The sequence below is a fragment of the Vanessa cardui genome, chromosome 20, assembly GCF_905220365.1.
Source record: "Vanessa cardui chromosome 20, ilVanCard2.1, whole genome shotgun sequence".
In the NCBI taxonomy this organism is placed as follows: Eukaryota; Metazoa; Arthropoda; class Insecta; order Lepidoptera; family Nymphalidae; genus Vanessa; species Vanessa cardui.
This window is the reverse complement of record NC_061142.1, coordinates 220919-342814: the sequence shown is the minus strand read 5'-3', so window position 1 is coordinate 342814 and position 121896 is coordinate 220919. Positions and strand designations below refer to the sequence as shown.

The 121896-nt window shown below is 34.4% G+C and overlaps 5 protein-coding genes across 8 annotated transcripts in view; 2 read left to right on the top strand and 3 right to left on the bottom strand.

The window, feature by feature from the left end:
• Window positions 1-313: 313 nt before the first annotated feature.
• LOC124538446 (high affinity copper uptake protein 1) lies at window positions 314-26517 on the bottom strand. 2 transcript variants are annotated; one of them, XM_047115515.1, is made up of 4 exons: window positions 26428-26517; window positions 4363-4463; window positions 2375-2610; window positions 314-1393 (listed from the first exon to the last, which is right to left on the bottom strand). In XM_047115515.1, the coding sequence occupies exons 2-4, from the start codon at window positions 4459-4461 to the stop codon at window positions 1192-1194; spliced, it is 537 nt and encodes a 178-aa protein (XP_046971471.1). In that variant the 5' UTR covers window positions 4462-4463; window positions 26428-26517; the 3' UTR covers window positions 314-1191. The 2 variants fall into 2 exon arrangements, with proteins under 2 accessions (XP_046971471.1, XP_046971470.1); XM_047115514.1 differs by lacking the exon at window positions 26428-26517 and adding an exon at window positions 22438-22664.
• Window positions 26518-45409: 18892 nt separating this feature from the next.
• LOC124538671 (paired box protein Pax-1) lies at window positions 45410-78335 on the bottom strand. The gene is made up of 5 exons (XM_047115809.1): window positions 78173-78335; window positions 47487-47640; window positions 46929-47061; window positions 46142-46384; window positions 45410-45773 (listed from the first exon to the last, which is right to left on the bottom strand). The coding sequence occupies exons 1-5, from the start codon at window positions 78252-78254 to the stop codon at window positions 45684-45686; spliced, it is 702 nt and encodes a 233-aa protein (XP_046971765.1). The 5' UTR covers window positions 78255-78335; the 3' UTR covers window positions 45410-45683.
• Window positions 78336-100097: 21762 nt separating this feature from the next.
• On the top strand, window positions 100098-103107 carry LOC124538334 (pinin). The gene is made up of 6 exons (XM_047115366.1): window positions 100098-100304; window positions 100375-100509; window positions 100654-100876; window positions 100967-101261; window positions 101550-101828; window positions 102318-103107. Exons 1-6 carry the CDS (start codon window positions 100177-100179, stop codon window positions 102458-102460), a joined length of 1203 nt encoding a protein of 400 aa, XP_046971322.1. The 5' UTR covers window positions 100098-100176; the 3' UTR covers window positions 102461-103107.
• Window positions 103108-103829: 722 nt separating this feature from the next.
• On the bottom strand, window positions 103830-105960 carry LOC124538335 (ADP-ribosylation factor-like protein 2). The gene is made up of 4 exons (XM_047115367.1): window positions 105768-105960; window positions 105470-105625; window positions 104356-104554; window positions 103830-104134 (listed from the first exon to the last, which is right to left on the bottom strand). Exons 1-4 carry the CDS (start codon window positions 105830-105832, stop codon window positions 104000-104002), a joined length of 555 nt encoding a protein of 184 aa, XP_046971323.1. The 5' UTR covers window positions 105833-105960; the 3' UTR covers window positions 103830-103999.
• A 740-nt stretch (window positions 105961-106700) lies between these two features.
• Window positions 106701-121896, top strand: part of LOC124538611 (protein kinase C) — a 16786-nt gene continuing 1590 nt past the window's right edge. Inside the window, exons 1-18 of one of the 3 annotated variants that reach the window (XM_047115726.1) lie at window positions 106701-106967; window positions 107140-107272; window positions 107347-107461; window positions 108910-108970; window positions 109705-109879; window positions 109973-110004; window positions 110376-110446; window positions 111833-111983; window positions 112055-112191; window positions 112273-112354; window positions 112961-113023; window positions 113612-113677; window positions 113826-114335; window positions 114413-114465; window positions 115020-115206; window positions 116533-116669; window positions 117046-117144; window positions 117226-121896. The exon at window positions 117226-121896 is cut by the window's right edge and continues 1590 nt beyond it. In XM_047115726.1, the coding sequence (XP_046971682.1) occupies window positions 106871-106967; window positions 107140-107272; window positions 107347-107461; window positions 108910-108970; window positions 109705-109879; window positions 109973-110004; window positions 110376-110446; window positions 111833-111983; window positions 112055-112191; window positions 112273-112354; window positions 112961-113023; window positions 113612-113677; window positions 113826-114335; window positions 114413-114465; window positions 115020-115206; window positions 116533-116669; window positions 117046-117144; window positions 117226-117288 (2232 nt within the window). In that variant the 5' untranslated portion in view covers window positions 106701-106870 and the 3' untranslated portion in view covers window positions 117289-121896. The remainder of the gene's footprint in view (window positions 106968-107139; window positions 107273-107346; window positions 107462-108909; window positions 108971-109704; window positions 109880-109972; window positions 110005-110375; window positions 110447-111832; window positions 111984-112054; window positions 112192-112272; window positions 112355-112960; window positions 113024-113611; window positions 113678-113825; window positions 114336-114412; window positions 114466-115019; window positions 115207-116532; window positions 116670-117045; window positions 117145-117225) is intronic. The other 2 variants (XM_047115727.1, XM_047115728.1) reach the window with 2 other exon arrangements.

Below are 121896 nucleotides of genomic sequence, written 5' to 3'. Positions count from 1 at the left end.
TTTGCGGATATGGACATACAATTGTATTATTATTGTTTTTTATTCTGTTAAGTAAAAAGTAGGAGCTAATTATAAAGTGAGAAAGATTGAAATGATTTATTTTGTTCATGTGAAAACTCATTAAGTCAGATCCAATTCGTCATGGTCCTGTGCTTCTTACACTTAAAGTGTTTGTAAGATATCGTTGGCGCGAAAGTCCTTGTTTATAAAAACTTCCCCTGCCCTGGAAGTCAGATTGAATTCTTGATTGATAAATTTTATCTTGAAATATTTATAGGTTTTACATTAAGTGTTCAAATAAAAACAATAAAAATCATTAGTAATAAAATATTATTTATTACTTTATACCTAATTATCTAATGCATAAGGTAGAAATCTAAACAATAAAATAAAATCTACAATATTATAATCTTAACTAATTCAATATCACAAGTACTTACAGAGAGAAATAGGATTGATGGCCATGTCTGATGTAAAAGAAGAATTTAAATGAGGTAAATATTATTTTTAAGACTTAAGCCTTCAATACTTATTTAATTATCGCAAAATACGACTTTTGTAAATTTAAATGGTCTATCTATATGCTTCTTAAAAGAAATAAAAGGAATGTTGTTTGAATTATTTACAATAATAATTTTAATATATAAAAAATACACACGGGCAAGATTGATTTGGATAAGACGACATAAAAGTTGACTTTTAATTCATAAAGTTTAATAAAATTAAATAAACTGCATTCTATAAAAAAAACAAACGATTTACACTGTAAATAAGGTACATTGATTTTTTAATGATTTTTTCTAGGTAGCAGCGCCATCTATCACTCCATAATATTCAAGTTTTTTTTAGCTACTTAACACTAGGTGGCGCAAGTTGTATAAAAATTATGTATAAGATGTAAGCATGTACAAATGCGTATACTTAATATACATATTTTTACGAGTTGCATTTATTTAAAGCTCATTGTACACTTCTAATTTTTTTTTAATTTAAAATATTAGAAATAATACAATAAAGCTGACATTTCTTTTAATAAAGTATTCATCTCAAAAGTAAATTTACAATTATTTAAATATTTTGTTTTACATAAATGTCTGAAATATTACGTTTAATTATTGCCAATTTACGATATGTTTTAATATTACTCGGCTTATAATGACTTATAAATAGTTGTTTTTTGTGTAGTTATGTTTATTGACAGTGTTCATTGACATCTACGACGTTGCTTTTCCGCCACCCGAAAAAGAAATAGCCCACAGCGAGACCCAAGACCAGCGCCAGACAGAGCCATACATTGTAAGTCATGAACACCAACATGAGGATGTAGGACGCAGTCGACTGAATTAAGTGCATTATCGTTTGTATGATGTGGCCCGACGACAGCATTGTGTATCTGAAAATAAGAGACAAATTCATTATATAGGTGAAATAATTATAATTTTAAATGTTCGCCGATAGATGGCGCTGTATGATAGAAATAATTAGGATTTGAAATATAAATTAAAAAAAGCTCAGGAAATCGTATAAATTTGCACGTTTCGAAAATAGCTTATTCTTCTTTATTTTTTTAACGATATTAAGTGTTAAAAATGTTCGCACTGAAGAAAGTAGCGATGGTAAGAAAATCCAATCAAATCTATCCTGAATTGAAATACCTACTTGATGCATTTTAATGAAGTTTTTAAATACACAAGATTGTATGACGATGTATTTATTATAAGCAGCGAAATTAAGTGTTACATTTTTAAATCCAAGTACAAAATAAATCAGTATACTGCTAACGGAATGGTCCATAACGAATTATAACAAACTATATTAACATAAAAAAATAATAAATTGAAGGCGATATCATTCAAAACACGTAACCGCAACGATCGTAAAATAAAACAAATAAATTGTTTTTACAGTACTGATCGTTTTTCAAACTTTTTACTGCTAGGAAAATCGTTATATAGAATAAGTTATTGACAACGTCTCAATAAGAATTATGTAACTCTCTCTGAGTGACTAACATTTTTTAAATTTTATAATGGTTTCAATAATTTTAATAATAAATGTTGCCTCATAATAGGAATATTCGTTTAGATTGTGAACTTAGGGTTGCAAAGGGTATCTATCCCGTGACGTCCCCCGAAAAGACGGAGTGGGTACCGTTGGTTTTTTTGGATAATCCGGAGCCTTTAGCGCCGAAGCGTCAAGCGTCTTTCCAGCAAAAAAAAAAGAAAAGAAAAAGGTTAATCTCTATATAAGTATACAAATCTATAACACATACTATAGAAATATATACATACGTATAACGTGTTTTCCTAAATTGTATAAAAATATGCCAAAATTCTGGTTTTCCATTTTGTATGTATGTATATTCCATGCTTACTTCACAACAGCTGTTCCTCCGCAGTTTCCACCAGCCCCGCATTCGTTCTTGGTGATGTTGACTTGAGAGTCCCCTGTAGCGGAGGTCGCCCTCGCGTGTAAAGCCTCTCTGTAGTACTTGAGTCCTTCATAGAGTACAGCTGCCAGGAATATCGCCACAGCGGACCCGAACAGCTCCAACGCTGTCGTTGTCATCCATCCATCGAACAGGATCTCCTGACAGACGCCCGCGTGGAACTGAAAAATGTAGTTTAATGTTTTAATAATATGTCGGTCAAAATTTCCCAAATCTTAGTGTTCTAAGAAGGCAGGCTTAAGATTACACTGTCGGATGTCTTTTTTATGTGATGTATATTTATATATTTTAATTGGTCATCATCAACTATGAACGAAAATCAACTACGAAATATAAAATATTCCTTAAATGATTAATGCATCACAAATGAAGGGAGCTGAGATTGCTTATCCCCTGTGCCTGTAGTTACACTGACTCACTCACCCTATAAATCGGAACACAACATTACTATGAGTGGATGGTACACCGGTCCAGACGGGTTCAGATGTTCGTTATCTTTCTCATTAAGTTTAAATAGCATGTAAATAATATTTTATCTTATACGAGCAAGGCAAGGCCACACATAATGACTTTTTATCTTATGATATTAAAAAAGATGTGTATTTGTAATTGTACTATTATTATAAATATGTAGGTTTTGTTAATTTATTTTATATATATATATATATGTATTGTGTTACATACAATACTTTATTAATGATAGAATAGGAATCAAACACTAGTAAGGACTAGTACTTGTGTCAGGAACTAAAACTGCGAAACGATTTATATGAGACTACAAAGTGTTTCAATATGTTGAAAAAACTCCTCTTTTTATCGCCCGAAGCAAAATTTATCAAAATCAATAAATATGTAACTAACTTTAAACGTAATAAAAATAATGAATATTACATTAACGGAGCTCAGATAACACGAATTTGTTTATTTGTTTTTAATTTAAAATCGATTACAATATACATATGTTATATAAAACTCAAACATAGCTTGTAATATTGATGTGTTAAATTTGTTTGCCGAATACATCTCATGCTCGGCACTGAAAACATCGTGAGGTTTTTATGTGTATAAATCTGCTACAGTCGTTTCCAAGGGAGACTAGGTCTTGGTCTTAATAGTTAATTCGTTCTCTGAGTTAGTATAAATATAACAACTATGTAGGCCATTTCTAAGTGTCTGATTCACGCCATCAAATGTTTATAACATTAGTGCGCTATCTAAAGGTCTATTTTTGACTTCCGAATTTGTGGTCGGTGGGAACTCGGAATACTTGTGTGCCCGCGGTTTTGTGGTGCTGATAACGATACATTCTTATCATTCACAAGGGCAAACTAGGTGTCAGCTAACGATGCTAGAATTGGAGGACGACATTTCTTTTTCAAGTAAATTTACATTTACATTATTTTATTACGGTCTTTTTAGTTTATTTTATTTCCTAAATTTGACTATTTCTGAATATAATATAAGGATATATTAGTTGATACATAATGATAATACACAATGGTCGTTCGACTTTGTGCAAGCCGTTCTGTTTAGATACGATCCACTAATGATATAATATTCAAGCGGCAAGCAGCCATACATAGAGTTGTGTTTCGGTTTGAAGGGTGAGTGAACCCTTTTTGTTACAGGGGCTAGGCATATAACATCCTAGTTTCAAAAGTCGGTGGCGCAGTGGCCACATTGGAAATGATTACATTTTTATGTAAACATTATACATACATTTTTATGGTCAAATGATGACCACTTACGATGGTATGTCTATGTGCAGTGGTGACTACTTCGGATCAGGTTTGTCTGTCTGCCTAACTTTGCTATAAAATACTTAATTTGTCATAGTAACACTCAAACTGAATAGGTATATGTTTGGGTTTACGTTTAAAATATTGATACTTGACTTTGTTTAGATTACTTACCACCATTTTGTGGCTGGAGCCGCAGCCGCCATGATCGTGGTCGTGGTCGTGGCCGTGATCGTGATCATGGTCGTGGTGCAATTCCATTACTTGATTCATTTCTGTAACAAATATTTATTTATATTAATAACTGGATATCATCATCAAAAGTCATTTAACGTAATAATAAATGTCTAAATTATGTGAAATGGCTGCTTTTTTTAACCGACGTAAATTTTGACGAAAAAACAGGCGTGCATTAAGAGTTGAAATTTGACAATATATTAAACTAAATGTAGATATGGCTACGAATCCTTCGGAAAATTATAATGACAACGATAAAAAAAAGAGTAGTCTTATTTAATTAATTTTTTTGATATATGTTAATTATTTATATCAGAATAATAAACAAAATTAAGCACATGTATATATAGTGGTGTTTGCCTGGATTTGAACTCAAAATCATCGGTTAAGATGCACGCATTCTAACCACTGGGCCATCTCAGTTCATTAAAAGATTAATTTAATTTACATTTATTACTAAATACACCGATCAGCGTTTATACAAGAGCGTAAATATCATTTAAATAAAGTAGTTTTGCAAGTTCAGCTTTCACTGCGCGTGCGCACTTGCGCAACCGATCTGTGAGTGCACTTGCAGACCTCGGGTTTTCCTAGATCAGCTTGCGAAATTATTAATGTCAGGTAAGCAATGACTGTATCAAATTTCAATTTTAGGGTTCCGTGTTATATAAAAATTTATGCACAATATGTTTTTGCATTTACATGGATTTCGAACGATATGCAATAAGTAATGCTTACATATAATATATTCATAAACGAAAAAGTGAGTCAATAGACATACACATGTACAAAAGTACACAGACACAAATATAACACGCTGGCGAAGCTTTATTCCTCTTACTACATAATATCTAGACTGTCCGTATGTTCGCGCTAAACTCCAAAACTGCTAAACGGATTATCGTGCGGTTTTCACTAAAATACACAGGGATGCTTCATGAGGAAGGTTTAAGTGTATGATTTATTAAGGTTTTTGTATAAATAATTAGAAATGCATCGCAAAAAAAGGGTAAGTATTATAAAAAAAATGTCCACCCGCGCGATGTTATAATATGTTCTGTTGTTATTAAATCAAATGATGCCATATTATATATTCAAAAGATTCGTTTGGCAGTACTTATCGAAATGACAGCAGCTACTGAATTATTACGCTTCATAGGCAATTATATTATTTATGAGCAAAGCGAATCCTTTATGAATATAACCGTCAATACTGTGCTGATTATTACGTCTTGTCAGACGACATCTAATTTCTTTTTATGCGCTTTATATCAAACGTCACATTTTAGTAGGTGTAGGCTTATTTTTTTTAAATATCGGACAAAATCATATACGTTACTCTGATCCCAATGTAAGTAGCTAGATCACCAACACCCGGTCCCAAGACAACATAGAAAAGTAATGAACTGTTTCTACATCGAGTCGGTCGGGAATCGAACACGGTACCTCAGAGTAGCCTACCCATGAAAACCGCTGTACACGCTACTTGACAACGAAGGTCGTCGGAAATATTATGGAGGCTCAAAGGAAATATCATTTTACTTTCCAAAATTTAAGATAAACATTTGTCCGCCTACCCATGTAATAAGCAATAAGTAGGTTCTGGTTCAAATTGCAGTGTAAACGATAAGCAAATATGCTTACTAGTAATATATTTTTTTAAATAATCTGATCTATTTTACTAGATTTTTTTAGTTCCGTAAATAGATAACCCCATGTTTCACGAGCTGATCTTTCTACTGATCACTATCTCAATTGCTCTTCATTGAACAACTAAAATAAATAAACAAAACATTAGGAAACTTTACCAAGATGAGTTGAATCAAGCGGATTCGTCACTAAAGCAGCAATCTCTTAAACAAACTTTGGATAGACAAACTGATCATTAAATGTGTGGGAAAATTAACATCATTTGTAAATAACAAGGAAATAGTAGCTACCTATCTTAAGATATATAAATGTATTCATATGAAACGAATAACCGTATTCGAACTACAAAAGTCAAATAAATATTATTTTAATTCGATATTAAAACGATATCATTGATCGAGAACTTAAATAATCTCAGATATTCATTATGGATTTGTTCAGCTTCATTGACGCTGAGTAAATGAAGCTGTTAGTAGTGAACAATATAGCTGCGCTGTTACTAAATTGCATGGAATACATCTGTATGTATTTCGTTTATCGTTATATAGGTTCGTTTATCTTTCTTATTTCTTCGATAGGAATAGTTTACAGATAAACATTGGAATTCTCTTTCGCACTATGTTGTAATAAGATAAGAAATAAACATATTGTATGTTTAAGAAGTTTCATATCTAGTCTGTTTCCGGTGGTGAAGGAAATAAATAAACAAAGAAATATTCGTTAAAAATAGTTCGTATTTCTTAAGATAGTAAAGACGGGACACATGCACTTTAGGAAATAAAACACACGGAATAAAAAAACACGCACTAGAGGTGAAGGCTACACTATGGAGAGTAACTACGAGTAAGACTAACTACGGCTACAGCACATACCAGTGATGTTTACGTTTTTTTTCCAGCAGCTCAGAAAATGTAGCTCACCTTGAGCTTACCTCGCGGAACATATGAGCCGATCACATTGTATTCATCGATGGTTTATTGATTCATTTATACAATACAATATAACAATACAGCTCTATAGAATACTCTTAAAGAATTAATTTAAGTAATTGTACCATTAAGGTAGGACAAAGTTCAAGCTCATTATTATTAATCCATCAAAGGACAATTAGTTTTTTTTTGTATCGGCTTGTCGGGGAGTTACTGTAAATACTGGCATAAGATAAAGCGCATTGGCTATTTAAGGGATGCCTAATATTTCTTACAGAGCCAGCGATGGTCCTAAAATAAATAATAAACAATATGACATCATCCATTCGATCATGAACAGAGAGCAACGAATTCTCTGAATAAGCGGAGATAAGATTTAAAACAATTGATAAGAGAGACTAATTGTACTAATTAATAGCTTAGTCTATAATGATATTTAAGCATGTTTTAATTATTCGCGTGTAATCGAAGTCGACGTAACGCAGGTTTTATGTTACGATATTGATATGATATAATATGTAATGTGTAGAACAATAGCGCAACATACAGCGCGCGGCCGAGCGGCGCAGTGTCAAGGATGCACATCGACCGGAGCTGAGCTGGTAGTGCGGCAAGCTAAACTCGGACCCATCGACTATTGATTAGCCCAGCTGTACTGGTTTTAATAACAAAAAAATAATCTAAAAGACAGCACCGACTTCAAATAATAATAATTCATAAAAAAATAAAACGCACTAAAATGTAATAGAAATACTTGCGTGTTCGAAATATTGTTTAGAGCTCTCCTAAGTAAAATGAAATGAAAAATATTAGACTACTTAAAAATCGATTTAGTTTAATTATTGTTATTTTTGGAGCCGGTGTCAGCCATGGGCACGCGTCAATCAAGAGAAACGAGTATAATACGAGTCTCTTGATTGACACAGTATATCGTCGTTGCCGTCATTGTCGTCGTAAAAGTTTATTTGTAAAAAACATATTCCTTAAAGTATTCTCGTATTATTTTTTGCTATTGTAGCATTTTATTAGCCGACAAGAAAATCCAATTTTTCAAAGGAAATAATAAAATATCGTTAATATTCCCCTTTGTATCAACTATCCAATCCATACTGAACGAGGTTAAATAGGATCCAAAGTTGTTTTAAAAATTAGATTTAGTTCAGTTCTCATTGTATTACTATTAAAATTGAACATCAAAAATTAACAGTACTAGATCCCGAGATTCCTTTGAGCAGTACATTTTCAAAAAATATCGATATTTTAATTCTTGATAGTTCTACAACACTACGCGTCGCACAGGAAGACACGTAACTTAACTATTGTCGGTGGTCGATACGATCTTTATAGATTCAATTCTATTTAAATACAAATAACACATTCACACGTCAAGAGGTAACTTTCAATTATAAATAAGTCAAGGTTTTAATGTAATCAACGTAGACTTAGATAAACATAATTGAACAAGTAATTAAGGTCTAAGTTACCTAATATAATATAGATAATGTAACAATTAATTGTTAAATGATTTATATATTTTTTCCTTAATATTATTGATTCAATAAGGTACAATTTGTTTAATTATTTTTATTAGTCTTGTTCAAGACACACCGCTGGTTTTTATTAGCTACTCATACGGTTTGTTGGCGTTCTGAAGTTATTATCATTTTTATCCTAAGATATTATTATTAAAGGGTTTGAAATGTAAATACTTGCCAAGATTAATATTGTCAACGTTTCGAAATATATATTCTTAAGAGAATAAGCGATGTAAGTCTCTTATTCATCAATTGAATATACGTTAATCTAAATTAAGTAATGGCAACTAACCAAAGTCGTTGCTAAGATTGAACTTTTAAGACTTAAAAAAAAAATCCGAAATTAAAAAAATTATAATAATGATTAATGAATTATACTTTCAGTTATCATCAAGGTCACAATTTGGATTAAATTACATTTTAACTGGTCAAACAAAAGGTTTTAAATAATAAAAAAATTAATATTTTTCTATCATTATTAAAAACTTTTATGTATAAACCTCTTGGTATTAAATAAGGTATATCAGAAAATATGTACCGTTGTCAGCATCCAGGGAATCTTGAACTTGATCAAGAATAGTGTATAGTCATATGGGTCAAGTGTACGCAGCGTCTATGTGTGTGCATTCTAAATATCTGAAAAAATATATGACGCTAAGAAACGGTAAACCCCTTTTCGGTAAACCGCGTGACGGCCTGCGAAGGGCTCGTTTCACAGCGGCTGCTCACTTGGCGGCTTGGATTGACAGGTAAATGAAGATTATTGCTCAAAAATATTATCGTAAAACTAATAAAAAAGCGTGGAGTTAATACCTGCTGACTTCCAAGCAGGATACATTAATTTAAATAATTGTATTTAATTAACATGACGTTGTTTTTTTTTAAATGTTAACTACTACTACTGAGTTTCTTGCCGGTTCTTCTCGGTAGAATCTACTTTCCGAACCGGTGGTAGCTTCACTTAATTGTAAAATGACGATTCAAAAGTGCATGAAAAAGCCTACTTAAAAAAAGTATATTTTGATTTTGATTTTTTTTTGAATAACCGTTCAATCATATCAACAGTTAAATTGTAAGTCAATGTAATGACATGTTATCCTATAACACAAAGCAGTCTTATTATAGTATTATTAGACCATCACTTTTGTTATCTACATCGTACTGGAAAACTGTGGATGTTTCACGTCTCTCTTGTGTAAAATGTATCAGCCTGTAAATTACCCACTGCTGGGCACTTCACTTAATTATAAAATGACGATTCAAAAGTGCTTATAAAAGCCTATTTGAATAGAGTTTATTTTGATTTTGATTTTTGATTTTGAATAGAGCGAATTGGTGGCACAGTTGGTGCCTCACGAGTTCGGCCGATAATTACGAGCAATGAAACAATGGCGCGCATCCGCAACGAAATTGATCCTTGTCGCAGTGAGGGTCAGTAAATTGCATACAATATCGAGACAGATCTAGAAAGAAGAGTCCAAGTGTCCGTTTAAGACGACTAGATCTGTCATTTCACTGCCCTGATCGGTTTTTCCTAATTTGGTATGAAATAGGGAAATCCCAGGTGAAATATTTATTGAGGAAGGTGCAAGACTTTTATGACTATTACTTGTATGCGTAAGTTTGTTGATGGTCGACCAATCGAAATTCCACAATAATTTATTGCCAGTAGCATTTAAATCTGACGCCACAGAAATATAAGATACGATGTTTTCAATTCTGAGGGATAACATTTAAGTTTTGTTAAGGTTGACAATGCAACAACAGTTTAGAGATTTTCTTCAACAAAGATTAATTAATTCTTCGTTGCAAAATTTATTAGATACGGTCTAATGAGGAAAGCTCGATAAAACCTTGATATAATTACAATAAAAAACCCAAGATATCAAACTATGCGTTATTACTTTTTAATATGTAACGTGTCACATTCTTTAAATGAACGTAACTATTACTGTTTATTTTTATTTAAAGTATCTAATGTGTCACGGAATATATATATATAAATTATCTTTATGTATTACTTCTCCATATAAACCTTGCCGTATCTATCCGTCAATATGTTACTTTTTATATTCGTAGTCCAACGAGCACTATACGAGCAAATGGACCACTAGATGGTAAGTGGTCACCCATAGACAATGGCGCTGTCAGAAATATTAACCATTTCTTACAGCGCCATGTACCGCCAACCTTTAGAACCGAACCTGAACACAACAATACCGAGTACTGTTATTTGGTGGTGGATTATATCATAAGTACCCAGACGATCTTGCACAGAGCCCTACCATCAAGTATTTATATATCGAAAATAACCAGTTTGCTAAGTGAAAATGGAAACGTCACTCTCCGTTTATTTGCTAATTTAAATAACAACACCTAGCTTATATCTTCTTTAACAAATAATAATATCAGAAACAAATTGTGTAGACTTCATTTTGTTTGATTTGTTATAAAACATGTTTAGGTGTTTGTTATTTTATTTGTAGTTATCATTATATCTCAATTAAAGTTGTTTACAATAACAATTAGCTTTTGAGCAAAATATTACTACTGATAATAATACATTTGTAAAAATCACTGTTTACATTAGATATATATTATTTACTCATAAAAACAAGGGGGGAGAACAGCCTACGGGGATCACCTAAAACCTAACAAGACACCCCCTCCAGAAACTCGTAATTTTTTATTTTCAAATAAATAATTAAATGTCCGTTAGAATTTTACAAATGGCTACGCTGTGATAATATTAGTGTTAGCTCAGTGTGTTTGTGATTTGGTTTCCGAGGCGCAAATTGTTGCCTGAGGTTATTTTGTAAATGCGTATCTTCGATGTGGTACGGAAGTTTTGTTCGTATATCCGCGCTATGTTATGATTCGGTATTTGCTTTGACAGTGTTATGACTTATGAGCTATAGGCAAACCGTGCAGAACGGGTAATCCTGGGTAATGTCAATGATACTTTATTGGGTCCACACCTCTTTTTTTTCTGTCTGATCGTCTGTCTTTCGTTTTCTAATGGAGTCAAAGTGTCGTCACTTGAAACATACATTACATAAGCAGAGTGTTATGTAATAGCTTAGAGCCAATAATGACAGCTACAAAACCTTAATCATTAAAATAATAATGACGCAAAATTCTTAAAGCTATTTTAATTTTTGTGTGAAATAAAAAGTATGTCGCATTAATATATTTTGTTATATGTTACTAATGTGATGAATGTTTATTAGTGAACTCAATTAGAAATATATTGATTGTCTAAATTAATAATAACAAATCATAAATCATTTTAATGGAAAAATTTTTTTTTGAAGTTACTCATATGGTTAATGTGGCGACTGCTATGGTTCTTACTAAAGAAGTAAAACGGATAAAATTATAAGTTGTTATCGAATAGCAACTCAAGCATTCGACACTTAATAAGACCGTTTATAATTCGTGATTCTACGCTTGTATTACTCATACGGTTTAGTTTTTTTTTTGAAAACGACACGTATTTGCACAGCTGCTATTGTCTTTACAGTGTATTGAGGTAAATATTTTTAAATATGTATTTTATGTTATAGAACTAATACGTTACATTCATAAACAATACCGTCACAATCATCATTAATCTCCTTTAAATTCCCTTCGTTGGGCGCAAAGTAAAATCGTTCATTCTATTTCGAGATACAAACTACGTCTAACCCAGGAATTCATAGAATATTGACGGACACTTAAACTAGCATCAGTAAAAGTAAAATGTTATGTAACCTGTATGTCCCACGGCTGGGCTCAGACCTCCTTTAATTTTAATTGGGCCTGTTTGAGGTTGGAGCGTATTCCACCACGCTGCTATAAACCGGAATTGGTGAACGTACATATGTCAGTATTTCATTATAATTATATATATACCCTGCATATGTATCACGATGTTTTATTTCACAAGATTCATTATAACCACAAATTAAACACATGATATTCTGTGGTACTAGCCTAGGTTTGAACACGCAATCTCCGGCTGAGATGCACCTGTTTTAACCACTTCTCCGCTTTTAACATCAGTCGCTTATAAAAAATTAAAATATTTGTTGTCCTCGTAATATGCCTATCTGTTTATCATCTTTATCTGTATTTGTAGTAAAACAACGATTTGTTTTAAAAGCTATACTTAACTATTTGCCCACGTAAGACGAAATGGCCCATAAACGGCAAATCTTAGGTAATTAAAGATTAAAACTTCAATTAAAATTGGCAACTTGACAAGCATGCAACGTGTAATTTATATTCATCTTGTAGTAGACGGTACAGGAAAACAACGTAAGGAAACTTGCTTGCGCTATGATGTTCCACAAATCAATATTGGAGCAGCATCGTGAACAACTCCTGAGGAGTACAGAAGGTTTTGGACCAACAGTTGGGTATACAGGGTTATGGTAACACGACGTATATCCGTTAGGAGGCGATTGGGGTAACTATTTGCAATTATTTTAACCCCCATATGCATAATCCAAAAGTAAACCATTTTTGACTTATCACGTTTTTTAGCTTTTTTCAAAATGTGTCAAAAATGGATCTTCAAAAATTTATTTAAAAAAAAGTGTCAATTAAAATCTATATTTTTTCTTTTGTTTTATAAAAAAGATTTATCACTGGATATTCGTTAATATTTAAACAATAATTATCGGTCCAAATTTAAAAATGCGAGACGGAAAACGAATTTATTTCAATATTTTTTTTTTGTTTTATTTTCCTCAAAAATGCCTTAAAAACTAAAAAAATCATTTAGAAACTTGGCCTGCAGATTATTTTAAAAACATTACCGTTTTCGCGTCGAGTCGAGTTACCAATAACTCTGTATAAGTATAGTCGAACACTCTTCTCCTAAGAGATATGCACTCATCCGCGTTACTATCTAATCTACAATTATATCGTCGTTAGTTTTCATCCTCTATTGCATACTGTCACTCGATACATCTATTTCATTTCACCTTTCACCCGTCACCTTAGTGACCTGACGCTTTCATGTTAACCATATTATATTACTAAGAAGAAAAGTTTAAGTCCCTTAATCTAGGAACAAAGGTATGCCATTCCCGTTACTTATGAAACAATCGCTTTGTACAGAGTCCTCGCCCAGAGCGCGCTACAATACCGTTCTTTAAAGAGCGAAATTTGTAAATTTTCAACACAAACAACAGCTGACACGCTTCCGATTCGAGTGACACACCACTTCACGCGCCTTAGTTTCGGATAAATATGAAATAATCGTAATTGTTTTTCTTATTGTTCTGTTTTTGTCCTTTTTGTCTTGTTTACAAAAGAAATAGAAAATATTTTAACGTACGCTGAGTCAAGTCGAGATGACCCAGTGGTTAGAACGCGTGCATCTTAACCGATGATTACGGGTTCAAACCCAGGCAAGCACCGCTTAATTAATCATGGGCTTAATTTGTCATCTCGTGCTCAGCGGCGAAGGAAAACATCGTGAGGAAACCTGCATGTGACAAATTTCATAGAAATTTTGCCATATGTGTATTCCACCAACCCGCATTGGAACAGCGTGGTGGAATAAGTTCCAAACCTTCTCCTCAAAAGGAGAGGAGGCCTTTAGCCCAGCCGTGGGAATTTACAGGCTGTTATTGTTGTTGTTAGTAAAGACGAGACACATGCACTTTAGGAAATAAAATACACGGCAACTCATGATATGTGTAGCGAATAGTGTGTTCGCACTAAAACCGACATTCAGATCGACGCGAGCGCCGCTCACATGGACGAAATCACATTCACCTGAGACTACGCGAGTCTTGTACGAATCTTTTGACGTGTCGATACCATATATAACCACGTTTTCCGTCGAGCAAGATAAGTTTAATAATAATAATTTATAATTTATAAAAAGTTGAAAGACGTTCGAAAATCGAATGTCGTAAAACTCGTAAAAGTAGTCGCCCTACAATTGGTCCGGCGCGCAATCCTCTGACCTGCGCAAGCGCAACGAAGGCCACTTACGAAACTATTTACAAACCATCGATCAATAGCTGGGTATCTGTACGAAGAGATATCGAAGCAAACCAAATCTTAGCGTTATCAATGTTCCAGTCAATATTTGATAAGACAACATATTTGAACTAAGTTTTTTATTTATTTACTAGACGTTGACCGCGACGCGTCCTTCTAAATCTGAACTGACGAGTGCATTAATTACCTTACACAATGAAATAAATATAAACACTAATGTTATTTATATATAAATGAATATATTCGATATAATCCATCCTTTTTTTATATTTTTTGTAATTAGTAGAACAAAAACTACATTTTAAATTAATAATCAACAACTTGTTAAATCTTGTTAAATGTATAAAATAAAGTGTTGTGGAATTTTATACACATTAAAATATTAAATAAAAACTATATAGTAACTAAACTATTTTTTGGTAGTATTGAGGAAGGACTACGCGGTAATAATTAAACTGCTCATAATGAAACCTGGCAGTTTGATTAATATGATGAATTTGAGAACACATTTAACTACATTATTTCCGAGGTGATATTATTTTTAGCTTTTTAATGGTGAATCATTTACAAACACGCATTTGAATAGCTTGATGAAGTAAGCTCGAAACCTTTTTCTTGACAGGAAGAATAGGCCTGACCCAAAGAAGACATAGGTTTGAAATGTATGTACTATTTAACTAAAACGTTTTCACCTCTCTGACTTCTAAAAGTCAAAGTGATATTTGTACGATATAATCTGTCTGTCGGTGTGTGCTATCCACCAATATTAAGGTAGTGATATCTCCTCGTGTACTTTGATAAGGGAATCTGTATGTTAGGTAAATAAACGATAGTATAACAAATATTCTAGGCAGTTTCGTGCCGTATCTATATTTATCTGATTCGGTGGTTCAGTGACAAATTTTTGTGTTCAAATTTCTACCACCTGTACATCTAATTGGCTGTGAGGATAATGTGTCCAAAACTATAGACATTCAATATCAAAATCATCTAAGACAAAATATACTTTATTCAAGTACTCTTTTACAAGCCCTTTGGATCGTCATTTAACAAACTACACTAAATATAGCCCGTTCGAAATGCAGATTCTATCCAGAAGAAGCGGCAAGAAAGTCAATAGTCTTTTATTCTTAAATGATATTACGTTACTCTTCGTAATGTGATATCTTTTATATACAATTATTAAATGACAGGAAATGAATGAACCTGTGAAATCGACTATGTTTACATAATATAAGAACTGTTCTAATATTTCTAATTCTATATATAATATCTATAGTAATAAGGGAAAGCAAGAACACAGTGACTACTGTTATATCGAACTAGAACCTATATAAGACGGCTCGTATGCCTGAATACATTCAGAGTTGCACAATTCAACGAGGAAACAGATGCAATTGTTGGAACTAGTTTGCGAGAACCGGTATCGCGTTACCTAGGGCATCTTACACTTGGACCTAACCGCGGGCGCTCGCTAACCAAAATCAACCACAGATCGTAACACGTTTAAAGGAAAATATAAGAGAATCGAAATTAATTAAACTATAATTGTCGAATATTATTATTTACATACCATATTAATTTAACATTAAAACAATTTAAAACAGAAAACTATTGTTTAAAGATGATGCGATACACTGCTACTGGTTTTAGTGGTAAATAGATGTAATTATGTTACTTGGATGGTGGTAGGTTATGCTTTTTGTATGATTTGTTTTAACATAACCTATCATACAATGGCGATGTTTAGGCTGGATAGCTGGGATCTTTTTACAATGACAAAAATGGTATACCTACTATAAAAAAAAAAATATTTTTATTGTTAAAGGTGAAAATGCTTTGAACACATGCATTTTTTTTGATAAACCCAATTTCTTTTATTTGGTAACATATTGTTTTTTATGATCATAGAACTAGCATGGTAATTCATAGAAAAACTATAATATAGCTCATGTAGAATATACGTATATAGTGGTATGTCATCGCTAGTATTTATTTTTCACTTCTGAGGTAATTATGGCGGTATATAAAAGCAAAGTCAAACTACGAGGAAAATACTGTGATATTCGTGTTGTGGTCGTTAGGTTCTTCCCGTTCCACAGCGATATGATTTACTAGTGTGATACTATTCATGTTTAGTTAAATTCAAACTACAGTAGGTGTTTTTAAACTAGTATTCGTTCAATTAAAAGAATTAAACACAACTTTTATATTCAAAAATAACTGGTAAGTGTTTTTTGAGCAAACTCCTTCTTTCGTTTCGAGGAGAAGGAACTTATTTCACGTGGCGTATAATTAATCTGCTATACACTGATTTACTCGCGATATTTCTCTCCATAGATGATGATACGTTTACATTTTATGTGTAACAAGCATACGGGTGCAAGCAGTTTGCTTACGACATAGGCAAATCTATTTTAAGGAGAAGGCGTCCCTTGAAAACAGATTATTACGAGCCTTTCTGGGGTGGCCTTTCTTTGTTCAACGCTTGACCATCACCGACTAGATACAGTGCTATTTGCATAAACACAACATCAACACTCATTGGTGCTGAAACCACGCAATCGTTGGTAATTTCGTAATATAGCATCCAAGTAAATCACTTCGATAACAATCAAAATGATATATCCATCTGCACCAACTGTGAAGTGTTTCAAATCAACTCTTTCAGTACTCAAGACGGGGATCAGTAAAACTGGATCAACGGATTATATCGACAAGGTTGCAGTTGGCTCGTATGGGCTGCAGAAGCCGGATCATTTGATGTAATTTAAAACAATAAAATCAGTTTCAGCGAGGGACGAGCTACACGGATATGTGTCATTAGATCATCTCATTTTATACGTCTGTCTGTCTGTCACTGCAGTATTTTTATCATAAATAACTTTCGTAATATTGAGGAAAAGTTATCCGTAAGTAGTGTAATTCAATTGCATTCTTGATTAGAGTTTTGTGTTTGTGGTGATGTCTCATTGTCGTGTTTTATTTCGTTGTATGCGGTAATGTTGCCCATTTGCCGGATTTTGACCGCAAAGGTCACTCTTAAGAGTTAAATGTCCAAGACATAATTGATAATATAGTAGATAAAAGTATATGGAAATAAAATTCCCCTTTTCATAATCCGATAAGACGGTCAATCTGATACGATTAGAAATATTTAAAGCAGGACAAATGACTAATTTGCCTGTTTGACATTGGAGTGGTATGTATGTGTATATACTTTAAAAGAGCGCCGTCCCGGTGGTTAGACACGGTAAAGACAGCCACAGGATCTTGTGCCCAGGCTTGCCTACTTATGGCAAAGAATAGGAATGGCTGGAGGAAGGTGGTACGAAGTGTTCAGGAGATCCACACGCATGGTGGTCACGACCCTCAGTAATGAGGAATCCACTAGGAAGAAACTTTAAAACAACTTATAAAATGTAAGGCTATACTTAATATCCTTTCTGCTAGATGTTGTCAGCCTCTTACATAAAGTTAAGATAGATAGGGTATTATCGGTGGCTTGATCATCTCCTGTCAGTTGATCACGAACATATACATAACAGAATCAAGGAACACAAGTGGCACATTGGCGAATAAGGAATGTTTAAAATTCCTAACGGCGCCAATGTCTATAGTTGTGACCACTTACCATCCGATGGTACATATATTCGCTTACTTACATTATAAAAAAACAAAGGTATTAAATCACATAATATATACATCTCATTGAAGACCACCTGCTGCATCCTGCTTACAACATAATTATGTATGTGTGAATGTGATTACATTATGTTAAGTTAGTTAGTACTAGTTACAAGCTAAACGAAATAATTAAGATATTTAAATTTTAAGGTTAACGTTTTTTTAAATGATTAAATATTATAGACGATTTTTCATTGAAAACATCATTGATAAAATCTTGGTGTGTTTTGATAGAAACTTTCCAAAAAAGACCTTAGCAATGTCGAGTTGCGAAAATTTAAGCGAACGTCATTTATCTACAATAAAAAATATTGCACAATCACAAGGTAACAGATTGGATGTGTCTATAATTATGTATCCATACACAATTGTAGTATTGTTGTGTCGTACGGCACAAATGCATTTATACAAACGCAAACCCACGCAAATCTATTTTTAGATTTATCATAGATTTATTTGATATTGAGTTATTAGTTTGTATTTTGTGTCACGGAAAGCAAGGTTTGATAGAACCTGTATCAAAACTTATCACCAATTGATGAGTTTTGGGTCTTGCTTAAGATTCTGGGACCTTACTAACTGTAACTATTTTCTTAAGATTCGTGATAGCCTAGTGGTAAAGTTAGATTAGGTTCCGAGTTCACACTCTTGCAAAGACGATTTAATTTTTATGAGTTTTATTTGTGTTTTTGTGGTAGGTGGTAAACAATATAATCGTGAGGACACCTACATGTGGAAGATGAAAATCTGTACCCAACAATCAAAAGGATCGGCGTGATTGAAAAAGCTAAGGCCTTAAGTCAACTGTTTACTGGCTGTTACCTACAGTGATATAAAATTAATTATTTAACCACTTAATTTAGCCTAGTGAATCCTATTATACGAATGTGCGTGCAAGATTACGGCGTCCACTCGACCGGCGATCGGTAAACAAAGGTCAAGTATGTTACGTATGTGATTACGAAAATTTACGTAATTGTATTGTTCTAACACCTCGCTAAGCGCTCGACGATTTAACAGAGTACGAAACAGTGAGAGGGATTTGCATGTAGTAAATATGAAACGGTAAAAATTAAGATTTATTTATTATGCAGAATAAGGCAGGAGGCCTGCCGTCTGGTGATAGGATAGTTGCCTAAAATTTTTATCTATTATTTTAAATAATCTTTTAACCTTGGTATGTATACGGAACGTTAAGAAGTACGAGCCTAATTATCAATAATAATAGTTGCACAAATGAATAATATTTTTATAGATAATCTAGTTGGCTTTTATTATACAATCGTACTATTACATGAAGCAGGACATGTCATGTCTGTCTGTTGATTGTTTTTTTATAATGACATAGGTGGCAAACGAGCAGGAGGCTCACCACATGGAAAGTGACTACCACCGCCCATGGACACCTGCAACACCAGGGGGCTTGCAGGTGCGCTGCCGGCCTTTAAGAAAGGAGTAGGCTCTTTTCGTGAAGGTTCCCATGTCGTATCGGTTCGGAAAAACCGCCGGCGAAAGCTGGTTCCACAAATTGGTTGTGGAAACAGTTCAAAATTTTTCATGTTAACGTGCTTGATACAGGACGTCAAGCCGTTGGTTCAGTGCCTTATCCTGCCCTCCAGTCGGATTATGATATAATACGAATAAACCTGCGTTTGCGCACATATGCCACTCAAGCGTGGTTAACTATTCCTCGTAAACAGTAGTCGTGGCTATAATTGTCGAGCTAATCACGACATCAGATGTTGTTAACAATGATAATAATAATATGGTATTTTAGACTTAATATAATAATTTACACGTTTTGTTTCATAACAACTGATATTGTTCTTTTATAAGTTGAACTTTTTTTAACGCACAATTTGTCAGCACATTAATGTATTTGTTTAATTACTAGATATTTAACTCATAATAAAACTAATCAATGTGGTTTCATATTCTACTCGTTTTATCGATAACATGTAAAACGTATTCCGTTTATATTTATTCATGTCAATGATCGTTCACGCATATACAATGAAATAACTGTTTTATAATTACAATAATCTAAACATTGATATATTACATTAACTAATGCATACATTTGTTTATGTGTCATTGGATATTAAATATTTAATTAGACATAGTATACTCAGGATTACAAATCTGTGCAAGAGATCTCCGCTAGAAGTCCCAGGTGTAAGTTATGTACATAATAATGTAGTTATTTGTGCTATCAACAACGACAACAACATCCTGTAAATTTCCCACTGCTGGACTAAGGCCTCCTCCCTCCTTGGGGAGAAGGTTTGGAACATATTCTACCACACAGTTCCAATGCGGGTAGGTGGAATACACATGTGGCTGAATTTCTATGAAATAAGACACATGCAGGTGTCCTCACGATGTTTTCTTTAACCGCCGACATGAGATGAAATTAAATACAAATTAAGCACATGAAAATTGAGTGGTGCTTACCTTTGCTAGACAATCTCGGCTCAACAATAAAGAGAGATATATTTAAACATAAATAGACTAAATATGTACATGACAAATTCTAAACGTATATTTTATACAATAAAATTTTAGAATTAAGAAACAGTTTCGGAAACAGCGCAAAGGAACTCGCATGTGTGCCCTTTTCAAAACAAAACAGATTCAGTTCAGTAACCCAAATTATCGTTCTTGATCAGCCGAGCTTAAATCCAAGCATATCCAATAAGAATTATTTCTATGAATAATAATCAGGCTTTTGTAAATGTCGGTTGCATTCATGCAACTTTTGTAAATGTTAATCCTTATGTCCTATAATTTAGTTTTAATTACTGGTGCAATAAAGTATTGATAAATTATAAACGTTTATGAATTAATGGTGTCTTAATTTTAAATATGTTCAATTGTAAATTAGTAACATTTCCGGTCTTTTGTTATCAAAACGTTATCTGTGCTTATTCTTTATTCCGAGTCCTGAATTCATCCATTTAATAAGATATAAATTAATTTTTTCGAACGTATGTTAAATTGAAAATATTTTTATATACGATTTGTCTGTTAACTGTTTTTTTTTCATTCGATAACACACGAAAAAAATACAATTAAATTTATGTTATCGATTGTGGTGGGAAAGTAAAGTCGAAACTCACAGATCACTAGTGCGAATTGTCAAAATATGAAGTATTTTTACAGAATCTCACTACAGGACAATATAAGCATAACCTTTTTGTCGTAATTTCATCAAGAACCGGTACGTCAATTAAAAGATTTAACAACTTAAAGTTTACGTACTTACATATTTATGTGTATAATGTATATGTAGAGTAGGACTGGGCTGTGACTATACACATATGTGTGTTACATAGCACAACTAGTAATTATTAAAGTTTCGATATAGAAACTAAGCGTATAACTTGAATGTAACACCTTGGACTCTCGATGTTGCAACGTTAAATGGTATTCAAATTTATGAAATAGTGTGGGTAAAAAAATATTTAAGGTATTTCTGGTTTGAACGTGAAAATAGTGTTATATCAAAATTTGATTCTATTTACATAATATGCTGTGTGTTTAGATTTATTATAATCTTCTTCAAGCATTGTATTTTAAGAGTACTGTTTATCTTATATAGGCGGAAAACTTTTATTTTTATCTGTGTAATCTCCATTTCGGATATGGCAAAATTGGCGAATAGGAAACCTCGCATTTGGTCGGTAAAACCGCAATGATAAGTATCGTAAGATGATCTACTATTTTCATACATCAATCATGCAATTTTATACATACATGTCAACTTTTCTGCATTTAAAATTTCAAGATCGCGTTAACAGTCGAGGTTCAAGTTTTTTTTACAAAATGTTTTCGTTGAACCACTAAAGCTGTTTTCGTGATTGAATGCCTGATTTCAAAACCGGTGCGAAATATTAAGACTACAGATAAAAAACAACGAAGGTCTTTTCATATAAAATTTTTCATTGAGTCTAAGAGTATACTTATTTCAAGTAGAATCTTGATAAATACTGCAAAATGTGTTAGATTTAACAAACGCACATAAACTATTTTAAGTTGACTTTACAATCCTTATCCGTCTGTATAAATTATTATCGCTCAGTTATTTCTCGATTCAAAATAATAAGCACCGCCGTAAAAAACTGCACAATTACTTTAATAACATTGTAATTTAATATCGCAAGGACATTCGAGCTCCACCATCCGCGAATGAAATCATTAATTAAACTCACCGGATTTCAACACTTGTCACACAAAATAATTACGAAAAAGTTTTTATTTAAATTTTAATAATTGTCGTTTATTTGTCAACACTGGCACGTAAAAAAATTGAACTGTCAAATGATGGCGCGAAACGTGCTCGACTGACGGCAACGCGCGCGGGAATGCCTAATGACTATGGCGGTCGTTTCGTTTGTAACTTTAAAGAGAACTCGGCCGCAGTCGCTGCACAGAGATACCGTGCGTTACGTCACTATATGTTACTGTGAATTGAAAATTTATCAGAAGTGTCATGAAAATGTGATTTTTACAGGACCTGATCATAAAAATCTTTCACAAATATTATTTTTCTCATATTCATTTATTTTCAAAAGCATCGCTAATCATGGAATTTGATTATGTTACGTGTTTTACCATAGAAGAAATCTAACTAACTTTTTCAAATAGCAAATATGGCACATAAATATAGAGAAAATTGAGGAGGATTCTCCATACTTAAAAACAATAGATTATTATCAGGCCAATATAAAAAACATACATATGTTCGACGACCTCCATGGTCGAGTGGTGTGTACACCGGTTTACATGGGTACGCCACTCTGAAGTCCCGGGTTCGATTCTCGGCCGAGTCGATGTAGATTACCATTAGTTTTCTATGTTGTCTCGGGTCTGGGTATTTGTGGTACCGTCGTTACTTCTGATTTCCATAACACAAGTGCTTCAGCTACTTAAATTGGGATCAGAGTAATGTATGTGATGTTGTCTCATATTTATATTTATTATTATTTATTTATATGTAGGAATGACTTAAAATATCAACCAAGTTGATTTTGTTACCATCGTAAGCGAGGTACTTATCACCACTATCAAAATAAACAAATTCTAAAAGATTCGCTAAATAAGAACGAATTTATTATTATAAGTTATTTACTGCAATCGCGAGAGTGCCTTAAGACGGTACCAATTATGATTCTATTTTTTTATGCTATAGGTTTGCGCATAAGCATACGGGCCACCTGATGGTAAGTGGTCAACACCTCCCATAGACAATGGTGTTGTCGAAAACATTAACCATTCCTTACATCGCCAATGCGCAACCTTTGAAACTAAGATGTTATGTAGCCTGTAGTTACATTGGCTCACTTAGCCTTCGAACCGGAACACAACAATACCAAGTATTGTTGTTTGGCGGAAGAATATTTGATGAGTGCGTAGTACCTACCCAAACGGCACAAAGCCTTACCACCAAGAAATTTTATCTCATATTGTTAAAATGCTATGTGCTGGTCATCTACCTTACTTGTAATAATATAATGGGATATCACCTGATCTCCTACTTTTGTCAAAACATTACAAAAAAAGGATAACTGTAATCACCAAATTTTACTATACATATTTTAACACAATCATAATTTCCATAAATATAACAAAAAATCTTACGATTACTTCGTGCCGATAAGCTATTACTGCTTTATTTACGCGTGTCAATTCCAAGTTACTTATTGTTCTACGGCGCGTAAGTAGAGACGTGAAACTGGTTATCATCGAGTTATTTACATAATTTTGTTGATGTAATTGTTCATAGTAAATATCGACAACACTAACGCATTCCTTTTATTTGTTCCAAATTTAAGATATCAATTTAAAATAAGAATAATATATTTTTAAAGTTTACATAATATATTCTTTTTCACAGTCTGGAATATTTTATATTCTATTTCGAGACTAAATAAAACCTATTGGAATGTTATCAGTCACACGTTTTATGGGTTTTGAAAGTAAAGCGAAGTGTTAAGAACATAGTGTTGTTACATATCGATACGGTACTCGTAATATCGATATGTTAAGCTATTTCTTAGCATAATTATTTAAACCGTAAATATAAACTTATATTTTTAAAACAATATTTATTTATTATTATTATATCTTGTTCAAAGAACGACTTTTATAAATTAAACTTAATTTATTATATATTTTTATTAAACTTTGTCTTATTTAAACATTAATAAGTTCATGGATCATTATTAAAAAGTGCCTAATTTTTAAGGCCTATCCAGATTAATAGATCCGTTAAGTATTACCAATCGAATGCGCGACATCACTTAAGATCGGATTATGCTGCGCGCGCGCACTGCATGCCAAGCGTTAGGACGAATTCGCTAACTCGCCGTCATCTCATCGAGGAAGTGATGTAACACTATATTATAAATTGAATAACGTTTTATTTAAAAACTTATTAGCATTTAACACTTAGAAAAACCCGACTAGACAATTAATAGTCTTCGATTGACCCATCAAAGAACTGACCGTGTAACATTCTTATGAGTTAATAAAGAACGCTCTATGGGCCAGTGGTTATAACGCATGCACCTTAGCTGATGATTGTGGGTTCATAAACGGGCAAGAAGCACTGAATTTTCATTTCCTTTATTTGTACTTGTTTATTGGGCCACCTGATGTTAAGTGGTCACCATCACCCATAGACTATGACGCTGTAAGAAATATTAACTATTCCTTACATCGTTAATGCGCCACCAACCTTGGGAACTAAGATGCTATGTCCCTTGTGACTGTAGTCACACAGGCTCACTCACCCTTCAAACCGGAACACAACAATACTGCGTACTGTTGTTTAGCGGTAGAATATCTGATGAGTGGGTGGTACCTACTCAGGCGGGTTTACACATAGCCCTACCATCAAGGAACTTGTTATCTAGTGCTCCATATCAAAGGATAAAGTTGTAAAGAGATCTGTGGGTGTGGCGAAATTCTATCACGTACCGTATCCAACCCTCATTGGAATAGCGTGTACTTTTGTAAAAGCTTGTCTAGGTTTCTATGTGCACATGGTATGTTCTACCGTCAAACAGCAATATTTAATCTTACAGCCACTAGAAGTACAAAGGATATAACCTTAGTTAACAAGTTCTGAGTCCAATTAGCGATATCAGGCATGTCTAAATAGTTTTTAGAGAGATATCTATTGCAGTCGTCACAACCTATCATAAAATGGCTGATATACCTATCCGCTTGTGTTAATTATAAAAATAAAGAAAAAGCTTTAAGCCTTCCTAAATAGAAGAAGATATTACTCTGCAGATCGATTTACGGGCTTTCACTTCATTAACAGATATTTGACAACTGAAAAAATGTTGATCCTTAAAACTGTACCGCCTTTCGTTAGAAAGAAACGTACTTTACCATATAACAAGAAGACTCAGTAATAATTAAGGAATATTAAAGGTTACTTCACACGAATATGCGATTGTTAAACTTAAGATTAATTTGTATATATTTTGTTCTTTGTCTGATCTCGATACGCGTCGGTAACGTGAGATTTTAGCGCAGTCAGTCAAGGCCTACCATTCTAATCACGTTCGTATATTGCTTGCAATGAATATTTAAAATATATTCGTCTTAATAGTAATGCTGTTTTTGAAGTACTTGATAATTAACCAATTTTAAATTGATGTATTTATACTCAAATAGAGACCCGTTGGACCCGGTTTCGCACGGGTACAACATTGGTACTAAATATACTAATGAATTTATTTATTTATGAGATCACATCTCATTAGAATCATCACATTAGAAACTTCAAATATTATCAATGTTTCTTTACTATATTGCCCATGTTATTATGTTATATATTATTATGTTATATATTATTGTAATATATATATTATTATTATGTTATATTAATATTGCCTATTAAACAAAAACCGTATCAAAATCCTTTGCGTAATTTTAAAGATCTATGCATATAAGCTGCATAGAAACAGACAGCAGTAAGGCACTTTGTTTTATATTATGTAATAAAGTTATAAATACCGGAATAGAGGTAGGGCATAGCCATGAAATTAAATAGTCGTTTTTCGGACAAAAGTACAAATTTAGAATTCTATTTAAACTGCATGAATTAAATTAGACAACTTCTCGTTCGGGGCGAGAAAAATGGGTCCTTACATGTCTTAAGATAAATAAAATATAGTATCACTTACTTTTTTACTATTTCACTTTTGATTTAAAGACAAATGTTTCGTATACACCATTCACGTGAATTAACGAGGCAGGCAAACTGAAGGCGAGAAGTGAAACACAACAATATATAGATGTAAATCGTTTGATATCGCGTTGCCAATTGTCCGTGTCATCTTAGTGCTTTGTCGATAAAGATAAAAGTAATTAATCCATCACTAGATCTGCGCTATCGTACGTGTAAGCAATGACATTATGTTTGTGAATCAAACCCAAAGTCAAACAATTTATGGTTTTTGATTGCCAAAGATTGCCAAAGATTGCCAGAGATATTTAAATTCCGGGTTCGTAAAGAAGAACGAAGTAATTATTTTTACATTTCATACACGACATAATATAACTAAGTACATATATTAATATATTGCTGACGAAACGCTTGGCCTTTGGAGTAGTGGTGCAAAAAGCTTCATCAAAGATATAACACCTCGCCTCATTGCCTCCACTGGTGACAGGAGGGCTGTTTCGTTTTTTGCCCAGAGGATCGGAATTGCGATTCAACGGGGAAATGCTGCTAGCATTCTTGCCACCATTCCACGCGGTCAAGATTTATACAGTAACTAGTTTTAGTTCATATTTGTATATATATATTTAAGCATTTAATGTTGTTAATCACTAAGTCCACCGTGTACAACAAACACCTGTAAATTTCATGTCCATGTGATGACACCTTTTTGAATTTCTATTAAAAAAACAATGTGCTGAAATATGCCTCGTATGTGCTATGATGTGCCGCTTGAAAAAAAAATTTACTCAAAAATATCATTTTTATGAGGAGGTCCTTTATTACTACTAATACTTTACTTTTATAAATTTTATAAAATTGTGCCATAATGTGCTCGACATGTGCAGATGTTGAAAAAAAGATTTTTTTTCAGATATTCAGAAAGTGAAACAATGACTGTTTTTTTAAGAATATTATTTTATCGTACGATAAAATAATATTCCGTCAGATTTGTTTAAATCTTATTGTGTTGTAAGTCAAATAAAAAGGTTATAAAACTACAATTAACTTATACTCCTATATTATAACATAACACATATTCCTATTAAATTCATTGAACATTTTTGAAGATCAGTTTTATTAAACATTTTGTGTTTTAACTGTGAAGGAAAACATCGCGAGGAAACCTGCACGTGTCGGATAAGATTTCACGATATGCATTTTCACCAAACATACATTACAGCAGTCCAACCAAATCAAAATATAGTTTATCAAGTTTGCTCTTACGAAGAATTAGTATTGTTGTTTTACGATTAATTTAAACTAGTATTTTAATTTTTCATCAAAAGATTTTTTAGGTTTTCGTTTTAATAATGTCAAAGAGTATACATTATTTTCAGTTAGAATTGGAATTTGTTGATAATAATTTTACGTTTTTCTTTTTTTCTACATTAGTAAAGCTCTCTAACCAGCCAGTACCTTGTCCTTGCTCTAAATTAAATCTTAATTAAATTATAACAATTTAGTAAATTACAATCAAGGAACCTCTTTACTTTTCTGCACATTTACGGCTAGAGCTCTTCAAAATGAGACCAGGGTCGATTTTTTATGAACAGCTATCGTCCCATAGTCATCTGAGATATAAATATATCAACATATAAGATATAAAGAAACCAGTTCAAAATTAAGATTCAGAGAACCAACTGGTAGTTACTTTTCTGATCATTAAATTGCATAATGATATATAATTGAGAGTGCTGGCTTTACGCTTTTTTATCATCTATATATCCTTTATTACGCCTTATTAATCGCAACGTTAATTAAAAGATTTTATAGATTTAAAATTATTAAAGCAAATTTTTTTTATACAATACAATATATCAAAATCGATATCGATATCGATAATCGATTGCGGATTCAAACCCAGGCAAGCACCGCTGATTACTCATATGCCTAATTTATCGCACGAGCTTGGTGAAGGACGAAATATTGTGTGGAAACCTGCATGTGTTCTGCCAAATGTGAATTCCACCAACCCGCATTGGAATAGCCTGGTGAAATATGTTCCAAGCCTTCTCCTCAAAATGGAGAGGAGGCCTTAGCCCAGCAGTGAGAAATTTACAGACTGTTGTTGCTGTTGTAAATCTACACAAAACATCACTTATTGACGATTTCATCAAGAGACCAGCCAACTAAGCAGTACTGTAGTGTACCATACGGTGCAACCTTTATTATTTCACTCTCATAAACATTAATCAACATCAACAACAACACCGGAAAATGTCCAGGTACTGGGCCAACAGCTTAACGTGATTACCGAGAAACGACTAATGGCACGACTAACTACATGCTTTTTGACGCACGATTATCATATATACCTTTAATTAAGTATTACGTCCCTGAATGCTCCTGAGTTTCTTCCATTGGTTCTTTTCAGACGCGACGTGTTCATTTCCAAAACTTATTAGATTTTGATAATCAAGAAGCAAAACGCACAATGTGTAACGCTTCTATATTTAACTAAGGTGTTTGACTGTTATAGTGATTAATGTATATTAAAAATGAAACAGGACCTAAAATTGGTCCCTATGTAACGCCGCTTATTAGCACCAACAATGGTAGAACAGTGGGGTTTGTACAGCATAGCTAAATTTAACGGTGACTTACCATACGTTTAACTTATGACATAATTTAAATAATAATTATGTAAATCAATGCTACATCGACTACAATATGGGTACAACTCCTTATCAAGCATCAAAGTATTGTACCATAAATTAGTTGTCAACATGTCTCGATCGGGTCTCTTGTCTGAACTACACGATAGTAATGTGTGTCGCAATGTTTGCGGTGTGACATCAATTGTTGTCTATAATTACTATCGCGGTCACCAATGGTCAAGGTTGATCTTTATTTACAGAAAAAAAACAACTCAATGGGTACAACAAATAAAAAAATATATAATAATAGCGTAAGTCGATGTCTGTACTAGAGGTAATGGGAGGATAGCTGCGCATAAAACATAATCCATATTCTCATTTAGAGAGCTCCAATGGCAGTTGTGCAGAATTAAAGAGGATTCTTGATTACAATTTACTAAATTATTATGGATCAATAAATTATTAATTTTAAAAGGAGGACAAAAGGTACTGGCCGTTTGGAGAGCGGCACTTCAGTTGTATAAGAACAAATGAAAAACATTATGAAAATTGAAGTAATTTAGTATCAACAAATTCCAACTCTAACTGAACTAATGTAGCTTTGATATTAAAAAATTAATTTAAAAAAATTTCATCATTTTGATGCCAAATGTAAATAAGTGACTTGCAGTTTATAATGAAAACCAGTCATAGGTATCGAAATTTCTAAACAATGTTTTGAATAAACGCGTAATTTCTCGGGTGAACCCACTGGTTATGTTTCACTTATGTAACTCATTACACAAGATGTGAAATATCGACAGTTTTCCAGTACAAACGTGATGGTCTAAAAATACTACAATAACGTTGCTTGTGTGTGTGTGTGTTGTCAACTATTTACAATTTTAACTGTTGATTTGATTGAACGGTTACTCTATGAAGCGAAAAGGATACAGAGGTCTCGGGTTTGAATCATTTGGTTAGCTAGCTAAAGAGGCCATGTTAGGTTGGTCCTGCCTAAGCTCTTTCCGAGATTACCAGACTATGATTGGGGAAATGAAACTGGAAATATTTCCTTTGAGGATTAGTACCATATATGTAATTCGGTCAGAGGAGTATCATTATCACGACCGTGTACTTATAACACAATCCGGCCGATTGTTATCGTATCGTTGTAGCGACTTATTAGAGTTGAAGCTGAAAATCGAAATAAATACCAAGAATATTTTATCAATAAACAATCTCCGAATATAAAACTTTAATAGGTGTATTATTTATTTATCACGGTTATAAATTCCGTAATTTCCATATAAATAAGAATTACATAATTAATTAATATTTTCACAATTTTAAGCATAAAAAATCCACAAGTAGAGTTTTTACCTAAGAGCTAAACTAGTAGTGGGAACTTCTTATTCCAAGTAGGTACTTATGAATATCAAAAATACAAAATTAACATTTTTGGCTTTAGCTAACACAAGCGTTATATTATCTGTTATTCTGTCACCATATAGCAGCAGTTTATAGTGTTATGAATTATGTTTAAATAGTTAGTTAGCCAGTGTAATTACGAGCACAAAGCACATATCTGAGATGCAGTGTTTGGTTGTGCGATGGCTGGCTGCCTTCTTAAATTAAGAGCTTCCATAACTGTTAGTAAAACTGTTTGTTCGTTTCAAATTTTTAGTAGAATATATTGTGATCTTATATTGTTAACACGGTTTCGATAAAATTAATGAGCGTAGTGATACCACTAGCACATCTTATTTTATTCCTTTTTTGTACAGAATACATTAAACACATAAAACATTTAATTTGACTTCGTTATAAAAAAAGTCTTAAAATTAGTCACCCATTTTGGATCACCTCTTTCCAAGACACCAATTTCAATTTTTTTTGTAGAAACATCGTTTGTTGTAGGGGTATTAATAAATTTAATATACTATTATTATAATTCCTGAAAGTTTCATAAATATATTATTTATTTATAACTAAATGACATTGAAAATGTAATAATTGTGACACTGCAATTCTATCAATGACAAAAATTTTACAACTCATAACTTCTGTTCATTTAAAAATTATCAAACGGGTATTTAATTGCACAAATTGGCATATTTATTAATGCTAACTTACAAGCTTTCATTTCACATAATCTCCTTTTGAAAACATTATTCGCAATCAATTATAAAACAATATTTTAATCCAAATCTACATCGTCCGATGGCTGATAACACAGCCATTCGCTAGGGACTCAAGGAAGTAATCTTTAACTGTAGAAAGTTCAGTCTAAAGGCTATCACCAGACCCCACTTGAATTTCGGGATTTTTCTAGATATATTTGTTAAGCTTTTCATTGAAATAGTAAATGGTAGGAGCTAATATTAATCAATCTTAGATTTACATATTACATGCCCTTTAATGATATCGCTATATTCGATATAATACCTATGTCAAAAATAAATGGTATATTCTATTAAATTTAATATATAACACTTTGGCACTTTTCCATGGTTCTGCTATCAACTTCGCCGATATTTAAAAAATATTTTTTACGAACGTATAATGATAACGATAGATAATTTTAGATTTCGACCAATCATGTGATTGGTCATGGTACAGTATTTCACTGTATCCTGGCATAATTAGGGTAACCGCGTGAGCATGCCGCCTGCTGTAAGCGTCGCTGGAAGTAGGGGGTTTCTCTGTACTCCTAGGTTGGAGGCCCATGACTGTAGGCCAACCGTCGGGTCGTCTAGGTATGATGCGCAAGCGATCCCGTGATGCAACCTCGAAAAGACCTTATATTTAGTGGCTGATCCAATAGCAAAGTCGCACACAATTCAACGCTTATAAACTTGAAAATTTGTTCAAAGCTTATCTAAAAAAATTCATTTCTTGGCTAGGGGCGATATCTGCCAAGGTCTATAGCAGTCTAGGTATCAAATCTTTCCCTCCCCAACAAATATATAAATATAATTATTATTTATTGTTACTTTTTAAGGTATTCAACTACTTAAATAAATAATCTTCTTGAAGGTAAAGATTAATATATGAATCATACTTTATACAAGCAATATTAGACTTTATACATAATACAATATTAATTTTAATTCAAAGTTAAATATCAAACAAAAATATACATATTCAAAAACATATATTAATTCAAACAGAAGCCAACATATGTCCAGTATAAATAAAAATATTAGGTAACAATTAACATAATTCGTAATTCAATCTCATGGAATTCTTTAAACGTATGAGTGCCGTGAGCTGAATAACTGGAAAAAAAATCCATTTATCGATCACGGCAAGAACGAAATAATGTATTTTTACAAACACGACGCTTCTTAACAGATGCTTTATTACAAATTTAAATGATCACGGCGCAATATCCTTGGGGTTTTGCACTGTTTTAGGGTTCAATAATTTGCAATGTAAACCATATTATGGGTTATGGGTTTTAACACTATATGGTGATAATTATGGTATGTGAGTATTCGTTCATCAATATTGTAAGTTTTTGCGTTATTTGGTTCTATAACAATATAAATATATAATCATAATATTCTACAACAAAACAACAGTCTTCAGTGTTACTGTGTTCCGATTTTAAGTAATTTGTTTGAGTGAGCCAGTGTCATTACAGGCACTAGTTTTCAAAGTTGGCGATGTAAGGAATGGTTAATATTTCTTACAGAACAATTGTCTATGGACGGTGTTGATCACTTAACATCAGGTCGCACATTTCCTCGTCTGTATACCTATATCATAAACAAAAAAAACCAAAAACTTTGTACGTACTCATGTAAGCTCATAAAAGTACGATCGGGTCTTAGAATAAACCGAGAAGAAGCGACAACCAAATCAGTACAACTTATATTTAACTTACCTGCCAATTTTCAAAATTGTATATATGTTATAATTTCTTTATTTCGTATAGATTTTCAGAACCCAGCATGGCAATCTTATTGAGGAACAGCGGGATGTCAGATGGAACTGTTATGCTTATATAGTACTGGTAATGTGTTTATAAAGTTTTATTTTGATCGATTGAGTGGTCATGGAGTGAAAGCGTAACAACCAAATAAACAAAATTCTTTTCACATTTATATTAGACTAGCAAACCCGCCTGGGTGCAATGCTGATCCGTAATTTTATTATATACGAAAAGCTTCCTTTTGAATCACTCTATCCATTAAAAAAAACCGCATCAAAATCCTTTGCGTAATTTGAAAGATCTGAGCATACATACAATAGGGACAGACAGCGGTAAAATTTCACAAATATAGGTTAAACACACATACATTGTAAGAAACATGTAAACTTAAGATATGTTCAATAAAATGACTAAATAATGTGAAGGCAGCCTGGATGATAGAATATAGAACCAAAGTCATTGTCGCGTGTGTGGTCGTGACAATAATTTTAATTGAAAGATATATATCAGTGTCTGATCCTTTTAACGCAGCAAGAAAATATGTGAAGCGATTTACACTTTGACAAACGTTGAGTGTGACTGAGGAGAACTATAACATGTCGAGTGTGTTCAATATCGATCGAAGGTAGGACTCACTACCTATATTTTTATACAGATATTTTAGCGAGGTACCAGACCCTTGAGGGATCAAATTATGTGAAATTATAACTTATTAAAACGGTGTCAATACTCAGCTCGGATCGGAGAGGCAAGCTCGTTTTGATACAACCGCGGTCCCATGTTTCACTTGTTACTTGACTGAGTTCTCATTAGATGGTATTATTAAAATAATGCAATTATAATATCTATAAATTTATATAACTCAAACAGAGTAATAATTTTATGCAAGTATCGCACAGAACTCAAAACGCGGAACTTACTTTATACTAGGTATTTTTATTTTAATAGGAAGAACTTCAGATACTTGTAATATTATGTTTTTGTTAACAAATCTAGATCCACGCAGGCATAAAAATGCAATCTGGGATTTTTGTGACGCATACCTAAAACAAAATAAAATAAAACAGTTAAAATATTACTTAAAATCTAACAATTAAATTTCAAGGTTACGTTGGTATAATTATGCAACCGTGATTTGCGTATTTTACTTATTTTATACTTATTTATCCATGTTACCAAAGATTCATGTTACATAAATCTTGCTATCTATAACAAAAAAAAACATGGTACATATCCCGCAATTAATAACTTTACTAATAAAATTAACCATGTTATGCGTGGTAGATGACGTTTTCGGGCAAAGTGGCGTGACAACGTTAGTCATTCATAGATCTGACTTGTCTGAAAGGCTCCATTGCTGGACAAACACGAGCTCATGACGAAAAAATGTTGAACGTGCAAATAAAACATAACAACTGGTTTATTAATGAAATAATCATGATGTATGACAATTTATTGCATTAAATAACCAACTAATAATAACATGGTAATTATTGAACAAGATTAAGTTGTTTCTCTCAATGTGCCTGTCAGTCGAACAGACTCGGACTGTTTATCACAAATCAAGATAACTAAGAAAGCCGGATTTATAACATTACTGACATATTTAACCTTGAAATCGTGATGAATTACTATTTATAGCACACGTGAACATGGAAGTCACGCTTGTCACGTCGGCAGTTGCCAATTCGGAGTTCAGATCACATTCGAACTGAAGTTCTACATGGACTCATTTGGGATTAGCTTAGCAAGATGGAAGGCAACTATGCTGACCATTACACTCGATTGAGTCGAGATGGCCCAGTGGTTAGAACGCGCGCATGTTAACCGATGATTGCGGGTTCAAACCCCCAGGCAAGCACCGCTGATTCATGTGCTTAATTTGTCTTTATAATTCGTCTCGTGCTCAGCGGCGAAGGAAAACATCCATGTGACAAATTTCATAGAAATTCTGCCACATATGTATTCCACCAACCCGCACCCGAACAGCGTGGTGGAATATGATCCAAACCTTCTCCTCAAAGGGAGAGGAGGCCTTTAGCCCAGCAGTGGGAATTTACAGGCTGTTGTTGTTGTTGTTAGCAAGATGAGCTACCCAGAAACCAGATACTAGAAACTCACAAACTCTTGAGAAAATCGAAAGAAGACCAGACTGTCTTGATCCCGTGGAACCCAAAAAGATTCTGCCGGGATGAAACTTCTTAAATAAAAAATAATTCTAAAAAATAAAAACCAGAAAAAAGGGCAATCCTTCATATTGATATTAAATGCATCTTAAGCTCGTCACGAGGACCTGGATATAGACTCCAGGTCGGGGCAATAAGCGAATCATACGTTTTCTCTGTCGAAAAAATCTTCCTAGTAACCCAGAGTCTGGAAGTTCGGAGTATACTGTATACACAAGAAACTTGCGCCTTGGCAAGCATGAAAACCGGTTGGTCTATGCCTGAACTTTTTCCAGTCGTGTTGAATTTGTGTGAATAAAGAGCTCAACTATTTGTGCACACCCTTATTGACTATATTATGCCTTAGTCTAGTTGTTTAAGTTTTAAGAGTTGAGATGGCCCAGTGGTTAGAATGCGTGCATCTTGGCCGATGATTGCGGGTCAAACTCAGGCAAGCACCGTTGCATATTCATGTGCTTAATTCATCTCGTGCTCGGCGGTAAAGAAAAACATCGTGAGGAAACCTGCATGTGTCTAATTTCATTGAAATTCTGCCACATGTGCATTCCACCAACCCGCATTGGAACAGCGTGGTGGAATATGTTCCAAACCATCTCCTTAACGGAAGAGGAGGCCTTACCCCAGCAGTGGGAAGTTTACGGGCTGTTACTTTTACTTTTTTTACGTTACTAGTTGTTTGTTTGTTGGTTTGGTGTAAGTTACCCTTGAGATTGACTACCATTGCCGAAATCGGTTAAAACGAGGTTTTTTGTTAAGAATGACTAATTTGTGTCATAATTCTTTATTTATGAACAATTTTATGAATACACATTATTACTTTACAAAGTCGATGACTTTAGAGAGCGAGACAAGAAAACACATTTCTTGTGTACTCTGAATATGAAATATATCTAAAATAAAAGATACTAAGCGTTAAATAGACGCTGATTACACGTAGAAAGTTAGCGTTCGCTTCCTCAACAGAGCTTCAATAAATCCAATCTAACGTAATGCAAATAAATGCACATTCAATTTGTTGGACATACATACACAAACATAATAAAATATGTAATGAGATGTCAGAAAACAACTAAAACAGTAATTAGGACTGGAATCGTAAAACAAATTTCATTGAAGAGTGTATAAAATTAAAACGCTTCAGGGCGAGCACCCATCAGATTTATGGTTAGCTCACTATATTACGGTAGAAAAACTTACGTCTACTGTCTAGTATTTTTTTAAGTCGATCCTGTGGCTTTACCTGCAAGCAATCTATAGCCCATATATTTTGGCACACAAAGGTTGAATTAAAAAAGCCTATATAACCTCTCGATTCAATTTATCTCGATATTAAACTAAAGTCAGTTCAACGGCTTCAGTCTACTGACGCAACAGAGTTACAGTTACTATTCATATTTATAATATTAGTATATATTTTGGATTAGGTATATAAAGTATGTAAATAGTCTTATCCCATAGCAGTGCAGATTGGATGGGGTGAACAGCCTTGTATATTTTGATATAAAGATCACATATTAAACATATTTAGTAGGAGTGTCATACTTATGTGTTGTAGTTATTCAACGTCTGTTTGCTCACCTCGGAGACAAGACCGCGCACGCCGTGACGGCAAAAGTCACGTCGACATATCCCTTTATAGTTTTAGTCCCACATTTAAAAATATAAACGTCTTGATTGACCTTTGGGATTGAAAACTTGATGACAGACGATCTCTTAGAGATATCAGCAGTGTTCATGTTAAATAATTAAGGAAATGTACTTACTTCGAGACACACATGCGTTTGTACATCCACAATAAAATATAAGCGCAAAAGTAACTCTGTCTCAACAGGATTTCGTTTTGTTTTGCTTGTGAAATAACTTAAAAGTTTTGTTAACCTATACAAAATATAAAATTGTGTATGACTAAAATCTAAATCTTATTGTATTTACACATAGAGTAATTACCTAGTAGTGAAAAGAGACAATAACTCTATAGTAATAAAACACGAATTCTTTTGTAGGGCTTTCAGCAAGTCTGTATGGATATAGTTACCACCTATTCGTCTACACGTACCCTTCTTCCACCAAGCAGTATTTGTTGTAGATAGGTACTTATTATAGTTTTGTTTCGATTGAAAGATAATTGACCCGGTATAATAACAGCCACAAGGAATAAAATATCTTAGTTTCCAGGCGTTGGTGATGTACCTATGGATTGATTTTTTTTTAAAAACGCCAATGGGTTCCTGTGACCACTCATCATCAGGTGGAGCATTTGTCCATCTTCCTGTATCATAAAAATGTCACTCCTGACCTACAAGATATATTTTACACACTATTAATTTAGTAATTATTTGCCGAAAATGATCTCGTAGGATTTTTTATTTTAATTTCTTCTTGACACTTTTACTCGGACAGACTTGTCTGTGTGCCATTTTTTAGCTCTATTCAAGGAAATCGTTAATTATATAATAATATTAATTTGAATACAGCTAGCCGAAGACCGCTAATTCTAATCAAAACAAAAAGTACAAGCTAGTCACGTGCTTAATTAGTGTTTATATCATTAAATTCGTGCTTCGAAAAGATAGTACTTATTGGTAATAGGTATAATTTGCACACGTCCCTAATTAAAATAATAATATATTTCGGCCAACTCGACTGGCTGTGCGGAACGTAATCAGCTTGTGACAACTTAATCGTTTGATCAATGTTAAAACTTATTATAAATCTTTCGAAATATATTTATTATTTGATAATTCGTAGATCGGCTAAGCAACAGGCGGACGTGCGCGGCGATGCGCGTTGATTGCGCGCGCGCCGAGTATCGATGATAATAATTGATAATAAAGAAATATTAGGACCGTGTGCAAGAAACTTAAGGGGAAACTTACACGCGCTCGCATATATTCCTTGAAAGCGAAATTATATACATTATTTCTATTGAATTATATATTTTCAATTGTAATTACTGAAGAGGTTATTTACCTCTTATTTTGCTGTTTTTATTTATTTGCTATATAATCGTATCGGTTTCGGGCTCTTTGGCACGAGTAGAAGCTTACATCAAAAATTTTATATTAGAGGACAGGCGTAAAAAGAAAAAAAAAGTTGTAGGTAATAGAGATTTCGCTGACGTAAGCAATAATTCATCACAATAAAATGAATAGTTTAAGAACGTATTATACGTACATTTTAGTTTAGTTAGAATAGAGTCTGGGAGTCAGTGTATGCTAGTTTAAATAGTGGTTAAACTTTTATTCTGTTTTCGTGTATTATTTTAGTATGAAGAAACGAGAAGCTTCTATTTTAATAACTAATAAATCAATATAAAAAAGACCAGACCAAAGAAAGAAGACCCTTTTCGGAAAAAGTTTCAGCATATAATACTTGTATATAAGAAGTAATAATTATATAAGAAGTTGAAGTTGAAAATATTAATCTCTAAAAGGATAATCGAAAATATTAAATTTTCAGCTTTTTACAATTTTTGGTATTAATAAATAAAATTGTACACATCTATTTGGAAAAGATAAGGTCATTGAACATATCTCTAGAATATTTTCAATTGTAAACAAATATAAAAAATATCATGTTCCAAATACAACGTAAGGAGATCTCTACCTTAAGTGTGCTTCACACGACACCAACGGTTTATTAGTGTCGTGCGCAAAAAGGCTTTCAAAATTCATTATCAGCGAGATTGTTCACAATTGTCCGATACCAGTACTGTCTTAACGATATAGATACGAGATAATTAATTGTTAATTCCATTGTTTATTTGTATACGAGTAGATAAATTAATTTTAACAATTTTTGTTAATTTTTTCCTTACATTTAATTTTAGATGAAATTTTTAAAAACTACATATTCTTTACAACATTCAAATATTTACAACTTTACCTTCTAACGACATCTCGTGTGGAATGGTGTGTATGAATAAAACTTCTTTGATTCGTCTTATTTTTTCTACTCACTAGGAGATGGCAGCACATGTATATAAGATAAAATTTATGAATCGTTCTCAAATATGAAATTAATATTATCATTAGTTCTGATTGGAATTGAATGCAATTAGAAATAACAATATATTTTGAACAGCACTCAATATTGGCACCACAGTAAACGGAATAATTAACCTACATATTTTAGATAATTATTTTCAAAATTTCTGAGTATTTTTATAATTTGTGTAAGTATAGGAAAGTAATTTCACCGTAATTAATTTAATTTATAAGTGTTCCATATTTATAAGCATTATTTAAACAATAATCACAAAATTTTAAATTCAAACAGTTCCTATCTAGTATTACCTATGTATTTATAAATCCTTAACGTACCGTCGTAGAGAGAGTGACTAATAAGTAATTTTTAAACAACTATAGCAGCGCAAAAAGGCTATGTGTTAAGCCTATACATATAATATTTACATAGTACTTATACAATAAAGTCTCTTTTTCGTTAGATCACTTAGATAAAATCAGTGATAATCACTGTTCATGCACTAGAAGTAAGGATAAGCTTATAACGCCAATTTCCAACTCCGCAAAGTCAATAATTCTTACCTGAGGCAAGGTATCCGTTTCTATAATAAAATTCCGCAGACGTTATTAACTTTTCCCGTTGCCGTTGCCATTTCGTAAATTCAAATCGGTTACAAAAAATACATTGGTAAAAAAGGCATATTATTCTATACAAGATTTTGTAATTGATATAAAAGCTTGGAATTAATACCTGTTGACTTCCAGGCAGGATATATTACATACTTATGTAAATGTATATAACTAAAAAAAAAAGTAAAAAACAGGCTGTTCATTTCCCACTGCTGAGATAAGGCCTCCTCTTCCATTAAGGAGAGGATTTGGAACATATTCTACAACGCTGTTCCAATGCGGGTTGGTGAAATGCATATGAGGCAGAATTTCGATGAAATTACCGCCGAGCACGTGATGAATTATAAATACAAATTAAGATTTTACATATATATATAAATTATTACGCATATATATAGCGGTGCTTGCCTGGATTTGAACCCGCAATCATCGGTTAAGATGCAAGCGTTCTAACCACTGGGCCATTTCAGCTCTATGTATTTAACTAATATGATTGTATTTTTTAAATGTTGAAAAAGAGTAACTACTAACTTTCTTGCCGGTTCTTCTCGGTAGAATCTACTTTCCGAACCGGTGGTAGCTTCACTTAATTGTTAAATGACGATTCAAAAGTGCTTGTAAAAGCCCACTTGAATAAAGTTTATTTTCATTTTGATTTAGATTTTGATCTTTTAAACTTCGCAACAGATTTTAATGTGATTTTTATCCATAAGCGCATAAGGGAAATAATCAAAATTCTTGAAAAAAAAACGATTTTTTTATGTTTGTACCTCCTACAATTTAAAACTAGTAAACTAGTAAACTTATTTTACTCGTATGATATCGGGAAGCTAGAGATTGTATAAAACCAGAAACTATATAACTTTCATGTTCTTGTTAAGAATAAAATTATAATTATATTCATACGAAACTTTAAAATGATTTTATACATTATTCCCACTGCGTCCATCAAAGATAGGTACTTTATTGAAGCACTTTTGAATCATAATTTTACACAATTGCGTTAAACGTAAATATACCATCGCTTCGCTATGTAGATTCTTCTGAAATGAAACAACAAGTACTTAGTTACACGTTTCCAACATTTGATATGAGGTAAATACAATACTTATAATAGGCCTTATTTATTAATGTGATTTAGAAAGTGATTTGATATTTATAAAAATATCTGTTGAATTTTATTATAGAAGAGAACATTTTGCCCCAGGAACGATTAATTGACAGCGAAGTCGGAAACTTGACGCTAGAAGCTTAGCTTATACTTGCTTCTCGTGATCATACAATGGTTCATTACATAAAAATTATTAACATTACCGTGAATATATGAAATAAAATGTAACTCCTAGAGTAGGGAGTTAATAATATTCCGTCTTTTACTAATTACGCTCTACTTCTCTGTTGCTGAAAAGCAACTATAAATTCTCGCCCTCGTAACGGTGGACCTGTAACTATAGCGTGGTATTTTCGTGATTTTCAAACTTGGAAACACTGAGATAACTATTAGCTCTCAAGATTCTTTTAAACGTTCACTTATTAAGTATTGGAGATATAAGAGGTTCATTTGCATCGTACCCGCTCTCACAAACGATTGAAAGTGAGACAATGTAAGGGCACTAAACTTATCACATTAACGTTACCAAGAGTCGTATCGAAGATGATGGTCATATGTTATTATATTTGTTGTTCTTAAATGCCTTATTTTGAATATATTTTAGATAAATAACAATAAGTCCAAGATAAAAACTCCTCATAGTGTTTGTTCGTAGGTAACTTAAAATTTAATAATACACGGTAATATGACGAATCAAGATTATTTTTAACAGCCTTCTTGAACGTAGAATATTTTAATTTGAATTTTCGTTTGATTTACTTAATGTTAGGCTCTATTAACAGTAACAAAAGGGGAAATAACTACCTACCTACTTAGTATTATTGAATTACGGTATAAACCGTAAGTGAGCTTGTGTTACAACATCTTAGGTCTTGAGATTGATTGCGCAGTGGCGATAAGAAGAATGATTAATAAATAAAAATAAATAAAATAAATATTGGACAACACCACATACATTACTTTGATCCCAATGTAAGTAGCTAAAGCACTTGTGTTATGGAAAATCAGAAGTAACGAAGGTACCACCAAAACCAAGACCCAAGACGACATAAAACACTAATAAACATACTACATCGACTCGGCCGGGAATCGAACCCGGGACCTCAGAGTGGCGTACGCATGAAAACCGCTATACACACCATTCGACCACGGAGATCGTCAATGTATATTACAATACCAATTTCTGCGGATAGTGGTAAGTATACAATGGTGGTAGTGACCATTTAGCATCAGGTCGCTCATTTGCCTTTATATAAAAAACGTAATTCGGTAATTAAGCTTCAATATTTATATTATTTCATTTGAATTTAATTTCAATTTTCTTTATTCAATACCTAATGAAATAAATGTTTTAAAAGATTTTCTTATCATTTGTTGAAGCAACTCTTTTGACCACACATGAATTTAAGTGTTAGTGTATATTTAGGTGTGAAAGCGACAAATAATTAAAAAAAAATTGTCCCTAAATCCTTGCACATGAAACTATTGCCTCCACGATACTTAAAAATTTTAAACAATTACAAAAATAAATTAAAGACACCAATTTCATTCACAGATACTTCTGCAGTCCGAATTGTTGTGTTTTGATAGAAGATGAATTACTTAATTGGTTGAATATAGGAATTGGAATTTTCAATAAAATTTCCAGAATTAATCATATGTATAGTTTTCGGAAAGAAATGTCTAAATTCCTGAGCAGTGCCAGTATGAGGAAATAAACACTAATACAAGCTGTCCTTCACATTTTTTGCACGATCTCAGCACACTCGGCGACCCTTAACGAGCGGGTCACTCGTGACATGCGCAAGCGCAGACGGCGCTTTGTAACGCGACGCGCTCCGCCCACGGTCACTTGGGGTTGTCAACGGCCGAAGAATTTTGCGGGTTAAGAGCTACTTATTGAAGTAAAGATAATAAATATCATCTCTCTTCAAAAAAAAAATATTCATATTAACTTTGGCGTTTCTAAACGAGTATATAACTTTCTTTATTATAAGTCAACAACAATTCGTTATGAAATAGAAAGTTCATACGTAGTTACCTATAATCATTAACTTTGTAGATAATGCGGAAATGTTATTTAGTTTGTTAATCTATTTAATATTTTGTTTAAGAGTTTTGGTTAAAAATCAAAATCAAAATAGTCTTTAGTTCCAGTAATCTCATAGACTCACTTTTAAATCGAAATGTAAAAGTACAGTACAGTACTGAATTAAATGTAAAATTACCCTTTTGGAAAGTGGATTATACTAAGACGAACCGGCAAGAAAGTTCTGTAATGCAGTCTTATATTGAGTAGCCCTAATTTTCAAATTATTTTAGCTATGAGCTTTAATGAAATAATAAATTTAAAGTCCAATATTATAAATAGATTTTGGTTGATAACAACAAGAGCAAACGCATCAATACACCATGTCCTAGGACATATAAAACAATAAATAATAAATCAAGTCTTGCCGAACATCTACTTTGTTTGTCTAACGGAGGCCGCGTGTGTATTTTATCTCAGTTTGGTTTTTTTTCATTCGTTTAACGGTTTTCGTTTCGTTTTTATCATCGTAATGACGGTATAATCTCGTTGTTCGATTAGTATCACTCGTGGCTGTATTGCATTCTATCATTTACGTTCCAGCCATTTCGCATCTTAATAACAAAAACACCAAATATTACTAAACAATTATGCATATAATTTTAAATAAATTCAGCTAAAACGGCGTGGTATAGGTGCTCTGAAAATGTCAATGCTTACGTTTTATATTATTTGCATGTTCGGTCTCCACAAAGCCGAGCCCTTATTTTAATTACGCGGCCGCCGCGGCGACGGCGTCAAATGTCATTTTAACTGTCGACCATTTTGTTTTTTGCTCCCGCGCTTTTTCTGCGCGAGCGGTCATAAAATTTGTTATTAATACAGTAAAATTTCGGATTAGGTGGTATTAAATTCGAAACAAAGCAAGAATTTAATTGGTAATTCGTGTCCCGCTGCGATATTTGTACGTTGCAGCAATATGCTTTTATTGGTTTTGGTTGTAAAACGGACTGAGCGAGTCTTGTGTGGAGTTGTGAGGAGGGTGCTCTCAAATCAATTAAACACCGATTCTTTATGTTTATTATTTTCCGATTTACAAAATATCATTTTTACATTCATGATTTTTGCGAATTATTTTTTATCATAAATCAAACTCAGGAAATTAAATTAAACCAGTTTATTTACTTTTTATATAAGTACCATTTGTGATAATATGTATACTATTATATACAATAATTAAAATCATTTTTAATCAATAATATATAGATTAAAAATACAAGTGAAATATAATATATAATAATGACAGTTCCCCTTACAGTTGGTTAAGAAAGATAAATTATAATCGTGGCTATCATATATCATCTACATAAGTACCCATATTTGCCTTAAAAACTAACTTAATTCGACAACTATTTACAACATTGCACCCAACTTAATTATTTTTACACAAAACATCTCTACGCTGTGGACCATCCGTAGACATTTTCCCGCGAATTTATCTTTAATTGAGATTTATTTTAAGAGATACAGTTATGAATAGAAGATGTGATATATATTTATTCTTGTCATTGAATAATTAATACTTAAAATAATTATTTGTTATAAAATGATAATCCTCTCTCACAGTGGTAAGATATCGGCGAAAGAATTACAGATCAATAGAATATGTACAAAGATATGAGATGATGAATATCAAGGGAAATGCAAATTTATAAAAAATCAATCAAATCATTATATGTAAATAAAATTATCACACTACGATTTCGATATCACTCTCGAATCTGACGAGGCTGCTAGATCTGAATAAACCTTCGGTCTTCGAGATATAAACGCGCCAGGACATCGAACATTCTACACATTCTAATTTATGTATTTATAACTAATAATATCTTACATGGCATTATATATTTATTATGTACATGCCGTTAATACTTTATTCAATATTATTTCAATATTTACATTTAAAATTTCATATTTTCACTATTATTATATTATCTGTGGTCTTCTAAGAGCTGATATGACATTCACTTGAGTCAAATCATTTTCAAACTAATCTATATTTTGCGTGTCTGTTTAAAATACTTATTTACGTTTAACAATTCACCATAGACAACAGATTTTTTGAAGATTTATACATTATCATTTCACTATTATTCAGATAATTGAGACAAGCTTTATTAATATTCTGTAAAGTCACATACATTTTTGTGTGTTATTTTACACGCAGCTTTTAGTGGAACGATCGTAGGTATTTTTTACTCTTGATCGCTTTGATTTTACAGTTGTTCAAATCGAATGATTAGTAACTTATAGCCAAAAATATAGACAAATTGAACTCTGAATGAAGTCACAGTGAAAAAATTTGACTACACTTTTTGGTAATTCAATAAACAATGAAAAAAGCTCATTATTTTGCCTTATAAATTACCAAGGTTTCGTTTCGTATATATTTTTCGCATTTGACCATAGACAACATCTTGCTATTTACTCTACTACTCTACTAGTAAATATTTAAATATAACTTAAAGAGACGGTTTTATCACCTTTACCATCAATTATAAGTCACTTCATATAAAGGAGTCTATATTATCTCAAGCACGACACATCCTTGGACACCTGTTTATCTTCAACACTTTATGAAACTTCGGTTGTATGTTTTTTTCACACAAAAGTTATAAAATTACAGGAGCTAAAGTTTATTCGAACGCAACTCGCATCTCAGTGTACTTGTGGCTGCAGACTGAGATGGCGGAGGTGTCAGTGCGGCGAGTACGGCGGTCACAAGGCGTGCGCGTGCGCGTGGTGCGGCGCGGGCGGCGCGTGCGCGTGCGGCAACGCGTGCGGCGCGCCCGCTGCGTGCTGCCGGCCCTGCGGAGCGGAGAGTAGTGATAACTTGACGACAAAAATCATATATTCATGATAAATTTGACAGGGTGTAGCGGAGACACCCAAAAAGTCGAAGAAAATATAACGGTTGTTTATAGTTTCCCGAATCTATTTCGATCCAAAAACGAAGCTTAGTCGTAACTGAATGCCAATTGTACTTATTTACATAAGGTACAGAACGACCCACGAAAACGAACGACGAATTGTATTTCGATGTAGCTGCGATCGAACTTCAATCGGATTGTTGTGCCATTAGAACAGGGAAAATAACACAATAGAGACAAATTAGGAAAAGATTATTAATATTTGTATATAATGTAATTAAAATGTGCGTTTGGTATCATACTCACTTGGAGATACACATAATAGTCATACGGCTGGTGTAGGGGCCAACATCTCTGGGGAGGGACAGGGTACAGCGGTGGCACGGGGTACAGCGTGCCGCCGAGCTTGTTGCGCAGGATGCGACTGATGCTGGACACCGAGGGCACGTTGTACTTGTCGCAGACTCCGTCCGCCAGTAGTCTGTCTCTTATCTCCCACGCAAATATTCCGGGGTCTTTAGCTTTTAGTTGCTTTATGTATGAGACTACCTGAAAAACGATAACAATGTTCATTTCCTTCATTTTCATAACCAAACGTGTGTTGTTTGTAAATTAGGGTATTATCTTTTGCAGTTGGCAGTAGTAGGATTTACTTTGACTACAAATAAGTAAAGGAAGACTTGGATTAAATATCACTTGATAAAGCTTGGCCGTTGCAGTATCAGCTACTCATATTCTTCCACCGTATAACACTAATACTATATATACTATAATAACACCAAGTATTATTGGTTAGATACAAGGACCTTATTTCTTGGTTCCAAGATTGGTGAAACATTGGTTAATTAAGATATAGTTAAAATTTCATACGTCGCTAATGTCTATGTGCAGTGGGAACTACTAACCGTCTAATGGCCAATCTCCGTCTACTATAAAAAAAAAAACTGATTTATGTTCTGCACAAAGATACTACTTTTTCATGTTTAAAATAGCTGAAGTATGAACATTGTCTGATTACTCTATATATATACATTTTGTATGTACTAGAATACATGGAAATAAATATTAGATTTATTAATAGCAGCTGGCAAACCTTGGGCGTGGTGACTCGAGGCTTGGATCCCCCGATGGCGCCGGGGAGGATGGAGCCCGTCTCGTGGTAACGCGCTAGGATCTTCGACACGCAGCCGTGAGACACGCGCAGCTGTCGGCTTATATCGCAGGGCCTGGAAAAGAAAATTATATTAAAAATATGTTTGATATTTTCCCCCATCAGAAATTAGCCAAATGCAATTTTGTCGTATGTGTGCGCACACATGTATACGATAACGCAAGCACTTCAAAGTCAAACCAAAGTAAATTCGATCCGAAACAGACAAAACAAAGGAACATCAGTTTTATGCGATGTCCGAGGCGCGGGAGTTTACTCCGATTTTGATAATTTCACTTTGAAATGTTTATCACTTCGACTCAAATTGGCATGACAATATTGTTCATCTCCATAATACACAAAATACCAATAAAACCACTTCTCACAGATTAGTATAACCATTATGATACTATTACACTATTCTGAAATAGGATCTATAAATCAAGTGGAATTTTCTGAATATATGATCGTGTGTATGCATAAGGTTATTTAAAATATTACCTGATTCCCAACTGAGCCAACTCCACGATCCTCAACCTGACGGCATTAGGCAGAGGTCTGCCATTGACGAAGACGCCACCGAGCTGGTTGACTTCTCCGTACTGTTGCGAGCCTGGGCCCATGCCAGGGTTGCTCATCGCCGCCGCATTTGGATCTACGGACAAGATAAATACATATATAATAATATATTCAACCTATAATATACCTTTATATTCTTTATATAGATCTATTATGTACGTTATATATATTATGCGTTGTCTATATTCTTATAATTTTAAATTTTATTTGAATCAGATTTTTCCTTCGTCGGCTTTAGTTAACGGAAAAAATGTATTATGCGAAGGCATTTTAGTTGATTGAAGGACTATGTGCAATCGTCTGGGTAGTTACTTATTTTTTTTTTTTTTTTTTTTTTTTTTTATGGCATAGGTGGCAAACGAGCAGGAGGCTCACCTGATGGAAAGTGACTACCACCGCCCATGGACACCTGCAACACCAGGGGACTTGCAGGTGCGTTGCCGGCCTTTCAAAAAGGAGTACGCTCTTTTCTTGAAGGTTCCCATGTCGTATCGGTTCGGAAAAACCGCCGGCGAAAGCTGGTTCCACAAAGTGGTTGTGCGAGGCAGAAAATGTCTGAGAAATCGCGCTGTTGTGGATTTTCGGACATCAAGGTGGTGCGGGTGAAACTTAGAATTTTGGCGAGATGTCCGAAGGTGAAATTCAGCAGCCGGGATTAATCCGAACAATTCCTCGGAACATTCCCCGTGGAAAATTCGGTAGAAGATGCAGAGTGAACCGACATCTCTACGCAAAGCCAAAGGATCAAGGAGATCGGAAAGAGCTTGATCGTCGATAACTCGAGCCGCTCTACGTTGGATGCGGTCAAATGGAAGGAGCTGGTACTGGGGAGCACCCGCCCATAGGTGAGAGCAGTACTCCATGTGAGGCCGAATTTGCGCCTTGTAAAGTTTAAAGCGATGGGCCGACGTGAAATACTGCCTCGCCTTGCTGAGCACGCCCAGCTTTTTTGAAGCCAATTTGGCTTTGCCTTCCAATTGACCGCGGAACTGAACGAGGCTCGAAATATCAACGCCAAGTATTCCGATACTACCTGTAGCGGCTATCGGAATGTTCTCAAATCGTGGAGATACGACAAATGGTGTTTTTTTAGCGGTTAACGCGCAAACTTAATGAAGACTCGATTTCAGACACAAGTTTGTTCCGGTTCTCTTCGACGTTTTCCCGAGAAATATTAGCGCGGCCGGTGTATAAGGTGTCAACGGTACTGTCGTCTGCATAGCAATGAATGTTCCCGATTTGCAACAAATCATTGATATGCAGAAGAAACAGAGTGGGTGATAGAACGCAGCCTTGTGGAACACCAGCATTGACGTATTTTAAGTCAGAGCATGCACCGTCGACAACGACCTTGATGCTCCGATCTGCCAAAAAGCTGGTAATCCAATTGCATAATTTCCCGGGAAGCCCATAGGAAGGAAGCTTCGAAAGAAGCGCTTTGTGCCATACACGATCGAAGGCCTTCGCTATGTCCAAGCTGGCTGCTAATGCCTCCCCCTTGCTCTCAACTGCTTCAGCCCACCTGTGAGTAAGGTAAACTAGAAGATCACCGGCTGAGCGACCCCGACGGAAACCGTACTGGCGGTCACTAATCAGCTGATTCTCCTCTAGGTACCGCAGGAGCTGGCAGTTAATAAGGGACTCCATTACCTTGGAGAGCAAGGAGGTGATGGCTATAGGCCTATAATTGGACGGGTCTGAGCGGTTGCCTTTTTTAGGGATCGGATGCACCAAAGCTGTCTTCCAGGAATTCGGGACGACGCCTAATGTGTAGGATTGCCGGAAAAGACGCGTTAAGACCGGTGCCAACTCGGGAGCACATGTCCGTAGCACGATTGGAGGGATACCATCGGGTCCGCTCGACTTATGAATGTCCAAGGAAAGAAGTGCTTTACGAACTGCACTTTGCCGGAATTTAACCTCCGGCATCGTGGTATCACACCGCGGAATTGTTGGTGGAGACTTTCCTTGGTCATCCAGAGTCGAGTTCGACGCGAAGAGAGAGCCTAAAAGATCAGCTTTCTCTTTCGCGGTATGGGCCAATGACTCACCGTCTCTGTGCAGAGATGGAAAAGATGGCTGACAGAAATTCCCTAAGACAGCCTTAGCGAGAGACCAGAACGCTCGTGTTCCTGAAGGGAGACGCACCAGTCTCTCGCCAATTCTGCCAATGTACTCCGTCTTCGCCCTAGCAATCACGTTTTTGAGGGACCTAGAGGCAGAGTTGTATTCCTTTTTAAATGCGCTGGTATTTACATCACGAGACGCAGATGCATTAGCCCAGGTTTGATAGCGTTCCCACTTTCGGCGTGATGCCGTTTTGCAGAAGCGACCAAACCAAGGCTGGGACTTGCCACCGATGGGTACTGCAGAGTAAGGAATGAATAGTTCCATACCCTGAAGCACCACATCGGCAACAGAGTCAGCAGCAGCGTTCGGATCATCCGGCGAGAAACAAATCTGCCCCCATGGGTAAGATGCAAAAAAAGACCGCATCCCATCCCAATCTGCTGACTTGTAGTGCCATACTCGGCGGCACCCAACAAAGCGAGGCCGTGAGTACCGCACAACCGGCACTGTACTCCGGACGAGACAGTGGTCCGACGAGCCCAGAGGGGGATCGACGGTAACCTGATAGCCATCCGGATGCGAAGTCAGCAGAAGGTCCAACAGGGAAGGTGTATGATCCTCCACATCCGGTATTCGCGTTGGCGAGTTGACCAGTTGTGTCAGATCATATGCTAGAGCGAAGTCCAGAACAGATCTACCCGCATGATCGGTGGTGCGTGAGCCGAGCCATTCAGCGTGATGGGCATTAAAGTCACCCAGAATAATGATCTCTGCGGATGGAACCTGCTGAAGCACGGAATCTGTAGCCATTTGGACGTGCTCAACCAGTCGGTCGGTTTCGGCATTACCGCTATGGGACCTATAAAGGCACGCATAGATTCGCGGATGGTCATCGCAGTCTACACGCAGCCAGATAATCGATAGGTCCTGTCCTTCAAGGCTGCCGAGGCGTCGAGAACAGATATCATCTCTGACGTAAACGCATACCCCAGCTCGTGGTATAAAGGAATGTTCCAATTTGTACCCAGGGTACGAGAGAAAAGTCGTATCAGCAGGAGAAGATATCTGGGTCTCGGTTAGAAAGAGCAAGGCCGGCTTCGCCGTTTCCAGATGGTAGTGAACGGCGTTGAGGTTGGAGTTGAGTCCCCTTATGTTGCAGAAGTCCACAGCGAGGGTGGTAGGGGTTGCCTTATGATGCCTGCTCCGCTTGCCCCGAACAGTGGCGAGCGCAAAATTGCCCCCCCCAGAATTCGGAGGGCAGCCTGGGCATCCCTGCTCAGGTGGTGTATGTCCTGAGCATGGATGCCCAGAGAGGGATTCTCCACCGCTGTCGCTGATGGTACCCTCCTGGGGTAATTTAACCAAATTCTGCACAACCATCAAGTTTTGGGGGGGAGGGGGATTGGGCCTCCGGAACTCTCACTTACCGGACGAAACGCGGTAGCATAACTACCACTTTACGCCGATTTTAAGTGAGAGAGTGGTACTTCCCCGGGCGTGCCGGCCCATTCGGCTGTAACCCGAAGGTATACAGCGTGGCACTACCACTTTAAAATTTTTATTGTGCTATGGTTTAAACGATGAGTCAAGATGTGCCTGCAGTTAAACTGACTTCCGAGATTAGTGGTGATTTAATGTGATTCAAGGTATAGGTTCACACAGTATCTTACAGCGCCCATACATCTGGGAGATAGTGACCATTTTCGACATGGTGGTTTATTTGCCTATCGCTTACCTATTACCTATTCAATAAAAAAGACAAACGCTGAAACGGCCCACCTTATAAGCAATTGATACAGATGTCGTACAAAATGTCATGTTATTACCTATCATGTATTATCATGTGTCAAAATATATTTTGAGATTAAAAATCAATAAACAAGAATTGTAATATATATATATATATGTATATGTATATATATATATATATATATATATATATATATATAAATATATATATATGTATATGTATATATATATATATACAGTGTAAACTCTATATAACGACACTGAAGGGACTGTGCATTTTATGGCGTTATAAAGAGTGGTCGTTAAATGAAGAGAAGAAAAATCAGAATTCGAAAAAAAAGTTTATTTTAGTCTATTGTTAGTAGTTATGTACAAAAAATACATATATCTTATTTGAACGCTATTGCGTATACTCTGTTATTTTTGTCTGACGCCTTTTATGATGTTAATTTTGTTGTATATTTTTAATTTTTTTATTTATATCTTATATAAAGGAAGTAATTTTCCAATAATTTAGCTGCTTTCAGAACTTCTTTAACGCTTGGCGGAGGCTCAAGCTCATCCGTCTCATCTTCTTCATCTCTTTATTCTTGAACCTCAGTTGTTTTTCACTGAATCCAAAATTTCTATGTCTGTGAGTGAAGCCGTTGTAAACAGGCAGTTGTCTACTTCGATGTAGGTTTGAAAATTTACCGTATTTCCTGTCATGTTGACCTGCTGAATCCACTCAGTTAATGGAAGGTCGTCGTCGCTATCAAACTCAAGTTCTGTTTCCACCTCATCAACCGTAGAATACATATGATAACGTTGTAATCCATGACTCATACTTATTAGGCATGGTCACAGTCTTCACGTGCAAGCAATCCCAATTTGTAAACAAATTAACGAATTTCTTAGAAAGTTCCTAATGCGTGGTGCCGACATTCGAGTTTATTGAGGGCTAGAATAATAAAGCGACAAAAGAACGTACACAGATGCGCAGTTTTTTCTAATTTTAGCAACTTAAAAGGAAAAAAACTTAATATTTATTTCTCAATTTTTGTCGTTATTGAGAGTGGGTGTGATGTTATGTAGAGTGTATCATTGTATAGAATACAAGCTAAACCAACTAAAACCAATTGATTTCGACGCTTTAGAGAGTTTGCCGTTAAATCGAGTGACGTTACATGGAGTTTACACTGTATATATATATATATATATATATATATATATATATATATATATATATAATTCAATGAAGACAATGCCTAACGTAACCATTAATGACCCTTAACCTTTATCTCTTTTAAATTGAGAGTATACACCTAATAGATGTCTTAATAAAAGTTAACAGTTTAAAGTCGCTCAGCGTGCTATGGAAAGGGCTATGCTCGGCGTTTCTTTGAGGGATCGCATCAGAAATGATCCGTCAAAGAACCAAAGTCATCGACATAGCCCACCGGATTAGTAAGCTGAAGTGGCAGTGGGCTGGTCATATTTGTCGCAGAACCGACAACCGTTGGGGAAAACGTGTTCTAGAGTGGAAACCGCGTCTCGGCAAACGTAGTGTAGGACGTCCTCAGGCAGGTGGAGTGACGATATGTGAGCTGGATGCGAGTAGCTGGAGAAAGACCACAGTGGCGTGCGCTTGGAGAGGCCTATGTCCAGCAGTGGACAAAAACGGGCTGATAATGATGATGATGATGATGAGATATCTTGATAATTGATAATGTTCTACATGAGTTTCAAGTTTTGTGAAATTGCAAGTGCTATAAGATAGTGCTTATCAACGACATAATGAATACAAGCTAATCGTATAACGCGATTAATTACTCGATTCAATATTCGCGACTATTAACGCTACTATCGAACATATCGGCACATATCATCAGCACTTATTGCGACTGATAAATATTGTTACACTATATTTGTTATTGCAATGCATATCATTTATAATTAAAAAAAAATATTTTGTAGTCAAAACGTAATGGATAGATAAATTATTATTGATTTTCATTGGGAAAAGCGTATTGAGAAAACCATCGCCTACTTTTCCGGCATCGTCGTACATTAATTTCAGGTTACATTCTTATAGATAAAACAATATAATTATGAATGATATCATGAGCTGAGCTCGTGGTAATATATCTCCAGCCATCATAACTCAAATTCTTAGCCACATGCCCGCTGACGTGGCGGCCGGCGAGCCCTCTGTAACGTGACACCGACCTCTAACGTGACATTGTGGCCACTTTTTACAGTTTCGTAGAGTTCCTAACACGTTTTTTGTCCGTAATCGTTAATTTTTAAGTCGCTGTATAAGAAGTAAAATGTTTTAGCTGTAATTTTAAATAAATGTTGTTAACCTCGTCATCGTAATTTTCGCCAATAATTATTTTTAAATTACAGTATTAGTATTATAATATATTGTTTTTGTAATCGGTCGATTAATTTATTTTTGCTCATCAGATTTTATCAGACGATTAGTATCTTCTTTTTTTAATTGATATAGATACTTGACAACAAATTGCAACGTCGCCTAAAATAACCTAGTAGATAGTAGTAACATTTATATAAGTATATATTATTTTCAATTTAATTATTTTATATGCATATTTCCTACCATTTGAAACGGCAAAATTTTAAATCATTATTTACCAAGGATCAATTGAATTAAATTGCATTTATCAATAGACGCGTGATCTGGTAACCTGGCAGACGAAATTTGTTTTCAATTTTTCTTTATTCGTTATAAACATCTCTGTGATGTATATAGCGAATTAAGTAAAAGTAGTCCGCAGATAACTTAATATCATAATTAACTGTAACCAACCCAATATATTGAATACCGTAATCGTTGATTTTTCAGTTAACAGTCGTCAAGACAACAAAACTGGCGATAAATTAAAATCACTCCATACGATCTATTTCGAACGCGTGTTTCTCGTTCCTTTGTATCGCTGATGAACACAGAACAGAAGCGAGTGGAACATCTGATGTCCGTATTCTTATTACCAATATTATATAAATTAAGGATTACTAGCTTTCACGCGCTACTTAGTTCGCGTATTAGTGGTGGCGGTTCTGAGTTTTAGCATTACAAAAAGTATATTCTGTCCTTCCTTAGAGCTCCAACTTGATTCATTCCAAATTTCATATGAATAATTTCAATGGTTTGGTTTGTTACACAAATATAAATCGCATGAATTTTTAAGTCATAAAAATATACATTTGCTATGACGATACTATTTTGTGTTTTGGCAACTATGTCAAAGTTATTCACTATTTATAGTAACCCGTTATAACATTATACAATAAGCCGTAATAACTATAACTATATATAAATTTAATGGTATTATTCCTTCATTTCATATTTGTATATAACGAAAATAAAATAGAAGAAATTAATTATTATATAGGCTGGACAAATCCATCAATAATTATGGTTATACCATACGATATAAACATCGGATAAATTTGAAACCCCAAATATATATCAAATAATATAAAAAATAAACATGTCGTAATGTGTCCCCTCCGCTCTCAGCTATATTATTAGAACACGTATGTCATTTCCGAAATCTCTGTTCCAGGAGACAAGACATGCAATGGGTGCGGCAAGTAATTTGCAGCGCGCGTTACAATGCTCTCATTTAGTCACGTTGTCAAGTCCCGCTGAAAAATGTTGCAGTAATTAGCAGCGCTTGTCGACAACTCGAAACTCATTGCAGTCATTTATTAAACGGTTTCGTTTGGTCAACGTTTACAAAACGACCAACAGGAAGAAACCATAGACAATATGAAATATTAAAATAAAGACTTACACGAGTACTTGAGTTCATGTAATCGATGAAGCAGATATTACACAGTTATTTCCAGGAAAATTGACTCGCTAATTATACGTAAATTAACTTTAAATAGGTAATAATAGAAATCGATAGGAATTTAGATTTCAAATTTACAATAAGTGACTTTAGTCAAATAGGTACAAAGTAAAAACATTGAATTTATAGAAGCATAATATTTACTTGTTAAATGTTAAGAGAAAAGTTACCACCAGTTGTAAGAAACGACAAAATCTAAGAAGAACCTGCGAAAGAAACTCAGGGGGAATGAATATTAATGAAATAGTCATCGCAAAATTTTGCGTATAAAAAGTAATGTCAGAAACTTTAATAAGTTTTTCAAGTATAAATTTATATAGAGATTAATGACAGTAAAGTCTGTCTATCAGTAAAACTGCAACGGAAACGATACGAGATACAAACAAGTTTTATCCATAGACTATGAATATTTGAAATAGATAGAAACAAACGACATGACGACACGTAAGGCGCACATTGTTTCCCTTTGTAAATAAAATTATCCTAGCTATTTAAACACTTTATTAATATAATATGTAATTTGAACCGAATAGTTTTCAGTCAAATCCTGTGACACACTTTGACAGCTTTCAAACATCTAAGGATACACGCTTGACAGCTGTCATGCACGTGATACTTTAGCGAGTACTTCCTACGAGAAGTTATTATAAAGTTTAAATTGTGACAAATCCAAGAATGTCGATTTGTTACCAATTAAATTCAAACCATCTACTATTTGATGTTAAATATTTACTATAAAATATATCATATACCTAGTTGTAATTGTTGTTCTGCAAAAAAGTGGACAAAATTCTTAATAACAAGAAAACAATTTTAAATTATATTTGAAAATTATGGGAATTATTGTTGACATACCTACTGTACAAAGATTTATTTATAGTGCCTACACAAAAGTTACATCACCTGAACTCATAAAAATAATTTATAATATTTTAGTAGACAATTGTTAATCCGTTTGAATAGTAATAAAAAATAGAGATAAATATTTTAATTAGTGATATTTTTAACGATTTTATCTCGAAAAGCAACTGGAACTGGAGAAATAGTTGTAGCAAATTATGATTTTGTTCTTTAGTAACGATTTAATATTAACCGACATAAATATCTATGTTGAGTTGTATCTTCATCTTGGTATGACATTAGAAAAGTTTGTAGTGGTTTCCTCTAATAAAAATGATTTTGGCGATCCCAGAATAACATCCCATGCAGTTTTCTATACCACCTAATTAAATTGCGAATAACTAAGCGAATTCCCCATAGGATCTAGGTCTAGGATCCCAATTTTTGAATAGAGAATAATTCCTCTCAACATGATAACGTATTGAAACACACAACTATCATCTAGAAATATAACAACACAGTGTTTGTAGGATTATTAATAACAAGCCCAGTGTTTGTTATTAATATTGGCATATTGGTTTACGGTCAGTAGCGTTGTCTCGGTTGGTGTTACACACGTGTGCTCATGCGCAAACCACGCCCCGCCCACCGCCTCTGTCTCACACGAAACCGCGCCGGCGCTACAGTTTTTGCTAATTCACTACATCAATCCCATGTTATGGACGATGGCGGTTCTTTAAGGTCAAACTACATGCATAACCTAGTAGATAATTTTTTTTTAATATATATGTACATCTAGGTTCTAGGTATACCGAATGGTATCTGCACATCTAGACCATAGGTTTTATTATATTGGAATACTGACGATATCTCACCAATTTAAATTATTTTAATTAATTTTAATGTTTTTTTAGGTATCAATATATAATTTAATATATTTTTAACAATCTTCCTAACAAAGTTAAAATAATACAAACTACGGTAATATTGCAGTAAAACGTTATACGTTACATCCAGGGGTTAAATGCGCCCCGCCCACGTGCGCTTGCGCAGGTTCCTTGAAGCTCGAGATCAAAGCCGCCACCGGCAACGACAGTACGGGCGGGCAATGTTGGTGAATTGACATTTAATGACTACCATTCGCTGCTATATCGATAAATTATCACATGTTAACCAAGTTTCGCATAAAAGAGGTATGTTTATTTACAAGGAAATCTTTGACTTTCTTTTCTAACATGTACTTACTTGAAATATTTTATAAGTGATAGTCTAATAATATTTAATAGAGCTAATCACTTAGGGTTTAGTCGGTATTTTGAAGTAGCATTCTTTATTAATTTTTTTACACTTGTACCTTATGTTATGACTCAATTATAACTATACAAATAGGATGTGCGTTCAAATAATTGTGGGAAAAAAATTTAAAAAATAATCAAAGAAATGTTCTGAGTGCGTCGTCGCCAAAAACAACGGGAAGAGGCGTGGAGCAACCGAAATAAACTTAGCGCGAGTTAAAACAAGTATCGAGGTAAGATTTCAAACGGCTTTTAGATTATAATTTGATATATTTATACATTTAAGCATCGCTTCTGACTTCACTCGTAAGAAACCACTACTGACGCGTACAGAGAGTAGGTATGTGTCAGCGTCCGTTTCAGAATATGATAGTTGTTCCCACACGAGGGAGACAAACAAATTTGAATATTTATCGTATTATTAAAGGGCCTTTAATATCTGGTGACTATGACCACTTGCAATTTCTTGTAGGTACGTGTAGGTACATACAGGCCCCAATGGCTTTTGAGATTGAAGAAATGAAGATTGTTTATGTAGACATTAGTGCGCCATAGACGATGATGAACTATAGAGAGCAGTAATTTAAAAAAAATAATCTGCTATTGTGGGCTGCTATGCTTGAAATCCTGAAATCGATCAGGGCAACGTAGATAATAATCTAAACAGCTCCGAATTAAACAATTCCGAAATGAACACGACAATTGCGCATTTAATTCCAACATTTTTATTAAAATATGAGAACTTAAAAGAGGATCTCTTGAATCCCTAAAAAGTCATTGTTTTCGAGTTTGAATTTGAGATAAAAATGATTAATTGATTTTACAATCATATATATACTTTTTAATAGGTTAAACGAGAGTGTATCAAATTCTTTTCCACGGCACCTGCGCCTGCGCCGATGCGCTACTAATTTTAACACGCTTTCTTTGTTTAAATGTGGCCATATTTAAAAATACTGAATTAAGCGGGATTTTATCGATTATTAAAATTATTATAGCGTAAATTTAATAATACCTTTTGAGTATCGTAGAGAAGAAGCAGTTGCAGAGGACATACATGTACTTAATAATAATTTAAAATTAGCTGATTCACATACACTACGAGTAAACCAATGGGTTTTAAGAATTAAGTTTTTCATACGAGTTCCTTATGAAACGTAGGTACACTTAAAATGGGTATTTATAATTAATTTTCTAAGGGGTTCAATGATGTAAACTAGAAAAATACGTGAGATTAAACCTTAGAATTCTGGAAGCCGGTGTTGACAGGCCATTAAGCTTGTCATTTTAGGCTTAGGATTAAGGTTTGTATGAAAGTCCCACTTCTTGAAAGCGAGATAAGAAAGAAGATATTATGAGAAAAGCTAGGACAGCGTTGTAGAAAATAAAAAATAAAATAACTTATAAAATTCAGCGGGTTTTTGTACAATGTTTCCGACGGAATGCTCTTTTGGGTACATGGAAGTTTCATTGTAGGTATACTACATTCCCTCACACGGAAATCCAATAAAACGTGAGGGAACCTGCACTTAATGGCATTTAGTTGACACGTAACTACAGTTTAGTGGCAAAAGCTCTCTACCTTCTCTGGTCATTGTACATCAGGCATTTAATGAAGTTATCGCATGTATATAGGCCTTGTGTTAGCTCATCCAGCAAACCACGCATCACATTTTCTAGCGCAAAACAGCAAACGACAAGTAAAATATAACAGGCTGTAAATACTTTCATTAGAAACCGATTTTATTTATACGTGATGTCATTAACGAACAAGAAATTCCACGAGCACGCTTTCACTGCGAGAATAAAGTAAACGATTCGAATTAGACATCATATTTCAGGAACGCGGACGAAAGCAATTTAAATGAACCATTGAACCCTTTGTTCCTCCGAAAACAACTGCGTTTCAAACGAGAAATGTAATATATTGCGTGCGATATTAAACTTGTGAAGTCGGCGGTATTAATGAGTGTTACATTCGCCGAAAACACTAGTAACTGTCAACGGTAAAACGTCAAAGGCGAATCGTAAATTACACGCAAAGAAAGATATTTCCCGCCTTATAATGCACCGTCTCTGTCTGACTCGCAAGTTATCTGATGATGCTATCTCATTTCGAAACCAATTAGTACTGACTCAAAGAAACCGATTCAAAGAGTCGATTTAATATTTGTAGGGCTGGGTGCTGTATCGATAGTTTCTATTTAATTCATTTTAGTGGGATATATTAATTAATTGTACTGGAGATAAATTCTATTTAAATGAACCTAAGTAATATTTTTACTACAAGTAATTTTATTTTAATCTTGAATTATGCTTGTCTTCTAAAAACAATGAATCCTATAATATTATTTTTCTTTTTTCTTTATACAGTTTCCTCATTTCAAGATGTTATAAAAAAAGATGCACATTGATTGATAGATATATAATATAAACTATGTATAAAATACAAACATATCCACTAATTTGGAATAGAAAGTGTAGGATAGGTATTAAGCTTAAAATTAGGATGTTGCTGGCCTTTTACTTAATACAAATCACATCCCTCATTTAACTTCATAGAGCAAAAATTATATACAGATATTAATCTAGGATGATCACAACACCATTCAGTTCTCAGCTCTCGAGATATTTATGTGTGATGTGATAGTTGTAATCGACAAAATAATGAGCTTAATTTTGTGGCCATCACTATCAAATAGGGCTGTCGATGTGGTCGTTCGTCCGTCCGCCGCGCTCGCGCTCGTAAATAATTTTCACGCGTTTATCATTTTATTAGTTTTATTGCTGCAAATAACTGATTCTTTCAGCGAGTCGTACGTTTCTTGAGACAAAATGTTGGTAATACAGACTGCATGTTCGCTATCTTCCGTCTAATTTACGATTGTAAGCAAATTGCCGGCAAAAATATTAATTGGCAACGCTTCGGAATTTTTATCACATATGATGTCAAGGAAATATGAATGATATTGACTGAAAAACTTAAATTTTTTACCGAACAAATAGTTGTCGGGTCGGTTTTAATTTAAGGCGTTTATTCTTAAGACCAACTTCAGCCAGTTACATTATTTATATGTTTTCTGAATTAAATCGACGTTTATTTATTAATTAGCATATACTCAAATTAATAAACGAAACTAAAAATAGAGTCGATTCAAGTATTATTTTATTGAATTGCGACCCGCCACGGCTTCGCACGGGTGCAATACTGATACCAAATATACTACAGAATTTGTTTATTTACGACGTCATATTAGAAACTTCTAAAATTTCAGTGTTTCTTTACTATATTGTCCATGTATTATATCAATCACTTAAATAATCTTAGTATCGATGCTGTGATGTAATTCCTATACTTCTGTAAGATTTATTAATTTATACCTAATATAGCAGTTATTATTTCAGTAAAACAATTCGTAATTTAAAACGAAATCAAGTCCGTCCTTGTTAACGTTATCGTGTTTGAAATCCAGGTCTTTACGATCGATTTAACGACACGAGCGCGACCAATCGCCTGCGCGCGCGCACTCCGCCACTTTCCATTACATCTGTAATGCCACCATGTTGCCGATTTATAAGCTCACTGATATGAAATAATTACAAACGCGATTGATTTATTCATTACGATAAAAAAAAAAACTGATTTAAAATGTTAAAAAATATATTGTTGAGTTTTTAATTGTTTAGATAAACATAACGTTATTTAAATCATATTTGTTGGTTTGATATTTTTAATTAATGTTTATGTAGGAATGAATTCGATGCTTCCAGGAAATCCTCTGTAAATTGTTCTTGGTAAACTATTTAGTAACCTTGTATAGCATTAATTATATTTTTTATGAATGATCATTGTAAATAAGAGTTAGATGTGACTACAAAATAGACAAGGCGAAGTTACGATGTCTACTTTCTTGGATATCTTGTAGAAAATAATTATTTGTTGTACTCAGCAATTTTTCCAGCAGAAACTCTGAATAACTTTTTTTAGTGTATTATTACGTATACAAAAATAGATTTGTTTATGAATTTTATTTCATCTTACAATAGCGATTTCTTTATCTCCTGCATTCCACTTGTTATAGTTAATCAGATAAGAGAATATTTGATATTTAAAGCTAATTAAGAATACAATGGTTCTTGATTTCTACAAAGCGATACACAGAATTGAATTATAGAACTGTATTAACTTTTCTTGGTTCAATATTAATGTAATCCTCATAATTTATCAATTATCTCAGCGCTGCGGCTGCGCCCTACGATATACGTTGTTTACAACAACAACAACAATGTTGTTGTTGTTGTTACAACAACAATGTTGTTGTTGTTGTAACTATACATTGCCAATTCGCCACCAACTAAGATCCTGTGGTTCCACTGGCTCTCTCACTACTGTTTTTTAGGGCTAGAATATCTGATGAGTGGACGGTACCTAACCAGACGAACTTGCATAAAGCTTTACCACCAAGGAGTTTTGGTCATGTCATGGTAGTTTTTATAATCTGTATTTTGATAAATAATATAACAATAATTAATCTATGTTAATGAAAATTTTGTGCACCTTTTTTTTTCGTTGCATCCAATTCGACGGTCTCTGAACAGAGTAGGAACTGTTAGGCTTAAATTAAAGTGATTACAATTTGGTTTATTATTCGTCATAATCTACTCTCTATTTAACCACTGTAGGTAAATATATCCTCTTATTTGTATAGATTAATATCAATATTACTTTTTTAATGTATAATGTTATACTCACTAAACTAAGATATGATTGTTGCCTTGCCATTTTCAGCCGTGACCCTACCGTCATCGCAACGATTAACCAAACAAAACAACTCAGATACATAGACTATGCAGAAATGTTACTGCGCAATTATTAAGGCATGTTTAAAAATATGTTATGAATTTTTAATTCATATTTTTGTTATATTGATTTTAGCGAAACCCAACGGACGTGCCTGTTTATACGTGTGCCAATAGTATTGGTGATCGTTTTAACGTCATAGATTGATGTGGTTAGCATCGAAACCTACATTAAATCAATGAAAAAATTGCCGACTTATGGTTATCTGTGCTATGTCTTAAGCTCAAGCAGATATACCAACGTCAATTTTTATGACTAGATGTCGTTCGCAGCTTCGCTTCTGTTCTAAGCAACAGACATTAAAACAGACATTGTTATTTTCGCAAATATTTGTTTACTATAGGTATCTTATGATTGATAAACTCAAACGAACGAACGACTAGAAATCTAAAATAATCGTCGAGAAATTGTAGGCCAGGCATAGTTACCGGTGGTAATTCTACTTAAATTTCGGAAACCTCATTCAATAGGCAGAATAAAAATATCAAGTGCCGGTCAAGGGAAGTATTCTTTCATTGACATTTAAGGCACTCGACGTCGACTTCGACAGTTTGACGTTTACGTCATCACAGCTGATGTTCGTATACTTTATTGCTATGCACTAAAAGCTCAAAATTATAAAAGATGAAACGAGACATTTGCCTTAGGCATTGACCTCTGTTTGTTCTAGAATAAGGTTGATAATCGCGGGGAATCAGGTGAAGGGCTCTCGGGCCACACACGGCGACAGGCCGCCGACAAACGAGACCGCTACGCAAACACGGCTACTGCAGGCTGAGTACTTTGCCTGCTTTGATTGTCACTGCACTTCGAGATTGTATGTCCTCCGTGACCACCTATGGTAACCTCATTGTCTTCGATATCACATCATTCCAATTGAAATAAGAGATATATTCAATGAAAACAGAATAAAAATTATAACGGCTTTGGATGAAATTGAAGTGTCTGAAATAAATTTCAAATATATTATAAACATTGCGCATGCGTGGAATAACACATCACTATTACTATTCTTTCAGATGTCACAATAACTTACGAATGAAATTCTTGAAAAATGAGGTGAAATATTTAGTGTGACAGCGCTTAAGTCAGGGACGTTTCCGAACTGTCAGTTACCGTCAGCTGCCCTTATTAACCCCCTATAAACAGTGTCGAGTATTCCGCACCATAACTCATGTCTCGCTAATTATCGATATCCCGACACGTGCCAGCACTACGTTAAGGCCACTCCACACGAGGCGACCAATCCGCGACGAATACTTTTCGACCTTTGGCACATTGATAAATTGTAACATTTCTGTCAAAATTAAAACATTTGATAATGATTTTTATAAATAGATTACACGCGCTGTGTAGGTATTATGAAAACGTTATATTTTGTCTGGGCCAAGGAATAAATTAAAAATATTACAAACAACTATTTTCATATCTTTGCACGTGTACAATAACATCGTTACTCGAATTTATCAACTCCTATATCTCGGACGAAAATTATTACGTCGGTTTAATACACAATAATAAGCAATAAATTAAGGCATTTCTTAAAAGGACTACAGAATTTTTCTTATACGGTAAAACAATGTCGAAACAGAAACTCTTTCATTATCAAATTCAATTTCAGTATCAGGAAGTGATGTGCGATATTTACTGTAATTAATATTGTATTTAAAAGATACAAAGATCAAAAGAACGCGTCTTTGAAGTCAGTTTCGGAATTTCACGAATATAATACTATGAAACATTAAATAGCAGGAATACTTGAAATTATATAGAAGTTTTCTTTTATTTTTATCGTGTAGTGTAATTAAAGATATAAATGTGTGATTAGTGAAGTAAGTCGCGTATACGATTATTGGCACCAGACAGGTAAAATAAGTGTGTTTCTTAATTAATAAAGAATTATCATTAACGCCAAAAGTTAAGCAAACACATTAACAAAAAATGACTGACTGATGATAAGTTACGATTTCAAAAAATTCAAACAATTAATTGAATCTAAAAGTGTCAATCAGATTTCAGTACCTCTATTAAAAAAAGGTGGCGCGTAGCGTTTCCTTGTATAACGTAATGCTTGTATGTATATGAGAGGGCATCATCAGGCTAAATGGGTTTCGTGGTGGCGGTATGAAAGCCGAAGTCTAGGGCGATAGTGGTCTAGTAGAGACCATTCATGATATATATAGGCAATGGGAAAGCGCCATCTGATGATAGCCACCATCTCCTATAGACATTGGCAACCTTGGGAACAATACTATACTATATCACTTGTGCCTTTAGTGACACTGTTTCGCTTATCCTTCAAATTGGACGAGTATTCATGATTGGTGTAAGAGTATCAAATGAGTGGTGGGGGCTTGTATAACTTTCCCACCTAAACACAAATGTTTATGCTCAGCAATGGACGAATGCAGACTGAAAATGATGTTATTATACGTGGTCTTCAGTTTTGCGACTTTCTACAACATATTTTATCTTTAGGGTTTGAATATATAATTTACATAATGTTGACTTGTAGTTCCAGAGTCACTTACTTTCTGATATATCCGAGTTGACCTCTTTGTTGCTAGGTACGTTACCGTAATTTTCTTTGTGGACAGCTATGCGTCATAAAACAAAATATACCTTCTTTAATCAAGTCGGCTCCTAACATTCGTTTTGTAGTGCTGATTTACAAAATAAAATTATTGGTGCGAACCAGCTGTAGAATATAGATTATATTGAAAGTTAAATTTAATGTCAATTAATATCGTGGTTTATCTGTGTCATCAATGAAATTACGTAAGCTTTTAAATTTTAATATCCTGGATCGTAATGAACGAATCTTTATTTGTCATCTAACGAGACGACGTTTGTATGCCGCATTTGAATAATAATTTTAAACGTTCGACGATTTTAGATAAACGTCAAACTCACAGTGAAAACTGTTATAGACCACAAAGGTCATAAAACTCAAGGATCGATGGTGTGATGAGCATGAGCATATTTCAATCGCCTCAATTTCATAAAGTATCATAAAATCTATTAAATTACCTACATTTGACGTAGCTTAAAAATACTGCCAAAATATTCACAATACCTCTTTATTTATAAATTTCGCTAGATTTATTATAATTGAAAGCTGCTTATTTACAATTACTTATGTACATATTTACATTAAACGACATTAAAAAAAATAGAATATATACCTACTCGGGAGTCAATAATGTTGGAAGTCGTACGTCGGCCAATTTGTAAAACTGCAGTTATGGGGAGAGAAATTGATTTAAGATCCTATTTTTAGACTCGCCCGACACGAGGAGACAATTATAGGTACAGCTGGACCCTAACCTCGGAATAGTTTGCATTTTCTACATATTTCGTGTAAACATTTTAAACTACTAAAATGCGGAAGCGACCTCAGTCAGCGGTAGGTGCCCAACGGCATCCCGAGATTGTAAAGGTATTCTGAATCTCGAAATTCACCGCAGACGCTAGCGTAGAATGTCAGAATCTAATACGCGACATTTATTATAATAACTATGTCATTTATAGGATATAAGTATAGAAATAGCGTATCACCGCAAGGCGGGTGTCGACATTCCGCGAATGAGAATTGCGAATTCTTGCAGAATCGCAGTGATGATAGTAAAATTAAACAACGAATGCATAATTCACGTAGACTTATATAGTTGTAGTCTGTATTATATTCTTTATTATTTATGTAAAATAGCTGGCAAACTAGCAAATAGCCCATCTAGAGGTTAGCGATCGCCACCGTCCATAGACATTGGTAGGTAGTGTAAGAAACGTTTACCACCCCTCACATCGTCAATGCGACACCAATCTTAGGAACTTAGATGTTGTTCAGTATATTGCAATTTGATTATTTTTGTAGTAATTATAATAATTAATTTTATATCACAAACAACAAAATCTTGTGAAATAAAAACAAAAAAGTAGAATTTATAAATGTGGAAGGAGGTATAATATTAAATATGCAATTGGAGTTACTAGTACATTGTTTTGACGACATTATTTTAAACATCTCGTTTGTATCAAAACTAAATTAATGGATCCTTTGCTCTATATGATTATTACAACAAAAATTTGGCTTTTCAATAGAGCGGACAAACCCACAGCACGTATATAGTAATCAATAAAAGCAAATCCCAGTTGTTTGGAATCGGTAGCGGCGTTGTTTGTCGCCATTACGGTGTTGACTCAGCGCGCGCGCAGCTAATGCGTGTGCAAACACCGCCCGCGCCACTTGCGCACGCACTACACTGGCCCTTGCTCCTTGCGCTCTTTGACTATATTATATACATTTATATTATAAACGACAAAAACTTTGATGGTGATCGTTTTAATATATTTTGGTGCATGACCTCAATTTGCGCTGACCCCAAAAAATTGATAGAGTATTATACGGATGTTATTATAATTCCGCCAATAACTAGATTACATTGCTTATTTAAAATAATATGATTGGTTAAAATACAGAAAATATTATTTAATTGGTTATCAACTGGTTAAAGATAATATAGTTGTTCATTGAAATCATATATGTTTTATTATAAACTTTAAAATAAAACATGCTCTATTACCTATATTACTTAATCTATAAATTTTAATGGTTTTAATAATATGTTTACTGTGTTCAAATAGAATATTTAACGAACTTTAATTTTCAAATATTTTAAATGCTACGGGAGAGTTATGCCAATTAAAAATAATTATGTGACGAGTACCAACCCCCCTTTTATAAACATTTTAGTATTTAGTAATATCTAAACTCAAAATGTGACATACCATTCGGTAAATATGTGTTTGTGGATATTTTGATTTCGGGAGCGCCGTCGCCGTGCGCGCTTTGTAAAGCAAACTTAAAGCAGGTCAGCGACGTTCCGTGTAGTTGATGGCGCTTCGGAAAACACAACCAATATTTATGGTGCCCTTGACATTTAATGCCTTTTATTTTTAAGGTAAATTAAAAAATCAGACTTTCATTTAACATTAGCTGATTATTATGTATGATTAGCATAAAATGAGGCTTTAAATTTCACAGCTATGGCCTTTCATTTGGAGGAGACGGTTATGAGGTCATTCCACCACGATATGGTTCAGTTTCAGTTCCAATGTGGTTCAGTGGAAACACAAGTGGAATATTTCTGTAACGTTCACTGTCGATCAGAAAATTAATTACACAATTAAATACGTAAAAAAATCATAGGGTATTGCGCGGATTTGATCTCATATCTTCGGTTAATATGTACTAAACATACTATACTTACAGGCCCTCACGGCTCTAGTTATAATGAGTGATTAATAATGTCATGAGGTTGCTGCTTTAGGGTTGTCCGTGTGTGTGTCTTGCAAAATGAATGTCAGACAGAAGACGCAAGCAACCTATTTAAGATAAATGTTGATGCATTCCAAGACATTTTACAAGCTCCTATTTAAGTTCACGAGTTAGTACCTAGGTATGTGTGAGTTAAACCTGTTTCAGCCACGCGATTGAGCTGGAATTTTACTCGCACTTCTGGTGCAAGTGATAAAGCAAACTAGACTAAAATATTTTTAGCCTTCAAATTTCGAACACAAGTTGAATTACTTGCCTGGATTTGAACCCGCAATTATCGGCCATCTCGGCCTATGAATATTTTTAATAAAATATTGTTATGAAATTATTATTTTTTTGTATTATTTATTATCTTACATTGTGGATCATATTAAAAATTCTGCTACAATTATTGACATAAAACATAAAAATTATGTAAAAGTCAAAATTGATAATAGCTGATGTTCATACTAATAGCATTCCCCGTCGAATCTCAAATCCGATCCTCTGGGCGATACATTAACCAGATTTAGATCAAATATTATTTGTACTTTTTGTTTCAATGCATGTTACATCTAAGCTAATAAGTTGGTAATTCAAGCTTTCATACAAAGCAAAGCGGTTAAATACGATTAGTTTACACAACGAACAAATCGGCGACAGTTTTATTTGCTCACTGCAGCTGAAACTTTTGCGCCGACATAATCGTTATTCCCTGAGTGTTAACGTTCATTATTGTGTGGCAGGAATGTTTATATTCGAGTCGCTGTCCAAACATTGGCTCCGTAAACACAACTAATTGACAGGAAATTGTAACATTATTCGTTGTTTGGAGTTGTACTTAGTCTCGACTCTCGACTTGAAAAGTCCTAATCTGTGTCTTTTCTCTGTCGGTCTCGTCTCGCAAACACATAACATTCCAACTTTGATATCTATCTATTAGATATTTAGATCAAACGCGTAAGTATATAATGTTGTCTTAAATTTTCGCGATGATTAGGTACACATTTAAATAAAACTAATTATAACGGATGAATCGGGGATGTTTAAAAATAATTAATATACGCGATTCATCCGTTATAATTAGTTTTATTTAAATGCGTAAGTATATTTTTTATTATTAAAAATTGTAGCATTGATTTCAAAATCAATCAAATAAACACAAACAATGTTCGGAGTAGTCCAGTTACACATGCATATTTTAAATCTTCTATAGCTTAATATGGGCAAAGTTACTTTTTATTATTTTTCTTTGTCTATTAATTTTATTCTACAAAACGTTTTCTCGCAGATATTTTCATAAAAAATATTCGAAACCTGCGTCCATAATGCGTTGAAGTTAACGTTGATACCCTATGGCACTATGCGCATGCGTGTAATGTATTTAAATGTAATAATTATTATATTATAGTTGCATTTCATAATTAATATGTAACAGTGACATTGTGTAGACGTGTTAAACGATGAGTTTCGAGTTTGATTTAACAGAATAGGTCAACTTTATTTCTTTTTCTTCTGATGTAGTAAGTACAATAATTAAAAAAAAGTCACTTAATGTTATCAAATTCATCAATTGTCATAGCTTAACAAGGAAGGGGTTTGCTTAAACAAAGCCTAAGGCTAAGTTATTGTTGTTTTAAGTTATTTTTTACTTCCAGTAGCCGCATTGTGTTTGCTCTCGCAGCTTCTGCATGGACAAATAAAAAGTGCCGTCTGTGACGAGACGGACAAACAGACCGAGGTTTGTTTGTAGTCAACCGCTCCACTAGGAACGTTCTAATATATATTAGACAAATATATTTACTAGTGGTCTTAATTCAACTATTATAATTATTAAAAATAGGCAATTTTTATAAGCATATTTTATTTTACTAAAGACTTTCAATAGCTCCTAAACAAAGGACAAATCGTTTGACAAACATGAGAAAAGGTTACTGAGCCGATTTTCTCTTTCTTGATCTCATTGGATAAATCAATTATGAGTGTCCCCTATATGAAGGTATATGTGGGTATAAGGGGCGTGTCAGACTAGTACATCGGAATACCCACAAAACAACTGTGACGGTACGTACTTGACGTATAGAAATATTTTAATACATGATTCATAAGGCACAGTTTACTAGTTCGTTATACCACATACTTCAGTGCGGCGACGGATAGAAATTTGCTACGAGTCTACTTGCTTGTTTGATCAATTATTTTAAGTATTCATAAAATATTAATTATATTTAAGAAAAAATTACACAAGAAATTTGATTAATCTTTTTGATAACTTAATTAAAATAAAAATTAAGTCTCTTCCAAAATGATAGGACTTCGATATTGACCAAATATGCTACCTCTAAGCAGCAATAGGATTGATGTGCAAATTTGCTGCCAGAGTTGATGGGGCAATGGTGAAATACAGTAGATGGTTAATAATTGCCATCTGCCATCAAAACGATGCCATCGCCTATGGTATGAATAAATATATACTTATACATATAATGAAATTGCAATGTCTGTTTGTAATATTAAAATAGCCAATTTTCACTCAATGCATATGAATTTATACATGGTACATATACAAAAAAAACATATTTTGCAATTATTGTCGGTCTGTCTATCTGTCTGTTTGTTCCGGCTAATCTCTGGAACGGCTGGACCGATTTTGATGGGACTTTCACTAGCAGATAACTGATATAATAAGGAGTAACTTAGACGACAGTTTTTTTTGTTAAATTCAAAAGTGTACAAGGTCGCGGGCACAGCTAGTACCTAATAAATGACGTCACTATAGTCAAAGAGTTTTGATGCCTGTTGTAAACGAAACACAAAAAATTAAACTTTATTGATAAACATTAGTCAACTGTTTACAAAGATTTCTAATTAAATATAATATTGATACGGTGTAAACTGTTTATTACAATGTTTAGTAATTAATGCTGGCTCGTGCGATAGCTGCGCGTCACCGATAAATAGAGATTTTATCGATACTTTAACGCTTTTACATCACTACTTAGCAACTGTACTTATTATATACATTTTTAAATTATAATTGATTTATGAATTCGTTTAGTACAACTTTATATGTTATGCTTTTGTGATTCTTTTTTTAGATATGTTATTTTATTATGATTATTTTAAGAATATGTTTATCAGTTTTTTCAGGTGATACTTAATTTTTATCAAATTGAAGCCTTACTTTTAGTTAAACCCTAGTTACAACGACATGCCAGCGTTGGTGGATGTTAGGTAACTCATATTAATTTCAGAACCTCGATCGGTTTTATTAATCAATATAAACAAACTTGTTTTCCTACCAAGATTTGCCACCGTAGAGAAAATCAATTTTAACTTGCAATTTAATTAACTTATCTGTATTTATTAACAATAAACACATTCATAAAAACAGAACAATTGTTGATTCGAAATCAAAAAAATTTAATCGTTCAATAATTTAATAATCATTTCGATTATTTTCAATATGTGACGTCACAGACGTTTACCTTACGCGGGTCTTTTGCACACACACATGTGCATCGTAGACTAAGTAGTACATAAGTCTATATAATCTACCGGCCAGCATGAAAGCTTTGTATTGCTGTATGTAAATACGGCTTGAAGGATGAGTGAGCGTGTAAAACGGAATTACAGGGTCATACTTTGGTACTAATCTTGGCTTAACCCTTTACTGGTAAAGGTTGCCGCTCATAGTGAGCCAAGATAAGTTATTTGCTCGTATTACTTCATTACATAGTACAAAACAAAGTCGCTTACCGCTGTCTCTATGTATGCTTAGATCTTTCAAACTACGCAACGGTTTTGATGCGAGTTTTTTTAATAGATAGAGTGCTACGAGGGGCAGATTTTTGTATATAATACATGGACAATATAGTGAAGAAACTAGAAAAAGTCTGTAGTATAGGTATGTACGTAGTATCAGCATTGCAACCGTGCGAAGCCGGGGCGGGTTGCTAGTTCAATACAATAGAAAGTGACGCATATATACCTACTCTGTTAAAATACCTGAGGAATGCAAGATTGTCGTATTACACTTATAATATGATTTATGACACGAAGGGAATGTCAACAAAGTCGCGAGCGAGCGCTAGTTCATTGGCAACGATAATCATTAAATCATAGGTTTTTCTTTTAATCGATAAATATAAATATTGTAATGGTAGTGTTTTACACTGGTAGTGACGTTCGAACTATCGCTTATCGATAACCCTTGACGCCCTTTGAACCGCGATAAACTTTTCCATCTCGGTGCACACTGCGTTTGCGCTTGCGCAGGCTCGAAAACAGGTATCGACATACATACAATGCGAGCCACGTATTTTATCGTAATTGCTTTTTGAAGAGTCTATTTATGTTTTGTTAGAATAGATGATTAGAATTAATGTGTGTTTTTCGTACCTAACCCTTCGATATCCCGAAAGTTTAAAGAAACGAACGTTTTTCAATAAATTTAATTCGAATATATAGATGAAAAAACATAATGCACATCATTCAAATTGTTCATGTCAGTGCCTCTGGTTTAGGTACTAATATTTGAACTGATTATACAAGTTTCTTACTCACTAGTATTGTATAGTATAGTTTAAATATCATAATACCATCCTGGCTTCGCACGGGTGCAATGCTGACTGCACTACAAACTCTATCCTTTTTAAATGCATTACATTTAACTCCTTCAAAAATATTCATTTAAATTACATGCTCTAAAGGGACATATTATTCTACAGCACAAAGTAAATTAGGAGGTACTTAACTTGATGAAGGATTAATGCTGTATTACTCAAAATCACTACGAAAATAAGCGGGTTATCCCAAAGAGATAGACATATACCATCGCGGACTTGTTTGAAGACCTTTTTAAAATGTACAATACCTTTATTTTAATCTATGTCGTAGGGTTCAGCTAGCGTTCGCAATGTCAGCGCGAAAAATATGTTTATTTACGACATCACTTTAGTAACCTCTAAAATAAATAATCTGTGTGTCTGTACTATATTGTGTATGTATTGTACATACTTCCCTCTTGAATTCATCTATTAAAAAAACGCTTTAAAATCAATTGAGTAATTTTAATGATACGGCTTTGTTTTACACTACGTTACGATGTAATTAATGTTATTTAATTTATAATTAATTTTATTTATTTTTTTACTTTAAAAAAATCTTCTAACTCAAATTTGGTTATCTAATAGCAGATAAGTTTTGAGTAATGTAATAACTTATTTTTTTAAATGAATTGTTTTAAGTAATTTTTGCTACGACGATATGATTTTCTTAGTTCACAAGACTACAGTTTTTTTGGAGACGGTTGAGCAAATGGACCAGCTGATAGTAAATATTATCACCATTCATGGAAATTGGCGCGTTAAGAAATATTAACCATTCCATACACAGGCAATCCGCACCGACCCTGGAAACTAAGACGTGACCCTCGTGCCTGTAGTTACACTGACTTACTCCTCCGTCAAACCGAAACTTTGGCTGTTTGGCAGATCAATATAATTGTTGAATGGATCGTATCTACCCAAACCGGCTTGCACAGCACAACCACCAAGTTTTAAATACTGCACAGATTTGTTTTAAAGATAAATCTTGCCAGTCAGCATTATATCTTAAACTCTAAGACTCATCAGTGTAAGAAATTTTCGTAAGAATGCGAATAGTACAAATCAAGACACTTAGGTAATCTACGAATAATAGAATTCAGACTTGATTTTATGTATGTGTAGTTTATTACTATAGGTCCATATAAGTCTGTATTCTTAAATTAGTTACAGTTATTATCTCCTCTTTCTATTTGCATTTGCCTGTTTTCGTTTGTTTTTTAAAGCTTCTGTCACCAAACGGTTTTCTGTGAAAGATCGCTATAACTTATAAGTTTTACTCCACTTTTAAGGTCAGGTAACCTTGAAGTTACAGGCACGAGATATATTGTGTAAGATGTGATAATATTTATTACAACGATAATGTCTATGTGTGACTATTTCAACTGCCTGCATATACACACGCAAAATATATGTTATTATTTATCAATACAAAATAAAGTTTGTTAAAAAAATGTCAAATTGATCAATTATTGATTTATCGTAATGAAGAAATGAATAATGAATAAATATGCCAGTAGTTGAAGGAACAATTTAACGGTTGACTAGAGACGTATGAGTGTGTTTTAGCGATGACCCGCGGCGACTCCACGCGGCGCCTTATCGACTTATCGACAGAACGTACGTCCCTAGAGGTTAGCAGTTAGGGCGGTTGATAAAATTAAGCATATCTTACACGTGTTTCTAATATTGTTGAAAAATAAACAATATATAAAAGGAGTTTTTTTTTGTACGAATTGTTGTAAGTGAATAATTAGCTAGGTTTCAAGTTAAGTATCAATTAGTACAGCGAGGATTTTATTAAAGGATGTTGCATAGCATTTTTTGAATTCAATAATAAAACATACTTATGTCAATTATTAAATATCTTTTTTTTTAAATATTTCTTGTTAAATTAGTTTGATAATATCCACTAAAATTTAGTGTGTGCTCTTAGTAATTAATAATATGGTCTGGTAGTCTTCCGACATAAATTTGTCGTCTCTAAAGACTTCTAGTTTCCCGGATAAGCTAAAAACTGATACATTGGGCAACCGGTGATTAGGAAACCGACGCGAATAATGTAGCATTGGTTAGGTGAGCATTAAACCTATTTGTGAGACTTTCAACGAGCGAATTTAAGTTTTGTTCAAATTCGAATTTTCACCAGCGTGCTTCGTAGTATTTTTTTATGGCTGTTTTGAAATAAGTTCCTAGTTTTTACACAATATTTGAATGCTAAGAAAACGGTAATATTTTTAAAATAATGTTTAGGTCAGGTTTCATATGATTTATTGGTTTTTATGTCATTTCATATACCTACTTAGAAAAAAAATATGGAAATAATAACGTCTTCGGTCATATTTAAATTTGTATTGATAACTATTGTTTTAATATTAATAAATTACCATTGTTTAATCGTTTTTATTAAATAAACACATTTTTTAAAATAAAAGTTATATTTTTTACTTATTTTGAAAAAGCTACGTGATTATTCAAAAATGGTAAAAACTTTTGCATCTGATTAAAATTATCGCAAAAAGTGGATTATTACCTCCTAACGGGAATACGTCGGATAACTAATAACCCCGTATATATTTCGACCTTACCGCTTTACATTTAACTCTATCCTGTATTATGACCAATCAAAACGTATAATTAACTTATTTCCAATTAAGTACTAGATATCATTTTAACTCTATATATAAAAAAATGTTAATTGCAAATACCATCATTACATAGTATAAAACAAAGTCGCTTCCGTCTGTTCCTATGAATGCTTAGCTCTATAATATTACGCAACAGATTTTAATGCGTTTTTTAAAAGGTAGAGTGAACATAGAAAATATCGTAAAGGAATAAGAAAATTTCTGTAATATATTTAGTATCAGCATTACACCCGTGCGAATCCGGGGCGTGTCGCTAGAGTTATTACATATATTTTATAATGTCACTAGCTGCTTCAAGACCGCTTCGTTTGGCTCTATCTCCACGTTAATCGACCTTTTTGAAGATATACAAAAATGTCGATCTCGCAATATTGCACATGACAATGTTACAGACGAGCTCATTCATGTAAACTATACTTTTAATTATAAATTCGTAACTAAACGGACATTGGTTTTTATTATTAGTTTATCTTACAGTTCTGAATATCATAAGAGACTCACACATTTACATTAAATCGGCAGATATTTTTCTAATTTTGTTATTATCCCATTTATTTTATAATAGTTATTGGATTTTATGAATTGATGTATATTGTTAAATTAAATTTAAACAGAAGAATTATTAATAATGTTTTCGCAGACAACTTAAGTAACACATTGTGTTATTGTAATGTAAGATATAAGTATGTTTTTTGTAAATAAATAAATATGAATATTGATTTAACTGCACGAATAAAGGTTGATAAATTAATATAACTTAGACTAAAGAAAGCGATAGGTGACACTGACTATAGTAAATATACATAAGAAACATTTAAAGGACGCAGTCACGCTTCAAAATAGTATCTCGTATCTCCGTAAGCCGTTTCTTGTTTAACTTACGAAATCATAGAATAGTACCTACCTACCGCTCAGTATAATTATATTAGATAATTTTCGAAAAATTTACGACTTTATTTCAAATTCTAGCAATAAAATCGATTGACAAAAATCTACAAGCTGTTCGGAAAGACAAACATGAAAAGAAAATTTGCTTATCTTCTGTAGGTACGTGTGAATGTAACTCAAGTCCTCTTTCGAACCTACTCCTAAGAGGTTGGAGTGATTCGAGGAGATTTTTGTATGTATTTGAGTGGGTCTCAGAATGGTTTAGCATGTACCATCAACTAGATATCTTACTACAAGTCATTTTTGAATATTTTATGGAAGATGTTATAAAAATCTATTCATAGTCTGTCTCGTAAACATTTTTTTTTTCGTGAACTTCTCTGTCAGTCTAAATCACGATGGACTGTGGAAAAATGATTAATATCTACCTATTCAAACTATATTATTTTTTCATTCATCTAACTCATACCAGTAAAATAATCATTTTTATTCTTTTATATCAACCATGTATGTATGTATATATAACTAAAAAACTCTATTTAATTACCATGATGAATTTATGCGCGCCGCCTTTCAAAGAAAATTAGAAATAAGGATAATGTAAGATACAATACAGATTAAATATTTGTGCAATTAATTATGAAATCGAATTTTCGATAGATACTGAAGCTTTAATTTGTTTGTGTCGGTACCTGTATTGCTTAGATTATATACCTATTAATATTGTTTTTGTCGCATCTTACTATTTTTGTTACCAGCGGGACCCGATTATAAATATAAAGACAATTTAATTTAATTAATCAATTAAAGTAAAAATTTTAACGTTGAATGTCTTGTGTTAGTTTTAGCTAAAGAATCGTTAAGGAATAAATTTGAAGAATTCAAGATATAAATTGTTGCTTCTCAATATATATTCTGTAATGTTATGTATGTACGAAAAAATATTAATGATTTTATGAGAAAATGTGATACTCATAGCATCGGTACAAGGAACAAACACAAACTTGTTACTCCTGTTACTCGGCTGCATAGAGTCAGTAACTCCTTTGTGGAGCAATGTATACGGTTTTACAACAGGATCCCAAAAAGCGTTCAAAATGCTCCAATTGCCAAATTAAAAAAAAATATTAAGGAACGCTTATGTGCAAAAGGTTTATACAATTAATGAGTTTATGATTGATAGCACACTTTGGGAATGAAACGATCGTCTCCTGGCTATTTGACATTTCATTTAAATTGTTTATAAAATACATGAGACAAAAAAAACCAGCTGAGTTTCTTTCGCCGGTTCTTCTCAGGTCAGGATATTTTCTTTTCCGAACCGGTGGTACTGTTTCAATTGACCATCAATAAGAAAGTGTAATACTTATATATTGAATAAAGCAATTTGAGTTTGAATTGGAGTTTGAGTTACTGCATTGTTACAATTAATGCAGTTCCTTAGTCAATACAAGATCATATTGACAAAATTATATACAATCTTGTATTGAATATCTATACGTGGATTCGTAATTTCGGATCTTAATATGGATACGGATTTATAAATAATGTTTTACCAGCTTCAGTTACGGTTACAGATACGAAATTATGTGTTTCGGATTATCCGCTTGTTTCGGATATCGCAAGAATAAAAAAGAAAGTACTATATAAATACGAATTTGACTTAATGTGATGACTACTATTTATTATAAAGTATACTCTTAGAACAAGTAAGTATAATCTTAGAATAAAAATAACAAATAGCTGTAAGATTCGCTACTTTCTTGAGTTAACAAAAGAAGAAAATTGTAATAAAGATTTTTTACCGGTTTCGTTTATGGTTATGGATAGATTTTAATTTCGGTTATATGATAGTTCCGATACGGTTACGGACCTCTTAAACATCCCCATTCTATAGGTAAAGGTACACTTAATGATATTGAGTTGATTAGAAATATTTTCTCAGTGTTTCTTCTACGACCGATAATCCCAACCGATGTCGAAAACGGTAGCCTTAATCCTGACATTTTTTATAAAATAATGTTTGAATAAGTTGGTGCTGCAAATGAAATATCTTCATTATGATGTAAATGCCTGTGACGGATGTATCTGATAGGTAATTCGTACACATAACCAAGAGTGGTGGAAAAGTTTTTAAATTTAAATTGTTCAGAAAATTCAGAGTTCAGAAAATATTTTATGAGCTTAGAAATCTAATAAGTAATCGTACATTTTTAAGTAATAAGTTAATACATTGCTTTTTTTTTTAAATATATTGTTTCATAAATAAAAAAATAATATTTCATAATAAAGTCTTTTCAAATAAGTCAGTGCAAGGTGTACTTACCTTCCACTGAGTACCTAGTTAGTTTATAAGTAGGTATATGCACTGCCAAAACGTATTATAACTCTAAAAATACACTGATTTCATATCTAGGTACTACTTATAAATAAATAGAATAATTTGGATGCGAGCGCTTACAAAACTCACCAGTGTCCATCGCGTACCCGGCGGCGGCGGCGGCCGCGTGCAGCGCGCCGTACTCCTTGCCGTCCATGCCACCTAGCATCATCACTGCACTCACATACCCCGCACTGCCACCCGATATCTACCTAATCTACCACCGGCACAATTAAGTTACACGTTCGTCGCGTGTCGCGCGAGTGTGACATGTGCGCGCGCGCAGCGACGCCGGCCGCCTGCGCGACTTGCCCCGCCCCCCGTCGCCATTGGTGCGAGACAGCCAATCGCCGCGCTCCATTTCAAACGCTTTCCTTTTTCCGTCTCGCCATCTATTCGAAGCGTGCTGATGCATCTCTGGTCTGATGGATTAATGTGGACCTTAAGCCCTTCAGATAAGGTATTAAATGCGTTCAATGTCTTGTTTCCGCCGTGTCTGTTTTCCCGTTCGGTCGGCTGCGCACGGTCAGCGAGTGAGATGAAGGGAAAAGTCTCGCTCGAGTAAAGAGTGTGAGGGTGGCGGAGGGCGGGGGAGCAGGCTGTTATATACGGTGTTATGTATGCACACGCCTTGTAATTGATATTTTACGTTTGTTAATTTAGTTAACAGCTGTTTCGATTATTCGCTTTGTTATCTGAGCGTTGTAGTTCCGCGGTCCTGAGATTAGAATTCACATTGATAGCTTACTATTAGTTACATCCTGAGGGTCTGATATTGATTCGGTAATAGGATAATAAATCAAGTATTTATGTGTATAATCGTTAGATCATTCCATCGTAGACTATTGTTGACTCTACATTTTTACGTCAGCCTTATAATAGCTATTAAGAAGTACCTAACTACATGTTCATTTGGTAGGTACCTACTTAGTACATTGGAACCTAAAAGACTTTCATATACCTATAACCTAAACACATATTTTAATAGAGAAATCAAACAAACAAAATCTAGACTATAGTTTTAATATATAGGTACTGTAACTAAATTTCATATTTTTGTTCATATAACTGAATTTCGAATCACGTGGAATAGAGAGAACAGGCGGGTTTTATCTGAAGAAAAGTTTCATATCCCCGAGCAAGCAACGCAAGTTTTTCATTCATTTGTGCTAGATAATAATTTATCTCGTAATCAATGGTGAAAAATATATCTTATGGAGACGTAGCGTGCCTCATAAATTCTATCACATAAAAGTTTACACGAGTGATAGGGAGACCAGCATTGGTGTAGTGGAATTAGAAAATTTTCAATTATTTTTATCTATACTTAGATATGTCTTATCTTTGAGCTTTTTACCTAATCGTTACTATGTTACGGAAGAGTCACTCTGAAACGAGTTTGTATTATGCTCACTAGAGAGATCCCACTTTAAATATGCCATGTTGGTATACTGTGGTAAAGAATATATATTATTTTGTTTTTTTGTTATATCTATCATCACTGTCTTATCAATATTCGTATTTTTTCATTTCTAGGTAGGATAGGTAGGTATAAATATGTACATACCTGTACAAATTGGAATGGTGCTAAAAAATGACTACTCACTTTCATGTTGATTCTTTTCTTATTCACCGAAACATGAGAATAAATTAGAATATTTTGTCCTTATAAGAAAATATTCTAATTCGCGGAAATTATTTCTGACAGTGGTACATTTTTTTCTATAGATTTCCTAACATTTCCCCTTACTAATTAATTCATAACATATTAGGTACACGACTGACTCTACATACTGTACCTATATAATATAAATGCGGTACCCAAATATAATAAATCCTAGGCCTTCAGTTTTGCCGATTAATCAAAACTTCGATTAATAGGTTACTCCGTAATATATTAGGTATATAGCCTATTTGGGTATATACCTAACAGTAGTCCGCGGTTTTGCTCAGATTTTTGGGGTTGGGTTAAGTTATATTCAATAGGCTATGTACCTAAATAATTGCTAGATAAGAGTTACTTTTAAGTTTGTTGCCGTTTTCTTTTTTTGAATATTCCGAACCGGTAGTCGTTGATTTATTAATGTAAAAAATGTGCTGGCAAGTGAATACTTATATTTTGTTTTCTGAATGTGAGTGTTAAAATTGTTATAATGTATCTTTTACATACTGAAAACCCGTATAGATGTTGCTTCAATCTGTTATGCTTAGCATTTGTGCCAGATTACCCTTGGATGTAAGTACCTACTGAGTTTTCCCACACATCTGCTTTATCATTAATCTTGCTTAGATATCAACCCTTTGAGATTGACAACCCTGCCGGAAGTATTATTAGAACAATGACCTAATTAATAATATTCAGTGCATATTTACTATACCTACTTAATTACATTATTTTATATATTTTTCTTTTTTTAGTGTAACCTACATCACATCTATTGTTCACATTTAGTTTATACACTATTCCAACTATAACAGTAAAAATGCCAAATAACTATTAATATTTTACATTAAATTGACGTGATACGAAAGCTTGATTTATCTATGATATTCACTATAGATTTGAGAAAAAATGGCGTTATCAACGTCAACAAAACAGTTATCAGAATTTTGGAAATTAAATTAAAGTAGAAATATGTGATTTAGTGCAGTAATGTTGTATTACAAGTAAAAATATATTAATCATGAACTCTTAGTTATACACGTTATAACTGAGTTTATTTATTTATTTATTTATTTAAGCACACTTACAACATACATATTACAAACATTTTTATTGAAATTTAAAAGTTATATTAAAGTTTGATATGTACGTCAATTACAAGTGTACATAACATTCATTGAGTATGTATATTTATTTTATAAGTAATGATAGTTACAGTTACAGTGCAAATTTAAAAATTATTTATATTATTTAATTAATTCAGAATAAATATACAAATTAAATTAAATTAAAGTAAAATAAAAATTAAATCAAAATCAAATAAAAATAAAATTAAATAAATCAAAATTGAATTAAAAATTAAATCAAAATAAATTAAAATTACATAAAAATAAAATCAAAATTAAATTAAAACTAAAACTAATCATGCGTTTTATAGTAATTAAATAACTTATTTCTGAAGATAGTGGGGGAGTCGTTAAAAATGTCAATGCCAGGGATTGATTTAAGGATATTATTATACTCGTTGCATATTCGTAACAAGGGGGCTTGATTGCCAACATGCGTTCTTAAACAAGGAGTGTAGAATATTTTGTGAGTATTTCTGGGTGTTCTGGAAGGAACAGATATAAATAGTCTTTCAATAATTTCTGAATTTGTTACTTTATTGTTTATAATATTATGTAAAAATTTTAGATCAATAATTTCGCGCCTACTCCGTAGTGAAACCATATTAAATTTTGCCAAACGGTCCTTATATAATCGTCTATGCGAAAAATCTTTTTCAAGGTAAGCAAGATGTTTGGTAAATGCTCGCTGTATACTCTCAATTCGCTGAGAATGAACACAGTAAAAAGGTTTCCAGATGATACTGGCGTACTCAAGATTGCTGCGTACCAAGGCATTGTATAGAAGTATTTTAGTGTCTTTAGAAAATCCATGGGTGTTTCGCTTGATAAAACCAAGATTTTGTGCAGCTTTAACAACTATATTATCAATATGCGTCATGAATGTTAAACGGCTGTCAATAGTGACTCCTAAGTCTTTTATTTGTAATATTTTCTCGATTAATACATTGCCGATGGAGTACCTAGAGACAAGCGGTTTTTTCTTCCTGGTAAATTTCATATGAAAACATTTGCTGACGTTAAGAGTCATATTATTAGAACAACACCATTCGTTAATACTGTTAATATCATTCTGTATTAAGTTTATGTCCTTATTCGATTTTACTGTTTTGTAAATTTTAAGATCATCTGCATAAAGAGAATATTTACAATGTTTAATATATTTGGTTATGTCGTTGATGAAAACGAGAAATAAAAGAGGACCCAAATGTGAGCCCTGCGGCACCCCGCTTTTGGCAAAGTAAATCTCGGAGTCAAAACCAGTGACCGAAACTGTAAGTGGCCTCTGCGTTAAATATGATTGAAACCAGTTAATCAAAGAACTGCCAAGGCCATACTGATACAGCTTGTTAATGAGTATTTGGTGATTCACTTTATCAAACGCGTTGCTAAAATCGGTGTATATACAATCAATTTCATCACCCTTATCTATTGCCAAAGCCAGATCTGATGTAAAAATAGTTAAATTTGTTGCAATAGATGACCCATTTCTAAACCCGTGCTGTGAACGTGTAAAAATATTTTTAAAATGATTATTAAGTATGGGATAGACAAGGCTCTCAAACAATTTGGAGAAGCACGACAGTATTGAGATTGGACGGTAATTCTTAATATCTGAACGATCACCTTTTTTGTATATTGGTATTATTCGAGCTTTCTTCCACTCGTCAGGGAAAATACCACTTTTCATGGAAGAGTTAAAAATTATTGTCAACGGCAGTACTAACGCGGAGCTGCATCTTTTAATTAAGAGTGGAGGAATACCGTCAGGACCGGCGCCTTTAGATAGATCTAGAGATTTAATTTTTTTTGCAACCTCAGCTTCACTAAATATTATTTTAGTAATGGTTGTTATATTAGTGTTATCCAAATTATTCTGATTTCTCTTGTTCATAGCTACTGTTTCTTCAGGGTAAACGGATGAAAAATGACAAGCAAAAAGATTAGCGATTTCTATTCCCGAGTTAGTACTTTTATTTTCCAAAGACATAGATGAAGGCAATAATGGATTTAAATTTCGTTTGCTTTTATTAAAATTCCAAAATAAAGTTGGATTCCTAGAAATATTTTGTTCGACATTTCTTTTGTGTTTATTATAACAATTATCAAATAATCTATGACAGCGATTACGCAAAATTTCAAATTCAAGTTTATCTCTAGGATTGCTATATTTACGATATCTGAGACGTAACCTCTCCTTTTCTTTGATTAGCTTAGTGAGATTATTCTTAAACCAAGTAGGATATTTTAGGTTTCGTAATTTCCGCTTAGGTACTAGTCGCTCTATAATTTCATACAATATGCTGTAAAAAATCTCAACCATGGCATTGACACTTTCACAGTTGGAAAATTTTTTGGCCCATTCTATATTTCTTAATTCATTTACAATTTTTACATAGTCAGCATTTACAAAATTGTATTTTATACATTGTTTGGGGCGAAGGTATGTTATTAGAGGGTACGAAACATTTATTAGTAGATTAGGATGATATGTATCCAGTTTACTTAGTAACTCAAGAGGCCTAGAGACAGTTATATTAGACATATTACTAATTATCAGGTCCAAGAGTCTGTTATCACTATTTTTAATGTTATTGTATTGGTGTAGATCGTTAGTAGATAAGAAATCAATTAATGAATATCCGAGTGGGTTATTATAATTGGAAGGAACCATGTAAGAAAAATCAGCCCCAGTGTTCCATTCAATAAAACCCATATTAAAATCCCCTATTATAATTACATCATCAACCTGATTTGTTACAATGTCAATATGATCAAATAACTTCTTGGCACTTTCTACTTTTACAGGTGGTGGTAAGTATACAATACAAAAAGCGATTTTTTTAACAATTTGATTACTATTAATATCTAATACAATCCACATGTTTTCATCTTCAGTCTCCCAATTAGTGACCCTACATGACGAAACATCCCGCGAAACAGCGACCAATAAACCTCCTCCGTCCTTTTTTGAGGTTTGAGAACATAAACGATCCTTTCTGTATACTACATAGCGTGAATCAAATAATTCGTTACTCGAAATTGATGGGTTCAACCATGTTTCGGTAAAAACAATAACTTTATAATGCGTATTGAGAATGTTTTTAAACACATCGTTCGTTTTTGTTCTCAAACCTCTTACATTTTGATAGTATATGTCTAACATTGTGTCAACCAACTACCATAACATTAATATACTTAATGAGTTTAATTAATTAGTTTAAGACTGTCTTCATTTTTAATAAGCTTAGCTTGACTAAATTCATCCTTACGGACGAAAATTTTCCCATTTCTTGTCCAAGTGAAGCGATAATTCATTTCTTTAGCTTTAATACGTGCTGCTGCGTGAAGCGATTTATTCGCTGGGGTTAAATGTTCAGAAACATATATCGGTTTGGAAGTTCCCCCGATTCCTAGGTGATGTGAGTTTAATTTTTCTTTAGGATTCTTTTTGTTGAACTGTGTAACAGCCGCCAGAAAGGCATCACGATGTCTTGAGCTTTGCAGTTTTACAATAACTGATCGTGGTTTCTCTCTGTTCTTATTAAACTGCGCGACTCTAGTAACATGCTGTATTTCATCCACTTTCAGAGGATTGTTAATAGTTTTACCTAATTGTACAACTACATTAGCCAAATTTTCATTTCTGTTTTCTGGAATACCATTAATCTCGATATTGTTTTCTCTCATATGCACTTCAACAATATTTAATCTGGATGTAATGTCCTTAACCGAAGATTTAAGATTTTCGTTTTCCCTTTTTAACTCGTCCACTATTTTAGATTTTTCTTCAAATTTTGCTTTCATTTCTTCATACTGAGTGTTTATAAAGTTTATTGATTCACAAAATCCTCTTATTTGTTCATTAATAGTGTTAAGATGAGTTGTTACTAAGTTTTGAATTGTGGAAGCCAACTCTTGTTGAATAATATTACGTAACTTACATTCTGTCAGGTCTACACTTTCGATATTGTATTGAGGCGTGGAGCATTGAGGCGACTTACTAAACTTTTTACGTTTAGTAACATAAGTAACATCCTGCGTTTCGGTGGAAGGTTTACTAACATCGTCGAATAGTGCGATTGATCTGATTGGTGTATGCATATTTCCCGTTTTTGGCTGTTTATTTAAACATTCAGGGCACTTCCAGCTATTTTTTTGATGTAAATCCATTAGTTTAAACTGACTTAGAGGTATATTGCCACATTCGATATCATACTTCGCTTTGCAATTAGTGCAAGTAAGAAATTGATTCTGTGGTAATTTGTTTCTACAACCTGCACATATTGCGTATGTCGTTGAATTAGACATTTTTATGAATAAATTATCGTTTTAAAAATATATATATATATAGTGAAAAATATTGTTTCGTTTCCGATGAGGATTGAACTCAGGTCTATCAGTTTGGGGTAGTTTGAGTCCAAACCGTTGACCACGGGGCCAAGACTCTATTAGTATAACTCATTGAATTTTGTGTACCGTATATACTCAATCCTGTTACAAAGTTACTAACGAATGGTAGATGAACAAACCATTTCAACAGAACACCCACAAACTAAAAATTGATTCACTGTTTTCTTTTTATTTTATTTTTTATGGCATTAACTTAAAAGCAATTAATTTTAACACATTTGGCAAATTGTTAGCACTATTTTTTGCACGATAGTGTAGTTTTGTTATTCAATTGTAATATATGCAATATTAATATTATCTTTATATCATCCATAAAATGGTCTGCTATACTGATCACTGGGTATTTTCACCATGAACACTATTAATTTCAATCACTACTAGTTCGAGGAAGTTTCTAATGACTGGCACTGTAACTTTTATATACCTATATTGAGTTATTAACAAATCGCATGAAATACGTGAATCTAAGTTTGCTTATCTTTTTTCCCACACTCATTGAAATAGACCACACCTATGTAGGTTATACGTATGTACCAATTACAGTACAAAATGATAAAGTTTTTGCGAAGTTACCGTGCTAGTAAGCTAGTCATCTAATTATGATCAAGATTTTTCGGGCAAAACTTTATTTTACAAGGTCAAATATTAATCACATCTCGATCTAGATTTCGTTCCACCAAATTGAATGTCGAACTCTTCTATAAATAATACGTTCTTCGTGAATGCAACGATTAATAATAACCCGGAACTGTCCTCATATTAACTTTCATCGATGAAGTTCCTCAAAAACAGAAGTTAAAGTCGGTGCTTTTGAGACGGCAGCGGGTTCCGCATCATTTGCTGCGCGGTAATTTGTTCGTTGCGCAGGCGCAGCGCGGCACCACAAAGCTGTTTTTGCGCTCAGAGAGACATATTCGTAGCAATTAACGAAGGTTTTTCGACGTTTTACGCGTAGCTGACATATTTTGGGTAATTAAAATCGACGTGTATGTTTTTATTTAGTTGAAACAGCTTCGCGGCATTCTGAAACGATATCACTTTTTGTACGAGTTGCAATTTTTGTTATTACTTAAAAGTAATATTTTACTTTTAAGTAATAACAAAAATTTAAATTTCGGGATGGCAACTGTGGTTACATTCAGTCATGGACACTGGAACTGCTAGCAGACGAAATAACTCCTCATGGTAATACACCGCCGATTACGGCATCATAGATATCTGACAATGGATATGGGATGCCATGTCCTTTGCACATGTAACTTTGCAACTCGATTTATATACGTATATACAACGAATTTGTACTGCATGAATGTTAAATTAACAATCTGCATTTTTGTGTGCAATACATCTCAGTGTGTATTTGATGACTAATTTACCTACATCATAATTTAACTCAAAAATATTACAATTTAACGTGTCTAAAGCTTTAGGTACTTATCCTATCCAATCTATTTTAATATCTAAACACATTCTATAGACGGAACTTCGATTAGTATACCTAGACTGTCAATGTGACCGTGGCGTGGTCCCCACGCCGGCGCTATTGCCTCTGTGAAGGGCAGAACGCAAACATGGGCTATGTAAGCATGTCTTGCGACCCAAGAGTTGCAAGAAGCGCGGTTCATGACTACACATCAAACTTTAGAAGAATAATACCGATACCGATATAAAACCTTTTTTTTTTATAATTTCGTATATTTAACAATTACGTTTATTATTGCTGTGTTCTATTTTTTTAAACAAACGGGTTTATAATGGGTTTTACACCTTTTTGTTTGATTGGCGTTTTAGAGGTGCCTGTATAATTTAATTTCACGATATCAATATAATATCACAAATGGTTCATCCTTATATTCCATTTCCGTATTTACTTATTTAACTCCAAAAATTACGGCAATAGGTAGTCAAACCCTTCACCCAGTGAGCCGCTACAAATAATAATTATTCTATTATTAAAAATTAAATAATACATTGGAATTAATAAATTGGAACCAATACAATTAAATATTAAATAGGTACATACATACTTGACTGTTAGTCAAGTATGTATGTACCTATTCCATGTAAAAGCAACCATCTCTTGTAACTTACACAGTTCGACAAACATACATTAAAAATTATGTTCGTTCCTCCGTTAGTCGAAGGTAAACTTTAATTAAAAATCTTCATATGAAATTGGAATTCCCGATCAATAAAACAATAAATCCACGCTCCACTGGCCGAATATTTGGTCTAAAACCTAACATAAACGGTCGTAAAGCCGAGAAGATAGCGGGAACAATGTGGCGAGCGCGAGCATAAGTCACGCCGGCGACACAGCACAATACGAACCCACTTCGTATCGTATATTAACCCGTACGCAGCGTGCATAGGGCTGCCGACCATCGCTTTTCACGTAGACGCTTAAAACTGCCCTTTCGTAATAAAATTGGAACAAATATGCTTTGTCTCTAATATTAAAAATCAAAATATACTTTTTTACAGACAGTTAGGCTCTTTTGAATCATCTATATTTAGTGCAGCTACTACTGGTTCGGAATCTAGATTCGACCGAAAAGAACCAGCTACAAAGTCAGAGGTTAAGCTTTTTCAACATTTAAAAATACAAAGTCATGTTAGTTAAATACTTTTATTTACCTATATAATGAAGGTTATTTATCTTTAGTATGTGAAGATATTTTTTTATTAGAGTTATATACTATTCTATTTCCTACCTTTGTCGAATGGAGGATGTCGTATGTCGTAAAACCGATTTCTGCTTGTGTATTTTATTATTCACGAGTTACATAGGTTAGGCTTAAAATTTATGTTGTGCTGAATGAAAGTTATTAGTTGGAAGTGTATACATGTCCGTGCTCGGAAAGCTCGTGAAGTCGTCATTTCATTCCGGTCGTATCAATTCCCGGTTCCATGAGATTAATAAAGTGATGAAATAGGCAGTGCACAGTGTTTTAGCGCATATATGTACTTGTGCTATACAATATAGTCTACAGTCAACACTATGGGTAAGAGTCGCTTAAATAGTTTTCCTATTAAAATAATTCGATTTCTTATTGAAAATATGCTGTATGTAAAAAAAATCAATTAAGTTAAAGAAGCGCCAGATAATGACCAATTACTGACTTGTCACGTTAAAAATAAGGAATGTCAGCTATCAGGAGGAGATGACGGATAGTGGCGTCATCCATTAAAATCAGAATGTACGATAATACAGCTATCGATATGTTGTATTATTTCTTGAACATGCATAACGAAAATATAAAACTTCCCGTTTCATATATAAAACATAAACGTATTTGAGTATTACCTGCATCTGATAGCCCTGCGCTGTAATTCGTACAAACAAGACGGTTATTAATATTTTATTTCCGTTCGAGTCCCGACTTATTTTCGTTTCACATCATTTTAAGGTTTCAAAATTACTTGAAGTATTATTACCACAAAATTCTGCAAAATATAAATAGCCACTTACTCGCACATTCAATCGTCATTGTTTTATTTTTCAAAATAAATGCCATTTGATGTTCAATCTACAATTATTTATTTAATTTTTTTTATGATGATAGATGAGCTCATAGGCCACCTGATGGTACGCGGTCACTATGCCATAGACATTAGAAATAAATGTTAAATCTCCAATACGCCACCAAGCTTGGGAGCCGTCACGTCCCCTGTGCATGTCCTTAGTGACTCAGTCATGCTTTAAATCGGAACAGAATAATTCACCAATTATTGCTCTGTGGCCGTATAATATTTGCCGAATATTGCCAACAGTATCACCAAATATAGGTAGGTATGTATTCTTATATTATTTACAAACTTATGATAAAGGTACAATCAGTCTAGTAGTTGGCTATTATTATATTTACGGCACAAATAAGTATGCCTGAAATAGACATAAATGTACTTATAAACAGCATAGATACTTAATCGTTTGCTACTACGTGGCATGTCACTTTACGGACACATGTCTTTGTGTAACTGTATTAAAACCATTTAAGTAAGTTTTATGTATAGTTAGGTATGATATAAATATTCTATTATGGATAGTGCGAATGTCTCAAACTTTATACAATGTAGCTCAATTCCAACTGAACAATATAGTTTTAATTGGTGTTTATATTTTTAATCGAGTTTATAGCTCATTGGTTAAATAAAAAGTTCTTAAGGTATACAGGCTTTCAATTTAGGGTTGTTACTTATGAGTAAAGAGAAAAGTGGATGGAAGACACCAGCAGTGCGATTCTGTAAAATATCACTCGTGATTTGTTGAGAAATGACTTAGGGCGATACGCCTTTTTGATACTCGTATCCTTTTAATTTTATTATCAGTATCGTATATCACGTTCTGACTTTTGAAAGTCATGTCTGAGGTGAGTTTCGAATTCCTGTTAACATAATACCTCAACTTATACATTTAAGTAGCAATTCACTCGTCGATTTCGTCACGTCACCGGTCCTCTCGTGATAATATAGTTATGTGGAGACCGTATGTCATTTATGACGTTATCGGATTCAAAGGCTCGCATCTGAATCACGGACATAATAACCGATGTTATCTCGTCTCTATGAAAATTATTCTTAGCATTTTCCCAGTATCGAGCCACCGTTGCTATTTAGATGTACCAAACCTACAAAGATGTGAACTTATTAATGTCAACTCAAAGTCAATAAAGTTGATTATTGACTGTCAAAAATTTAATATTTTAATAAAATTAGGTTTAAAAATCGAATATCAAATTCCAAATTCAAAATATGTCATCCATAAGATCTTGCAAACACTTCCTCTACTAAAAATAATCGTCAAAAAGCTCAATCATTTAATTCTGCAAGTTAAATAACCTCAAACATAAGATTACAATAGGTAATAGAAAAGGGAATAATAATAAAGAATTTATTGATTATAGAACACACTTAATGCTACTAATAATTTTGAAAATATTATTAATATTTATTGGTATATTTATGGATGTAACATAACATTACCTAACCGATTTAAATTTCCATATCAAATAGATACTCTTATTCAAATAGAAGCAAACAATTGAATGTCAAATTAAATACTACCACCGATTCGAAAAAACTATTGAACCTTCGCATTAGGAAACTAATATATTTATTACTTTTTTCCTAACAAAATTCTGAATCCTGGAATGAAGTATCGTGACGGAAAACGACGAGGATTTCCTCGTCGTATTTAGGCACAATAAACTAACAACTTTGGCTCAAATAAAACTTTGTAAGTTTCTTATTCGTTTAATATTCGGAATTGCAATTCGACGGGGAATTGTAAAATACTCATTCTATTCTAGGCGGCGTGTTCCGGTTTCAATACTTCTTAAATTGGTGAGGTCAAGGTACGAAATGATTTAAAAGAACAACTAAACGTCCGCACTGTCAAAAAAGCAGAATATCAGACTGTACTCACTGATATACAAAGCGAAATAATTAGTATTATTAATAAATTTTTATTATGTTAACAAATACACATATCATAGGTATGCCTCTATGACTTCTATTAAGCTATATAATAAAACTGATCAGTATGTCTATCAGAACTCGTTACTCTCAGGGTCTATTAGTCCAATTGGAAAGACTATTTTTGCGTTAATTGGTCCATCTATTGTGTGCCAGGGACGATCCGACTGGGGAGAGGGTCATGGGGGTAAAAATCCCTGTCAAATGAAGGTAAATTAAAACCATAAACAAAAGGTACCTACATAAAATAATTAAAATTGACTGTTATCAGTAGACCTATTCCATAACAAAAAGGGAGAAATTCTTTGGAGACATTAATAGTTACAAACATATATCATATCACTAAAGTCAGTTTTCAATATTTCACGTTTAAGTTCCTACGGAATAACAAGCGACTGCCTTAGTTAGTAGATTTAACTACATAAGACCATTCAAACATCTGATCTAGCAGCTGATGGCTTGCCTGATCGTTGTCCGCCTTATAAATAACCCTCTCATCTCGCCGGCGGGCGTCACGCTCCACCGCCCGCCCTACGGGACGCCTTTACTCACAACCGACAAAATACTTACAACCTTAACTGCTCCATTATAAAGTGCATTTTATAATAACCACGAATGAGGAATTTAAAGATGGAAGGGGTGCAGTCAATTTAAAAACTTATTGCCTTGAAATAAGAGCTGTTCTAACAATACAGCTTTGTAAAGATCTCTGTCAAAAATGTTGTTTAGTTTGAAAGAATTTTAACTTTATGGATCTGAAATAGGGTTCAAATTTAATTGTGTTTTGTACAAAGGGCTGAAGACAACGGAAGTAGATATATGATAAAATCTGCAGTTTTAATTAGTTTGCTTAATTAAGAATATCGAGTCGTTCAAAGCGATAATTGGATCGTTTATTTGAATTTCACGTCTTTGCGGTGTTGTCTGTGCCGTTTAATGTCATTTTATTTCTTTTATTCTATTATGATATTTACTTATTATATGTGTAATCTCATATGTAATGATATTTTTGACGTATATCCTATACGTCAAAAATATCATTACTTTTTTTTACAGTCAATCGTTCAGAATCTTTAAATAAAAACTTATAAGATGCCTTATTGAATAATTTTCTGATAGTTATTTATTGCTAACGAAATATAAATTGTACTCGTCTTACAAATATATATTTTGTATTAAAGACAATTATATAATATATATTTAGTCTGTACGTATATAATACAATACGAGATTAAATATATAAAGCTATTTAGAAACATGTGTAGTTTTAAACAGAAGCACATCCTCGTCGTCTCCACAAACTGACAAGTATCGATATCAAAGAGACACCGCTTCCCACAACTATGTCGACATTTAGTGAGGGGACACGGTTATGATATATCGATACTTTTATAAAGATCATAATTATTACCCTTGAAAGTTTATTCATTTGCATATTCCGCTGCAGAACTGACTTTCAAGATAGACTTCCTATTATGTGATGGGTCCATATATCAAGAGTTATAGCTTTTAAAAGCTCTTTTTGGATTTTTTGCTACCACTCCTCCTTTATTTCTCTCGTTTTCCCGTACCAAAGATAACTACAGTAAATTAAACCAATGCAGCTGCATATACTTCTGTTGTTCTAGAGTCCGTGGATGAAGTTGACATATCCCTTTTATATAATGTACCTAACTAAAATTAAATTGATATTAAGATCGACAGATCCACGATACATCACTGCGGCCTCACATATCGCCAGGATAGTGTTGCGACAGCCACATGCGACTGATTAGGCACTTTAGGCGCCGTCCATTGTTGACTGTCTGTCTGTCACAGTAACACACGCAAGAGAATACGATATGTTTGAACGCGGTTGACATGAAACTGTATATCTAGAACAGGTTCTTCCGATCTTATATAAGTTGATACTTTTGATGTGTGCCTGTAAAACTGATCAAATTCAATCGCTGCATATTTTAATTACTGCTGTGGGTCATTTATAACAACTTCAGTACAAGATTCACGCTGTGTCTATGAAGTCCATGTGAGTTATGAAGTGAAAGTAACTTAGCCCCTAGGTAATTCCAGTTTCGAGGCCTTCCCCTTAAAAGGTAGAGTTTAAGCTTTTTTTTAAACTATGGAAAAATCTAAATTAAATCAATGTATATTCAAGTTTTATTCACCAAATTTAAATATGGATATATTCGTGAAACTGTTTGCAAAAATATATTTACTTGATACATTTTTTACTAACAATACTAAGTAGTCATATATTCTATATGCTATAAAGAAACTCTGCACATAAAATGTTATACTGAAAGGATCACTAGAATATTGAGAAAAGAAAAAATGATTTCAAACCCATCCCATTAAAATGTAAATAAAAATGCTAGATAGGTATCTATAATGTAGCTAATTATGCAGACAAATATGTGCGGTCCCTGATGGTTTGCTTATTTCTAAACAAAGCTTTAATCCTTCCGATCTTCTTAAAGATAAGTAGATTAACTATTCTACATAAGTTTTATTCAGTGTTTAGTAACGTGCACCGACATAAGTTGATAAACATTTGAGTTATATATCTATCTAAAATATACATACGTTTTACAACAGCAATAAACGTTGGCACGAGACCACCTCCCGTAGAAAGAGGCACATCGTGTCTATAGAGACGTATCGGAGAGTTCTCATTAATTATTAATCAAAGTTTTTCTCTCAACGCGCCTATAAAGTTAATCGGGCGCTGCGCCGTCCTTTGTAGTAGCGCCCGTTGGTAACGGCACATGCGTCAGTCGCTCAGCGACGCCCGCACTGCCCGTCCGTCGCTTGTCAACGCTATCATCGTAGATCATTGAGGAATCATTTCATTTAATAATTGTAGATACATATACGTATTGAGCATTAAGGTGAAGTAAGTATTCTAGATATATAAAAGTTAAACAATATTATCTACTTATATCATTTTTATTTATAAAAATAATAAAACTAAATCTAAAGCAAATTATAATAAAAGTAATCATTTAAGTAAGTAATTATAATATTTTTGTAACAGACTCGGATATTTTCCACGAAATGCATTTAGCCAACAGTACCATACCATTCAGCCTAAAATTCAAAACCGACTCAAATGAAAAATTTTAAGAAGATTCTCAATGATTTCAGACATAAAATAGCCTAACAATTTATCCAATAATGTAAGTGTAATGTAGCATGTTTAACGAACAGTTATATCATCAGTAATGTTATTCAAGTTTAAAATACATGCCTCTTTATATAATTATAAAGCTAGCGGCGCACTAGGCGACGCGCCGCCGCGCTTCAGTGGCGCGGCAAGTCGTCGCGTGTCTTCGGGGAAACGCGCTTTCATCTCGGCCACCGTAAATACGCAGAACTCGCCTGTTCACTGTCATTTAGCAAATTAACTCAATCCTATGACCCCTTGCCAATAAAAGGCGGTTTCGCAGTAAAAAGTAGATATTAAAATCGATTTTGACATATTCATTAAAGAAGCAAAAAAGCAGTTTAAATAAATTTTAAGTTACATGATAATTATATACTTTTTCTTTGACAATAACAAACATGAAGAAATTGTATAGGAATATAAGTAGGTATGGTACAGCTAAAGTCTTATAGCAATTAATTTCTTAACTATTATTAATATTAAGAAATCAAATTGCTTTTTCTTTCAATGTTGCAACATTGAAAAAAAAAAACAATTTGATCAAAATATATATAATTAAATCTAATCAAATAGTTTGGCCGCAATACATTTAAGAGATTGCAGGTCCGATCATACAACAACTTTGCTTTAAATCATTTTCCGAACTTCATGAAGATATAACTCATCGTAAATATAATTGTACATAAAACTAATATCAATTAGAGTCTGTCAGTACATCAATTGCAGAGTAACGAGGTGTGCGTTAATTGCGCCGCGATGCGTGGCCGCGGCGCGGCGCGATGCGTCTGGCTGCAGGCCATTGCGCGCGCGCGAGGCGACACACCTTGTTGCCGACGTTCGCGTCTGCTGGGCGAGCGCGCGCCATCGCGTTTGTTAACCTAGTGTGGCGCTACACTTGACATTATCGAAAATACACTTTGATGGTATCCCAACACAATGACACATTGATTCATGGTACACTTTTTATATATATCAATTGAGTTATTCGTTGACAAATCTCCAAGATTGCCTTAAATCAATATTTAGGGACGAACAAAGACGGAATTGTATCCTTGCTATACTAATTCGATCATTATATCAGTTATAAAAAAACTTGTAAAGGTCAGCTTCGTCGTATATTACACTGATGACAGAGACAAGGCAACAGAGTGAAGAAGATAAAAGATAAAACTCTGGACTACAACCCAAGTTACTACCACTATTAGACACGAACTCATCGTGGATATACTGGACGACTGACACCAGACCAATCTAAGAACCCAGATGCCCAAGAAAATCGATAACATACCTCCAAGGAAGAGGCAAGGTACTGGTAAAGGACATTAAATAATTCACAAATGAAATAATAATCACAACTAATAACAAAACGAATCCTGAAAATTTTATTGTAACGCTGCCTGGCAATAATCAAGCGGGAAAACAAAAACTCAACTCAATCAAAACAATAAAAATACCAATTATATTCTAAAGTATGCCAATAATATTATAAAGTATGTTAACAACCGGCATGATCAAATAAGGAAATAATTATTTTATTCGACAAAACTTTTCAGAAAGTACTTTTAACATTTTTTTCAGGGTGTCTACTATTATATATACTATAAACAAAGGTTTTTAACGCTGAGTCTTACAATATAAAAGTTAATATGCCTATTTATATAAAACAGCTAAAAGACGCAGAAAGCTGAAAACGAACAGATAAATTTAAAAACGTGTGGAATATAGTTATTTCCGATCTTTTAACGAAATGTCGTTTAGTTACGGACGTTTTCGTCTCAATTCAATATGTTTCGAGATCTAGAAATATAACGAAATAATCCGTGAACGAGACGTACCGCGCTATTTATCAGCTAAACGTTTTATTTGCAACGGTTACGCCAGATACGTCTTAAAAACAAACAAACAAGATGGCGACTGTTTCGGCGGGAAGCGGCCGTAATGGCGGCGGCGTGGCTCGCTTTGATCGCGACACGACAGATTGATTAATCGTTTCGCTTGTTTTTGGTTTTTAATGTAAAGTACGACAAATCAAAATTAATACTGTCATAACATGGTGGAGTGTCTTTTGTTTGCGAGATGGCAGTAAATTGAGGAGGACAGTGGTAAATATATATTGAAACGGTCACTTGATGTAATTCTGCGAACCTACACGTACGTTTGTACTGCACGTGATAAAACGGTTAGACTATAAAATCAACGTTGATAGATACGTTTAAGAAATGGCATGTAAAAGCAGTCAAGTTTATCTAAGTAGTCTTAGGGGAGGGGCGAGTCTACTCGCTTTATAATATGCGAATATTTCATACTTAACATGCCTAGTGCGCTTTTAAACTATTTTAACTAACCGTACAGATAATCAGATAATGTAATTACGATATTGCACTTCATCTATATTTGGCTAACTAATAATATCCGGTAATTCAGCGACAACCGCATCGGCAGCGGGCCATCCGTCGCAGGCATCAATTACGGCAAGCAGCGTGACGGGAGAGAGAGACAAAAATGCGTGATGGAATACAAACAGTCCCGGCGCTGAGTACACTCGATAACAACAGTGCCTGGGTTTTGAAAACATTGTACTATTTATTTTGGGCCTAGAATTAAATACATTAAATTTATTCTTTTCCTTCTTCATTTTAGTTTTTGTAGTTCTCCTGTTAAATCGTCAATTACGATATTTTTTAGGGAAGAAAATAAATTGTAATATAACGTACTAGCCTACTATTAGCAAGCTTAAAATATAGCTCTGATACATCTGATACATCTGGAGGTCCTTTAATCCAGTCTCATTAAAGTAACTGAGTATATTTGCCTACAGTTGAAACTTAAATTATTTGTTTTTGATTTTGAAATCCAGATTAACCATATCGGCGGCACCTTGGCATTTTACGACGAAAAGTTTGTTTGTAAAAAAAACGATTTACTTCAACATATTTTTTAAATCAATTACAACAATTATCTGAATTTGGAATCCGTATAATATCTTTGTACGACATGGCAGTTCTTGTTATTTTTTATAAAACTCATTATAATACCTATGAATACTTCAATGTTGACATCAGTTTCTGACAAAACTTTTCGGAGCCCGCAGTCCATCATCGTCGTATCTAAAACATCTTCCGAATTACAAATTTAATTTTTAATTAAACTTATATTACGGCCGACGTGAGCGCTCGACATACGAGCGCGAGCTCCAACAGACAGCTATTTTTCATACACGCGTGAACGCTCGGCCGCCGTTCGGATTTAGACGACGCCTCACCGCGCATTACAGCTAATTGCTTTTTTCATTGCTACCGCTACCACGGTACCGAGATACCACTTTGAAATATCGGTGCTTAACTAAACACCGCACAAATTTAGTTATTTACATCTCTGTATGTCATTAAAAATAAAGTTTGCCACGCTTTCGAACTTTATTTCTTTTAATGTATTAATATAATTATGTTTGCTCTGTATTTTTTTTATTTTAATCCTTCGTTTATTATTATTATGTTTGAAACATTAATATCGTTAAATACTTATGTAATATAAGTATTACCAAGTATAGATCAGCCCTCATTTCCTTACGCTGAACCTTTAGGTTAGGTCTTAGGAACTCACCGTAAGACTAACCCTTTCCCTTAATAGTATGTCTCGTTCCACTATGCGGCTCTATTGCGCCTTGGTTGCCTTGTTTTATAATGGTGTACAATTTCATCAGACACATGCAGGTTTCCTATGGACGATTTTCTTTCATAAGGCACGACATATACTTATTCATTACAAATTATGTACATGGAAAGACGGGTTTTGTCACATCTTTCTGTTCACTGGCTGTTCTGGGCTCTCGTTTTATTCCTACAATAAATATATTTATTACAACAACAATGTATGTATATACTAAATATAATGTCGTTCGATCGTGAACACATATTTATCTTCATCCTAAGTACAGGCGGACGTGCGATAGATCTTTACGTCAGCAAGTTGTGACAGTTACATGCGTGGGCGAACATTTCGGAAACCATTATATGCCAAGCTGTGGCAAGCGAAAGCAGCAGATCTCGTAGGTATCCTTAAACTTTTTTACTTAAATCGGAATTTTTATTTATTTGTAATGAAGCTATAACTACTATACCAGTAGGTACATATCTTGAACTCCGGGGCCCTGGTGCACTGCAATACCTACCCTACGATAGCTACGCCACTGAGTTTAATAAGATGGTAGGAATGTGTGTCTGGACCTACGCAAACCATGTCCATTCGCCCTTCACCCGTTCTAGCCCTAAACAGCAAAACTTATAATATTGTTGTTATTTGTTTGAGTGAGTGAGACAGCGGAACTTCTGTACTGGTTTAAGAACAAATAATTAACAATGAAATGTCAAATCAAATTTGCTTTTTCTTTTAATTGAACCGCGATGTTATATTTTTATATTATGTTTAATCAAAAATGCGCGAAATATGCCTGACAATTGACGAGCTATTAGCAAACCAAATAATCTTGTAATGTTTTAAGAAAATTTAAAATTTATATATCAATTTATTAGAGAAGATGCGATATTTATATTTTTGTGTTTTTTTTAAAGAACTCCATATAAGATAGACCACAACTATATTAAAAATTTAAAACGCTGTAATTTACTGCAAGCAATGCGTTTTCAAAATGTCAATTTAAATTTTCGCGCGAACACGCATCTATATTTCGTGTGACGTCACTCCTGTCTATCCCTGGCGCTCGGGTCATACTTGTCCTGGCTGGCTTTCATACTTTGCACTTTTTCTCGATCTTTGAGATACTTTTTTAAATAAATGGTTTTTGACTGGACCTTCTGAGATAAAAATGGTATCAAGCTGAAAAGAGGAATCTGGAGTCTGCTTTGACAAACCCAACTTTCATTTTTATTTGAAATACGCAATCAATTTTCGTATTATATGTATAAATATTATTTTATATATTTTTAATATTTTAATTGAAAATTTTTCATAAATATTATATTTGCATGTTCCCTATTGGATTTGTTTTACAAAATTAAAATATTGTAAAATGATTGACGGGCAAGTTGGTAGTTGTAACTTGTCACCTGTCAAATGTGTCGACAGCTGACAGAAATTGCGGGTCGCATCCCGCGTGAAATTGATAACGCCGACGGAATATCCTTGATATTTTATTATAACAGAATCTAAATTGTAACTAGTAAACTTGCTCCTATACCCGACTTTTTTTTAGTATATATTGTGTTCAATATATGCTAATTGAGTGACACTGTAAATGTCTAAGTTCTGAAACACCTATAAACTGAATAAGGTGCTTTAGCCCAAGATCAGAAATGGGGTTTTTATCTACAGATAAAAGATAGATAAATTATATCATACCGGTCGAATTCTTGGCTGCTTTGATCACTTCTTATATGCTGTTCTTCAGTCAATAGATGCCGTTTTATTGGCTTGTATTGCCTAAAAAACGAGGTCAAAGTCAAGAAGTTAGTAGAGAATTCGATGGAAAACGATGTTACCTAATTGCATCACTGCCATTGCCATAATGTGTTTTTCAGTTAGTCGTATACTTCATACTTTAAGCGCTAGGATTTGTTTTTCGGCAATTCGACATTTTATGCGTAATTAATATTATAAGACCCGATTTTTTAAATTAATCGCCGAATTTTTTAATTTGTGTAAATAGTAACTACTGATTATAAAATAATGTATGTGCAAAGAGTATCGTATAATTAAAGAGTATGGTATAATTTAAATTAATAGGTAAAGTGGTACATTTTTTTACTCATGCGATATATTTTTGGACGTCATTACTATTAACAATTAAAAGTGTTCAATATGTCAATTAAATTAAAAAATGAAGTGCTTTAGTGCCTATTGTATTACTTCCTACTTCTACTAGTTATTTAGGATACGATAATACCTTTACTTAAACTACAGATACTGCCATCTAGTTGTGAATAGAGAAATTTCAAGTGAAAAAGAATTTTCAATTTTAGACAATAGAATATATTTTAAGTAATTATGATAAAAAAAATACAGTAAGTAAAATTTAGGCTTTTTTTAAAAAAAAACACAATAAATGCCTTTTCTTTTTATTAAATAAATACAAATGGCCTTAAAATTTAAAAGCACACTATAAAGGAACGTATTTATGTAAATATTCTATTTTATCTGTATCAATGAATAATAGTCAATCAAAAGCAAACTTGCGATCGTAAAGTATTAGAAATGATATTGAACGTTTACTAATTTTATTTATAATCTAAATATGGGGACCGAGATAGATATATCGTTTAGTACCTTACGTGCTCAATTAGAGAGTGAAAAAAGTAGTTTGTATAAGATTGACGAAAACATTAAGAAAATTGTTCAAACCTCAGGACGGTTTTCAGATAGGTTAGTGATCTTTAAGACTATTCCCTTTTTTCAAAGTTGAATTTCGTATCATTTACTTATTTGTCTGCAGATTTAACGCTCCCGCCGATTACACAAGAGGCGGATCGCGCTTAGGTGGAAGAAATGCTTACCCTGACGTAGCTAACAATTACAAAAATGAAGATCAATCAAAGCGCAAACATGAAACGAAGACTGTCTTTAGCAGGTAAGTGTTAATAATATTTTTATAGGCGTTTGAATTACTCAGCCATTAATGTATACAAATTTTCAACTCACTTCGATATTGCATAAAAATCTGTGCCTTGTTCCATATAAATATTTACAAATAAACTATTTATCAAAACTTTAGATTATCTGCAAGATTCAATGATAGTGATGGAGAAGATGATGGCCCAGGACCAAAGAGGAACAAAGTACCCTCAACAGTGTGCCGGGAGCTTCCGACCAGAGCTGCAGTGTTGCGAGCTCAAGGAGATGATGAACAAGCAAGGAAACGTAATAGAAGAATATTTGGATCATTGCTTGGAACACTTCAGAAGTTTAAGCAAGAGGAGATTGTAATGCAGACTAAAGTGAGTTTATGCTACTCTATTGAAAACTTCATGTACCTACTCCATGAAACTTGTTGAAAATACAATCAATTTGATTTTAATATGTTTCAGGAAGACAAAAGGGCCCTAGTTGAAAAAAAAATTGAGGAACAGGCAAGATTAGAAAAGGAAAGAGAATTGAAAGAGCGAAAGACATTATTTGCAGAGCGGGATCATAAAAAAGCAACCATAAAAGCTTTAGAAGCAAAGATGGCACGAGTACATGAGTTTGAGAAGTGGGAAGCATCACAGCAATGCTTAAGTAACTTCATTCTGACTAAAACCAAACCACATATATACTGGCTGCCAAAGAAGATATCAGAAAAAGCAACTGAAAAATTAAATTCCAGTAGAAAATTCCATGAGAGTAAGTTCTTTTGTAGAATCACTATAAGGCTAGTTGTAAGATGTAATTTCAATGAAAACTGTACTGTAGTAACATAATCTTTGCAGAAGTTTTTCTAATCATTTAGTTTCTTAAAATTTGCAGCTAAGTACGGTCCTATTTATCGCAGTGAGTAAAGAATTAAATAACTATCTTTCTGTAACATAAATGTAAGAAACATTAATACAATTAGTTCTTACTTACATTCCTTATATTAACTAACATGTTATGGTCTAATTGGAACATATTGTAATATAAAATCCCTCATAGGTTATATGGCAAGGAAACGAGAAGAATTGCAAGATGAGTTACAACGGATAGAGCATAGGTGTCTACGACCAAGAGGCCCCGGTGCTAAGGAGAATGATCTGGAAAACCATCACAGAAATTATGTTTTTGATAAATCCCCTATTATTGAGGATATCAAACAAGAGGATAGAGGAAGGAAGAGAGATAAGTTTGCTATGGATGTGGATGAAAAGGATCAAGATGAAAGTGATGGTGAAGACAGACAAAATGAGGTTCAGGAAAATGAAACGGAAAAAATAGGTAAATATATTGTAAGATATATCATTAACACAAAATTTACAGTAATAGAAATTATTTTTCAGTTTCTTTACTGCATTATAACCTGATGTTCAATAGTTTTCATTACACATGGACCATAGACTAATATCCTCACTGTAGACACAGTAATATCATTCATTACAATTTAATAAACACAATAGACTCTATTAAATAGAGGATTAGTAGGTACCAACCTAAACAGATTTGCACTGTTAAAACAAAATTTAGTTAGTTTTGAAATACCATATATGGTATAACAATACAACAATAGATATGTATATGTATTGTTGATAAATGATTAAATATGAATAGTAATGATTCAAATACAAAATTTACATTCAGAAATTATTGTATTACAATATAAAGTTCAAAAGGTTTTATTTTTTTAAATTGAAACTTCAATTAATGATATTTAAATGTACTTACTTTTCTCCTCATTTTACTCACAATTGTACTAATATTCTACTTCAGAATCAGATGAAAACAAAATGGACACCAGCACAGAGCAGCAACCTGTATCTGAAACCGAGGAAGCAACCAACAAAGAAGATATAAATGAACCCATCACTACCAACGAATGTGAAGAAGTGAAAGATGTCACATCTGATCCATAACCAGCTCCATGTAATGACTATATAAGGGATATCTTGAGTTTAATAAAAACTAGAAAATCAAGCAAAATACATTTTATTTTTGGCGCGTATTTTTAAAAAGTATCAATTTGCGTGTAGCTTTCACTTTGCCTCATTATAAATTTTATTTATCAGAATGTTTCAGAATATGTCAATTGATAATAATCAATTTTTTAATAATTTTTAAATGCGTTAAAATATCATACAAAAGCTACTGGACCTATTTTGTATTGACTTGTATGTAATAATCCTCACTATGTTGGATGAAACTGGAGGTATAACAAGAAATACATTATTTTTGACAACCAAGTGCACATGTAAAATGAGCTCCCATTTCATACATACCCTGTTGTGTCCCATGTAAGTCATGAATGGAGGATTACTATTAAATATTTGTATTAGGTATATATGTGTGCAGTCTTTTGGTATATAGCCAAGTGATATACTTTTTATCTATTTGGTATGTCTTTAAATACAATCAAAATGATTTTAAATTATTTTTAATAAAATAATCATGGTCAGATATTTGTGTGATCCACATAAAAGAAGAAAATACATTTGAATATGACAAATAATGGCTATGGTACATGGATTGTTCCAAATTTCGTTATATTTGAATAAAACTAATCTTTGAACTAAAAATCAAACAATTTTAGTTGTTTTTTTATATGGTAATTCGTAGAAAGTTTATTTAATTCCTTCAACGATAAACATCCTGTGATGAAAACACCATGTAACAGAAATTAGGAACTGAATTAGAATCTAGATAATGAGCATTTACAATTGAAAAAATTATACAAAGTAAAAATATATAATTCCCTTTAGAATAGTAAAAGTTTTTCCAAGTTTAATATATGCACTAAGGTTATTTAAAAAGCATGTTGTGTAAAATATGGGATTTCTTTTGTCACTCATTATTTTTTCTGAAAATAACTATGACATACTATCTTTTGAATGACATGTTTTATTGCCCTATTTTAATAAATAACTCTAAAATAAATGTACGACAATTTCTATGTTACATATTTAGATTTATTTATCAACTGATAAGTGTATCAACATTTTTAAACAAAATTAAAAATAGATTTATTTCTGAGTGTTATTTTCATGTTTGACCTCACCATATTACTAATGTATCAATAGATGTAAGGTATTACAAAAAAGGCAAATAAAAGAGCTGTTTATTATTAAGAAATATAATGAGAAAAATAAAGATCACAGTTTGCATGAAATGTTCACATCATAAGCACGAATAAAGTACAAAAGACACTGTGTGATATTCATTATGCTTTTAAAAATAATGGTAAGTTGGAATTTCTTTATATGTAATGTAATAAATAATACTATAATGAAAAGTTTAATTTTTATTATTTGTTACATTTTCAGCAACTACACTACATGAGTGTAATTCTTACAATAGTTTAAAGTTAATATAAATGCAATATTAATTATTATTAATGTTTTCAAATAAAACAATAATATGTGTTAGTCAAATAGCGAATCAAGCCAACTTTACATTGTTCAGTCGAGAGTAAATATTCTGGATGCTATATCATCCAGCATCCAATCCATTCCCTCCAGCAAATTCTCTCCAGTGACAGCTGAGCAACGCAAAATACGCCAATGATGTGTTTTGATGCCATCCAACTCAAGTGCCTGAAAATAAGTATTGCTAATAAAATTAAGTATGAATTAAAAGGGAACAATTAAAAAACAATTACAATTAATTTTATACGTGTTACAAGCTGCCTAGAATATATCCAATTCAAATAATTATAAATGGAACATAATAGAAGATTTAATTGTAAAATTTCTAAATAATAATTCTACCTCAAAAAAAATTAAACTAATCTAGTAAATTCTATTTGTATTGTAACCTCTCTTATTTCCTGAAGTGTCAAAGCACCCGGAAGGTCAGACTTATTGGCCAACACCAGTAGTGTGGCACCGGCTAATCTCTCCTCTCTCAGCAATGAATGTAGTTCTTTAGCGCAGTCTGCTAATCTTCTGGCATCAGCACTGTCCACTACCCAGGCCACCCCATCAGTGCTCTCAAAGTAATTCTTCCAATATGATCTGTATTACAAAATGTATAAGTAAACCTAAGGAATTGCATATAAGATTTTTATGCAATAGAGACCTAGGAATTGGTCAACACCACCAATAACCATTGCTGTTGATAATAGGAAGTAAGATGTTATGTGCTTCTTGTCCCTAGTTACACTTGCTCACACTGCTTATATATGAATCCTATAAGACTGTATTGTGGTGTAATATCTAGCAAATCCTTGAATGAAACCATTAATAAAAAATAGTGATAAAACAAATCTATTATTAAATTTGTTCTTATACCTCCTAAGGATTCTAATTAACTTGACACATTATGATATACTTGATGAAATTTAGAAAATAACAGCTAATTATTCTAATAATTTATTATAACAAAGACAGGATTCTAATACTTGATCTACTTCATATCAATAATAGTTTGGTGTAAAATTATTGTATTTTTTTGGATAATGTTTATGTTTCCCACTTTGTCATAGATCTGTAAAGACTGGAACTGATTGCTGATTCAAACTCAAACAAACAACACTGCAATTGAAGAATGTGAAATGAAAGTCTTTTATATGTATTTCATTCAGCCAAGTTGTGACAGGGGTGGAATAAACATCAAATCTTAAAATGAGAAAAGTGCATCACTGACAAAATACAAGCTGTTACTTTGATTGGTTGTAACTCAACATTAGATGATGAAGCTGAACTGATTTGTCTTTCGATTGCTCTACATTTAAGCATAAAGATTATTTTGGCTCAAATCATATGGCATTGTAGGTTATTTAATTTGTATGTAAGCTATTTTACTGGCATACGGAATTACTGGCTGAAGTTTTATCAGCACACAAATAACAGCAACATGTATGGCAAGTATGAAATTAATTATGTGATGGTGTTTCATTCACAAGCAAGTTAAGTTTGTTTTTGCTATACCTCAATGATTTTTGTCCACCCACATCCCATATATTAAGTTTGTATCCTCGGTGTTCCAAAGTCTTTATGTTGAACCCAAGTGTTGGGGATATAGTGTCTATCGGCTCTCCGTTAAAACGTTTTAAAATTGTCGTTTTGCCTGCATTGTCAAGACCTCTGTTTACTTCATTAAGAAAACTATATTTTTCAATAATTTAACAAAAATAATCACTCTAAACATATAATATAATTACAAAAATGAGTCATAAACATAACCTTTACTTTTCGAAAGTCAATAAATAATGATAAAAAAGGATACAACATCAGTATACGCATTTCTTTTTCCTTTTGACGGAGTTTTTTTAAGATAGTTAGAAAACCCATTGTTTAATGTGAGTGCAACTAACTGGCATTGTTTTTATTTCAAAAACTATTACCAGCCTGAAATAAACTGCTTATTTCGACTAATATTTGAAAGTTAATGCTATTTGACAGCTCACGACTGTCATTGACTTGTGAAGGTTGTATTATTAAATTAAAACAGCATACAGAATGACACAAATATTATATTGTACACTAGGTTTTACTTTTTCATTGATAATTAAAATAATAATTACGGGACAAAGTGTAAAAAGGTTTCTGGAAATTGCTGTGATTACCATTCTTAAGAGCAGATTTTAGAGTAAAAATGAGTAGACAAAGTGTGCCTTCTCCATCAAAAAATAAAGTAATAGTGTAAAACGCTAAATTTATATATTTAAATCTAAATTGTATAATATTTCAATTAATAATATCTCATCGACAATAAGTAGTTTGTATAGAATTTTCGAAATAAAGAAAGTTCACATTAGTACCTAGATTTCTTTTATTCATAAATAAATTATGCGATATCCCATAACATTCAAGCTCGAAATAAACGAATTGGACGAGACCATTTGTTCGCCTGACTTGTAAATTCTTGTAGAATGATCGGATGGATGGACGTTCACCATCATCTATGTACTATCTAAATACTAGATGCAAAATTCAAGTTTACAAGTTATAAGCTAGCTAGCATAATACACTACGTATTATGAAACAAGAACAAAATAAAATTTACAACTACCGACTCATTTTGATATCATGTCACTTACTAAGTATTGAATAATGTTTATTAAATTTTTATAAGTTTCGCATTATGCGCATAATTTATCTTTATAAAACCACAAGCAAAAATAAGTTTTTTCAGAATCCAATATCCAATATGAATTCATTATTTACCATAGAGAAAGTAAATCTATCCATGGCCGATCTCATCGCTGTCAAGTCTCTATTTCTATCCCAATTATGAAGCATCTTCAATGATTTTTAGTGGTTTTAAAAAGTGGAAGTGATAGTGTGGCGGTGCGGTCTCGGAGATAGTGCTCGTTGGTCGGCTGCACCATGTTCAGCGGGACGGTGCGTGTGAAGGTGTGTGAGGCGACGGGCCTCAGGCCGACCGACTTTCAGAAACGGCACAACATGACCTTCGGAAAGCCAGGTAAGTCCAGCCACAATATAAAATATCCCACAAAGGTCCTTAACTCGAAACATCAAAATACATGACGATAAGTGTCAATTTTATATAAACAAAATTTGCGCATAAAATAGGCGTTGCATGTTTACCGAATTGGGTGTTGCTATTATTTGTAAATATCGAGTTATCTTTGCAGACGACCAGCCAATAGATCCGTACGTGTCGATCGATGCCGACGAGCACCATCTAGACCGGTCGAGCACCAAACCGAAAACGTTTGACCCAGTGTGGAATGAGACATTCATACACGAGGTTCAGAATGTCACAAGGTACGTCGGTGTGGGATACCCGATTGCGATTTATGAACGGATTTGTTTTTAATTAATTAATTTATGAATTTTAGCCTGGGCATCACAGTATTTCATGATGCTGCAATTCCCCCTGATGATTTTGTTGCAAACTGCACTATTCCCTTTGAAGATTTGATGCACCGTGAGAAAGATGCAACTGATTTCTGGGTGAGTACTTAATTCAGTGATCCATTCAAATTCAGGTTACAACTGAACTACTAGAAGCTTATCTTATCTAAGATACTATGTTATAATAAGATTTATTACTATAGAGAACATTATCATATACTACATAATACATAAATTAATTTGTTTGTTTTGATTAGATTGATAACAATCAAATGTCAAATCGACAACAATGCATATATTGATTGAATACTGAGTGAATGGTTAACATATACATAAAATGGACAAAATGGATTTTTTTCTTGAAACTAGTATGATGTTTTGTTAAAAAAATTAACTGAAGAACCAGTACCATATTTCTGCTAATTAACTGCTAGGTCTGGCAGGTGATGAGTCCCGATTAAGGATGAAATATTTCCTCTATCAGGACTGATCATCTAACTAGCTCATACTACAATCATCATTTGAAAGATGTGTGACTCATTACTGTTGGGGATTTTCCTCATCTTATTAAATTATTCATAAGTGAAAGTGTTTTCCTGCTGTTGTTTTTATTTGTATCAAGGTCATTGTTTTAGGTTTTATACACAGTTGACATAAGGCTTCTATGATGTGTTATTGTTTGAAAATGTATATTGTCAATGATGTACAGACGGTTTGCAAATAATGCAATTAATGTGTCATTATATAATTAATTGTTTGTGAGTTTCCTGCACATATAAGGTGTTTGTTAATACCTTAAGTGTCCTCATTACAATAGCTGCTCCACTGTATCCATGGTTTTTTAAGCTTGCATGGAACTATATATGCACATACAATTGATTTAATGTTTTGTGTGCTACATTATTCATACAATAAATTTTATTTTTATAGATTTAATTTTTAATTGTTTGAAAATAAAGTGACACTTGAATCATAATAAATCACTCAATATTTTTTAATAAAGTTTAAAAAATTAAATAAAATAGAAAAACTTTGAGTGTAATTTAAAAATGTCAATAATGTAAACATAAAATTTTAAGGTGTTTATGATTTCTTGAATAATTTTATCATAAATTTTGTAATCAACATTTGTAGCTTGATTAAATATGAAAATTCTACAAAAAAAAAATATTATTATTATTTTATTTTATTTATAGTTTTCGAAAAACCATCGACATACTCAAAAAATATTACAAAAAAGTATGTTAACATTTAACTTTGCTGGTTGCTTACAATTGCTTTGAAATCTGCAACATCTTTCATTGAATGGTGTTAGGAAAGTGTTTCCGATTCACTATACACGGTACTTGTGATAGCAGCGTCTGGGATATGTGCTTAGTCAAGGATTTGTCAATTAAATAGTTTAAAGTTGTTTGTATTTAATTGTATATACTATGTGTCAATTTTATATGTATATTAATAATTCTGAAGTCTATATTAGTAATTCTTTACACATAGACAGAGTTTATAAAAATCTTCATATGTTTTCATATGGTGCTTGTTTTCAGGTGGACTTAGAACCTCAGGGCAAATTACACCTGAAAATTGATCTGAAATGGAATTCTCAAGGTCAGTGCTGTAGTACTTGTTTACCTTTGTGTGTGCTTTGTCTGATTACATATACTGTCACTAAGCAGCAACACGTAGTATTCGTGTGTTCTGGTCTGAAGGGCGAGTGAGCCAGAATAACACCGTCATAACATCTTAGGTCTCAAGGGCAGCAGTGCATCGTAAATATTTCTTTATATCTCCGTACTAACAATCAGGTGGCAGTATGGTGGATAGTTTAAAAAAATGAAAGCCATTTATCGACACTGATACTATAACGAGCTTTTCTTGGGTACTATGGTCTCCTGTTACTCGACTGCATAGAGTCAGTAACTCTTTTGTGGGGCAATGTATACGCTTCTACAACAGGATCCCAGAAAGCGTTCAAAATGCTTCTGTTGCCAAATTTAAAAAAATTGTTAAGGAACGCTTGTGTGCAAAAGGTTACTATACAATTAGCGAGTTTATGTTTGATAGCACACCTTGGGAATGAAACGATCGCCTCCTGGCTATTTCTAATCATATACTACTATGTACTTTATAAATTTGACAAAAAAAAAATAACAGAAAAAAAAGACCCGCTGAGTTTCTTTCGCCGGTTCTTCTCAGGTCAGGTTCCTTTTTCCGAACCGGTGGTAGTGTTTATTTGACAATCAATAAGTAAGTGTAATGCTTTTATATTGAATAAAGGAATTTGAGTTTGAGTTTGAGTTTGAGTTCCCGGCAGCGACTGTAGTGTGTGTGTGTGTGTGCAGTGGCGGCGGCGACGGGCGCGCGCGCGGCGCGGGGGCGCGAGTTCAAGGAGGGCGCGGGGTTCGCGCGGCGGCGCGGGGCCATGCGGCGCCGCGTGCACCAGGTCAACGGCCACAAGTTCATGGCCACCTTCCTGCGCCAGCCCACCTTCTGCAGCCACTGCCGCGAGTTCATCTGGTGAGCGCGCCGAGTCCGCTCGCAGACTTACAGTATTGTTTCTAACCTATTTTCGTCGAGAGTTTATTTACAAATGTTGTTTGAATTTTCCAGGGGTATCGGGAAACAAGGATACCAGTGTCAAGGTATGTATCACTTAACAGTTTTCATTTCTTAATTACTCAGCCTTCGTTTGGATCATTTTGACTCTTGTAGTAAAAACTAATTTCCTATAAGTTTGATATATATCATTCCGATATATTGGTTTCATTACAACGTCCACTTTCTGAAACGCCGATCAAAGTTACAAAATAGTGAACGCTCGTTAGTCTTATGCGTCAGCTGTCATCAACCAATAACAATTCCGCGTTGTCAGTTGTCGCATTTAATCGGCGTTTCAAAAAAGTATACATTAACATGAATATATTTTTTAATTCAGTATGTTCTTATAAACATCAATTATCAACAAATCAACAAAGGAATTTTTCAGTAAGGCCAATGTAATATTTTTGTGCAGTTTGTACTTGCGTCGTACACAAGCGGTGCCATTCGTCCGTCGTCACCAAATGTCCCGGGATGAAGGAAGAGGTTTGTTGGTTTTAAATGTCGCTTCTGACATGACTTAAAATGTTTCTCATGTGTTTCATGACACAGGCTTCTATGAATAATGTATCTGATTTAGAATCTGATTACTTGTTCATGAATAATTGATTAAACATACAAAAGTTAAGCGCTGCTCTAAGATAGATGAATTCATCTGGCCTTGCGTAATCAGCTACCACCGACCAGCGAATGGCAATGAGTCAAATTATACCATATTCCAACCACGAGAGGAAACCCAAAGAAAATACTTGTCATCGAATTGACGTGACGTCATTGGTGAGCTTGAATATATAATCTATGATGCTCAAGAATGCGTTTTCGAAGAATTTCCGTTTGATATGTTATCGAAACTAAATCAAAAATATTAGGTAGACGAGTTGACTGAATTTTATAATCAGTCAACGAATTTACGGAAAAAAATTCTGGTCATATTTATATTTGAAATATAAATATGAAAGATAAAATCAAAATAAAATTTATTCAAGTGGCCTTTTACAAGCACTTTTGGTTCGAAAAGTAGATTCTACCAAGAAAAACCGGCAAGAAACTCAGTAGTTACTCTTTTTCAACGTTTGAAAAATACAAAGTCATGTTAGTTAATACAATTATTTAAATTAATATATCCTGCGTGGAAGTCGACAGGTATTAATTCGCTTTTTTATCATCTACAAAATCTTGTATCGAGAGTAATGTATTTTTTTATAAAGGATTTGAATTTACGAAGACGCAAAGTTAAGAATGTCTGCGGAATTTTATTATAGAAATGAATATCTTACCCCAAGAAAGATTTATTGACTTTGTGGAGTCGGAAATTTGGCGTTATAAGCTTATCATGTGTTATCAAAGTGATCAATGTTACTGTGTAATATACATGATATTGTTGTAAATATATTGCGACGCAACAGTGAGTGAGTGAGTGAGTAGCTCCAAGATTATAAATAGACCGGATTGCTCTCTTTTCTAAAATAAAGACGGATTCAATGTCTGCAGCGTTACCCCAAAGTAATATGCCATATGACATAATACTGTGAAAATAACCAAAATAAACGGAACGAGCGGTATCAATATCAGTTAGTTGTCTAACTTTTCTAACCGCGTATGCTGCGGTCAATGTATGAGCTGAGTCTTCCTGCTAGGGATCATAAATGGGGACTCCACTGAAGTCTGGAATCCAATTCTATTCCCAAGAACACCGTCGTATCGGCTACATCAAGCCGGCCACCGCTTAAAGATATTATAATCTTGCTTTCTAACATTGGGTAGGGTAAAAACTTCTCATTTATTAAACTACGCAATGGGCCCCGGGTAAAACGTTTTATCCGGGGCCCATTGCGGGTGCGCGGAGCGGTCGTGTAGTGTGTTGGTCCGCAGCAGCTGGGCGACGTGGACGTGTCGGGCGGGCAGCGCTTCAACGTCAACGTGCCGCACCGCTTCGTCGTGCACTCCTACAAGCGCTTCACCTTCTGCGACCACTGCGGCTCGCTGCTCTACGGACTCATCAAGCAGGGCCTGCAGTGCGAAGGTACGCCACACCCTCACACACACACCCTCACCGAGGTCGCGTCGACTACATGCGTCGGTTTGTGTGCTCAGTGTGCTCGATGAACGTGCACAAGCGCTGCCAGAAGAACGTGGCCAACAACTGCGGCATCAACACCAAGCGCATGGCCGTCATCCTGCACGAGATCGGCGTGTCGCCCGACAAGCACCCGCGCCCCAAGGCCTCCAAGGTGAGTCCCGCCTGCGCCGCCCTTGAATCTGTAATGTTTTAATTTCATCGTACTCAGTCGTGCCGCTCGTCTCTGTTACAGTACTTAAACACACCGCAGATGGAGGGCCCGCCGGAGCTGGCCTCCGACGAGGGCAAGGACTCCGACAAACACGACGACAAAAGTGAGTTGCACGCTTATGTAGTGCAGCATTCTTGTCTGCCCTCCAACATGTTTCCACTCTAGAGCTGATCTTCCCTTTACATTTATAATTTGAAGAAAGTGTTAGCTGATGGTGTTAGCGATGACTTACTTTTTAATTCTTTAAGCATCAATATACACTTTGCCAATTTAATATTTTGGACATCATTATTGCATTTAAATTACTATATTTAATTATAGTTTACATGGTCTCAAGTTTTATTTTAATATTTCATAATAGTGCCATTTCACGCGAAAAAATTTGAATTAACTTTATATGCTGAATTTAATATCGAATTAAAAGCAATGTCCCACTGATTCCGATCTTTTCGGCAAATGTCACACTAGAGGCTCCCACGCACTCGAGGTGTTCCGGTCTGAGCCGGCGCTGGATTGACGGCGTGTTGTGCTTCGAGGCACAAAATATTTGACATAGATACCCATCTTCTAAAAGCCATTAGTAAATAAATATTAGTGATCCAGCGAGGCACGTCAAATATGTACAAAATATTGTATTTCCTGTCCTCGAATCGACTAATGGGTCATGTAGCGTGAGCCTCCATTAGTGTCTCATGTGGTGTGCGCGCAGGTGCGGGCGCGCTGTGGGGCTCGCACTGGGCCGAGCTCCAGGAAATATTCACGTGCTACGAAGGTTTCTATTCCGTTACATAAGGGCTTCCGGTGGATGGGTGTTGCTTTTTCATTTCTGTTATTGTTGTTGCTTGTTGCTGTGCGTTTGTTAGCAATATTGGAATAAAGAACTTCGAGCGTCGCATCGAAACGTAACAAATGAATGACTTGATGTTTGATGTTGTTTTTTACAAATATAATAGAGTAATATAAATTAACCCAAATAATATCATTAATATATTATATTGTATGTTCGTGAAAATATATACGTATATTTACCTATTAAATTTAACGGTTCTTTATTAAATATCGATATAATTTGACTGTTGGTATTCAATTGCCTTAAAGTAACACACTTGTGTAATTTATTTGGTTGAAAAGTTTTTATAATATTTTTCAATCTAAACAGACGGTAGCTTCACATTATATTAAATCTCGAATATGCATAGAAACGAAAAAGATTAATTAATGAAGTTTTTGATTTGAATAAAATAATTCAATAATAACGTAGCTCGCATCTCCTCGCTAACGGTATTGCTAACGAACTCGCACGCTGTTCTGTTGCGTTACGTTTTGTTGCACAAATTCACTCGTCTAACTCTAAACCTAGGTTCGAAGCAGGAGCCGCCGTGGCGCTCGCACTGGGACGACCTGCAGGACATATTTAGTGGCCAAGGTTCTATATTCATTTCAATTGAACGAAAGCCCTCGACAATCGTAATTATGTCTTTTAGTTTATTTGGTCTCTAATCCTAAAAAAAGCATATCAGACCTCTCGCATATCCTGTAATGTAACGGGCGAGACTGAGCGCGCGTGTCCGCAGGCGGCGACGGCGAGGCGGGGGGCGAGGGCGGCCACAAGGTGTCGCTGGCGGACTTCCACTTCATCAAGGTGCTCGGCAAGGGCTCGTTCGGCAAGGTGATGCTGGCCGAGAAGAAGGGCACGGACGAGGTGTACGCCGTGAAGGTGCTGAAGAAGGACGCCATCATCCAGGACGACGACGTGGAGTGCACGCTGACGGAGCGGCGCGTGCTGGCGCTGGCGGCGCGGCACCCGTTCCTCACGGCGCTGCACTGCGCCTTCCAGACGCCGGAGCGCCTGTTCTTCGTGATGGAGTACGTGGACGGCGGCGACCTCATGTTCCAGATCCAGCGCGCGCGCAAGTTCGACGAGCCGCGCGCGCGCTTCTACGCCGCCGAGGTCACGCTGGCGCTCACCTTCCTGCACGCGCACGGCGTCATCTACCGCGACCTCAAGCTCGACAACATCCTGCTCGACAGCGACGGCCACTGCAAGCTGGCCGACTTCGGCATGTGCAAGGAGGGCATCCTGGGTGCGTACCCCCACTCGCCGCCCCACTCGCCGCCCCCACTCGCCCCACCCGCTCTAACCTGGCGTCTTGTTTTCCAGACGGCGCGACCACCACGACGTTCTGCGGGACTCCGGATTACATAGCGCCGGAGGTGAGCCCGTAGCGTAGTTTTAATGACTTCTGAGGATTATTAATTAATACGCATTGTAAACTTCAGGTGAGAGTGAGTTTTGTATTAGATGCGACCGCCTTGAGGCGAGGGTTGGCTACTACTAGTTATATTTAATTTTCCGTGTCTGTGCCTTCTCAGCCACTTTTTCCATTCAATCTGTCATTATTATGAATATTATATCAAGTTCCTTATGCCTGAAGGAATATGGGCTCAAAATTAAGACTATAAAATATGACTATAGTAATTACTGTAGTAATATTTTATACTAGTACTGTGTACACATTGACAGCCTGTAAATGACCCACTGCTGGTCTACGGCCTTAGCCCTTTGAGGAGCATATTTCCCCACGCTGCTCTAGTGCGGGTTGATGGAAAAAGTGGAACCATATATCAAATGTGCAAAAGAACCTAAGATGGCATTATGAAACACTATTATATATTATATACATTATTGCTGAACGTCGCTCGTCAGTCGGCATGGAGAGTTACACGACGAGTGTAGTGTGTGAAGACAGATGCGTCCGCGTCCGCAGATCCTGCAGGAGCTGGAGTACGGCCCGTCGGTGGACTGGTGGGCGCTGGGCGTGCTGCTGTACGAGATGCTGGCGGGGCAGCCGCCCTTCGAGGCCGACAACGAGGACGACCTGTTCGAGTCCATCCTGCACGACGACGTGCTCTACCCCGTGTGGCTCTCCAAGGACGCCGTCTCCATACTCAAGGGTGCGTCGCCCCTCAACTTGGGGTTTTCGATTAGAATAAAATAAATGTTATTCTTCCACTCGTCCATTGTCTAAAATATGTAAGGTAGTTAGAAGCTACACGGCTATTTTGCATGTACTATGTGAAATCACTTTCATCGATGTGCAAAAGTATCGGACCACCACTCATCGCGGTTTTCTATTTCGAACACAGAATAGACATTTTTATGCATGCTAGTGTAAAACCAATACCACAAAGGGAAAGTAGTTTTCTTGAAAATTTATTAGAACATTCTGTTACACCATATGGTTCCTTTTGCCACAAAAAAATTGCCTCGGGGCTGGAATTTTCAGCAAAACAGCAACGACACAAAACATCCGCGTCTTGCAAAAAATATTTCTCAGAACGGAAAAGTACGCCTCCCAATCTTTGGAGTTAAATCGTATCGAACACTTGTGGCAGACGCATCTCGGTTCCTAAAGGTTCGAGTTGGAACGGAAAATCGCTCCAACAAGACGAAATTGTGCAAACCATTTGCGAAAATTGCTAAAGGATCGAATCTCGCGGTCCATCGACTAATGGCTCGTCGGTGGCAATGAAGTATCCTCATTGCTTTTGTTAGTTTTTGATTTTTCTTTAAGTAACAACGCGGCGCCCCACCCTAGCGCACCGCTAATGGTGGCCATACACGTTAGGGTTTGCAGTATGGTTATAACCGTACATGCTTAACCGACATGCAAACCCTAGTGACATAAAGCACATACACGTTAGGGTATGCATGTACAATTTTCAAGAAACCCTCAATCATAAATAGTTGCAGCTGTTTGACGGTGTTTTGTAGGACGTTAATTTTTCTAACGACATCGTCTTTTGTAGTTGTAGGTTCCAATTCCTTTAGCTTATTTATCAATTTACCGTACGCTGCCGATCTTTTGTCTCTGTTGTGATAATCTTTGCACTTTACGCGCCAAAGACAAGGTTCGGATTGGTAGATAGCAATAAATTCTTCTAGTATGGCGTTGCGCTTGCGACTCGCCATTTTGAATTTCAACGTGATGGTGAGCGCGCGCGACCTTCCACTGCCACTGACTATAGGATACTGAGAAAACTGCACTTGCAAGCACGAGCGGGCGCCACACACGCTCGGCTATGCATGCGCGCAAACGTAACCGAGCGGCAAAAAATATATTTTTTGATATTCGTTAGGTTGCATGTACATGCACCGATAACTGTACAGTTTTATAACATACATGCTAGGGTTTGCATGTTGGTTAAGAATGTGCGGTCATAACCATACTGCAAACCCTAACGTGTATGGCCACCGCTAATGGCAGAGTGTGTTCGCAGGCTTCATGACGAAGAACCCGTCGCGGCGGCTGGGCGTGCAGGGCGGCGCGGGCGGCATCCGCGCGCACGCCTTCTTCCGCGACGTGGACTGGGACGCGCTGGCGCAGCGCCGCCTGCGCCCGCCCTTCCGCCCCAAGGTCACTCGTTTATTCTGATTGATTATTGAATGCTTGCCAACATCCTGACACGTCTGTGTGATTAAGTACTTCGTTTTGCTAGTTGCTTGATGCTTGTCTTCGACTATAGTCTGTTCGCGTTAAGAATGCAGTAAGTTGTCATTGTTTTTGTCATTTTTTTAAATATCAGTTAATAATTAATTAAATCCACAACCATCACGTTCGAACTTATGTCTTTACCTGTTCAATGTGAATTTGACTTTGTAATTTGAAAAGATTTGATTGGTCAAAGGGGCCGGTAAACAATGACAACTCACTGCATTCTTAACGCGAACAGACTATAGTCAGTAGAGGGTATTCAAGTGGATGCTCACCGTTGTCGCTAATCCCTCCACAGAAGAGCAAGCGCGAGGCGGCTAACTTCGATGCGGAGTTCACTAAGGAGGAGCCCGGCCTGACGCCCGTGCCGCCCGACGTGCTGCGCGCCATCAACCAGGTGCGCCCCCCTGCCCCCCCTGCCCCCCACTGACCCCCCCCGCCCGGCCGCGCCCCGCTGACCCGTGGTCTCGTGTTGCAGGAGGAGTTCAAGGGCTTCTCGTTCGTCAACAAGGACTTCAACCCCGCGCCGGCGCAGCCCTGAGCCGCCGCGCCGCCCGCGCCGCCCGCGCCGCCCCCGCGCGCCCCCGTGTGACAGTTCTATTTAACGTTCCGGTGACGACTCTAGTCACGAAGTATCGGTCGACCTCGTCCGTGATACTTGTTTTTTAGACGACTGCGTTTGTAAATATATTCTGCGGATATATGTTGATATTCTCGAGAATGTACCCCGTTCCTGCGGCAACGTCGTCGCTGCGAAGTCGCCGGCTTCATTTGTGAACTCGTACGATTTTGGAACCATCCGTTTCGAAACTACGATCAAACTATTATTTATATTAAGAAGAAAAAATGTCGGTCTCCATTACGAAGTAAAATATTACCTGCAACAAATATGTTTTTTACGATATGGATCATTAAGAATATGTAAGCGACTGTGGCCTAAAGCGTTATAAGGATTGCAATAAATATGGATCAACGGTACGATTATCATGTTAAATAGAATTGTCAGTGATCGTGAAGTATCCAACACGTCGCGTGTAAGTTTTACCGAAGTGTTACTCGATGTAGCGATAGCGGCAGTAGTCACGTCGTGAGGCTGCTCCGATACATGTAATGACTACAACCTTAGTTCCGTAGGTTATCGTTGCGATGGGGTATTCGGTCGTTTGCGTCGCGCACCGGCCCAGCGACGTCGCTCACTTATAGTTTCAACGCTAGGCTAAAGCTAGATCGTCGTATTTGTGTCGATGTTTTTAAACTAGGACCCAAAACGTTGCCATCTCTTTCTGAGGCGGGGGATCGAAAGAGATAGCAATAATGACAGATAATGTATCCTCACATCTCCACCGACGGAACGACATCGCACGTTCCCGATGTCGATGGCGCCTGACTTCACCGAATACCTCACTGCGATGTAATTTCATGCAAAAATGTGGTCCCGTCAGTAGATTAGTATAAACGATTACCTCATACGGCGACGCGGGAGCGGCCCGGCCGCCGGGACTGCGGAGTCCCGACTCAGCTTGTGTAATATATGAAACATGTACATTACTATACTATCTCGTGGAAATATTTAATTACTTGAATGGATTACACTAGTCGTTGAGAGAGTATAACTTTAAGTAGCGATGGGGGCGTCTGCCGCTCGTCCCGTGAGGAGTCCCGTGACGAGTCTGGACGTCCCCGCGGGCGGCTCGCTCGAGCAAACCCCAGGAGTCGCTCGGCGAGTGCGTCGTCACTAGCTTAGGTTTTTTAAATCTCGCGAGATTAACCTTGTTCGAGGTGCTTTACTACGGTAAGTTTTGATGATGTTAGAGAATTTTAACTGTCGTGTTGATGTCACTCTAGTGTCGTAGCGGTCCCAGTGCGGGACTCGAAATCGAAGTCTCGACTCGCACGGTCTGATACTAATCGATTTCACTACCAGTTTTATAACTTCGGAATCGATGTCGTCTGGCTCGATCTGTTGCCAAAACGCGATTGTTATTCATGAACTCGATCGAGTTTTCCTATATTGTTTTATGTTAGGCGTCTGTGTATTTATTTCTGGTACTAAGAGTACAAAGTATATTGAACTGACGTTCACTCTGCCTGAGTATATTATATTCGTTTATGAGATTATATTTTGAATTTTCTGTATATAAATATTCGTGCGTTTGCGAAAATACAATGCTAGTCATAGTATCTAAATTTATCTCTTTGTTAATACTATTATTATTATTTAATAGCGACCCCAATTTTTAAATTACTATAGTGCCCAGTGTTGAAGTAATTACATTGGATATTTAATATTCTACACCGGTGTTGCTTCCGTTATATCGATATTGTTATTTTACTGTGATATCGATAAACTGTAGATCGTCGTGTATCTAAAATTGTAATATAAAATATAGAGATTCTACTAGTGACATGGACGAAACTATATTTTTGAATGGTCGAAGCGCCGGCCGGTGAGATTTTCGAGTGAGTCGTTTGGAAAATTCAAAATATATTCGTGTTGAAATTTTCCGTCGTAGATACGTGGTCGCGCACCACGACGCTGGCGTAGTATTATTTATAGTTTTAACACCGATACCAAAGGTTACTATAAGTTGAGCTCGATTCGGGCCGTAGTTGTTATTATTTTGTGCGTTTATATTATATGTACGTCGAGAGCAGCGCGGAGCACAAAATCGATGCTTTATGTAGGCGTTAGTGTGTATTATAAATAAATATAAATCATAAATCTCTGTATGCAAAATCAATCGATATATTATATAATACAGAGGATGTCCCGACGTCCTCGCGTCGCGGTTCGATTTCATTTCTGCGTATTTATTGTCAGTGTTCGTGTGGTATTCAGTTATCTATGTGAGCCGTACTAATATAAATTAGCGTTAGCTATGTAATGTGTTTATTCGAGTATATTTTAACCCGGTGCCGCGAGAGCGTAGTGTTGCGAGGCGCATCTGCATTCGACCGACCAATAAATCGTGTACATTTTGCCTTACGTTACTAGAGATAATGAACAGTAATTAATTACATATAAATATATAGGTGTATCCCACTCGGATTATTTAGGATCGTATTCCGTTTCAGCCTTAGCTAGTCCCGCAGTCGCGCAGCACTACGCCGGCGCGCCAGTGAGCCGGGTCGTGCACAGTTGTATGTAAACTTAGCATAGGGTTAGCGATATTGATAGCGATACGTCACCGGGTCGGAGTCGGAGCCTACAGCGTGTTCCAAAGTAATCGTTGCAGTCGACCGCCATCATTGATTTTGACGTTTGACTGCTCGAAATTTGAATATTGTCTGTGTGCGTGCGTAATGTAAATGAAAGAGTTTTAAAATTTAAAAATCGCCTTAAGATTATCTTTATTAATATTAACTACTCCGGTTTTGCGTCAGTCATTTGTCGAGGAGCGCTCGACAATTTTTTGAGAGGACGTACGTTCTTTTGTTTATTTATTACTGTTGGGCGATTACGTGCGCCATCACATGTCGAGCGTTCGTCGATAAATGTCGGAAGTAATATAAATACTAACAGTTCATTTAATTGTAAAATTGTACGATTCGGTAAAGAACGGTCCTACTCAACGGGTGACGCGTGTGACGTCACCCGATAGCTGACAGCGTGGGCGGTCCCACGTTAGGGAGAAATGTGTGGATAGTTTATAACAAAGCATGTAACGTATTAATTTTACACGGAGCGATGTATGTTACTTTAGCGGAATGGTTTACTTGTCGGTGGGATATTTCGCACTCGTTATTTAAATAAGGCGGGTAAGGAATTCACAGCAAGCCAGGCCGCCGAGTGCAGGCGCGTAGATTCCGACCGATTGTTTGTATGAGACATTTGTTCTAGTTTTCTTTTACACTTTATAGTATTTCCGTTCGTATTGATCCTTTCTTTGTTTAGTATTAACAAGTATTAATAGCTGTTTAAGTAGAACAATTTTGATGGTTATAATTTCGCGCACACCGTGTATTACGTAATAATTTTAGTATTCGCAATTGTATTACGAATTCGTTGTTTTTACGTCCGAATGGAAACGGCCCGCTTTTAGATAAATATTTTTATACATTATTAATCAAAATATTGTGTTTCTCTTTGTATTGAATCGGTTTTTGCAAAGATCATACAAAACGTGGGAAGTTGTTTTAGCTTCCGTTCTTTTGTTGGACATGTGTTTTTATTGTTAAGTATTATTGAATTTCAAATTGTTTTATATGTTTAGAAATGTTTTTAAAATTTTACCGAATATTATGCAAACGGATAATATCAAAGTATAGTGCATTTTATGATTTATATTTTTACCAAATGTTGTATTTAACTAATAGTAAGGCAAATATTATCACTTGAATGTTAACTCGTCGCATGTAACTGAAATAATCGTTGTCTCTTTCTTTTGTACTAGAAATGCCATTAGGATAAATAAGACAAAACATATTCAGTGAATCTATGTTTAAATTATTTTTATGAATAAGGATTGTTTAACACTGCGTTTCTACTAAAATTGTTGGCAATTTCTGTGTTTATAATTGTTAAAAAATATATTTGAAAGTCACAAAAGTTCACAATTTTTGTTGAAAGCTTGCTACTTATAGAATCTTGACACCAAAAGCGTGTTGACGACACAAAAGTTACCAATTATTTTTTATCTTGCTTTAGAAGCTAAATAGTTGTTATGAAGCAATTTATTTTTTACAAATATCGACCGTCCACGAGGTGGTTCGCTAAAATTATTTAATTATAAAGTAAGTTATGTTAAAGTTTGGCGCACAAAACGTTACCAAGCATTTGTGTAACTCCCTGCGGACTGCAATGCCCCAAGGAAGTTCACATTGTATTCTGTGGAGGAACAATTCCGTGTCAAAATCACTGGACTAATTTGATCGGACTGGATATAGTCTCATGTGTGCGATAGAGATGGATAGAGAGTTGAGTCTTTTCAAATTAGTACATTTAAATAAGTTCAAAATGGTCGCCAATGTGATACACCAGTGCGGGATCCTATTGGTCCAATTATCAAGATCGTTGACTGTTTTCAAATCTCAATTATGATTGGTTAATTTTATTTCTAGAACATGTAAAACGTCTCGGTCCACGAGTGCCCGGTTCCTATATTTATCGAATCGTTTTCGAGTTGAGAAGAACAAGGCGTTAAAGTCA

Coding starts and splice junctions, on each gene's coding strand:
- LOC124538446 (XM_047115515.1), bottom strand. CDS start 4,461: ATGAATCAAGTAATGGAATTGCACCACGACCATGATCACGATCACGGC. Junction 2,611..4,362: donor GCTCCAGCCACAAAATGGTG/GTAAGTAATCTA, acceptor TACATTTTTCAG/TTCCACGCGGGCGTCTGTCA. Junction 1,394..2,374: donor GGAGGAACAGCTGTTGTGAA/GTAAGCATGGAA, acceptor TCTTATTTTCAG/ATACACAATGCTGTCGTCGG.
- LOC124538671 (XM_047115809.1), bottom strand. CDS start 78,254: ATGATGCTAGGTGGCATGGACGGCAAGGAGTACGGCGCGCTGCACGCG. Junction 47,641..78,172: donor CGGGTACGCGATGGACACTG/GTGAGTTTTGTA, acceptor TCTTGTCCGTAG/ATCCAAATGCGGCGGCGATG. Junction 46,385..46,928: donor CTCGAGTCACCACGCCCAAG/GTTTGCCAGCTG, acceptor ATCGTTTTTCAG/GTAGTCTCATACATAAAGCA.
- LOC124538334 (XM_047115366.1), top strand. CDS start 100,177: ATGGGGACCGAGATAGATATATCGTTTAGTACCTTACGTGCTCAATTA. Junction 100,305..100,374: donor TCAGGACGGTTTTCAGATAG/GTTAGTGATCTT, acceptor ATTTGTCTGCAG/ATTTAACGCTCCCGCCGATT. Junction 101,829..102,317: donor AAATGAAACGGAAAAAATAG/GTAAATATATTG, acceptor ATTCTACTTCAG/AATCAGATGAAAACAAAATG.
- LOC124538335 (XM_047115367.1), bottom strand. CDS start 105,832: ATGGGTTTTCTAACTATCTTAAAAAAACTCCGTCAAAAGGAAAAAGAA. Junction 105,626..105,767: donor GAAATGCGTATACTGATGTT/GTATCCTTTTTT, acceptor TGAAGTAAACAG/AGGTCTTGACAATGCAGGCA. Junction 104,135..104,355: donor CACTTCAGGAAATAAGAGAG/GTTACAATACAA, acceptor ACTTATTTTCAG/GCACTTGAGTTGGATGGCAT.